General features: G+C 40.2%; 1 protein-coding gene across 2 annotated transcripts; it reads left to right on the top strand.

The window, feature by feature from the left end:
- The first annotated feature begins 30,916 nt into the window (after window positions 1-30,916).
- Window positions 30,917-129,740, top strand: GLDC (glycine decarboxylase). Of its 2 annotated transcripts, XM_015544919.2 has the most exons (25): window positions 30,917-31,387; window positions 31,931-32,009; window positions 51,733-51,868; window positions 62,376-62,540; window positions 67,812-67,889; window positions 69,571-69,718; window positions 70,042-70,238; window positions 72,056-72,152; window positions 80,584-80,689; window positions 81,881-82,020; window positions 82,631-82,711; window positions 84,334-84,431; window positions 84,937-85,021; window positions 85,184-85,225; window positions 86,351-86,493; window positions 100,785-100,860; window positions 106,655-106,780; window positions 108,212-108,361; window positions 109,591-109,703; window positions 110,966-111,107; window positions 113,541-113,652; window positions 120,649-120,744; window positions 125,266-125,438; window positions 126,944-127,024; window positions 128,175-129,740. In XM_015544919.2, exons 1-25 carry the CDS (start codon window positions 31,136-31,138, stop codon window positions 128,316-128,318), a joined length of 3,060 nt encoding a protein of 1,019 aa, XP_015400405.2. In that variant the 5' UTR covers window positions 30,917-31,135; the 3' UTR covers window positions 128,319-129,740. The 2 variants fall into 2 exon arrangements, with proteins under 2 accessions (XP_015400405.2, XP_042820666.1); XM_042964732.1 differs by lacking the exons at window positions 109,591-109,703; window positions 110,966-111,107.
- Window positions 129,741-144,179: the final 14,439 nt, after the last annotated feature.

Genomic DNA, 144,179 nt, shown 5'->3' with positions numbered 1-144,179 from the left:
ACAATAAAACAAAGAAGGGGATATAGTGTGACTTGCTTTAATATCATTTTAGATGAGTGACAAGAACAGGTCTCTTCAGTGATGTGACACCTAAGCTGAATGAACTGAGGGAGCAAGCCACAGAAATATCAGGGGAAGAGCAATTCAGGCAGAGGGAACTGCATGTGCAAAGCAAGAAAGCTGGAGGCAAAGGATCTGGGATAGAGATGCATATCTACAGTTAGGGAAATGGATACATTGATTATGTTATATGTTAAAAAATTATATATCCATTATTAATATAACATAACTATTTACTTTTGTTCATTATTTTAGTATATACAGAACCCTTCCCCTACCAGAGATTAGGTATTCATCTCTGTATTCCTTTCATATGTGTAGCTATATTTTTATATTTACTTATCTGGAATTTGGGGTTGTTTTTTTTTTTGTTTTAAGATTTTATTTGTAAGTAATCTCTACACCCAACATGGACTTGAATTCACAACCCTGAGATCAAGAGTTGCATACGTTACTGAATGAGCCAGCCAGGTGCCCTGGAATTTAGTCTTATGTGAAACTACATTGAATGTTTTTACAAATTCTTTCTCTTTTCTTATATATTAAGTTTTTATGTGTACTAAGATATGCCTTGGGATCTTGGTTCTATTCACCTGACTGTTGTGTCTTAGGCCAATGTCCCACTGCTTTATTATTATTATTATAAGTTTCCAAACAAAGGAAAAATAAAAGAATAACATATATATCATGAACACCTCTACATTGCCTTGATTCAACAATTATATACCATTTGCCATATTTGCTTTAGATGGTGTAGGAATGCTGAAAACATTGACTCCATTTTTGACCCTCTGTCTTCTTCATGCCCGTACAATGACCTTCCTCAGGGCTACATGTTCGAGGCCCCATGGAAATTAAAGTATGCCTTGACTAGAATATGGGAAGGCTTGTTCTGGTGCACAGAAGGCCACTTTAGATAGCCACCATTTGACCTCATCACAATGCCCCTTGCTATATAAAAGCTGTGGATAAAGTCTGAACTGGGCAGAAAATAGCTGACCAGCACCTGGACTGTTGCCTACCTGATCCCCCACATCAGCAAATTTTCTTGAATAAAACTCTGTATAAACAGTATGGAGTGGCTTCCTTCATTTTTCAGTCTCAAAGTGTTTTCTCAGTCTGGAGGATACTTTACTGTTCTTCTACCACCTTCTAACTATTGGCAAGCAAACCAGGATGCTAAAAATAAAACAACCATGGGTAATGGGGCCATGCCAAGAGAAAGCCTGTTGTCTGAGGGGGAAAACCCAGGTTGGCCAGCCATCTCCATCTGGGAAGATTTGGTCATGTTTTTGAATATTTTGGACCGGTGCATGGGTACAGGGATGTCCCAAAGTGCCCCAGGGATTGTTAGATATCTTATCTGAAATGGTGGGGAAAAGGAAATGGAGAAGGGAAAGTGAACAAGCTTTTGCAACAGTAGCTTGGCCATTGATCTGTTCATTAAGAGATGCTATCGACAGGGAATTATAGGTAAGGAGAGTATTGGAATGGACTAGAGAAGTGTTGACTTTGGAAAAAGATGTACGAGGTGCATGTTTTTCTAATATGGACATTTTGTCCAAAAGAATCCAACAGCAGGAGGAATCCTTAGAAATTATGGCATGTGGGGTGTCTGGTTGGCTCAGTAGGAAGAACATACAACTCTTGAGCTCAGCATCATGAGTTTGAGCCCCAAATTGGGTATAAGACTACTAAAAAAGTAAATAAACTTAAAAATAAAAAGCATGTAAGATGACAAAGATGCATGGGTGCAGACTATAATGCCCTAAAAGGAGAATTATTATAACTCAAGAGAATTGGGGCCCTTAAGCATGGGATCCCTGGGATAATGACTCTTCTGATGAGGAGGACATTATTATAGGGGACAAAAATGATTTATAGGCATGCTGTTTGATTCAAACAAAGACCCAGGCCAGTCATGAGTCAAAAATGGCCTCAGTTACTTACCCAGCCTGCCTTGTGACAAAGATTATATGCCACAGACATTGGGTGAAAATTGCCATGACTAACTGGATAAATGCTGGCATTAAAATAGTCTGGCCTGGGGCACCTGGGTGCCAAAGTCAGTTGAGCATCTAATTTTGGCTCAGATCATGCTCTCCTAGTTCATGAGTTCGAGCCCTGCATCAGGCTTGCTGCTGTCAGCACAGAGCTTGCTTCGGATTCTCTGTCCCTCTCTCCCTAGGCCCCTCTCCTGCTCACTCTCTCTCTCTCTCAAAAATAAGTAAACATTAAAAAAACAAAAAAACAAAAAACATAGCCTGGCCTAACAAAGTACACTGGACCTCCATTACACTGGACCTCTAATGAAGAACTACAGGAAATTATACAGGAACTGGCAATGAAACATGGCATTTATACCCAGCATTTTATTTTATTTTTTAATTAATTTATTTTTTTAGTTTATTTATTTTGAGAGAGAGAGCATAAGCGGGGGAAGGACAGAGAAGGAGAGAAAAGATCCCAAGCAGGCTCTGCACTATCAGCACAGAGCCCAATACAGGGCTCAAATTCACAAACTGTGAGATCATGACCTGAGCGGAGATGAAGAGTTAGATACTTGCTTAATCGACTGCACCACCCAGGCGCCCTGATGCTCAGCATTTTAGAGGCCCAGATAATGAATTATTTTCCTCTGGTATGAAAGGCTGTATCTTAGAGTCAGCCCCAGGGATATGTTACAAGACTTTAGCATCTGTCCTTGCCCCTATGGTTAATCAGCCCCTTGCTACAGTAGCTGCTATGGTGGCTGACTTAAGTGAAAGTAAAAAAAAATCTGTTGGGGTGTCTTGGCTGGCCCAGTCAGTGCAATGTGCAGCTCTTGATCTCAGAGTTATGAGTTCAATCCCCATGTTCGGCATGGAGCCTACTTAAAAAAAAATCTGTCATAGGGAAATAGATGGGTTGAAAAATGGGGAAAAACAAGGAGGTTTGGGAAGATGGTAGAAGAGGACCCTAAGCTCACCTCATTCCATGTTTACAACTAGATATCATTCATATCCAAGTAAATAAACTGGAGAGTGATCCAAAGACTGGCAGAACAAACTTCACAACTAAATGTAGAGAAAAAGCTGCATCGGAGAGGTTAGGAAGGGAAGAAACCACGGTCAGAGCTGCCTGCAGAAAGAAGGGGCCGAGAGAGGAAAGCACCAGAGAGCCCACACAGGGAAAATTAATTCCCATAGGGTCTGGCCTTGCAGACCTGAGGGGCTGAATTCCATGAATTTGTACAACCAGCAAGACTTGGAGCTTGGAGCTTTAAAGTCAGCTGACTCAGCACTGAGTGAGCCAGGAGGGCTGGTGATGGCTGGGTCCCCGCCCTTAAAGAGACAACAGCCCCAGGAGAGGCAACGTAGAACTGACAGTTTGCGCAATAGAAGGGAGATATGTTTATACTGATTTTGGAGTGTGTTGGGGGACTTCTCTAAGAACAAAGGAGCTGGCACTCTCCATTTTTCTCCCCAGCCCCATAGCAGGAGGCAGCACTGCCTAACCTGTTAGCAGTTCTCCCTGGGGAACATGTTCTCCTGAGAATTCACCCACTCCAAGTCTGCTGGCCTCCACCCTGAGCAAATTTTAAGCCACCACTGGACTTCAGGAGATCCAAGCTACAACTAGTAGCTCAGTGCAAATTTTGCTAACACCACGTGAGTACCCTGCCCAGCTACAGCATGCACAGAAGCCATGAGACCCTGACCACTGCCATTCCTGTGAGCCATGCCCCAGCAGCCACCAGGCAAGTGTAGGAGCCATGCCCCAGCAGCCACCAGGCAAGTGTAGGAGTAGCAGCTCAGTGCAAATTTTGCTAACACTGCTGCCCTGTCCCCAAGCCCTTCTGTGTCATGTCCCCTCAAAGCTGGCCTGCCTGGGTCTCACTAACAATCACAGACAGTAAGCACAGCCCACAATAGAGAGAGAGGCAGTGCAGACATCTGGACTGAAAGAAAAAGCGACTCAGACACAATAGAGGATTCAAGGAACACACATAGGAGACTCCCCTGAAGCACCATGTTCTGGTGAACAGGGGACACAACACTGTATGGCACTACAGAACCTCTTAAAATTTTTTTAAAAATATTTATTTATTTTTGAGGGGGGGGAGGGGCAGAGAAAGAGGGAGACACAGAATCTGAAGTAGGCTCCAGGTTCTGAGCTGTCAACACATAACCCGATGTGGGGCTTGAACCCATGAACCGCGAGATCATGACCTGAGCTGAAGTCAGCTGCTTAAATGACCAAGCCACCCAGGCATCCCCAGAACTTCTTCCTCATAAAGCCACTCACTACTTTCAAAAGTAAAAAAAAAAAAAAAAAAAAAAAGTAAAAGATAGGGCTGACTTTCCTAACACACAGAAACAGACACAGAGATGTAGTCAAAACGAGGCAACAGGGAAATATGTCTCAAATGAAAGAAGAGGAGAAAATCACAGCAGAAGATCTAAGCAAAATAGAAATATGTAATATGCCTTATAGAGAATTTAAAGTAATGATTATATGGGACACCTGGGTGGCTCAGTCAACTCCTCATGAACTGTCTTTCTTAAATACAAAAAAACATTTAAAAAACAATGATCATAAAAATACTCAATGGGCTTCATAAAGGGTGTAGGACATCAGTGAAACCCTTCATAAAAAGATAAAAAGTAACTCATCAGAGACAGAGAACTCAATAAGTGAAACAAAAAATACAATAGGTAGAATAAATAGTAGGCTACAGGAAGCAGAGAAACATATCAGTGACCTGGAGGATAGAGTAATAGAAAGCAATCAAGCTGAACAGGTGAGAGAAAAACAAATACTTCATAATGAGAATCTTACAGAACTCAGTGACACCATGAAGCATAATAACATTCACATTATATGGATTCCAGAAGGAGAAGAGAGAGAAAGGAGGGCAAAAAATGTATTTGAAGAAATAATAGCTGAAACGTTCCCAAATCTGGGGAGGGAAACAGAAATCCCAGATTCAGGAGGCACAGAGGTTTCTCAAAAAATTCAACTGAAGGAGGTCCACAGTGAGGCACATTGTAATTAAAATGGCACAAAATAGTGATAAATAATTTTAAAGATTGCAAGAGAAAAGTAGACAGGTACATACAGGAAACCCCATACGGCTATCAGATGATTTTTCAGCCGAAACTTTATAGGACAGAAGGGAGTGGCAGATGTATTCAAAGTGCTGAAAGGGAAAAATCTGCAGCCAAGAATACTCTATCTGGCAAGGCTATCATTCAGACTAGAAGAAGAGATAAATAGTTACCCAGACCAGCAAAAGATAAAAGAAATTCATGGCCACAAAACCAGCCCTACAAGAAATATTAAGGAGGACTCTGAGTGGAAAACAAAAACCATAGGTAAATGTAAGAAAAATAGGAAGCACAAAAGCAAACAAAAATTAACTATATTTGTAAAAATCATTCAAGAGAAATACAAAATAAAAGAACACAAAATATGATACTAAATATCTAAAATGGATATGGAGAGAAGTAAGAATGAGTTCAAAATTCAGCAGCCATCAGCTTAATATACACTGCTATATGCAGAAGATGTTTTTTTTTTTTTTAATATATGAAATTTACTGTCAAATTGGTTTCCATACAACACCCAGTGCTCATCCCAAAAGGTGCCCTCCTCAATACCCATCACCCACCCTGCCCTCCCTCCCACCCCCCATCAACCCTCAGTTTGTTCTCAGTTTTTAACAGTCTCTTATGCTTTGGCTCTCTCCCACTCTAACCTCTTTTTTTTTTTTTTTTTTTTCCTTGCCCTCCCCCATGGGTTTCTGTTGTTTCTCAGGATCCACATAAGAGTGAAACCATATGGTATCTGTCTTTCTCTGTATGGCTTATTTCACTTAGCATCACACTCTCCAGTTCCATCCACGTTGCTACAAAAGGCCATATTTCATTCTTTCTCATTGCCACGTAGTATTCCATTGTGTATATAAACCACAATTTCTTTATCCATTCATCAGTTGATGGACATTTAGGCTCTTTCCATAATTTGGCTATTGTTGAGAGTGCTGCTATAAACATTGGGGTACAGGTGCCCCTATGCATCAGTACTCCTGTATCCCTTGGATAAATTCCTAGCAGTGCTATTGCTGGGTCATAGGGTAGGTCTATTTTTAATTTTCTGAGGAACCTCCACACTGTTTTCCAGAGCAGCTGCACCAATTTGCATTCCCACCAACAGTGCAAGAGGGTTCCTGTTTCTCCACATCCTCTCCAGCATCTATAGTCTCCTGATTTGTTCATTTTGGCCACTCTGACTGGCGTGAGGTGGTATCTGAGTGTGGTTTTGATTTGTATTTCCCTGATAAGGAGCGACGTTGAACATCTTTTCATGTGCCTGTTGGCCATCCGGATGTCTTCTTTAGAGAAGTGTTTATTCATGTTTTCTGCCCATTTCTTCACTGGGTTATTTGTTTTTCGGGTGTGGAGTTTGATGAGCTCTTTATAGATTTGCAGAAGATGTTAATATATGAATTGAATGGTAATCACAAATCAAAAAACAGTAATATATATATGCAAAAACTAAAGAGTAAGAAACCGAAGTATATTACTAAAGAAAACCAGTAAACCACAAAAGAGAGAAAGAGAATAAAGGATCAGAGGAAAACTACAAAAGCAACCACAAAACATGGCAATAAATGCATATAATAATTACTCTGAATGTAAATGGATTAAATGTTCCAATCAAAAGATGTAGGGTGACAAAGTATATAAAAAAAAAACAACACCCATCTATATGCTGCCTACAAGAGACTCATTTCAAACATAAGGACACCTGCAGATTGAAAGTGAGGGGGTGAAGAAATATTTGTCATGCAAATGGATGTCAAAAGAAACCTCAAGTGGCAATACTTACATATAATACTTGTATGTGTGTGTGTATATATATATATATATACACACACACATATATATATACTTGTATATATATACACACATATACTTATATATAATACTTGTATATATATACATACATTTGTGTGTGTGTGTATATATATATATGTATATATATATACTTGTGTGTGTCTCTCGCTATATATATATATATATACACACACATATATATAATACTCATATATATCAACAAGAAGATGTAACAATTATAAATATTTATGCACCCAACATGGAAGTATCCAGATATATCAAACAATTAATAAAAAACAAAGGAACTAAGTGATACTAATACAATAATAGTAGGGGACTTTAACACCCCACTTACATTAATGGACAGATGACCAAAACAGAAAATCAATAAGGAAACAGTAGCTATGAATGACACACCGGACCAAATGGATTTAACAAATATATTCAGAACATTCCATGCCAGAGCAGCAGAATACACATTCTTTTCAAGTGCACACGGAACATTCTCCAGAATAGATCACATATTAGTCCACAGAACAGGCCTCAAAAACACAAAAAGAGTGAAATCGTACCATGGATCTTTTCTGACCACAACACTATGAAACCAGAAATCAACCACAATAAAAATCTGGAAAGACCACAAATACATGGAGATTAAATAACGTGCTACTGGGGCTCCTGAGTGGTTCAGTTGGTTGAGCATCTGACATTGACTCAGGTCATGATCTCAGAGTTCATGAGTTTGAGCCCTGTGTCAGGCTCGGTGCTGACAGTTTGGAGCCTGGACCCTGCTTCAGATTCTGTGTCTCCCTCTCTCTCTGTCTCTCCCCCTCTCATGCTCTGTCTTTCTCTCTCTCTCTCAAAAATAAATAAACATTAAAAACATTTTTTAAACAAATAAATATTTAAAAAATTTTAAATAACATGCTACTAAACAGTGAATGGGTCAACCAAGAAATCAAAGAAGAAACTGGAAAGTACATGGAAACAAATGAAAATGAAAACACAAAAGTCCAAAACCTCTGGGATGCAGCAAAAGGAGTTTTAGGAGAGATGTTTATAGCAATACAGGCCTACTCAAGAAGCAAGAAAAATCTCAAACAGGGGCGCCTGGGTAGCTCAGTCATTTGGGTATCTGACTCTTGATTTCTGCTCAGGTCATGAACTCACCAGTTTCAGGCTCCTTGCACTGACAGTCCAGAACCTGCTTGGGATTCTCTCTCTCTCCCTCCCTGTCTGCCTCTCTCATCCAATCTCTGCTGTTCCTGTGCATACTCTCTCTCAATACAAATAAACTTAAAAAAATTATTAAAAAAAGAAAAAAAGAAAAATCTCAAACAACCTAACCTTACATGTAAAGGACCTATAAAATAAAACACAAAACTAGCAGAAGGAAGGAAATAATAAAGATCAGAGCAGAAACAAGTGATATAGAAACTAAAACAAAACAAAACAAAACAAAACAAAACAAAAGAACAGATGAACAAAAACCTGGAGCTGACTCTGAAAAGATCAACAAAATTGACAAAGCTCTACCCAGACTCATCAAAAAAAGAAGAGAAAGACAAAAAAAAAAAAATAGAAGAGAAAGAACTCAAATAAATAAAATCACCAATGAAAGAAGAGAAATAACAACCAACACCACAGAAATACAAACAATCATAAGAGAATATTATGAAACACAATATGCCAACAAATTCAACAAACTAGAAGAAATGGGTAAATTCCTAGAAATATATAACCGACAAAAACTGAAGCAGGAAGAAATAGAAAATTTGAACAGACTGATTACCAGCAAGGAGACGGAATCAGAATAAAAAAAACTCCTAACAAACAAAAGTCCAGGACCAGATGGCTTCACAGGCAAATTCTACAAGCATACAAAGAAGAGTGAATAATTATTCTATTCAAACTATTCCAAAAAATAGAAGAAAAAGGAAAGCTTCCAAATTTATTTTATGAAGCCAGTATCACCCATAAAGACACCACAAATAAAGAGAACCACAGGCCAATATATCTGATGCAGATATAATCCTTAAGAAAATGATGCAAAAATCCTTAAGAAAATACTAAGTAAACAGAATCCAACAATAAGTTAAAAAATCATTCAGCACGATCAAGTGGGATTTATTCCTGAGATGCAAAGGTGGTTCAATGTTCATAAATCAATCAACAGGATTCATCACAGCCATAAGAGAAAAGATAAAAACCATATGATCATTTCAGTAGATGCAGAAAAAGCATTTGACAAAGTACAAAATCCATTCATGATAAATGACCTAAAGATGGTAGGCTTAGAGGGAACATACCTCAACATAATAAAGGCCATGTATGAAAAACCCATAGTGAATACCAGAGTCAATAGGGCAAAACTGAGAGCTTTCCCCCTAAGGTCAGGAACAAGACAAGGATGTCCACTCTTACCACTTTTATTCAACATAGTACTAGAAGTCATAGCCACAGCAATTAGACAACAAGAATAAATAAAAGGTATCCAAATTGTTAAGAAAGAAGTAACACTTTCACTATTTACAGATGTCATGATAGTATATATAGAAAACCCTAAAGACTCCACCAAAAATCTAGTAGAACTGATAAATGAATTTAGTAAGGTCATAGGATAAAAAAATCAATGTACAGAAATCAGTTGTATTTCTATACGCTAATAATGAAGTAGCAGAAAGAGAAATTAAGAAAACAATCCTATTCATAATTGCACCAAAAATAATAAGATACCTAGGAATAAACCTAACCAAAGAAGTGAAAGACTTGTACTCTATAAACTATAAAACACCAATGAAAGACTGGAGTACCTGGGTATCTCAGTTGGTTAAGCATCTGACTTTGGCTCAGGTCATGATCTCACAGTTCATGGGTTCAAGCCCTGCATCAGGTGCTGTTATGACAGCTCAGAGCCTGGATACTGCTTCTGGTCCTCTGTCCTTCTCCTTCTCTCTCTGTCCCTCCCACACTCACACTCTCTCTTTGTCTCTCTCTCTCTCAAAAATAATAACACTAAAAAATATTTAATAAAACACTGAGGAAAGAAATTGAAGATGACAGAAAGAAATGGAAAGACATTCCATGCTCATGGATTGCAAGAACATATATTGTTAAAACGTCTGTATTATCCAAAGCAATCTACACATTTAATGCAATCCCTATCAAAATACCACCAGAATTTTTCATAGAACTACAACAAAAAAATCCTAAAATTTATATGCAACCACAAAAGACCCCAAATAGCTTTTTCTTTAAAAAAGAAAAGAAAACTGCATGATCACAACTCTATACTTAGTTATATTACAAAGTTGTAGTAATCAAAACAATATGGTACTAGTACAAAAATAGACACATAGATCAATAGAATATAATAGAAAACTGAAAAATAAATCCACAATTATATGGTCAATTAATTTTTGACAAAGAAGGAAATATTCAATGCAGAGCACCTGGGTGGCTCAGTTGCTTAAGCATCTGACTCCTGATTTCAGCTCAGGTCATGATTTCACAGTATGTGAGTTTGATCCCTACATCGGGCTTGCTGCTGTCAGCACAGACCCTGCTTTGGATAATCTGTCCCGCCCTCTCTCTTTGCCTCTTCCTCGCTCTGTCACTCCCAAAAATAAATAAATATTTTTTTTAAAAAGAATATTTGGGTACCTGGGTGGCTCCGTTGGTTAAGCATCCAACTTCAGCTCGGGTCATGATCTCGCGGTTTGTGGGTCGCCCCACTTCTGGCTCTATGTTGACAGCTCGGAGCCTGGAGCCTGCTTCGAATTCTGTGTCTCCCTCTCTCTCTCTCTCGGCCCCTCCCCTGCTCATACTCTGTCTCTCTCTGTCTCTCAAAAATAAATAAATGTTAAAAAATTAAAAAAAAAAAGAATATTCAATGAGAAAAAGACAGTCTTCTCAACAAATGGTGTTGGGAAAACTGGACAGCTATATGCAAAAGAATGAAACTGGACCATTTTCTTACACCATACACAAAATAGGGTTATTATCCAAAATCTATAAAAATAAGGTTATTTTCCAAACTCAACACCCCCTAAACAAATAATCCAGTGAAGAAATGGGTAGAAGACATGAATAGACACTTTTACAAAGAAGACATCCAGATAGCTAACAGACACAAGAAAAGATGCTCAACATAACTCCTAACCAGGGAAATACAAACCCAAACCACAATGAGATACCACCTCCCACCTGTCAGAAAGGCTAAAATTAATAACTCAGGAAACAACAGATGTTGGCAAGGATGCAGAGAAAGGGGAACCCTTTTGCACTGCTGGTGGGAATGCAAATTGGTACAGCCACTCTGACTACCCTGCAACCCAGCAACTGCACTACTAGGTATTTATCCAAAAGATACAAAAATGCTGATTTGAAGGGGTACTTGCACCCCAATGTTTATAGCAGCATATTTGAGTAGTGAAACCCATAGTTATGGGTCAAGCAAAATGGGAATTTATCTATACAGCTACCATTCCCAGAGAGTAATAAACATTAAACACCGTAAGCCACTTAAGGGGGCATAGCAAGATTATGGCCACAATTAGAGAATTAGAAAAGGTGGGGATAATCAGGCCTGCTCAAAGCCCTTACAATAGTCCGGGTTGGCTTATAAAGAAATCTAATTGGGACCTGGGGAATGATGAGATTATATGGAACTCAATAAAATTACTCTGCCCATCCTAATACGGCCTATTGTTAGAAAAAAATTACGGCACACTTTAAGACATATCATTATGTACTGGATTTGTCTAATGCTTTTCTTAGCATTCCATTAGGACTTGAAACCCAAGACCAATACACCTTCACATGAAGGGGGTGACAGTGGACCTTCCAGGCATTGCCCAAGAGTATCTCCATAGTCCCACAATTTGCCACAGGATGGTAGCCAGAGATTTGGAAATATGGATATTGCCAGAGGAGATGGTACCTTCTCATTACCTAGATGATGTTATGTTAATTTGTGGTGATTCAGCCTCCTTGTCTCAAGTAGGTTCATCATTAGAGGAGTACTCAGGTTCACTTTGAGGATAGGAGGTAAATACCAACAAGATCCCAGGGCCAGATCAATCAGCATAGTCCTTGACCATAGTCATCTGGTTGGGTAAGACAAAAGTGATGCCAGAGTCAGGCACCGATAAAATAGAAGCCTTCCTGATTCCTAAAACAGTAATGGGATTACAGGCTTTTGTTGGTTTATTGGTTTGCTGGAGACCTTTTATGATCCATCTAGTACAGATACCTGGATTAAGAGGAGGAGCCAATGGGAATGGGATGCTAACCAACAAGAGGCTTTCTTAAAGGCAAAAATGGTAGTAAAACAAGTACAGGCTCTGGAAGTATTAATGCCAGATATGAGTTGTGGATTAGCAGCAAATTCACATCCACAAGGGTTTGGCTGGGGCTTGCAGCAATGACAAAATGGGAGACACATTCTGGTCTTAATTATGGAAGACAGCAGGAACCAGGTATGTAGTCCCATTGAGAAATAACTATCAGCTGTATATCTCAACTGCAGCAGATGGGCCTGGCTGCCAACCTTCCCATGTTGATACGAACTTCTCTGCCAGCAGGAGGATAGATTAAGGATATGTTAAGCAAACCTAAGAGTGCTTGTGCCCAGGTAAGCACCTTACAGAAGTGGCATGCTATCTCATGAACTACACTGGTTACTACTGCCAGTCACTCACATCCACCTGTCCAATTTCCAGAATTTGAGGACATTATGCCTCCCATTCCCCAAGTAAAGGAAAGGGTAGGCTTGCCTCCAGTGGACACATAGTACACTGGTGGCAGTTGCCAGAGAAACTAGCCTATTTGGCATTCCTCTGGCATTTGACTGCATTCTGATGTACTTTTGTTCAAAGAAGGAACTAAACAAAGTAGTGAGTGGGCAGAATTGAAAGCAGTATGGATTGTGTTGATGCATGAGCCCTTACCCATCCATTTGGCCACTGACAGCTAGGCAGTGTGGTAAGTATTAACAACATAGAAGTTGCAGTAGAAAAAGAAGGCTGGGCTTTATCAAATACACCCCTGTGGGGAGCAGAACTAAGGAAAGTTATTTGTGAAATATGCACTAAGCCTGATGCACTCATCCAAGTATGGCTCATGTCTGCTCATTCCCCATCCAGGCAATCATGAAGCAGACACTCTAGCCTGGGCATGAGCCGTTCTGCCAGAAGAAATCTTGACCCTGTCTGTTGTAGCAGAATGGGTCAACTATAAGTCAGGACACTGAAGTTCCAAACTACTAAGGAAATAGTAAAAAGATTACATTTATCTTTAAAATATTCCAGTTGAGGAGTGCCTGGGTGACTCTGTCAGTTAAGCACCCAACTCTTGACTCCAGTTCAGGTCATGATCGCAGGGTTCATAAGTTCAAGCCCTATGATGGGCTCTGTGCTTACAGTGCAGAGCCTGCCTGGGATTCTCTCTCTCCCTCTGTCTGCCCCTCCCCTGCTCATCCATTCTTGCCCACAAAATAAATAAATAAACATTTTAAAAAACATTCCAATTGACAAGCTGCTGACAAGGACTGCTCCCAGTGCAACCTCAGGTGACCGCTGTTGTGCCACATCCTGGGACATATTGAGTGGACTGCTGTCCGGTTTCTCACTGGGACATAGACAATATAGGCCTTTTGCCAGTATCAGAAGAAAACATGCACTAACCTGTGTGGACACATATTCAGGACTTGTATGAGCTTTTGTCCATAAAAGAGCTAATCAAGCTGCAACTATAAAGGGATTAATAAAACTAGAGGGCATGTATGAGCTCTGACTCAGATAGGTAGTGATCAAGGGACATATTTTACCAGTCATGAGGTCGAAGAATGGGCAGAGGCCTAGGATATATTATGAACATTCCACCTGCCATGCACTGCTGTATGGCCTAATTGAAAGGGTGACTGGGCTAATAAAAAAATGCGCTAAAGAAGCTTCCTACAAAGGATAGTCTCTGATACTAATAGAGGCAATTCAACTCAATGCCAAGACTACAGCAGGATAGATATCAGCATATCAATGCCTAACCACAACTTTCTTGGACCTCTGGGTGCAGGTACTGTCAGGAGGTCTGAGGACTATCTGGGAAGAGGGACTCATTTCGTGACTGCCACAAGACTTCCCACCTGGTAAGACTTTAGCTCATTGGGAATTGGCTTGGAGTGCCCACAGATGGGCTTGGTATGCCCATAGATGGCTTGGTGTCCTAATTTCTTGGGGCCAAAGGTTCACATCCAGTATTAGTCTTTTTTTTTTTAATTTTTAATGTTTTATTTATTATTGAGAGAGAGAGAGAGCGAGAGCATGAGTGGGGAAGGGACAGAGAGAGAGAGAGAGAGAGAGAGAGAGAAACAGAATCCGAAGCTGTCTCCAGGCTCCAAGCTGTCAGCAGAGAGCCCGGGATGGGGTTCGAACCCACAAACTGCAAGATCATGACCTGAGCTGAAGTCAGATGCTTAACCTACTGAGCCACCCAGGTGCCCCCAGTATTATTCTTAACCTCTTGTTCTACATTGGTCAAGGCCCGACACACATGCAAATAACTGCTTCTGAATCTCTGACGCTTGGTACTGAGGTAAAGTTGTTGGGATGGGGACCAACTGAGATGCCTATGCACAATATAGACACACCCGCTGATGATACTAAGGGACAAAATATATGGTATCATCCTCCAGGGAAAATACCAAAGCCAGAGTTAGTATTGACTCTTGGGGACCAAACAACTATGTTGTTACTAAATGAAGATTTACCATATCCATTGCCTATAAAACATTTGTCTTCTTGCCCCTGGCCTCCTATTGCTGATGTTTCTTTCTGTCACATCAGGAAACATCTTTCTGTCATGGGCCTCCACTTACACTGAAGTTCACGATCACTCCAACTGTTGGGTCTATGGAATGGGCTTCTTTACCCTCTGGGGAACCATAATTCTAAGTATTTTCTTTGGTGTGATAGGTATATTAATATTGCTGCTGTAGCATAGGGACATATGCCACAGCATATGTCACCTCCCGATATCTGGCTATAGGGTCATCACGGAAGAATGGCGTATAAAGATTGTACCAGCCATAGGGATGTTGAGGGTGGAGTCTAGGAGTGCTGACAACACTGACTCCATCTTTGGCCCTCCATGTTGTTCATGCCTGTGCAATGATCTTCCTCAGGGCTGTATGTTCCAGGCCCTATGGAGCTTAATGTATGCCCTGATCAGAATATAGGAAGGCTTGTTCTGATATTCCCTAAAGTGGCACACAGAAGGCTCCACTTTAGATAACTTATAGGTGGGTGGTGTCCAGAAAGTATCCACTTTAGATAACTACCCTTTCACCCCACCACATGCCCCTTGCTCTATAAAAGCTGTAGGTTAAAGTCCAAACTGGGTGGAGAATAGCTTTTTAGTGCCTGGACCATTGCCTGCCAAATCTCCTCTTCTTTCCCACCTTCCTCCTCCGCCATCCTATCTGTAAGTTATTGTGAATAAACTCCATAAAATGGAGGATACTTCATTGTCCCTCCTCCATCTTCTAACAAAATGACTGTCTTTTAAATTTCTGTACCACTTCAAAATAAGACCCAGACATCATAACCCCGTCCCTGAATACTTTACATATATCTCCTAAGTATAAGAACATTGTCCTACATAATCATTATCACGTCTAAGATAGTTAACAAAAATTCCTTCATGCCATGTAATACTCAGTTTTATCTTGTATAGCTAGTGTTTTGAGCCAGAACTGAATCAGGATTCTTGTGTGTATCACATTGTTGTAATTTTTATTTCTTTATTTTTCAAGTAGGCCCTATGCCCAAGTAGGCCCTATGCCCAAGTAGGCCCTGAGCTCAAGACCCCAAGATTGAAAGCACATGATCTACTGACTGAGCCAGCCAGGTGCCTCACGTTTTTGTTTTTGTTTTTGTTTTTGTTTTTTTGAGAGAGAGAGAGAGAAAGTGAGTAAGGGAAAGGGGCAGAGGGAAAGATAGTATCTGAAGCAAGCTCCATACTCAGCACAGAGACTGATGCAGGGCACGATCCCATGATCTTGGAACAACACCTGACCAGAAATCAAAAGTTGGACACTCAAACAACTGAGCCACCCAGGCACCCCTTGCATTGTTGTAATATTTTATTAAAAAAATTTTTTTTAAGCTTCTTTATTTTGAAAGAGCAAGCAAGTGGAGTAGAGACAGAGAGAGAGAGAGAGACACGCGAGAGAGAATCCCAAGCAGGCTCCACAGTGCCAGCGCAGAGTATGATGTGGGGCTTGAACTCATGAACCGTGAGATCATGACCTGAGCCAAATCGAGTGCTTAACTGACGGAGCCACTCAGGCTCCCCAGCATTGTAAGTTTTAAAGTTCTACTGTCATCACTCTTTATGTTTAAAACAGTCCTAACGATTCTTGTTTATTATTTCCAACTAAAACTTAGACATACTTTAACCTCGTGATCCCAGGGTCATGGGATAGAGCCCTGCATCAGGCTCCTGCTTAAGATTCTCTCTCCCTCTCTTTCAGCCCCTCTCCCTCGTTTGGGCTTGCTTTCTCAATAAATAAATAAGTAAGTAAATAAAACAGATATATTTTTTAAAGTTCTAATTACTGTTGGATTTTTATTAGACTTCAATTAAACCTATACATTATATTGTGCAGAAGTGATCATTTTTTACTATATTTAGGTTTTTTAATAAGCCTTGTTTTTTATACTATAAATTTTGAATATTTAGTGCCAATATTATTCCCAAGTGTTATGTTACTATTATGAATAAAATTTTTCTCATTCTAAGTGATCATTGCTTATTGCAAAGGAATAAGCTATTGAAACTCTTATTAGTTCAAATTACTTTCATTTAATTCTTTGTGAGCAAAGATTCAGTAGATTCTTTGTGAAGAAGTCAAAGGAAGCTGCCACTGGCTGCCAGATTTGTGTTGTTGCTATGGTTCTGAAAAGAAGTAAGTTGTGATTATCACACAGGTCAGGAAATTACAGGAACTAGCTACCAATTGTCATTGCTGTTTTGTTGCATGGACGCGAGTGACTAACAGTGGAACACCTGTTGTTACAATGCTTCCCATCTGCCTCATCCCACACATCTGCCCACTGCTGTCAGGGGAAGAAAGAAATGGCTTTTGCCTCTCTTCTGCCTAACAAATATTGTATGAATGTATATGTGGCTGGCTGTAAATTGCATTCAGGTTCCTGGAGGAAATGGGGTCTGAGAAATACAGTTCCAAGACTCGCCAGCATTTGTCATATAGAGAAGAGAAAGAAGGGGGTGGAAATGCATTTTCGATAAAGAAAAAAAAGCAGTCTATTTCTCTGGCTTCTCAGCAACCATATAGAGTTTTCTATCTATATTCAAGTTTACAAATAACAACAATAAAAATAACCTGCTTCCTTCTAATGTAATGTAAAAATTGCATATACAAAAGAAGCATAACCCACCGTTTCCCCTGGAATGGGACAATCAAATTCTCATCAATTCTTATATTTATGAATGACATTTCTAGTTCAGTTATAATCCCCCTTTGATATTCTGTACACAGTGCATTAATTTATAATGGTAACTATCCCCAACATACCTTAAAGTAATACAGAAAGGGGAAAGGGAAAATAGGTTGATAAAGTATACACACAACAAAACATGGAAAAGCATACATAGGAACCTCATGTATGTTTCTGCAACTCGTCATTGCCCTATAACTTGTATTTATAATCTCCCTAATCTACTACCTATATCTTATTCTCTTTTTCCTCAGCCAGAACCTTAGCTGGTCATGATTCTCTACCAGTAGTGGGATGACCCAAACCTCCAGTTCTGAAGGGTCTGAGCTCTTACTGGCCCTGTCTGTATAGGATTACTATAGTTTTCCATTACATTTTAGCCACTGGACATGGAAGTAATGTGGACAATGTGAAGCTGTAAACCTATTTTCTGTTTATAATTAGCATCAATTGCCTCAGCTGGTAAAGTAACCCTCTTTTTTGCTTGTTGGTTTAATGGCATGAAGAGCCTCATATGTCCAGGTGACAGCCCTAGCTGGGATCATTTTATTTCCTGAAAGAAGCATTCCTTTCTTTGGAATTAAATTCTCTGAATCAACAGAGCCAAAAACTAGAATGAGGATAGTCTCACACTGTTAAGCCTGTATTTAACTCCTTGTCCATTTTAAACATGAGCTCACTGAGTAAGTATTGAGGTGTTTGGGGACTGATTCTGGTTGTAGTCTTGTCCACTTGATTATTGGGACCCTCATCTGCAGTCGGTGCTCTTTGGCGAATGTTCACATGGAAAACTCATATTTTTTCATTTTGTGCCATTCTAAGAGGTCCAAGCAACCTCTCTCCTTATCACTGATCTTCCAGTCTTGTTTTGGAACAATGTATTATCCACAAACCATTAGCCACTATCACAGAGTCAGTGAGATTTATATCTCTGGACATCTGTCTTTGCAAATGAACTATTTCAAGTTCTGCCCATTTGGAGGATTTCTCTTTCCTGCTGTCCTTCAAGGCAATTCTGGAGTGGGCTATAGTTTTATAGCAGTTTCTTCTAGTTTTTGCCAAATATCATGAAGAACCAACTATACGTCAAGCCTAAATTCTTTCTTTCATGAGACCATACATGTGGGTTGAAGGGGAGGAGTCAATGCAGCACAAGTAAGCACCAAGGAGTCTGAGTACTTGTTCATGAAATTACTGGAACCTTCAGAAACTGCTTGAACCTGTCTTCCACTGGATGATGGAATGGATACCACTTCTACTTGACAGAATGCTACTGGGCATGCTCCACTTTAAAGACTGGTAGGTTAGTTAACATCCAGTTCTTAATGGGCATTATAAATCACAAGATCTCTTAAGTAACTCATTGTGAGATGTTCAGTTTCATGACCCAATATCAGTCCAAAAGCTGTTTCTCAAAAAGATCATATCATTGCAGAAAAGGGCATGGCTTTGCTTTAAAGCCTATGTCTCAACTCTGTGATTCTCCCATTAGTGCTTACCAGAGGCTCCATATAGTATCCCTATGTGCCAAAGACAGACCAGTATTGGATTTACTAGGTTGTGAATCCCAAGGGTTGAAACCAGCTTGTATTTCCTCTTTCTTTGGCTCTACTGAAAACTGGCAACTTTATAGGTAAATAAGTTGGAGTAGTATACGTAAATGGGACATATATAACCTCCAAAATAAAAATAGGACCACCAAACATTGTACATCTTTTTGAATGGTATGAAGTTTAAGGGGTACAAATTGTCTTTTACTTCAAAGTGTATAGCTCAACATGACTAAGACCACTAGAACATTAGGAACTTAACTGAGGTAGTGGATTCCTGAATCTTCGTGAGGTTTATCTCCCACTCTGATATGTGTCTTACCAGGCATCAAGCAAATTTGCTGCATTCAGTTCACCAGGTTCTTCAAGTGTCTTTTCCTATGGGAAGGCAAGACAGTCCAAGGTCCTGGCAGATTAGAGCATGGCAGAGAGTTGAAAAGCTGACACAGCCCTGTGGTAAGATGGGCAGGTGTACTGCTTCTGTTGACAGGTGAAATTAAGTCTTTCTGGTGGTCTGTACCAATTGTATAGAGGAAAAATACAGATTAACAGCCACATATCAGTTGCAAGGAGCTATGTTAATTTGTTCTAGTAATCAGTAGGAGCAGCTCCAATTGGAATTACTACCTGCATAAATTTTCATAATCCATTATCAATTTCTAAAATTATGTCTTCTGCACAGATTAAACAGGAAGGTTAAAAGAGATATGAACCAAACTTCTGCTTCTGGAGTAAATGTACTTTACCCTATTCCTCCCACTATTTAGAACTAAAATTCCTGGTTGAAATATGTAAGGCACCTATCAGAAGACTCTGAAAGGTGGAGAAAAGAAAGTGGCCTAGGCACTTTAGGACTGAAAAATGACCTAGCAGTGAGTTTCCTGAGGTTTTTGTGTTGGTTTGGGTTTTTTTTTTTAATGGGTTTTTTGTTTTGTTTTGTTTTTATTTTAGAGACAAAGAGTTTGAGTAGGGGAGAGGGGCAGAGGAAGAAAGAGACTGAGAATCCCAAGCAGGCTCCATACTCAGTGCAGAGCACAGGGCTCCATCCCACAACCCTGGGATCGTGACCTGAGCCAAAATCAAGAGTCAGACTCTCACTGAGTGGACTGAGCCACCCAGGCACCCATTTCCTGAGGTTTTTATTGTGCCTTTTGTGTATTCAGGCTTCAGTGCAAGAGAAACCTGCTTTCAGTAGCCAAAAGAATGAGAAAAGGGAGACCCTGCAGGACAAAACCTGTCTGACTGTTCCTGTCCTACTCCAGGTAGACACCATGAAAAAAGCCACACCCATCCCCCTGATTGCTGGGTCTGGACAAGACTGTGGGACCAAGCCCTGTGGGTCATGCCTGCCCTGCAGTAACAGAGGCAGCACTCCTCTAACCAAGCGCTGCAGAAACTATGAGGTGGTACACTTTTGACCATCATTGCATTAAGAATGCCATTTGAGGGGTGCCTGGGTGGCTCAGTCAGTTGAGCGTCCGACTTTGGCTCAGATCATGATCTCCCGGTTCGTGAGTTCGAGCCCCACATTGGGCTGGCTGCTGTCAGCACAGAGCCTGCTTGGGATCCTCTGTCCCCCTCTTTCTCTACCCCTCCCCCACTCGTGCACACTCTCTCTCTCTCTCCCTCTTTCTCTCTCAAAATAAATAAAAATAAAAGTTCAGAAAAACTAATAAATAAACATAAAAAAATAATGCTTTAAAACCACAATGAGATACCACCTCACACCTGTCAGAATGGTTAACGTTAACAATTCAGGCAACAACAGATGTTGATGAGGATGCAGATAAAGAGGATCTCTTTTGCACGGATGGTGGGAATGCAAACTGGTGCAGCCACTCAGGAAAACAGTATGGAGGTTCCTCAGAAAAATTAAAAATAGAACTAACCTACGACCCAGCAATAGCACTGCTAGGTATGTATCCAAGGGATAGAGGTGTGCTGTTTTAAAGGGGCACATGCACCCCTATGTTTATAGCAGTGCTATCAACAATAGCCAAAGTATGGAAAGAGCCCAAATGTCCATCGATGGATAAATGGATAAAGAAGATGTGGTACATATATATAATGGAGTATTACTCGGCAATCAAAAAGAATGAAATCTTGCCATTTGCAACTACGTGGATGGAACTAGAGGGTACTATGCTAAGTGAAAGTAATCAGTCAGATAAAGACAAATATCATATGACTTCACTCATATGAGGACTTTAAGACGCAGAACAGATGAACACAAGGGAAGGGAAGCAAAAATAATACAAAAACAGGGAGGGGGACAAAACATAAGAGACTCTTAAAAATGGAGAACAAACAGAGGGTTACAGGAGAGGTTGTGGGAGGGGGGATGGGCTAAATAGGTAGGGGGCATTAAGGAATCTACTCCTGAAATCATTGTTTCACTATATGTAACTAACTTGGATGTAAATTAAAAACATTAAAAACAAAACAAAACAAAACAAAACAAAACAAAACAAAACAGGGGCATCTGGGTGGCTCAGTCAGTTGAGCATCCGACTTCGGCTCAGGTCATGATCTCTCAGTCTGTGAGTTTGAGCCCCACGTCGGGCTCTGTGCTGACAGCTCAGAGCCTGGAGCCTGCCTCGGATTCTGTGTGTGTCTCTTTCTCTGCCTCTCCGCCACTCATGCTCTGTCTCTCTCTCCGTCAAAAATAAATAAAAACATTAAAAATTTAAAAACATCTTTCAAAAAAAAATGCCATTTCATCTCAAGTAGAGAGTGAGTGAGATTTAGAAAAGGGAAGTAGAAAGTGAGATTCTTGGATGGAACTACAGGGTATTATGCTAAGCAAAATTAGTCAGAGAAAGACAAATATCATAACTTCACTCATATGAGGACTTTAAGATACAAAACAGATGAACATAAGGGAAGGGAAGCAAAAATAATATAAAAACAGAGAGGGGGACAAAACATAAGAGACTCTTAAATATGGAGAACAAAAAGAGGGTTACTGGAGGGGTTGTGGGAGGGGGGATGGGCTAAATGGGTAAGGGGAATTAAAGAATCTACTCCTGAAATCATTGTTGCACTATATGCTAACTAATTTGTTGTTTTGTTTTTTTTAATTTTTTGTTTATTTATTTTTGACAGAGAGACAGACAGAGCATGAATGGGGGAGGGGTTAGAGAGAGCGGGAGACACAGAATCTGAAACAGGGGTTAGAGAGAGTGGGAGCACGGAATCCAGGCTCCCAGCTGTCAGCACAGAGCCCAACGCAGGGCTCGAACTCACAGACCGCGAGATCATGACCTGAGCTGAAGTCGGACGCTCAACCGACTGAGCCACCCAGACGCCCCGATATGCTAACTAATTTGGATGTAAATTAAAAAAATAAAATAACAATAAAATAAAATGAAATAAAATAAAATAAAATAAAATAAAATAAAATAAAATAAAATAAAATAAAATTCAAAAAAAAGAAAGTGGGATTCTTTAAATCTGTGTATGAAGTCCTGGGCAGACCTTGGAGTGGACCATGCATGAAACTGATCATAATCAACACAGCAAACTGAACTATGTGTGGACTACTGCCCAGGTTTTAGATTGTTGTGGGAAGCACCCAAGTGGGGCAGACCAGAATAGCGCAGCAAAGGCTTTGAAAACTAATTGACATTTGAAATATGGCCCACAAACTGGGCCAGGACATGCATTCTAAACCTAAACAGTTTGACTGCCTTATAAAATGGAGGGTTTAAATAAGACCCATAGTCTCATAATATTTGAAATGTCCTGGATAAAATGCAAAATTACTCATCATATGAAGAATGAGGAAAGTCCTCAACTTGATGAGAGATACAAAAAGGAATTACATAGAAATTTTAGAGCTGAAAAATACAATGAGTAAATACTATTAAAGTTAAATCAGTGTCTGTGCTTTACACAGGATGGAAAGGACAGAGGACGGAAGGTACAGCAGTAACAGTTCCCCAATCTGAACAACAGAGAGCAAATAGGAGGAAAAAAATGAACAGAGCTTCAGAAACATATGAATTTATGTATATATAAAATAAAAAAGATCTAACATTCATGTTATTGAAGTCCCAGTAGGAGAGGAGAAAAAGAGAGAAGAGCTCAAGAAAAAAATGTCTGAAAATTTCTCAAGTTTGGTAAAAAATACAAACCTACATTTTTACGAAGCTGAGTGCTATGGACTGAATTGTACTCCTCACCCCAAATTCATGTATTGAGGCCCTAAACACAATGTGATTGTATTTGGGGATAGGGCCTTTAGGAGGCAATTTAATTAATTAAATGAGGTTATAAGGGTGGAGGAACTAATCCAATAGGATTGGTGGCCTTATAGGAAGAGGAAGATTTCTTCCTTTCTACCCACCTCTCCCCTGCCCACCACCTCTTTTTTCTTGTGTGCACACCAAGGAAAGGTCATGTGAGGACCTAGCAGGAAGGCATCCATCTGCAAGGCAGGAAGAGTACTCACTAAGAACTGAATTGGCTGGCACCTTGATCTTGGACCTTCTAGCCTCCAGAACAGTGAGACATAAATTTCTGTTGTTTCTACCCACTCTGTGGTATTTCATTATGATAACACAAGTTGACTGAGACACTAAGAAAACCTCAAATAAGATACCTCTCCCCTCTCCGCCCCCCCAAAAAAGATAAACCCAAAGAAGTTCATGCCAAGACATATCATAGTCAGATTGCTAAATATTAAAGACAAAGATAAATTCTGGAAAAACCAAAAGAGGAAGGACATCTAATATATAGGAAAAAAACTACTTGAATGATAATTTTCTTACAGAAACCATGGAAGACAGGGGTGCCAGGTGGCTCAGTCAGTTAAGCGACTGACTCTTGGTTTCTGCTCAGGTTATGATCTCACCATTCATGAGACTGAGCCCCACTTCTGGCTCTGTGGTGACAGCATGGAGCCAGCTTGGGATTCTCTCTCTCTCTCTCTCTCTCTCTCTCTCTCTCTCTCTCTCTCTCTCTTCTGCCCCTCCCCCACTCAAGCTATCTCTGTCTCTCTCAAAATGAATAAATAAAGGTGAAAAAAAAAAGGAAAAGAAAAACTTTAGAAACCATGGAGGACAGAAAGACGTGGCACATGTTTTTCAAGTGTTGAAAGAAAGTAAGTGTTGACCCATAATCTTTTGTCTTATGAAAGATCTTTCATGAATGAAAGGGAAATCAAGTCATTCCCACATAAAGCAAAACTAAGAATTAGAATTAAAAAATACCTGAAGGAAGTTCTGTAAACAAAAGAAAATGATTAAAAAACAAACAAACAAAAACCACACATATTCTTGGAATGTCAAGAAAAAGAAGGAGCAAGGAAAGAGCAAAAATATAGGTAATGTCTGCTAGTTATGAATTCTATTAATTTTTTTCTGAGGAAGTTTTCATTTCTTGTTCAGTTTTGTTGTTTTTTTGTTTGTTTGTAGTTTCAAGTTTTTATTTAATTCCAGTTAGTTAACATATAGTGTAATATTGGTTTCAGGAGTAGAATTTAGTGATTCATCACTTATATATAACACCCAGTGCTCATCCCAACAAGCCCTTTTAATACCCATCACCTGTTTAGTCCATCCCCTCTCCCATTTCCCCTCCAGCAACCTTCAGTTTATTCTCTATAGTTAAGAGCCTGTTTTATGGTTTGCCCCTCTCTTCCCCTTTCTTCCCGGCTATGTTCATTTGTTTTGTTTCTTGAATTCCATGGATGAAAGCAATCATATGGTATATCTTTCTCTGACTGACTTATTTTGCCTAGCATAATCCACTCTAGCTCTATCATGTTCACTTTTTTTTTTTTTTTTTTGTGTGTGTGTGTGTGTGTGTGTTTATTCATTTTGAGAGAGGGAGAGAGAGCATGAAGTAGGGAAGGGGCGGGGGTAAGGGGGGGGTGGTGGTGGTGGGTGGTTGTGGAGAATCCCCAACAGGCTCTACACTGTCAACACAGAGTCTGACTCAGGGCTTAGTTTCACGAACTGTGAGATCATGAGCCAAAATCAAGAATCAGACGCTTAACAGACTAAGCCACTCAGACACCCCGATCTTGTTCACTTTTGAAGGATAATTTCACTGCATTGGATTTCAGGGTGGTGGTTTTTTAATAGTTAAATATCTCACTCTGCTTCTTTTTTGCGTATTTTTAAGAAATCTGCTATAGAAAGAAAGAAGAAAGAAAGAAAGAAAGAAAGAAAGAAAGAAAGAAGAAAGAAAGAAAGAAATCTGCTGTAATTCTTATTCTTGTTCCTCTATGATAGGTAAGGTGTTTTTTCCTCTGGCTTTTAAAAATATTTTATCTTTTGGGGCATTCACTTTCGAATGTCCCCTCTCTGTAAAGAGAGCTTTTCTACTATTATTACTTTCTGATCTTCAACTCTAATACATTTTTGCCTGCTGCTCAAAAAAAGAAAAAAAAAAAAAAGATTTTATCTTTTGAGGCACCTGGCTGGTTCAGTCAGTGAAGCATGTGACTCTTAATTTCGGAGTTATAAGTTCGAGCCCCATGTTGGGTGTGAAGATTACTTAAAAATAAAATCTTTAAAAAAGAAAATTTTTATCTTTTCCTTGGTTTTCTGTAGTCTGAATATGATATGCCTAAGTGTTGCTGTATTTCTCTTGCTTAGTGTTCTCTGATCTTCCTGCATCTGTGGTTTGATGCTTATTTTAATTTTTGAAAGTTTTCAGTTACTATTACTTCAAAAGTTTCCTCTGCTTTCTCACTTTTTCCTTCTTCTGATATTCCAATTATGTACCTTTTGAAATTGTCCCACAGTTCTTGGATGTTCTGATCTGTTTTCTTTTTCATTCTATTTTCTTCTTTTGCATTTCAATTTGGGAAAGTTCTACTGACTTATGTTCAAAGTCACTAATTCTTTCCTCAGCTATGTCAAGTCTACTCATGATCACTCAGAAGGCATTCTTCATGTCTCTATAGGGTTTTGATTTCTATCATTTCCTTTTGATAATTTCTTAGAGTTTCCATCTCTCTGCTTACATTGGCCATCTATTCTTTCAAATTGTCTGCTTTCTCTATTAGAGTTTTAACACTTTATTATTTTTTTAAAAATTTTTCTAATGTTTATTCTTGACAGAGAGAAGAGAGGGCATGAGAAGAGGAGGGGCAGAGCAAGAGAGGGACATAGAATCTGAAGCAGGCTCCTAGCTCTGAGTTGTCAGCACAGAGCCCGATGTGGGCCTTGAACTCATGAGATCATGACCCGAGCCCAAGTCAGACGCTCAACCGACAGAGCCACACAGGCGCCCCTAGAGCTTTTAACATTTTAATCATAATTATTTTAAATTCCTTGTCTGATGATTCCAACATCTGTATCATGTATGAATTTGGTTCTGATGATTTATTTGTCTCTTCAGACTGTTTGTCTTTCTTGACTTTTTGCATGCCTTGCATTTTTTGTTGAAAGCTGAACATGATATGCTGGGTAATAGGAACTGAGGTAAATAGGGCTTTAGTGTGAGGATTTATGGTAATTTGACTAGGGTTGTATTGTGTTTAATGTTTGCTGTAGCTAAAAGTGCCAGAGACTTTAAATTCCTCTAGTGTCCTTGTTTTTCTTTCCCTTGTTGCTTGTAGGATTCCCTAGTACTCTTCCTTAGAGAAAATCTGTGTTGTACAGCAATTTTGGTTGTTTTTCTGGAGCCCTATTAATGTGGTGATGTGTTATGGAAGAGGAAAAGTGTTTTCTAATGTTCTAGTTAAGTATATTCTATGTCTCAGACTGTGAACTTCCAAATGTTTCTCCAGTGATATAACTGTTCACTCCCACCCCACCCCATACTCCTTTCCTTGGCTGCAGGATTCCCAATCTATTTCCTGGAAGCACTAAACCCTGTTGACCTTTTTCCACATTATATGAGACAAGAAGGCTGCAGAGGGCTTCAGTGGGAGAAATTCCCTTCCCTAGCTTGGATAAACTCCGAAAGTCCTTTTCTTTGGAGAGTAGGTCTTTGTTATGAAGAAGGCTCTGGGTATATTTCACAGTGATTACTCTTTTCCTTTTCCTACCAGTGCTGTGCAGGGACATTTCTTGGGTTTTCAGCCTAACTGTGGTGGAGCTTCTAGAGGTAAAGCCCATGAAATCATGCAACTGTAGGAGCCCTACTAAGACTGTAGTCCCCAGGAGCTTCTCCCTCTCAAGTTAGTCCACAGTCAGCATCCAACAATCCATCATAATTGCCATTACACGTTCCTACCAGTTTATAGCTCTAGCAGCTTCTGTTCCTGGCAAACAGATCTTGGCTGTGTCTCTTTGGATGAGCCTGTCTCATTAGATTTCAGAGTGGCATTTTGTCCTGCAATTTTACTCTTCAGATGTGTCCAAAGTTGATTTTTAGTTTATCCAGACTTTCCTTGTTCTAAGGACAGAAGTGATATAGACAGATAGATAGGTAGATAGATATAGATATAGATATAGATAGTGATATATATATAGAGAGAGAGAGAGACAGAGACAGAGACAGAGACAGAGAGAGACAGAGAGAGAGAGAGAGAGACAAAGAGAGAGATCACTTTTTTTCTGTTATACCAAGAAAGTTCTAGTATCTTAACTTAATTTAATGAAGGCCATTGTTGAGTCTGGTTTCAGTCAACCAGCTCAGCAAACTCTTAGAGCCACTGAATTTGGAATCTTTGGTGCTACTAGCATATCAATAATTTCAGTATTATTTTCCTTTTTCCTTGGTCTAGAACCCACTCCTACATAGAAGTCTTCCAGTACTGATATACATTAGCAATATCTTGTAATTTTTCCCCTGTGTAAGCTTCTCCTCTGGTGTCGGATGTCTTATTCATCTTCCCAGGGTATGCTGAGATCAGAGTCTTGTTGTGAATCTAGAGGTAAAGAATTATTGACATACCTTTGCAAGGTTAATGCTTTTGTGAAACCATTACAGAATGTTCAAGCAAGGGAGATGATCAGCATGTCAGAGAGGGTATGAGGAATAGCTTCAGCTGGCAGGGGGACTCAGTGAAGGTTGGGGGGTTCAAGATAGTAAAATTCAATCCAAACTACCAAAATCTCCCTGCTCAAAGTTAACACTTAATGTTTAATTAAACCAAAACTTTCACATGTGAGACCTAATAAGGTGTGAATTCAACTTGTATGATCATTGGGCAATTCACAGGATCAAACATTGGGTCTGATTTATAAATACCTTGCAGCTAAAGAAGTTAAGAGACTCTTTTAGAGTGGTGAAGCCCTCTAGTTCTCTGAACTGTCATTTTATCCCATAAATTCTCCAGTGCATCCGGAAGCCACCAGCCCTCCCAATAGTCCTTGTAGGCATCATTCCCACCACAGCGGTCCAACCCAGCAACTAGTTGATCTTGCAAAGACTTGTCTTCAATAGGCACTTAATCCCCCGTTGATAACTTAAGCAACTGTTTCTATTTCATGCCTAAGACTATAATGATCTCATTTTCCACTAGTGATAACGTCGAACTTCCACTAGTGTTTACTTCAAACAGAACCAGGTTGGATAGCTAATCCCAGATTCCTATTTTGGGGGGTCAGTTTCCTAAAGCTACTTTTGGCCTCAGTTACAGTCTGTTAAGGTTTATTTAGAAAACCTGGAGTACTCAAGCAGAGGAGGATTAAAATGCCAGGAATAGGTGCATATAGAACCACTGGAAGGACTGGAAGAGGAAAAAATAGAGTAGACCATCCTTATCTTCAGGTAAACCACTGAAACTCTAGTCCAGGACAGTGAGAAATTCCTGCAGCCTCCGATGTTGGAAAACCAAAGGACATTTTTATTGAGGGACACAGCTGTGCTGTGGGTGGCTGGTAGGGAAGCACTTGTGTTTGCTGCCACTCATGCATTTTTCTGCTGCTGTCAGAGAAATAAGAAAATGATGTCTTTTATTCTAGTTTCCAATTCTCACACAAGTGTATCTTGTTGACAGAAGATTAATAACATCCAGAACCCTAGAGCTGAAGGAATCTGGGAGATACAGTTCTCTGGCTTCCAGTCCCTGTGATACAGAGTGCATAAACAGGAATAGGGATAAATGCCTCTCTGCCTCATCACATCTTACACTGAGGGTATCTCCCAACTTTTATGCAGGCTATAATTTCAATTCCAAATGGATGAAAGACTATTTAAAGACACTCAACCAGCCCTTCTAGCTCACTAGCTGCCCCTGCCTGCCATACACACACATTTTGCTTACTGTTTGCTTACTGTTTTTGTCTTATACTTTCCTGCCTCTCTGCCTAGTCTATGTGCCTATCAGCTACAGAAACCAGAATGCGTATAGGATAGTTGAAGGAGGAAGTTAAGAGGAGGAAAAAAAAAACAACCAGGTTTTACTTACCTGTAGTCTAAGTAATGTTCTGATGGCATCTGTCCTCTCTTCCTCATATTAGGACAATAATAATTTTGAAAGTTAATTTTTTACAAGATTTTATTTTTTAATTTTTTTAAAGTTTATTATTTTGAGAGAGAGTGTGAGCAGGGGAGGGGAAGAGAGAGGGAGAGAGAGAATCCCAAGCAGGACCCATGCTGTCAGCACAAGTCATTCTCACCAATGGCAAGATCATGACCTGAGCTGAAACCAAGTGTCAGATGCTCAACTGACTCAGCCACCCAGGCGCCCCAAAGGTTTTATTTTATTTTTTTTATTAGAAAAAAAATTTTTTAATTGTTTATTTATTTTTGAGAGACAGAGAAAGCAGAGTGTGAACAGGGGCGGGAGGGGCAGAGAGAGGGAGGCACAGAACTCCAAGCAGGCTCCAAGCTCTGAGCTGTCAGCACAGAGCCTGTCGCAGGGCTGAACTCACAAACTGTGAGATCATGACCTGAGCCAAAGTCGGAGGCTCAACTAACTGAGCCACCCAGGTGCCCCAAAGGTTTTATTTTTAAGTCATCTTTTTACCCAATGTGGGGCTCGAACTCAGAACCCCGAGATCAAGCGTCACATGTTCTATCCAGCCAGGTGCCCCAAAAGTTTATTTTTGATAAAAATCTTAAGAGACAGCTGGAGAGCTTAGAGTTACAAAATTTTCCAAGTAAGATGATAGTGCATAATATATACCTCAATATCTTTTGTATTTACCCCCTCCCCACACACATATGGAGAAAAGGTGTGGGGGAGGGAGAGAGAAGTAGTTCAAGTCTACTATTAGGGCAATTCTTTCAACAGTATAATCTCTTTTTAAATCCCACCAAGCTATGTGAGATGAGGACACTGAATGAAGCCGAGAGGTTGCGTAATTTGCCCACAATACAACTATAAATGACCACAACTATTTTTTTATTTAAAAAACTTTTTTTAATGTTTATTTACTTATTTTTCAGAGAGAGAGCGCACGCGAGCAGGGGAGGGACAGAGAGTGGGAGACAGAATCCCAAGCAGGTTCTGGCAGTCAGTACAGACGGAGCTGGAACCCACCAACCCTGAGATCATGACCTGAGCAGAAACCAAGAGTCGGATGCGTAACCGACTGAGCCACCCAGGCGCCCCCAAAGACGACAACTGCTAAAAAAAAAAAAAAAAAAGTTCATCTGTCCATAGTGGTTTCCATGAAATATGAGCCTAAAATTAATGAATGAAGCCTAATTATTAGTCTGGCCTCCCTGTCAGAATCATCTGTCACCTCAGCTTAGTTCCCCAGGCACTCCGCCCGCCGTTGTGCAGCCGGATCCCGCGCCAGTGCGGTCCCAGACCTTGGCCCCGACCGCATGGAGCGCCCAGATCTCCCCATCAGCCAGAGATGGAGTACGAGTGACTGAGGACAGCACGTTCTGGGCCAGGCGCAGGACTCGGTTGAGGGCCGAGAAGAGAGTAGGGAGAGGGGGCGGGGCGGGACACGCCCCGCCCCCGCCCCTCCATCTACTCCCATTGGCTGAGGGTTTCCAGGCCCCATCCCACGGCCCGCCCGCCGGGCGACACTTAAAGTGTGCAGAGCAGGTGCCTCGCGTGGAGCAACAACTTTGCGCGCGTGTTTAGGCTGAGCGCGGCGCCCATTCATTGCCCACGAGCACCCATCCGTCTGTCCTACCGGTCGTCCAGCGAGAAAAGGCTCCAGGACGAAGGCAACCGCCACCTGGAGAACTGTGACCCAAAGGGGCCGAGAGTGCGGCTGACCCTCGTGGGCCAGGACAGGGGACTGTGGTCGCGACCATGCAGACGTGCGCCAGGGCCTGGGGGCTGCGTCTGGGCTGCGGAATCGGGGGCAGCCGCCGCCTGGCTGGGGGCAAGGGACCGCTTTGGGTGCCGCGGGGCCGTGACAGCAGCAGCGGCGGGGACAGCAGCAGAGCTGGGGACTCGCGCCTCCTCGAGCGCCTCCTGCCCAGACACGACGACTTCGCTCGGAGGCACATCGGCCCGGGGGACAAAGACCAGAGGGAGATGCTACAGGCCCTGGGGCTAGCGGTAAGGTCCCCACCCGGCCCTCCAGGGCCTCACCCCGCCTTACCCAGGTTCTGCCGGCTCGGCCTCCCGGCCCCGCCTGAAGCTCTGCTTGGCTCCGCGTGGGACCCGCACCCCGGATCTTGGGCCCTGGCGTGGAAGCGAGCCTGCGAGTTCCGTTCCTGTGCCCCAGGCTTCTCTCACCCGTTTACTTTCTCCACCCGCTTTTCGCGCCTCAGAACCTTATGTTTTTCAACCCAACTCGCCCTCCTGATGAACCCTAACTTTGCAAAAGGAGGACCTCCTGGTTTATCCAATTATCTCTGGTTGCTGACTGAAATCCAGCCTAGAGTGGTCGAATCGCTACCCCAGTTCATTTGCTTTCCTCCAAGTGATTTCTGATTTGCTCAAAGTTGTTTTTTTTTTTTTTTTTAAAGAAACACTAATTAGGAGATTTAAATGAAGTTCCCACAAGCCTTTGTAGATGCAAAACAGAGGTGACTCCTTTAACTCAGAAGCACTTTCCTCTCCCTTTAGTGTTCACGGATTTATGTTTTTTCATTTTAGAGTATTGATGAACTGATTGAGAAGACGGTGCCTGCCAGCATCCGCTTGAAAAGACCCTTGAAAATGGAAGACCCTGTTTGTAAGTTGCCGGGAGAGCTCCCTTTGACTCTGCTTGCTTTGGCCTATTTGTCTTCTACAGTTTCTGAAAATCCAGCTCTGGGTTAGGATTGCCCAGTACTGGGAATATGTTTATTAAAACAAAACAATGCGAGTACCTCAAAGGGCGGGAGAGGGTGGAATATTTAGTTCCTGGAGCAATCAGTTCTGTACCCTAGGTTGGAGTCCATGCCTCGCCTTTCTAGCTCTTTATCTAGGCGCCAGCAAACTGCCAGTGGAAGGAAGGCAGTGCACAAGGCTGTGGAAGACTCCCCATGTCCCAGGCCATGGTTCTCACATCCTTTGGGTTGAGATGTCATCACCTCTGCAGGTCAGGATACTGAAAGGAGAAAGGACATGCTTATAATCATATACAACTAAGGAAGTGACAAAAATGGGAGGAGATGCAGACATAAGGCCTCCTAGCCCAAGCTTCTTTATATCACAACAGCTTCAAATTGTTCTCTTATGTCCAATTTCATTTACTTATATCTACTGTAAGGCAGCAGTACTCTTCAAGTTCAAATAATTTTTATGAAGAAATATGCAAAAAAGATTTGTGCCTGGTTAAAAAAGTTTAGTTTACTCATAGGATTACTTAGAATTTAGTTTCATACTTAAATATTTTTAATAGTCCTGAAGACTGACTTTCAGAGGTATTTTTATGAGTACTTGACTTAATGGAGTGAGACAAGAATCCGCATGTCAAAGGGTCAGGCAGAGCTGAAGAGCTCTCGCTCTCTCTTTCTCTTTTTAAAAAATTTTTTTTAAATTTTAATGTTTATTTATTTTTGAGAGAGAGACAGAGCACCAGTGGGAGAGAGGCAGAGAGAGCAGGAGACACAGAATCCTAAGCAGGATCCAGGCTCTGAGCTGTCAGCACAGAGCCTGACATGGGGCTTGAACTCAAACCATGAGATCATTGACCTGAGCTGAAGTGGGATGTTTAACGCTTAATTAATTGACTGAGCCACCCAGGCGCCCATCTCTTTCTCTCTTTTAAACAGGAAAGAATTTTCTTGGGTTATCTGGTTTTTGAATCACAGAGATGCTGTCTCTTAGACTTTTGGAGTCAGGTGAAGAAAAGGAACTTTGTTGTTTTTTTTTTTTAGGACACAAAAGATATGTGGATGGCAAACTTTATTTTGTTTTATACTTGATCTTAGCCAAAAGGCCAAGAAGTGATAAAATTTATTTTGTTTTAAAGTAGACAACTTGAAGTATGAAGCCAGTCCAGCTCCAGCTGGCTAATGTAACTCAGGTTATGATAAGAATTGCTCCCCTTGTTGGTTTCAGATCTGAACCATTTCTCCTGATGGCAAAGACCTTGCCCTTAGAGGAAAATCTGCACATTTTGTTCAATTGAACTGATTCAGTCCTGGGATAGTCTTATCTATTTCAGTTTTAGGAAACCAGAATCCTGATTTATTGGATGTTTAAAGAGTGAAGAGTTGTATATATATATATTTTTAAAATTTATTTATTCATTTTTGAGAGAGCGAGCAGGTGAGGGACAGAGAGAGAGAGAGGGAAACAGAATCCTAAGCAGACTTTGTGCAGTCAGTGCAGAGCTCCACAGCAGGGCTCAAACTCACGAACTGTGAGATCATAACCAGAGCCGAAATCAAGAGTTGGATGCTTAACCAGTTGAGCCACCCAGGCACCCCAAGAGTTGTATATATTTTTAAGAGTTGTATATTTTAAAATTTAAAATCTTTACTTATTTTTGAGAGAGAGAGATAAAGCATGAGCAGGGGAGGGGCAGAGAGAGAGGGAGATAGAGAATCTAGAGCCTGAAACAGGCTCCAGGCTCTGAGCTGTCAGCACAGAGCCTGACATGGGGCTGGAACTCACGGGTAGTGAAATCATGACCTGAGCCGAAGTCAGAGGCTTAACTGACTAAGCCGCCCAGGTGCCCCTAAGAGCTGTATATTTTTAAAGCAAGCCTTAGGTAATGCATTTCTGAGATTTTCAAAGTCAGAAAATGTTTGGGTCACCCATTCTTACAATATACTCTAAAACAAGATGTTCTTTAAGAGCATTAGAGCCTAGGGAACATGTCAAAGCCGCCTCTCTAAAAAAAGTTCAGCTGTTTCTTCCCAGCTGAATAATGTGAACATTGGGGGATTCCATTTCTCCTCTTTCATTGAAAGTGAACTCCTGATAAGTAATTTGCAACTTAACTGTAAACTTTAAACCCAGTGGCTTCTGTGAGATTTGGGGCTGGTTCCATCTAGTTATTCTGAGATGACTCAGAGAAAATATTGCACAGTCAGGATTCCACCCCCTTCTCCCTCACCTTGAAGTGAATTGGCTTTCCAACAAAGCTTGCTTCTTGGAAGAATGAGCTCTGGTTGGGGCAGGCAGAGAATGTGTCAGCAAGGCATCAATGTTTTATTCTGAGGTGTGCACATGTCATGGTTAATGAATGTCCTTCACATGAGGAGAACAAACTGGTCCGGGTAACCTCCAGTAGTAGCATTTCCATTTAATAGTAGAGTAGCATTACCCAAACAGTTTCATGTTGAATGCTTGTTTTCTGTTGTATTCAGAGAGGAATTCTGGACCCAATATTTGTTCACTGTATACACAGGAAACTAACAAGAGCTAGTTGGTTACATGAGTCTTAAATGCCCTCATTGCTGAGTAAAAAGAGAGCTGTAAGCACCATGGAGATCCTTGAGTTAGTTCTTACACATAATTTAATAATCTCGAACATTTGTTTAGTGCTTACCATATAGTAGGTACTTTTAAAAGTGCTTTTCATGTGTTAATTTAGTCCTTAGCACAATCCTATCAGGTAAGTACCAGTATCATCTGTTTTACAGGGGATATGTCGTAACTTACAGTGGAGGCAGAAGTTGACCCAGGCAGCGCAGATCCACTGTCCACCCTCCAAAGTCTACACCACTGTTTTCACTGTGCCTTCTGCAAAGTAGAAAACTCCTGACTCTGAAGTATCCAGTTTATTGATATGCACAAATCCAATCATGCCAGAATCCCTCTGCCATTTGCCAACTGCTCTGGTAGAAATGCAGTGGCATACTGAGAGCACAGATGTGGAAACACTCAGCCCACTACCAGGGAGAGGGAAGGGGTGATGGGTGCAGCACTAGGGTTGAGTATTGAGGGATGAGTCGTGATGGCTTTGCTGGACAAGGCTGGGGGAGGCTGCCACAGAGGGACCATCATGTACTGGATAGAGTGGCCTGACAGAATCAGATGATTCATCTGTCCTGAGGGATGCTCCCCTCCCCTTGGACACTTAAGTGCTTTGAAAGAATACCTTGATTATCAGTTGAATTCTCAGTAAATCATGCTTCAAAGAAGCAAAGCTACTCAATTCAAAATCCTATTATCCTGTTCAAGTGAATCCACTCTCCCTCACCCACATACACATAAAGAGAAAAAAATAGGAAGGATATATATCAATGGCAGCATTCATTTCCCTGGATGGGCCATGAGGGATGATTTTAGCTTTCTTTTTATTACCTTGTTTTTTCTACATTTTCTACAGTAACTATTTTATAATACCAAATTTCAAAGTACTTTGTGTATGAACCAACTAATCACTTTTAGCTATGGTATGCCTCTCTGTGTAGTATTCTCAGTAAAATAATCTCAAGCTAACCAGACTGAACTAGTCCAGAACTGCACAGAAGCTGCAGGGTTTAAAGTTTACACAAAATTGCACATTGCTTATTGTGAGCATGCTGAGGAAGAAAGGAGACATTAACCCCTCTAATGTTCAAAGTGTTCAAGCAGAACTAAGCAGCTGAGCTGTCACAATGAGACTTTTGACAGACTTGTGGGAACTTAATGTTCTAAGCCACATCTTTTAGAGTGTTATTTAATAAATGGTTAATGGAAGGAGTGTTGTGTAATGCAGCTGCAGGTGGTAACTATGTCACCCAAGTGGGGTTGGGCATTTTCCTGCACTGACCTCAAGGACACCTAAACAGGATAACAGTTCCCCAGGTGATAGATGTCAGGTGTCTTTCAGCTGGATGATATCCATCATTGGGTTCTGTCTGTAGACTCCTCAGTTTGTGACAAGGCTCACCCTTGGCCTTTACCTGGCCAAGTTCCCAGTTTATATGAATTAATTTGTCTTTTTAATACTAGTGGATTTTCATTATGCAGCTGTGGAAATAAACGAAGACCAGTCAAATGAGAAAAGCAAAGACTATTTATTCTGTACTTGTTATAGGGGGAGTCAGCCTTTTGTTTTGGCAGAGGAATGGGAAAACCTTATAGTGAAATAAAGGAAAGGCTTCAGGTATGCCAGTGTTGGGGGCTATTGGCATGCGGAAGATGTAGGGGAGGCAAGTAGAAGCAGGGATCCTCTGTGATTGGTTAAGGGTGTGTATTTGGCTTTTATGGTTGGTCGTACATCAGAAGCCAGCACCAAAATTAAGGTAGCTGTCAGTTATTAATCAAGTCCTGGCCAATAATTTTTGGTCAATTATTATGTAAGTTATTGTGCAGTTTGCTGCATAGTCACTGAAGATAACAAGTTGACTTTCTGCAAGTCTAACTTACAGCAGGCTGGCTTTTGGAGTTTGTTATAGAAAAGGTGTTGGTTTCTTGAGCAGGTTACTGCAGGTTGTGGGTGAAAGTTCTGTGGTAATATATGGTCTGCCATTGTCTATTTGTGTATTCAGTCTCTTACAATAGAATCTATCTTGTCCTTTTATTTTTGTCATGAATTCTTATTAGGCAGATGGCTGTGGATCTGATACCTTGGAAAGTCAGTCTATTGCCTAAATTGCTAAATGTTCATCGGCCATCTAGTATGTGCAAAGCACTGTGAGGAAAAATATATGAGTAAACATAATCACTTTCCTCAAGCTTATATCTTACCTTCTTAATATAAATATGTCAGTTAAAAAGTTAAACACAGTTAAAAAGTCCCAGGTGCCCTGAGAAGTTTGGATAAAATGTTGCGAGTATTCAGCAGTTGGATGGAGAAATGGGATTTCTGGAACAACATAAAGAGTTGAAATATATCTTCTCCAGTTAGAAGCAAAGACAATACCTTTACATTGACTATGTTCTTTTGGTGTGTAAATATACTTCATATAAGAAGGGAAAAATGCAAAGGAATAAAGGCAGTATCTTCACTGAGAACAGAAAATGGCAAATGCAGCATGAAAAGCATAATTAGGGAAGTATTTTAATGTTGTTGTAGTTCTGTTCATGGAATCTTAATCAGAATAATTATGTAAATCACTCAGGGATTCTAGTGTATGTTCCAACATGACAAAAGCAATTCTTTAGGTGTTCTACAAATTTAACTCAATTCTGACACTATCCACCTGGAGGTAGCATAATATGCTACACATTAAGGACTCAATAACAAAACTGCCTCTTCTTCAGATGCCAATCCCAAGTCCACCTGTGCTTCTGACCAACAAGCTATAAATTGGAGGTTCCCGCAATCCCCTTCGTGGGTTTGATTAATTTGCTAGAGCAGCTCACAGAACTCAGAAACATTTCATATGTTTACTGGTTTATTTTAAAGGATATTATAAAAGATACAGATGAGTCACCAGATGAAGAGGTACATAGGGTGAGGTCCATAAGGGTTTTGAGCACAGGAGCTTCTTCCCTTGTGGAACTTGGGGTTCACCACCCTCTCAGCATGTGGATGCATTAGCCATCCTAGAAGCTCATCAAATTTTGTCCGAGATTAATCTGTAGCCTCCCACCCCCACCCCTTCCTCTCCTCAGAGGTCTGTGGGTGAGGCTAAGAAAATTCCCACCCTCTTATCACTTGGTCTCTTTAGGTCTTTCTAACCAGCCCCATCCTGAGGCTTTTTAGGGACACCACCCTAAAACACTCATTAGCATAAATGTGACTTTTTACAAGGGCTTCTTATGAATAACAAAGGAATCCCATTACTCAAGAAATTCCAAAGACAAAGACCATATATAGTTTTTATTATTACCACAGGGATATTTCAGTTAAATATGTGGAGGTGTATCCCAATAGAAGTTGAGAAATGAAAATATTTTAAAAGGGATGTGTCCTGAAATAAATTATAATCAGTTTTTTCACTTTTTATATTTATTTTTTAAAGTTTATTTATTTATTTTGAGATAGAACCAGTGAGGAAGGGGCAGAGAGAAGGGGACAGAGGATCCGAAACTGGCTCTGTGCTGACAGCAGATAACCCAATGTGGGGCTCAAACTCAAGAACTGTGAGATCAGGAATTAAGGCTGAAGTCATATACTTACTTAACTGACTGAGCCACCCAGCCACCCCAGTTTTTTCCCTTTTTAAAATTAGAATACAAAGTTGAAATCTCAGTCTTTATAAATTGACCATTTTTAGCATTAAAATGTTTGGGACTTATTTATTGACATATAAAGGATACAAACATGTAAACATGCTGATGAGAGCCCAAATAAAATAGGTCCTGTGACTGGGACAAAGAACATAACATGTAAAAACAACTTTTCCTTTTCATCTTGCTAATGGATAATGGAATTCATCCAGCATCATCAAACATTTTATATAAATGAAACTGCTTATTGGGGCGCCTGTTGGCTCAGTTGGTTGAGTGTCTCTTGATTTAGGCTCAGGTCATGGTTTGTGGGATCAAGCCCGCCTCCAACTCAGCACTGACAGTGAGGAGCCTGCTTGGCATTATCTCTCTCTCCCTTTCTGTCTCCCCTACTCTCTCTCTCTTTCAAAATAAATAATAAAAATAAACTTAAAAACAGTAAAGTTTAAATGATATTGATGGAGTGTGAGGCAGGTTGAGGGCAAAATACAAGCTAGCACCCCCCCCTCCCCCAAGTGGGATTATGGGTGATACTCCTCAGGCACTTCTGGCTGCCCAAGTGATAAAGTTTTGGGGTAATGGGGGGTTCGTGAGCTCTGGAGCTGAAGACCAAGAAAGAATTCTTGAAGAGGAAGAGCTGCACTATAAGTGCGGGGGTGGAGGGTGACCATTTTATGGGGTCAGGGGCAGTTTCCAAAGAGACTTTAACATACTGAAGACTTTCTGGAGGCCTAGCTTTGTCCAGCTAAGGTTGTTTTTCTCTCTAGCAAAGCATTAACATTAAGACAGTAGGGATTCCTGGACTTTAGGAAATGATGGGATTGCCTCTTTCTGGTAAACTGGTGGAGATTCTTATCAGTTTACCATTTAAGTTTTTTTGTCCTTTCCTGTTTTGGGAGCCTAGAGTGTCCAAGGATTATCATACACAACCCACCTGGGGTGGGGAGGGTGCTGTTAGCCTGCACTTTGCCCTCAGCTTGCCCCATCCTCCCTCATCACAAGGACAAAGGAAAGGACAAAACAAATGGTTAAACTGATAGAGTACACCAGTTTACCAGAAAAAGGCAATCCCATCAATAGCCTAATCTCCAGTAACCTGTAGACTGAGTTTCCTGGAGCCCCAACATCACCCCTCCATCGTGATATGGGGAACAAAGGAGAAGGAAATGGCAGATAAAACTAAATTTCCTTATAACCTGCAGCCCATTGACAAATACTTGTGGCAAATATAAGAGTATAACATTTCTCCAGGAACTCCCTACTGTGTTCATGTTAATGCTTTGCTAGGGGGAGAAACAAATTTAGCTTGACAATAGCTAGGCCTCCAGTAATCTGTGAGTCTTTAGCATGTGGAAGTCTCAGCGGAAACTTGCCTGTGGACTTTACCTTCCCCAAATCCATGGTTTGTAACCAGTTACACTCCACAACCCCAGTGCAGTTCTTCCTGCCCACGGGTCCTGTCCCTGTGCTTCAATAAAATCACCTTTTTGCACCAGATGTCTTCAAGAATTCTTGGCCTTCAGCTCCAAACCCCACGAACCCCACCATCACCCCGGAAGGGCAAAGGGAGGGAGAGAATCTTAAGGAGGCTCCATGCCCAGTGCAGAGCTGGCCTTGGGGCTCTATCTCAGGGACTTGATCTCACAACCGCTGCTGCATGGGATATTTAACTGACTGAGCCACCCAGGTGCCCCTGAAATTACTTCTTTAAAATATTTTAAAAACTGACTTTTTGGTGGTGGGGGCTGGGGGGGGGGCGGGGGAGGAAGCTACTATATCCTTTATCTCTTGCTGTATAAGAAGTTACTGTAAAACTCCATGGCTTAAATATTTATTGGACATTTATTATCCTCACTGTTTCTGTGGGTCAAGAATCCAGGAGCAGCCAAGCTGGATGGTCCTGGCTCAGAGTCTTTTATGATATTGCTGCCACATGTTGGTGGATGCTCATCTAGGCCTGGAGGAGCCACTTGCAAGGTGGCTCACTCACAGCTGCTGCCAAGTTGGTGCTGTCTGTGTGTGGGAGATCTTAGTTCATCCCCACATGAGTCTCTCCCAAGGGCTGCTTAAGTGTCTTCACATGACAGGTGAATTCCCCCGGAGCCAGTGATTCAAGAGAGAAAGAAAGGCAGGCAGAAGCTATCCTTTTTATGACATAATCTTGGAATTCCTATAGCATCACTTAACACCACTTTCTATTGATTAGAATGAGTTATTAAGTCTGGCCTGAATTCAAGGGAAGGGGAATTAACGTTCACTTAAAAACGTGTGCTTTTTTTTTTTTTTAATTTGAATATAGTTGGCACATAATGTTACATTAGTTTCAGGTGTACATCATAGTGATTGGACAACTCTATACATTCTGCTGTGCTTGCCACAAGTGCAGTTACCATCTGTCACCATGCAGTGCTATTCCTTATATCATTGACTATATTCTTTATGCTGTGACTTTTATTCTCATGCCATACTCATTCCATAACTGAGAGCCTGTATCTTCTGCTCCCCTTCACCCATTTTGCCCACTCCCTTCCCCTCCATCCCCTCTGACAACCATCAGTCAAATTTGTTCTCTGTATTTATAGGTCTGATTCTATTTTTTGTTTACTCATTCGTTTTATTTTTTTAGATTATGCTAAAGAGTGGAGTCATATGGTATTTGTCTTTCTCAGTCTGATTTATTTTACTTAGCATAATATATCCAAAACATAAAGAAGTTATACAACTCAATACTAAAAAACAATCAGATTAAATTAATCTGGGGAAGAGGACCTGAGTAGACATTTTTCCAGAGAAGAAATACAAATATCCAACAGGCATATGAAAAGATGTTCAACATCACTAATAATCAGGGAACTGCAAATCAAAACCACAATGAGGTATCACCTTATACCTGTCAGAATGGCTAAAATAAAAAAGACAACAAATGACAAGTGTTGGCAAAGATGTGGAGAAAGAAAAAGGAACACTTTTACACTGTTGGCAGGAATGTAAATTGGTGCAGCTACTCTGGAAAACAGTATGAACTTTCCAAAGAAACTTCAAAATAGAAATGTCATATGATTCAATAATTCCACTAGTGGGTATTTACTCAAAGGAAATGAAAACACTAATTTGAAAAGACATGCACCCCTATGTTTAGCACAGCATTATTTACAATAGCTAAGATATGGAAGTAACCTGTGTCCACTGATAAAATGAATAGGGAAGATGTGGTATATATGTGTATATATACACATACACACAGTGGAATAAAAAAAATGAACAGGGAAGACATGGTATATATGTGTATACACACACATACACACAAAATGGATGGGATCGTGCCATTTACAACAAAGGAGGACCTAGGGGATATGCTATGTCTCCACCCTTTGAAAGGAGGACTTAAAAAGAATGTACAGATGTATTTTTTTACTAGACTTAATTATTTATCTTGAAAAAAAATTTTTTAATGTTATTTTTGAGAGAGAGAGACAGAGACAGAGACCAAGCAGGGAAGGGGCAGAGAGAGAGGGAGACACAGAATAGGAAGCAGGTTCCAGGCTCTGAGCTGTCAGCACAGAGCCCGATGTGGGGCTTGAACTCACAGACCGCGAGATCATGACCTGAGCCGTACTTGGCCGCCCAACCGACTGAGCCACCCAGGCGCCCCTAGACTTAATTTTTAGATCACTTTTAGGTTCAGAGCAAAATTAAGTGTAAGGCACAGAGTTCCCACATACCTCCTGCCTCGAGATAGCCTCCCCCATTATCAATATACCCCGCCCCCCAAAGTGATACAGTTGTCACAACTCATGAACCTCCATTGACACATCAACACCCAAGGTTCATAGTTTACATTAAGGTTCACTCTTGGTGTTGTACATTCTATGGATTTGGAGAAATGTATTATGATGTGTCTACCTCTATAGTATCATACAGAATAGTTTCACTGCCCTAAAAATATCCCGAAGACATTTTTTTCCCCTCCAGACATTGAAAAAAAAATTTTTTTTAAATGTTTATTCAATTTTGAGAGACAGAATGCAAGCAGGGGTGGGGCAGAGAGAGAGGGAGACATAGAATCTGAAGCAGGCTCCAGGCTCTGAGCTGTCAGAGAACAGAGCCCGACATGGGGCTTGATGACCTGAGCCAAGGTCAGAAGCTTAACTGACTGAGACACCCAGGCGCCCCTCCCTGCAGACATTTTTAAACTACCACATTCATCCAAATTAACACATATTTCTATCATAAATTATAAATAATTTTATCTGTTACAATTATTCAATGTTATCAAAATGAAATCAGTCATATTGTATCACTATATTGTAAATATAGTGTTACTCCTAAGGACTATTATGGTACACAGGTCCATTTGCCCATACACTAAATGTCCCCATCTAGTCACTTTTGTCACCAATGGGTTATAAGCTATCATCAAAGCTAATTTTACAGCTTCCTCCGTCTGCTTCCCTTTCTCATTTACTGGGAAGCTTCTATTGAAGATAAGTTACCGTTTTAGGCACTGAGGGTAAGAATCAAGGGGTAAAGGATGATAAAGATATGACCCTGACTATAGGTTATAAATAATAGGGAGATAGATATTGAGTAGCAGTGAGATCTGTAAATTAGGAAGAATGCTTTGGCTGAAGTTAAGACATGAGCAGAGACATGGAGGTATAGAGATAACATGGTTATTTTGATATGGTGAATGACCATGTATGTAGAATATCAGGCTGCCAAAAGGCATAGAAAACAAGGTATGGGGGGGCTCAGAGCCATGATAAAGGATTTATTTTTTCTCTGTAATGAGAAGATAATAACAGTTATTACAGAGGGAAGTGACATGACTGTGTTTTGCAGAGTGCCTCTGATATCAGAGGCAAGGAGACCAGCTGGGAGATTGTTGGAGAGTTTAGAGGTGAGATTTTAAATGTGCATTCATTCAGGTCCACCAAGAAATACTCACCAGGACAATATTAGATATGCAAGAAATTTACTGGGAGTGGGAACAAGAGAAGGCAGGGGAACCTTTAGACTGTGATGCAGATCTGACCCTGGTGGAAAGGGAGAGGGATGGAAGGAGAAATGGCTAGGAAACTCTTAGACTGCAGTACAGATCTAAGAAACTTTTGGTCAGTCCAAATGAGAGTCCTTGAGTCAAAGTTGCCCATGGGAGGGGGTCCCACAGCTTGCAAGAATGGGCCTGCATTAGTTCTCTTGCTGTTGTTAGTAATTGACTGGGAGTAGCCTATGGGGATTATGGTTTCAGTATAAACATGGTGGTTGATCCAGAGACACAGCAGGCGGACTGTCAGTCAATTTCTAGGCTGAATGTCTTGAGGTGATGTAATCTTATTAACAAAAGGAACAGGAGAAGAAGAGGGTACTGGAGGAAGTAGAGATTATGCTCTTGTTTGAGCAGAATTGTGTTTGAGGTGTTCATGGAACATGCATTTGGAAACGTTGAAGCAATAGTCAGAAACATGAGTCGAGAGATGGAGTTCCAGATTTCGTGAGTCTTCTAAATGAATTCATGGGAGTGAGATTTCTTAGAGATGGAATATGGGAAGAAATGTGGAAGCCAGGATGTTGGGAAATAGAGCATGTAAAAGGGAGGCAGAACAGTCTGAGGAGAAATAATTCCAAAGGCTGGAGGTAGGGTGTTCTGTGCCCTATTGTCATATTCTGGACCTTTCTTAGGCATAAAAGGGAGTAAAGTCCACCTGAGGGTGTAAGGACATTCTGAAGTAAGTGTTGAGAGGTTGCCTGTCTGATCTGAGTAAGAGACAGGAAGTGGGAGACTGAACATTAAAGAAAAGTGGGAAGGTCCAGAATAGCTATTGTGAACATCTGTGTAGGAAGAAACCTCATAATTTTACACACACATAAACAGTATTTTTACAAAAATGTAAACAATTTTAGTAAGGATTCTCAATATCTAGAGCATCAACATACTGATTAAGCAATGAAGAAATACAATTTCTGAGATTCTGAAATTATTGCATTAATGAGTTAATGTAGTGCATTATTTCACAGAACTTGCTTAATAGCTGAATTTCCATTTATAAACGTTTCTCTGAGGCCCAAACTTTTAAGGATGCAGTTGAACTAAATGTGAGAACAGTTTGTGCATTGATTTGTCATCATGGGATTCTGTGATGGGTGATTATTTATTGTGAATATTGAGCTAGCTATATGTGGGAGTTTAGGTGAGTTTTCATTGCAACACCTTGATCCACCCATATTTTCTGAGCACTTACTATGTGCCTAGCAACCCGCTATGCCCCTGCTCATAAAGAGATTATAATTTAGTGGGTAAGGTTCTGGGTTGGACTATAAATTTCTTCCTATGCCTATTCCTTCTATCTATAAAAAATGATCTCTTTCCTGCAAGCATGTTAAATTGTTTGAATTGGACTCCTAGAACATATTCTTCCCTTGGTTTTGTTCTGCTGGCTATAACAATGTCCCTGCAAGGCAGCAATGAGGAAAAACAAATAATCCAGGACTTGCACTCTGATTCTGATTTCACATTTACCATTTGGCCTGATTACATAGGTAAACTGGTATTCCAGATAAATATGAATTGTAATGTTTCTCTGTATATTTCTTTAAAAAATGTTCATAGATTAAACGAAAAGATGTGGTGGAGGAGGCCTCTCACAGAATGTAGTGTGACCCAAGGCCGAGGAGAAAATAAGAGACGTGGTGCCCCTTCTCTTCACCTCCCCACTGTGGGATGTTGTCCTGGTTTTCTTACAGCTAGTAGTAAGATCTTGAATCTTATATATGTTTTGAGTGAATAAGAAGAGCTGTAGGGGAAGAGCTGTCTCCTGTGGAGACAAGGGACCAAGGAGCCATTGCAAACAAAGATTGAACTTGCCTCAGCTCCTTTTGACTTTGGAGGTACCTGCTGGATGGCTCTAACCCCTGAGGGTAATGAGGGTCTGGGTGTGATGGTGTGTTAGTTAACTTAGAAAGAAGATGGGGAAGAACCTGGCAGGATTAGGGCCAAGTGGATCAGAGCCCCAAGTCAGGCCTGCATGGTGCTGTCTCAACCACATCTTGTCATGTAGGGTGGGTGTCCCTCTGCCAGTCTCAAAGAGTTTCCAATTCAAAGAGTTTCCATGCATTTTTCTACACCACACAGAGCTTATGAATTGGTTTACCTTCCTGGAATAAAGAGATTCTGTAATTCACAGACTGGTTGTGAAACTATCTTTCATTGGTGGGGAGGAAACTTGACAAGAGGGAGTAGGGTTTATGGGCTGGGTAAGTGGGTTGAAGCCAGGGTGTTATGGGGGAGGGAGAGGGGTGCTGCAAATGATTAGGTGATGCTACCGAAAGGCTACAGATTAGCATGGAATTTGTATACAAACTCCAGCTTCCATTCAGAAAATCCAAAAATGTCCTGACAAATGCTATCTGAATATTCATGGTCTGTTTATCTTGATTGAGACCTTCGACCCTACCCAATTGTTTTCTGAGCAGCTTTGAAGCCAAGGATCTGCAGGTTGGCAAGAAAAATATGCTAAGGCATTCTGTGTCTTAACATGCTGGCCCCAGCTTTCCCCCTCAGTCTCTGGCAGAAAAAGGTCTTTCTGGGCAAATTCAAATATGACTGTGTTGGTTTTCAGTCCTGATGATTTCCTTGGAGACCTTTTCTGAGTATCTTGCCAAGTACACGAAGGGCAGGGAGTGGGAGGGAGGCTCTGACACTGGTTGAGTGACTGTTCTGCGTTGGGTGCTGCTGAATTTCTCGGAAAATGCTCTGTGGACTTTTGGCCACTGTGGGAACTGATAGGTGTCTGCGCTCATAGATTTCACCAAGAAGGATTTTGTTCTGCACATAACATTTTAATTTAATTTTTAGTTTTTGAGTATTATAGAAATATTGTCCAAAATTTTAAAACAAAGATAAATAAGAAAAAGCAAGACCCCTTCAGTCTCCTCTTATTAGTTTCTTGAGAATCATTCAAGAGATATTGTTAATAGATTGCATATACATATGTATTCTCTTTTTAATATAAATGGCAGAATCATATATACTCTCGATGGAAACTTATGCCTAATATTTTTAGATTGTCAAAAACCAGAAGCAAAGCATGGATACATTTTTTTCATATAACTGATACAAAAAGTAATCATGGGGTTATGTGTTAGGGGTGATAGGTTAAAGCATAAGAGGGAACTGTGTGTATGCATGTGTTTTGAAGCCACAAGAATATTAACCCATACAGCCTGCCTGTCTATTCTAATGATATTTTTCCAATTTTTGTCAAAATTCACATACATGAAAAATTATAATCTGGGCCTAGAGTGCATTGAGTATTTAATAGCTAAATTAGTTTATTCCTGTTAGAAAGTATTTATTTAGTGTAGTGGTTAGTACAAAGCCCTCCTTGATATTTTATGTGCTGGTGACAGAAGGGAGTCACTATTGGAAAGTCTCTTACATGGAATTATGTAACAAGAAAGTGTTCATTCTGAATTCTGCAAAGAGGAACAGCAAGAGGAGCAGTGTGAGACCCACCTGTAGATTCTTAGGGACTCAGGGCTCAGGCCACTGAACTCTGTTCTTGGTACATTAGGACCAGGGCATTATGCAATGCTCAGAGGCAGAGTGGTAAACAAGGTCAGAAGCAGGGTTTGTTCCATAAGAAAAGAACTTACTGCTTGAATTCCTGAAGGATTGCCTGGGGACTTTAATGGCTGGGGATGGGGAGGGGCACAATAGTGAGACTAGCTGCTCCCCTGGGAGGCTATAGGCAAGCATTTGAAGAATGACACTTGTCTCCAAGTGTTTCTTAATGGACACTCCCTTTCTCTTTCTGTCTCATTTCCCCCCTAGTTAGTTTCACTGCCATTCTCATTAAGGAAAACAGTTACTGGAATTGGGTCTGGTTATAGAAGGAAGCTGTTTTTGTCACATTGGAAGGAAGAGTGAGGAATGTGCACTGTTGTGGGGTTTGCTCTGGGGGAGATGGAATCTTTTTCTTCTCTGTCTTGTCCACAGAGCTCTCCTTGAGCTATGCTGCCCAAGGTTTGGATGGCACAACTGCCTCTTTATAATGCTTCTCTTACTAGGTAGGGGGAAAAGACTGCCACTTTACAGTTATAGATCCTACACTATTTTCCCTAGAAAGGAATTCTGTTCCAAGAGAAAGGAATCTAAATCTAGTGTGAAGTGCAGTGGTAGATTTGCATGCTTAGGATTTTGACTTTTATTTAGACCAATCATGCCCCAAAACTTGCCCTTAGAGACTGATTCTGCTAGGTTCCATTTGAGATAGGTTCAGTAGGTAGATCTCTAATTGTGGACCTTTCCTCTTTCCTCCTTTTCTCAATGTCCATTGGTTGGCATCATTTAACATAGTAATTCAAACTCTGGACTCCTAAATACATGGGGTTGGCTCTTTTGCTAATTGGGCCAAAGTGAGATTTCATTAGTGGGTATGAGAAATGGTGAGCAGTGAACAGACATTTGAAACAATTCAGGCACTTACCCACTAAGCTGTGTGTCTGGGAATGTTTTTTATGATATGTGACTGATGCAGCCTGAGGTCTTGATTTTATCACAATAAAGGAGCAGCTTTGTTCTTCAAGTCACAAACTGCCTTGGTCTCCAGGTGGGAAGTGTCTTCAGGATGAACAATGGATGAGAGAATGAAAAAGGCTTCCACACCATTCTCACTTTGAAAAGTGTGGCCAATTAACTACCCTACTCTTGATGTCTCAGCAGTGTCAATTAGCTTGGTGTACAGAGGACTGCTCATTCTATTAACTCACTTTCTTCCCAAGAGAAGGTAAAATTGGTTGTAAAGACCAGCTATGATGAGAGCCAAATGGGGAACATTTGTGTTAGCCCCAAGCTGAATAGTGGTAGAGCCCATGAGTGCTTTGGCAGTTTGGTCCAGTGAGGACTAGAATAAATCTGTTATAGGATTAGAAACTTCATTGTCTCAAGTTTGATCATTTTCATGCTCTGGGTAGTGTGTGTGTGTGTGTGTGTGTGTGTGTCTGTGTGTGTGTGTGTGTGTGTGTGTGTCTGTGTGTGTGTGTGTGTGTGTGTGTAGTGTGTAAGAGATAGTGGCAGTTATGAGGGATGCTGATAATGTATCTGGAGACCCCAAAATCTCAGCTAGAATGGTGGAGGGATCTGATTTTTCCTTCTGCAGGAAAACCCATTCTCTCATACCTCTTAGCAGAACTGTCCAGGGTACAGCCCAGTGGGTGCCTCAACTAGAGCCCAGCTCCCCTCTTTCCAGCAGCCTCTGCCACCCAAGCCCTGGTCCTGTCCTGGCCATATGCCTTAAACAGTTAGGAAAAGAAGACATGAACCCAGACTAGCCAGGTACCTACTGCCACATTCCACATCAGTTCAAGGTCTTCAGATAGATATCTATATCCCTTATAGCTGCCATTATGCCTTACACACTTGAATGAAACACTTGAAGAAATTTAAAGGCCCACTGGCATAAGTGAAGAGCAAAATAATTAATTATAGAGAAGACCCAGAAGCATAGAGGTTACTAGCCAAGAGAGCTCCAGATGAAAAATTACGGGAGCAGGGAGGGGTAGTACTCAGTTGACTGCAGCCATGTTATTATGTCTCTGGGGTTCCTCTTCCTGCAATTCCCATTAATTCACTTGATCCTCAGTCCAATTTTTTAAGGGGGGAAAAACTTTAATCACTAAAATAAGAAAAAAAGTCAAGCTTGAGAAACAAGGCTTGTTGATCCTATAGTGCTTCTGTCATTACATGGTGATGTGTTGCTCTATGTCCACATTTCCCTTTTCTTACAAGGACACCAGTCATTGAATTAGGGCTGACCCTAATATATCCTGAGTTCATCTTAACTTGATTACATTATTGAAACCCTATTTCCAAATAAGATCACATTTACAGGAATCGGGGGTTAGGACTTCAACATCTTAGGACACAGTTCACAGGACTTCTTTGCCCATCTCCCTCCTGGACTAATGTACAGGCTTCTTATAACCATACCTCCCTGTTTCCAGGGTCTCCTCTCTGACCTAGGCACAGTATCATTACAATTTTCTTTCTATAATGTAGAAAAGATCATATTATTTAGTACTCTGTTACTCCTAAACGTTAAACTCTTGATTTGACAGATAAAGTCCTTCACAGACTGTTCTCATTTGGTTGCTAGACCTTTTGTCCTCATGACATAATATGGAAAAGGGACCCGTCCCTCTTTTATAGGATCTTAATTGAAGTTGGCCTTGCTGAATAGTGTGCCCGCCAGGCACTGCTAGTCTATCCCATCTCCTAATGGACTTCTCAATCACTCTATCCTAAGACTTTGGTAAGTGATTGGATTTCTTGCATAATTGCTAAGGATGCTATATCTCCTCAGATATTGGTTTATTGAACTTCACATATTCCTAGACTTTCAATGGAATAAGGCAAGGTTGTCTATCATAAGTCAGTTGAATGATATTTACTCATGTAACAAAACTGTCTTCTCTTGGTGCACCTGGGTGGCTCAGTTAGTTAAGCGCCCGACTTCAGCTCAGGTCATGATCTCATGGTTTGTGGGTTCAAACCCCGCGTCAGACTCTGCTGACAGCTTGGAGCCTGGAGCCTGTTTCAGATTTTGTGTCTTCCTTTTTCTCTGCCCCTCCCCTGCTCGTGCTCTTTCTCTCTCTCTCTCAAAAATAAACAAATTAAGAAAAAAACCCTGTCTTCTCTTTCTTTAACTTAGTCTGGCAAAATGATACATTTCTTGTAAATATATTTCTTGTGAAAGCATGTGGAGTGGGAAGGTAGATTGGAGGGTAAAAGTGCTTTCTTTGAGGATAAAGGAGTAATGAGAGTAATATTCACATAGAGTTCAGAAAGGTTAAAAGAAAGTGAAGCATCCTTCTAGCCAGTTGGCCATTTTAGAGACGGCTTATATTTTTCTCTGATATAGTAACAATAAAATCAGATAATTCTAAGATGTAAGTGACTGAGTCCCTGAGAAGATCTTAAAAGAGCCAGACATTTGCCCAAGTAGTTAAATTTTTAGCAGCATGATGCATCTATATGCAGAAGGGCAGAGAAAGAACAATGTAAGGTCATTTGTATCTGGAAACTATTAGTATAAGTGCTGTACCTGTAGCAGGTCTGTACCTGGTCCAGTAGGGAAAGTGTAGAATCTGTAGTTAGATAAACTGGGTTGTAACCATTCAATTTAAAAGCCATGTAGCCTTGGGTCAGTGATCTTGTTCATTCCTTAGATTCCTTAGCTGCATGAAAAGCATTTGGTGCAATTCTTGGCAAAGAGTAATGCTCAAATGTCAGATGCTATTATTATTTTGTTATTATGATATGAATGACCCCAAATAGGGTCGCACCTGTACCAAAAACTTTGTACTTCCTTTTCAATTATCTAAATGCTCTAATGGGAATTCTGGTTAAAACTGCATCTTTTATGGGGTGCCTGGGCAGCTCAGTTGGTTAAACATTCTACTATCACTCAGTTCATGATCTCACATTTCCTGAGTTCAAGCCCCATATGGGGCTCTGTGCTGACAGCTGGGAGCCTGGAGCCTACTTCAGACTGGGTCTCTCTCTCTCTCTCTGTCCCTCCCCTGCTCGCGCTCTGTCTCTCAAAAATGCATAAACACTAAAAACATTTTTTTAACTGCATCTTTTATGACAACTAATATTTTACACTGTTGGGTGAAGAGCTTTTTATAAGTAGCCCTTTCAAGGGTGCCTGGATGGCTCAGTCGGTTAAGTGTCTGACTCTTGGTTTTGGCTCAGGTCATGATCTCATGGTTCGTGAGTTCGTGCGCCATGTCAGACTCTGCGCTGACAGCCCAGAGCCTGCTTGGGATTCTCCCTCCCCCCCACCCTCTGCCTCTACCCTGCTCGCACATGCTGTCTCTCTCTCTCTCAAAATAAATAAATAACCTTAAAAAAATAAATAAGTAGCCCTGTCAGTGATACAAAGGGAAAAGCATCAGAGTTAGTAGAGGAGTTTTAGAGAAAAATATAGGTCATGTATTTTTAAGACTTATGCCAATATTGGTATAAGGCAATTTAAAAGGGAAAACAGTACTTTACTAAGAGAAAACTGAATTTTTATTTGGTGTAAATACCACAGAAATGTAAAGGAACCAGAGGAAAGTTGGAATGAGGCAAGTATTAAAATTGGGTAATTCTAACAAAGCCAAAAAAGGGAGCCAAAAAAAAAATTGTGAGGAACCAACTTTGAGGAGTAATTGAGTACTATTTTGTGGATTTTTGAAATTTCTACATTTAGTCCTTAGTGTTGTTAAGGGGTTGATTCTTATATTTTCCAGATAGCTGTTTTCATATATAGGGTATATTCAAATGAAATAAAGGTCTTCAACTATAATTAAAGCTCTCTTTTGTGATATTTTTTTGCCTATAATATTTCTCTCTTTCTTACAATCAGGTGAAAATGAAATCCTTACAACTCTGCATGCCATTTCCAGCAAAAACCAGATCTGGAGATCGTATATGGGCATGGGCTATTATAACTGCTCTGTGCCACAGACGATTTTGCGGAACTTACTGGAGAATGCAGGATGGTAATGTATTAGTTGATTGAATACAGGAATACTGTGTTTTGATTTGCATTATTCCCCTCCATTTTCCCATGCCCTCCTCCCCCTTGGAGCATCAGAACTTATACACTAACACCTACACTCCTGTGTTTTCTCTAACCTCCAGGAACCTACCTGGCTTTCTCTGGTTTGGGAAATTTCCTTACTTAAATGTAAAGAAAATGTTGAGGTTCTTCCCACTTTTATTCCCTTAAAACATTCTAGAGCTCTAAAATGTCGATGGTGTTAATCTGTTCCAATATAATGTTCATTCTGTCTTTGTAAGCACATTGAGCAAGATGTCAACTTGTAGGTGGACAGATTCAGGGCTTTATTCTTCGGAGACACTGGGATTTTAAGGTTATGTCTTTTTTTTTTTTTTTTTTTTAAGCCTATGTCTGAGCTTACTCTGTGAGTCTGAATCTTAGTCCATTGCCTTCTCAGGATTTTAGGAGTGTCCTTTACCTCCTTCCCCCAATATTCTGTGTTCATAATCAATGGCAAAAGCAGACATAGTATTAGGTAAATGGAGATTAAAATATCAGCTTCATTATTTAACACTTTGTAGCGAAAGAGAACACATGTATTCTGTGAACAGGCTCTTCTAGAAACAGTAAAAGAAGGGATGGAGCTGCACATACTCAGTTGCTTGCTCTGTTCTTATCTCACCAATTAGGAAACTCATTCCTATTCTAGGGGTGTGCCTGCTAGTGTGTGTGTGTGTGTGTGTGTGTGTGTGTGTGTGTTCTCCCTTGTTCTGCCCACTCTTGCTGCTACTGTTTGCACAACTCTGAAAATGTTTCCCCAACACTTAAGGAAAACACCCAAGTCCACATCCATGCTATTTTGCTATTTTCCGTTGCAGTTGGCTGTATGATAGGAAGAACAAAACAGAGGTTCACATCTCAATACTAAATAAGAAAACACCTTGGATATTTCTTGATAGGCAGAGGTCATGGCTCCAAAGGAGCCTGAGAGCAGACCAGGCCATCTGCTGCTTCTGCCCAGTGGGAAATATTATCTGACTATAGAGGAGGAAAGATGGGGATGCCTGGGCTTTTCTTTCTCTTGGTTTTGGATCACTATCATTACATACACTTTATTTGAAGTGTGAATGTTTGAATATGAAATTGTATTTCAATTGATGTCTCAAAAGGAATGTATGCACTTATTTCTGGTGTAGAAACAGAAGTGTGGAGGCAATGATAATTCCCAGATGACTTTTTTTTTGAGTTAGTTGCTGTAAGAAATAACTTTTTTTTTTTTTTTTTAATTATGTAGGCACGTATAACAAGTATGCAGATGCCATTTCTTTGGTCCATAAGTATAGCTGTACTTGAGTTTTATAAAACATCAAATATAAATAACCTGAAACTGTAATAATACACAATTGGCTTCTTAGACATACCAGGAAGTACAAGCTGAAAAATTGAGTAAATTAACATGGTTTTACATTAATATATATAGTGCCAGTTAATATTTAAAAATAATTTTCAAGGGGCACCTGGGTGGCTCAGTTGGTTAAGGGTTGACTCTTGATTTCAGTTCAGTCACGATCTCAGGGTTGTGAGTTCAAGCTCTGTATTGGGCTTTGCAGTCACAGCATGAAGACTGTTTTGGATCCTCTGTCTCCCTCTTTCTGCTACTACACTGCTCAATATCTTAGTAAATTATAAGAAAAAGGCAATCTTATCAAAGCCTAATCTCTAGAAACTTATTTACTCAGTTTCCTGGAGCCCCAATTTCACCCTCCCCTCCATAGTGATATGGAGAACAAAGAAAAAGAGGAAATGGCAGATAAAATTCAATTTCCTAGGGCGCCTAGGTGGCTCAGTCCTTTAAGCCTCTGACTTCAGCTCAGGTCATGATTTCACAGTTCTGAGTTCAAGTCCCATGTCAGGCTCTGTGCTGACAGCTCAGAGCTTGGAGCCTGCTTCAGATTCTGTGTCTCCCTCTCTCTCTGCCCCTCCCTAGCTCACACACTCTCTCTCTCTCAAAAAAAAAAAAAAAAAAACAAAAAAAAAAACAGTAAAAAAATTTTTAAAAACAAGTTTCAATGCTTGGCACCTGATGATATAAGAGGTAAGTTTAATTTCTAGTACTACCAATTATCATGTGAGGATAGATTAAGCAATTGCCTCTGCAATTCAAAGGTAATTATAGCAAGATGTAAAGATTGTCTTTTAGGTTAGCATATGTAAAAAAATCAACTTTAGTAAAGGGAAGGTAGGCTTCTCTGTGGGAAATCATAAGTTGCCCCAATGTGAGCTTTTGCAATACCAAAGGACATGCTCCACAGCAATAAATTTTAAATTTAATTTGAATTCTCAGTGATCAGAATTCTCATTTCTATATAATGGCTTTATATAAGTGGCTCTTTACCCGCCACCCTAGGACAGACTATTGAGACATTGATTAATCCATTTTTTTTACCTTAAAAACAAACATGTAACTCTCATACCCCCAAAAAACTCAGGAGCTGCCAAAAAATGTACTGTTTTGTTGTAGTCAGCACATGAAGATAGGGCCCTCTGTGGGAGGGAAAGAGCTAACTTCTGAGCACCAGTTAGCAAAACCAGATGAGTTCACACTCCTTTCTGATTTTTGTAATTTTTCATTTCCCTGATTCCACTGAGATCCTGCTCACTCCCTCCCTACCCCCTCATTCTCTCCTTAAAACATCAAGCTACCTCTTGTACACATACCACACCATATACACGCACATATGCACACACACATACAAAGATGCAGACCCATCTAAGAATACACATTTTTTGACAATTTTGGCATTTTGAAAATGTCCTACTTAAACTTTGCACAAAGTGTTCTTAGCACCAGGAATAAACCTGGTGTGGCTACTGTTTATGACATGGGAACTTATACTTGCCTGCATACCACCCACAAGCATAACTGGTTTCTGGAGTCTGTGAGGGGCTGGACGTGTGTTTCGCTATCAGTACAGATGACAGTTATCTGCTGCCTCAAGTCCAGACCTGTAGTTCTGAGGAAAAAGGCATTTGTGTGGGCCAGCACAGAAGTTATCCTGGATGTATGGGAGCACAGCACCTTTGCATCATTTTCTGCTTTTGCATGAATGCAAAGCAGACCTGGTTGCTCAGAGTGCTTTGTCCTAGATGCTGTTACTTGTGTCCCATCATTATAGGCGCCAGATCCCTGGCCACAGCTTTTAGTTTGAACATGCTCCATTCCTTCATTAGTAAGAGAACAGGAAAGAACTATCAAAGAGGTAGAGTTGTTTGTGTTTTGTTGTTGTTGCTTTGCTTTTGGTATGTGTGAGAGAATGTATTTGCATTGCTGAGGCATGTTTTCCACTATGGTTTTGATAAAAGTTTGAATGATAAACTCCAAATGCAAATGGTCTGTCTCTCTTTCCCCTTACAAAATAAGCCTCAAAAGTACATGAATGAGCTTCAGCATTTCTGAATAGTGGCCAGGGTCCTTCACTCTTGGTGGCCATAGAGAATATTCACCATATTGCTTCCTGGCTGTGAGTGGATGTGTTAATTTACTTTAGGAGCAGCCAGGATTTTGAGAGGGAGCCAATGTTGTTTTTGCTTTTCAGTCCTGGATTTTGGGCGCATTTTACATATTATTCTTTTCCATTTACTGAAAGCGGATTTGAATCACAGAGTAATATTGTACCTCACCAGCACTGATAGAGAGGGCTGTGCACATGAGATTTCACATTATCATCCTTCTGAATGGTTTCCATAGAGACGGAGCCAACAAATTCCGGTAACGTGAGGTGAAAATAAATGGACAACATAGCTTCAAAAGAATACAAACATTGGGGCTCTTACAAGAAAATTTACATCAGGTCCAGGATTTTATTTTCTGGGGTCCACTGCTACAAATCTTTTACTGCTGATAACATCAGTAACTAATATAAAAAAACTTATATATTTTTTGTACCTATTTCTGTTTTGTGTAACTTTGGCACTGGGATTAAAATGACAGAATCTAATGAATGTTTGTCCTACCTCAAAACCCACCATCATCTTCTTTCTCAATTCTATGAGGAAGTCACAGCCCCAAATCATGAAAATACTGATTATTTTGAATAAATGTTAATGCCAAGTTGAATATATCAAACATCCTGTTTGAGCCAGACAAAATGCCTTCTTGGATGTGCAGATGCTTTAAAAAAAAAAAAAATTAAAATACAACAAGAAACAGAAGTGAATTCAGTTAAATAGTCAGTTGAAATATAGAAAATGTAGAAGCACCCGGTTGGCTCAGTTGGTGGAGCATGCAACTCTTGATCTTGGAGTTGTGAGTTTGAGCCCCACATTGGGTGTAAAGATTACTTAAAAATAAAACCTTTAAAAAAGAAAAGAAATAAAGAAAAATGTAGATTACAGACACACTTTCTTAATCAGTGTATTTTGTCTAATTGAAGCATGTATTACAGCAGGCCCCGTGTTAACATTTTTCCCCTGAAATGAGGGTTTTCTAGTATCCTTGGGCCTCAGACTCACTGAACTGAATTTTTAAAATAGATGCTTGTTAAGACCTTTAATGCCAGTTATTTCAGTACTGTAGAAAATGTGTAGACTATAAAGGAAGTTCACCAGTAAAAGAAGTGGGATATGTTATTTTTTTGCAAGAAAAAATTATATCTCTCTACCTTTAGCAGTGCTAATTAGCATCAGCCCAAGTTTGGGCTTATGAAGTGATGAGCACAGTGAGAAAGGATGAGCAAGGGAAGAGAATATTAAATCTCAAAGTCTATTATGAAAGGAACAGCACAGTCTCTGGTATGAAGGACTGTGCTTGGGAGGTGTGGGGTTTTTTCCTGCAGGTAATGGGGAGACATCCCCATTTAAGCAAGGAAGTCAAATACAGCACACGTCTGCACCACAGATATTCAATAGTTTCCTGTTCTAAGGACAGCATCAGGGCAGTAAGGCGATAAAGAACAAGCGGTGGATAGAAGGCATTGGAAGGAAGACTATGGGAATTAATCATTATTTGCTCTCAAAAAAACTGTATTTTCTACCTTGAGAATTGGCAGAGTGCCTTTGAAGGAATAAGAATATTCCGGAAGAGAAACTAGTTTGTTTGGGGGATCTAGTTGGAGGAAGAATAGGCAATGTGAGGCTGACACAAGATGTGATAAATTTCCAGGGGGGAAAAAAAAAACAACTTTCCAAGTAGAAATATCTAATAATATCTGAGTAGAACTATATGTAAATCCTCTTAAAGATCAAAATAGGGGAAAAACACAACTTTTCAAAACAACTAAAATTTAGGTAGGATTTTACCATTTCCAAATGCTTTATATATATTAATCTCCTTTGAGTGCAAAGAAAACATGATATAGATGATGTTATCACCAAGAGAAATTGGCAGAGAGATTTAGTTACTTGTCCCAGTTCACAGGTAGTAAGTTAAAGAATTAAGGTTGAAACGCAGGGCATATTAATATTTAGTGTCATGATAATGCAGAGAAATCTGTGAATCATTATACTACTTAAGAGTACATACAGATATGTTCTTTCTGGAGAGGGACATGGCAATATATACTGAGAACCTTAAAACTAGTTTTCATATACAATTCAAAATTCCACTTTTAAGAAATTATCCAAAGGAAGTAAGACAAAGAGAAGGCTGTTCACTGTTAGGCTATTTCTTTTTTTTTTTTTTTAATTTTTTTTTTTAAGTTTATTTATTTTTGAGACAGAGAGAGACAGAGCATGAACGGGGGAGGGGCAGAGAGAGAGGGAGACACAGAATCGGAAGCAGGCTCCAGGCTCTGAGCCATCAGCCCAGAGCCTGATGTGGGGCTCGAACTCACGGACCGCGAGATCGTGACCTGAGCCGAAGTCGGACACTTAACCGACTGAGCCACCCAGGTGCCCCACTGTTATGCTATTTCTAATATTTAAAACACAAAGCAATATTTAATTTGAAGGGAATTTATGGTAAATAAAATGATTTAATACCACATAACAATTAAAATTATGTTGTAGAATAATGAAGTTATTAGAAATTGTCCATGGAATAATGTTAATGAAAATCAGTATAGAAAAAATCAGTATAGAAAATCAGTATTTTCTCAAATCAGTATAGAAAAATTTACAGGAGCCTACCGGGAAGGGTCCGAGATAGGGTCACCTTTAGGGGTCAGGAAGGAAGGGCTTGGTCCTGGCAGCCGCGGCACGAGGTGGTTCGAGATTCTTCCCGGGATCGGCATCATGGTAGTGTGCTTGGTCATCCCTGGCATGAGCCACTGCGTACATCCACAGGTTCTGTAACGAGGGCAAGGAAAAAAGGGTTGCCTATTATCCGTATCAGTGGAGTCTGATGCAAAGAGATAGGCACATCTCTGGAGTTAATCGTTACTATGTGTCAAAGTGTTTGGAGAATATTGATTGAAGAAGCCTTTTCCTGACTGATGAAGAATAATTCAGTTATGCTCATCTGCCCTTTCTAGAAGGTAATGCAGTGTATCAATGTAGTACATAATAAAAACAAAAAAGTAAAATTAAAAAAAATAAAAAGAAAAATGTACATAGGGCATAGTCTTACTTTAAATATAAATATGGGGGCACTTGGCGTGGCTCAATAGGTTAAGCATCCAACTCTTTATTTTAGCTCAGGTCATGATCTCACGGTTTTGTGGGGTTGAGCCCCATGTCAGGCTCTGCCCTGACAGTGTAGAGTCTGCTTGGGACTCTGCCCCTCCCTGGTTGCTTGTACTCTCTCTCTTTGAAAATAAAAATTTGCTGTTATTTTTTTAAATGTTTATTCATTTCTGAGAGAGAGAGAGAGAGAGAGAGGCAGCGTGAGTGGAGGAGCAGAGAGAGAGAGAGGGAGACACAGAGTCCAAGGCAGGCTCTAGGGTCTGGGCTGTCAGCACAGAGTGTGATGATGCGGGGCTCAAACTCACAAACTGTGAGATCATGACCTGAGCCAAAGTTGGTCACTTAACCAACTGAGCCACCCAGGTGCCCCTGAAAATAAACATATATATATATATATATATATATATATCTCATATATATATATATATATACACATATATCATACATATATATATATGAGTTAATTTACTCTCATATATATGATGTAGAAAAGAGAGTAAATTAACTGACTGGTAATCTCACAATGTATACATATATATTAAATGATTACATTGCATACTTTAAATATATACAGCTTTGATTACCTCAATAAAGCTGGAGAAAAAAGAATTATAAAGAAAAGTCACAAATCAACAAGGGACAGACAACACAACAGAAAAATGGACAGCATAATAGTTGAGTGTGCTTGTCACAAAAGAGAAAAAGAAAAAACACAGAAAAGAAATGTATGTAAATGTTAACTATTATAACAATGGAGTTTTGGGATAATGAGTGATTTTATTTTTTTGACAGTTGACTGAGTTTTTCACTGTACAATGAAAAGGTGTAAGGTTGTAAATTCTTGATATATAAAGTGATTAATAAATGGTAGCAGAGGTCTTTAATATTCAGAATACAAAATAAAAAGGAAGTAAAAACCACCCAGAGAAAACTATAGTTTACACTTTGGTTTACTTGTTTTTATGAATTTATAAAAATGGGATCAAGGAATGTTACATTGCACTTTTAAAATTAATATATTGGGAACATCTCCATGTCAGGAAATATTCTTTTATCCATCATTTTTAGTAAATGCATAGTATTATGTGTGTATAGTGTCTAATCATTCTTTTTCGGTGGACACTTCATTTTGTTCCTCATTTTTCAACTTTCAGTGCTCTGATGAGTTCTTTGGAGCATTGCTCTCTGTATTCCTATTGTATATTATATGTCATTGGATATACCGGGTCTCTCCCATTCATTAGATGGACTAGCTAATCTGTGTGTACGCTCGTGTGTGCGTGTATGCAAGTTTGTGTGTCTGTCTATATGTAAAATAATGACTCTGAATAAAGTTTCATGTTAGCCAGGCATACTAAGCGTGTCTTTGTGGTGGCAGGCAATGCTGTGTGTGAAAGTCTTATCTGATGTGAGGTCACAATTGCTCCTTGTCTATGCCTTTTGTGTGACCCCATTTCTACTCAAATTCCTTTTCTACTTGTCTACAAAATGTATTGTGTGCCTCATTCATTCCAGTTCACCACCCAGTTAGAATTTGGCAAACCGAGTTGCTAAGGCAGCCTGTTCAAGGAGTTAACTGAAACAAAAATGTACTCTGCTGTGCGCACACGCACGCACACATGTGCGTGTACACACACACACACATACACAGCTATACCAATAAAAGTTTTGGGAAAATTATTTCAAAGTCTTGACATTGTACTGCTTGGTAAAGCAAGTTCCCCCACCCACTTCTGCTTAACATAAGAAGTATTGTTTTCAAAGCCTTCAAAAAAGAAAAAAGAAAAAGGATGGAAATATCCTGTACATGATTACCAGAGGAGGAGAGAAAGGCATAAGGCTTGAAAAAGTGAAAACAAAACAAAAAGCCTAAATTTTTTTCCTAATGCTTTCCTGGCTGGGAAGAACAAAAATAGAGTTATGTCAACCATATGTGGGAGCATGGGCCCCGATCTATCCCACTTTGGTGGTTGTCAGAGTGAACAGATTCTTGGTGAAAAGATAGCTCTACCACACGTTCTCAGTTACCCTCTATCTTATCAGCTTATTTTAGTTTTTAAAATATTATCATGGTGAAATAATTTCATTTATTATCACTTTTTCCCCATTACAATATGTTCTCCTTGATATCAGGGATCTATTTGCTTATTACCAGAACTTATTATATAGTTCTTGACACTTAGTAGGCATGTAATAACATGGATGAATGAGTGAATGAAGGAATGAAGAAAAAAAAGGATGAAGGCACTAAGTGGGTTAACTCAAATACCTAATAAACCATTTTTGGCTAATAACTGGAGGATATAAGGGTGGAACTCACATCTATGCTGCTTTCTAACCATTTATATCCTTGAATTTTTTTTTTTTTTTTTTTTTTTTTTTTTTTTTTTTTAGCATTTATTTTAGAAAGTCCATGCATGTGTGTGTGCGTGCACTTAAGGTGGGGGGTAAAGGCAGACAGTGAGGAGAGAAAATCCTCATGAGAAGCCCGCCTGACACTGGGCTAAAACTCACAAACTGTGAGATCAAGAACTAAGCCAAAACCAAGACCTAGGTGCTTAACCAACTGAGCCACGCAAGTGCCCCTAAACAAAAAGTTTTGAGTATTAAATAGTAGATTCTTGGATGCTTTCCTATTGTGAACTGTGATTGAGGTAGTCTTTTAGCTAGAAGAAAGATAACAGGGAGTAAAACTTGTTTATGTTACTATAGGTAGCTTCAAGTAGATTTTAAGAGCCAGCTTATAATAAAATACAGTAAAACCTTGGTTCCAGAAACATGGTTGTAATCCAAAGCACTTGCATATCAGTGAATTTCAAGAACCATTGTCTCAGTTGTGATCATGACATAGCTCGTTTGTCAAGTTAAAATTTATTAGAAATGTTTGCTCAAGTTACTCTCAATTCAAGGTTTTACTGGACATAGATATGAAAAGGTTATTAAAATAGAAAGGTAAGATTAATAAAAAAAGAAATGTAAGATTAAAAAATAACTTAAAGAGATAGAAATGTAAATACTGAATGTACCCAAGCAAAAGATAATATTGTTACTATGACTTATCTCTGAGCTTCCTTACAAAGGTCAAAGGGAATGGGAATGAAAGCTGGTGCAGCCACTCTGGAAAACCGTAGGGAGGTTCCTCAAAAAACTAAAAATAGAACTACCCTACGACCCAGCACTTGCACTACTAGGCATTTATCCATGGGATACAAGTGTGCTGTTTCCAAGGGACACATGCACCCCCATGTTTATAGCAGCACTATCAACAATAGCCAAAGTATGGAAAGAGCCCAAATGTCCATCGATGGATGAACGGATAAAGAAGATGTGGTATACATCTTGTGGTATACAGTGGAGTATTACTCAGCAATCAAAAAGAATGAAGTCTTGTCATTTGCAACTACATGGATGGAACTGGAGGGTATTATGCTAAGTGAAATTAGAGAAAGACAAAAATCATGACTTCACTCATGACAACTTTAAGAGACAAAACAGAGGAACATAAGGGAAGGGAAACAAAAGTAATATAAAAACAGGGAGTGGGACAAAACAGAAGAGACTCATAAATATGGAGAGCAAACTGAAGGTGACTGCAGGGGCTGTGGGAGGCGGGATGGGCTAAATGGGTAAGGGGCATTAAGGAATCTACTCCTGAAATCGTTTCACTATATGCTAACTAATTTGGATATAAATTTTAAAAAATAAAAAAAATTGAAAAAAGAAAAAAAAAACACAACAAAGGTCAAAGGGAAGCTTACTGATACACAATTCTCAAGAGGGGCAAAATTAATTTTCAGTTACTAAATTCCAAAATGAAGACATTCTGTGAGCTTTTCCCAATAGTGGAGTCAGAGTTTGGACATGGCCTCTTATGTCTCTCACAGGATCAGCCAATATACTCCATACCAGCCAGAGGTGTCTCAGGGGAGACTGGAGAGTTTACTAAACTACCAGACCATGGTGTGTGACATCACAGGCATGGACACGGCCAACGCATCCCTGCTGGATGAGGCTACAGCAGCTGCTGAGGCGATGCAGCTGTGCCACAGGTGAGAGGCCCACAGGGCAAGGGACATCCTCCAGTCTCACCTGCTGTGCTGGTGAAGCTGGCCCTGTCAGTGTCCAGTGACTCATCCCTCTCACACAGACACACATAGCATTATACTAGTCACCTGACATAACAAAATCTGAAATAAAACTGTGGCTTTTTAAAGCTTTTTAAGCCACTTGTTACCTTATTAAAGTTTGTATTTTGAGAAAGAGCATGAGCAGGAAGAGGGCAGAGAGTGGGAGAGAGAATCCCAAGAAGGCTCCGTGTTCTCAGTTCAGAGCCTAATGTGGGGCTCAAACTCATGACTTGTGCGATCATGACTTGAGCCGAAACCAAGAGTTGGATGCTTAACCAACTGAGCCAACCAGGTGCCCCTAAAAAAGCTACTTTTTAAAGCCACTATTGTTCACTGTTTTACATTACAGAAGAAAAACATTTGTCCTCTTACATAGTGTTAAGTTCAGGGATGTTACAGCAATTCTGAGATAGTATCAAGCTCCTTGCTCTGTACCATCTTCAGCGTGAGGTCTTGGTCCTCATGGTCACAAAATGACTGCTGGGGCTTTCACCATGACCTCTGTACCCAGAAAGAAGAAAAGGGGCAGTGTAAAGGGTGCTGCTAGCTAAATAAGCCCTCTTTAAAGAGTCTTGGAAGGCAGCTCTGCTCACCACTATACCACCAACGCTGCACTTTAAAGAAGCCCCAACTTTTGGAAGCCCCAACTCAGCAACTTTACTCTTCATTGAGCACATCTATCTACAAGTGGCCTGGAGAAATGTGGTTTTCACTAGATGGGCACATTGCTGCCCCCTTACATATTGGGATTCTGTTACTGTTATTGGTTCAGGACAGAATGGATATTACGAAGGAATTGGCAGTCTGTATTGTAATACATAAATATTACCTTCTTTCATGAAGCATATTGTTTTAGGTTGTATATAATTTTTATAGCCTGCTTTCTTTTTCTATTTAACAATATATGGTGAACGTTCCCCCCATTTCTTTAGTCAGCTTTTTAGGATATGGCTTTTATTGACTACATGATAGTACTCACTTGCATGGAAATACCATCATTTATGTAACCTCACCTCTATTTTTTCACACGTACTTTAATCCTATCTTTTACAGTTACTAATGTTCTTGTTATTTTTTACATCTTTAGAATCAATTTTGTCAAAGATTCCGATTATTTCCTGAGGACACATTTCTAGAAGTAGAATTGCCGGGTCATGGTATATACTTAACAATTGCTCTCCAGTTTCCACCTTCCTTTGCTTCTTGCCTTGTGAGTACATTTGAGCTTACCTTACTAGTAGAATTCTCATGTAGATGTCATCTGGTGGGGAAATCTGCCCACATTCACTGGTGTGTCTGTGAGGTTTTGTCCCTCTGGCCCTGAATGCTCATGTAAGTCTCTTTCTTCGCTTCCACAGACTTAAGGGATGGTTAAATTGGTTCTGTGTGCATGGAAGTTTCCCCCACACCAACAAACGATTCTTGGACAGAGGCAGGTGTCCAAGAATTCAACTCAATTCTGAATGACCAAATATGTATTTCTTATACATCATAACATTGCAGTAGTGAACTCCAAACTTGCTTACCAGGTATGGAAATGTCTAAATATCCCGCCGCAGGCTGTTCTGCTTCCCAAGCAGCCCTAGGGGTGGGCTCAGGCTCTTCCTCCTTACCCTGGGTGGACAGCCAAAAAGGAATATCTCTCTATTCTCAGCTTTTCATATTTTTGTCTTCCTCATCCACCTTTGTGCTGCCTTTTCATTTTCCTCCCTGACTCTCTTTCTAGGTAAGGGCTTCGATTTCACACTTGGAGAAGCTGAGGTCTTTCTTGTTGGTTCAGGGGTTCTGTCCTGAACTGATTTGAGTTAATGACCTACTACTCTGTAAATGCTTGGTTTGCTTCCTCTCTCTTCAGTCTCATACCTTCAGGCCTGCATTTAATTATATCCTTGAAAAGCAGCCTTGTGCTTTTTGTCTTCAGGAAAATGTTCTTTAAAATAGCAGTTTTTTTTTGTTTCCATCTTAGGTCATTTAGGCTCAGATGGCTCTTCTCTCGATTTACTTAGATTCACACTGTGAAGAGCATTGTGCTTTGGGTAATTAATCACTTTTGTATTTCTCCAACTCTACTTATTCTTCTATTAACTTATGCTTATTATAAAAATACCTGTTAAGAGTGGAAATAATATGCAAACAGTAGAAAATATAATGAAGTGAAACCTGCAGTCCTGTTCCATTGAGGAAACTGTTGTTAACTGGTCATTGTGTACCTTTCTGGGAAATTAAATGAAAAGCACAATATACATGCGCTTCCCACCTTTTTCACCCAGATGTGCTCATGATACATGAACTGTTATGTATCCTGTTTTAAAAACCAAATTCAACTGGGCATATTTGAAGATCTAATTGCCTTTATTAAACAATTCATAAATGGGGCAATGTTCCATCTAAAGGATAGAAAGGCTCCCTGAGGAGTTGTACAAGAAGGTTTTTGTTTTTTATGGAAAGCAGGGTAGGGCAAGAAAATGATAAGTAAAAGTAAAGAATCCAGGCAAGATCACCTTCCCTTTAGGGAGGAGCTAAGGGGGTCTTATTATCCAGATGACCTCATCTAGCCTCTGGTGGATGGAGAACACCCCTATGACAGATCACCGTTGCACTTATCTGAAAATTCCTGATTCACAGGTTAAGACTAAATTTCTGGAGGAGGTTGAAACTACAATTAGGTTAGTAATTAAGCCTTTGTTTGGTGACTAGGCTTGGCCCAAGAAATACCATTTTGGGCCTATGGTTTTCTTTTTAACAATCCCTATCAGTCTGATTTCCTGAAATCATGAATTGTTAGAAAACTCCCAGGATTTGGGTCCTTTAGGAGCTGTGTGGTGCTGTACATGTCACAACTTAACTCAGTCCTTTTCATCTCTGCTAAATGAGGACATTTGGTTTAGATAATCTCTAAATGCTTCTTTGGCAGTAAAATTCTCAGATGTTTTTATTTCAAGAGTTAGTTTTGGGGCACCTGGGTGGCTGAGTCGGTTAAGCGTCCCAACTTTGGCTCAGGTCATGATTTCATGCCTCATGGGTTCGAGCCCCATATCATAGAGCCTGGAGCTTGCTTCAGATTCTGTGTCTCCCTCTCTTTACTCCTCCCTTCTCATGCTTTGTGTGCGTCTCTCTCTCAAACATAAGTGAAAATTAAAAAAAAAATTTAAGAAAAAAAAGAAAAAAGAAAACAGTTTTTTATTTCAACTTGTACCCAATTGCTACCCTGTTTGTATTTCTCTTAACTCCTAGCATATTTTTCAAAATTTAAACCAACTTAAGATTGATTTTGCTAAATGGATCAGATTGGTGTTAAAAAAAAACCCAATTCAACTGAGTAAATTTAAAGATTTTTATTCAATAAAGATAAATAAAGTAGAACGGAGCACCAAAGGCCTACAGAAAGGGAAAGGTTTCTCCCCCACCCCCCACCTCAATGATTTAATTTTCTTTTTTCAGGTTTTTATTTAAATTCTAGTTAGTTTATGTACAGTGTAATATTTGTTTAAGGTGTAGGATTTAGTGATTCAACAGTTATACAACACCCAGGGCCCATCACAACAAGTGCCCTCTTAAGTATCAATCACCTATTTAACCCATCCCCCTGCCCACCTCCCTTCCAGCAGCCCTCAGTTTGTTTTCTATAGTTAGGAGTCTGTTTCCTGATTTTCCTCCTTTTCCCCCCTCTATGTTCATCTGTTTTGTTTCTTAAATTCCACATACGAGTAATATTATATGGTATTTATCTTTCTCCTAGTGACTTATTTCACTTAGCATAATACTCTCTAGCTCTATCCACATTGTTGCAAATGACAACATTTCATTCTTTTTGATGGCCAAGTAATATTCCATTGTGCATGCTCGTGTGTGTGTGTGTGTGTGTGTGTGTGTGTGCGCCTGCCCATGTGTGCATGTGTGTATCACTATCCATTCATCAGTCAATGGACATTTGGTCTCTTTTCCACAATTTGGCTATTGTTGATAATGCTGCTATAAACATTGGGGTGCATGTATCCTCTTGAATCTGTATTTTTGTATCCTTTGGGTAAATACCTAGCAGTGCAGTTGCTGGATCATAGGGTAGTTCTATTTTTAACATTTTGAGGAAACTCATACTGTTTTCCGGAGTGGCTGCATCAATTTGCATTCCCACCAATGGTGTAAGAGGGTCCCCCTTTCTCTGTGTCCACACCAACACCTGTTCTTTCCTGTGTTGTTAATTTTAGCCATTCTGATAGGTGGGAGGTGGTATCTCATTGTGGTTTTATTTTGTATTTGTCTGACGATGAGTGATGTTGAGCATCTTTTCATGTGTCTGTTAGCCATCTGGATGTCTTCTTTGGAAAATTGTCTGTTCATATCTTCTGCCCATTTCTTCACTGGATTATTTGTCTTGTGGGTGTTGAGTTTGGTAAGTTCTTTATAGATTTTGAATACTAACGCTTTATCAGATATGTCATTTGCAAATATCTTCTCCCATTCCATAGGTTGCCTTTTAGTTTTGTTGATTTTGTCCTTTGCTGTGTAGAGCTTTCTATCTTGATGAGGTCCCAATAGTTCATTTTTGTTTTTGTTTTCCTTACCTCAGGAAATCCATCTAGTAAGAAGTTGCTATGGCTGATGTCAAAGAGGTTACTGCCCGTACTCTCGTCTAGGATTTTGATGGTTTCCTGTCTCACATTTAGGCCTTTCCTCCATTTCGAATAGATTTTTATGTATGGTATAAGAAAGTGGTCCAGTTTCATTCTTTTACATGTTTCTGTCCAGTTTGAAAGGGAAAGGTTTTTAAAGGTAGGTGAAGGAAGTCCTAAAGAAACAAAAAAGGGATTATTTAGAGCAAGGTCACTTTCCTTTGGGAGACAAGAAGTGTTTTATTAGGTGAATTACCTCTTTGGTGCTTACCAGGAAATTCTAGACTGACTAGTTAAGATTATATTACTCGGGAAGGTTGTAATCAGGTATGTATTAAGCCTCAGTTTGGTGACATGGGCCTAGCACAAGTGACTCCCATTTGGTAACTGTTTTTTTTTTTTGTTTTTTTTTTTTAACAACACAAATTGGATTTCAGTAGAATTCTAACCACTGTAATTAATGCCTCATATTTTATACCATGCTCAGAGATTCCCTAAGTACCAATTTTGCTTTGCATTCTTAGAAGATACTTTGATTTCTTTAATGTGCATTTTTTAATGTGATTTTTCTTTCCAACAGACACAATAAGAGGAAGAAATTTTTGGTTGACCCCCGTTGCCACCCACAGACAATAGCTGTGGTCCAGACTCGAGCTAAGTAATTAATTTCACTCATTTTTTGAACTCAGGGATAGTATCATGCTCATCTCTGTTGTTTCTTTTCTTACTTCCAAACTGATTGGAAGTGAACCTGGTTTAAATTGCGGTTGTTGAATTTTACTTTCTTTCCCACTTTCTTCCTGAGATCTTGCTGGTAAGAAAAATGTGTCAGAACTGAGAGAACACGAGTGACTTTAGTTGGCTCTGCTTTATTTATTTATTTTTAAAAATTTTTAATGTTTTATTTATTTTTGAGAGAGAGGCAGAGTACAAGTAAGGGAGGGGCAGAGAGATAGAGGGAGACACAGAATCCAAAGAAGGCTCCAGGCTCTGAGCTGTCAGCACAAAGCCTGAGTGGGGCTCGAACTCATGAACTGTGAGATCATGACCTGAGCTGAAGTTGGACGCTTACCAACTGAGCCACCCAGGTGCCCCACCTCTGCTCTATATTGAGTAACCATGTTATTTGTTTCCTTTTTGTAAAAATAAAATTAAAATATTAAAATAATTTCAGCAATGTTTCAGAGTTTGCAAAGCAGAGGGAGAAAATGGAACTCTCCCACAATTAGGGTTTTGTGTGTATTCTTGCAAACATAGTTTATACAGAATCCACTTAAACCTAGATGTGGTATGATATAGATTAAAGCAAGTGTACTGTATTTGTTTAGTGCTGCAATCAGATAAACAGCACAACTATCACTTGCCAGTGTGTTTATTTGCTTTCTTCTTGTTTTTTTGTGTCTAAAAAAATTTTTTTTAACATTTATTATTGAGAGAGAGAGACAGAGCATTAACATGGGAGGGGCAGAGAGAGAGGGAGACAAAGAATCTGAAGCAGGCTCCAGGCTCTGAGCTGTCAGCACAGACCCCAATGTGGGGCTCAAACTCACAAACTGTGAGGTCATGATCTGAGCCGAAGTCAGACGCTTAACCGATTGAGCCACCCAGGTGCCCCTTTTGTGTTTTTTAAATGCTTGTTTATTTTTGAGAGAGAGAGACACAGTGTGAGTGGGGTGGGGCAGACAGAGAGGGAGACACAGAATCCAAAGCAGGCTTTAGAATCTGAGCTGTCAGCAAGAGCCTGATGTGGGGATTGAACTCACAAACTGAGATCATGACCTGAGCCGAAGCTGAACACTTAAACTACTGAGCCGCCTGTTTTCTTCTTGTAAGAGCTGGGCAATCTCCCCCAACCCCATACCACCATCCCTTTAGAAGGTGTATTCTCACATATGATTGGAACTGGATGGTTAGGGAAGGTCTTTCTCTTTGTTTAATTGATGGTTTTCCATTCATCTAAAACTGATCCTGGGTAAAGGTGGTGACCTGGTGAGATAGCTCTGTAATTGCAGGAATTGATTCTTTAGTCCTAGGAAGCCATGTTCCTGATCCTCTCAGAAGGTTCTGGCAGGAAAAGGGTAATGGGAATGGTAAGGGAAGGTACAAGAGAGAAACAGAAGTCAGACTGTTGGCAGCATGTGAGATGGTGTGAAGCATTGTTACCAGTCAGGTGTGAGATGGGGGTGTGTGTGTATTCGATGAAGTTGGGGGGGGGGGGTTGGTGGCGACGAGGAAGGACACAGAATATGAATTCTCTATCACTGAAAACAAATTTTACGGAGTTTCATTTCCTTTTGAAAACCAAAAGCATGATTGTTCTTTGTCTTCTGTCTTTCCAGATACAATGGAGTTCTCATTGAGCTGAAATTACCCCATGAAATGGACTTCAGTGGAAAAGATGTTAGTGGAGTGCTGTTCCAGTACCCAGACACTGAGGGGAAGGTGGAAGATTTCACAGAGCTCGTGGAGAGGGCCCATCAGACGGGGGTAGGCAGCTGTCTCCTTGCGGGGGTCCACGTAGATCTGTCCCAACCTTGTATTATGATTTTTGGATGTGTCTTAATTTCCATATTTGTATCACCTGGAATGGTAAAACTGTCTCCTTCCTGCCTGCCTTAAAATTTGTTTTGTTCACCAACTAATTCCTGGTCCATAGTAAAAACTCCGTAAATATTTTTTAGTGAATCAATGAGTAAATGGCATGAAACAACCCTCTGTCTGTCTGCTTATATTGGGGATAATTTGCTACTCTCCCACTTCTTTCAGGGGAAGGGAACAACCATGTCCATTTTCTCTTGTTTCCTCTTTAGAGTCTGGCCTGCTGTGCTACTGACCTTTTAGCTCTATGTATCTTGAGGCCACCTGGAGAATTTGGTGTAGACATTGCCCTAGGTAGCTCACAGAGATTTGGAGTGCCACTGGGCTATGGCGGACCACATGCAGCCTTTTTCGCTGTCAGAGAAAGTTTGGTGAGGATGATGCCTGGGAGAATGGTGGGGGTAACAAGGTAAAGCAGCTCATGTTTCTACCCTTTTATTGTTACTATTAGTTTCTTTGTTCCTTCTTATCACAAAAGTTGTTGATTTCTCTCTAAATATACCTGGGCCATGTATATAATAATTTATAACATATTTGTATTGAAGGCATATAAGTGAATTAAATTAGGTTGTTGAAAGCATTGAAAGACTTGATATTCTAGGTGTGTTTTTTATCTGACCAGTTTCATTCTCAAAAGCATTATCATGCTACACAGTTATGTAAAATACAAGTATAGTGAGAGATTATCATGAACATAATGTGATCCTAGAGGCCTGCCACTTGTTTATTCCAGTAATTTTTAAAAAATGTTTATTTGTTCATTTTTGAGAGAGAGAGAGAGAGCACCAGCAGGGGTGGGGTGGGGGGGACAGAGAGAGAGGGGGAGACACAGAATCCCGAAGCAGGCTCCAGGCTCCAAGCTGTCAGCACAGAGCCTGACTTGGGGGCTTGAACCCACAAACTGTGAGATCATGCATGACCTGAGCTGAAGTTGGACGCTCAACTGAGTGAGCCACCCAGGCACCCGGCTAGTAATTTCCAAATGTATCTTCCCAAGTGCTATTCATTGATAAAGCTCAGATTAAGAATTTAGATGAATGACATGATCATTACTGGGGAAATTTAGCATGATCTTTTAGACTAGACCTTTCATAGAGGTTGGACTTACTAACCTAAGTGAATAGTCTATATTAGTGAATGATGTGAATTTTTGAAATACTCATGGATTATCACATAATAGCAAGAGGCACCTTGCTTTTCAGTGTAAAAATAAATGTCTTCAAATATTCTTACATTAGTTTCTTTCAATGATGTGTCTTGACCAGATGAGATGAGGTAGAGACTATTCTAATTAATAAAAGTTTAATATATTAATTATTGTCTGCTGATTTTTATATTGAACTTACCTTTCTGAAAAATGGACCCCAGAGCTTGATGAAATATAGGATAAGACTGCTGAATCTTTGTGTTTATCCAAATACTTTTCTTTTAATGTGTATTTATTTTGAGAGAGAGAGAGAGAGAGAGAGAGAGAGCGAGCAGGGGAGGGACAGACAATCCCAAGCAGACTCTTCACTCAGCATGGAATCCTACTTGTGAGGCTTCATCTCCCAAGAGGTCACAACCCAAGCCGAAATCATGAGTAGGTCCCTTAACCGACTAAGCCACCCAGGTGCTCCATGTTATCCAAATTATTAACTGTATTCAGAAAGAAGGAAAATTTTTCTTAGAGATAGGTGGTAAGATTATTAACATTCTTTTTTTTTAAGTTTTTATTTAAATTCCATTTAGTTAACATACAGTGTATTAATTTCAGGTGTACAATTTAGTGATTCAGCACATTCTTTTTCTTAATAGCTGTATAGTTACTTTAGATTTTCAGTGAAGAAATTAATTCCTTTGTGAGATATTTCCCTTTTTCCTGTGTGTGCCAAGAAGCTCATAGTCAACTTTAATTCTCATTAAATTTAATTTTTTTTCATTAAATTTAATTTTAAATTCAGTCCACATTCACCATCATTATATTAGCCTGGGTAATTCCTGGGAAGTTTCCATTCAAGGTTCCTAGCTTTATTGTGTATACCTTGGTCTTCCCTCAAAGTACATACTAAAAATTAGTAGCCCTATTTATAAGTGGACGGCTTGGTAATTATTTCCTTATGGCCTTGCAGCCGAATAAATTCGCTGGGTTCCCTTCAAGCTGGGAAGGAAAGAAGCAGGTCTGTTTGTGACTACCCTTGGTGTAGTGATTATCTTTGCTAACTAGATGTTTTATTCTCTGCCCAGAGATGCCACTGGGAAAGAAGTGTATCGTCTTGCTCTTCAAACCAGGGAACAACACATCCGAAGAGACAAAGCTACTAGCAACATTTGTACAGCTCAGGTAGATCACATGACTGTCCTTCCCACTGAATGCCTTATAATCTGTAGACATGAGCTGCTCATTCATTCACTTAATTTCCCTTCACCACCTACTGACCAGTGTGCACACCAGAAATGGAGAGATCTTATTGGTAGAGAAGCCTTGTGATCTTGTCAGAACCAAAATACGATGTATTTACCTGGAGCTCTGTCCATGTACATATTTTATACTTCAGTGTCTCTAGTAATCTTGGCCATAGGCAGGTCCATTATGGGTGGCTATTGGGCACCTTCTCTTAGGGCTAAAATGGAAGCCCTCCAGGAATGTGGTGAGGAAGCAAAGTGAGAGTGTTTGAGGTGACTGTGCTTGAGGGGATGGTACAGACTGACCAGTTGGTGGTGGTCTTGGGGTATTCTTACTGTGGGCTCATGAAAATCATTCTTGAAATGGATGGAATAAAAGAGGAGGAGCTTCGCAAAAGAGACAGGCTCCTGATGAGCCTGGAAATTGCCCAGGACTCAGGTCAGAGGGAGCAGTGTTTGAGACCCAGCCAATTTCTAGACTTAGGTAGAAGATGGTTCCTGAGCATCCAATCCATTCTAGGTCCATCTTCTCCATTCAGGGTCAGAGAAAGAGATCTCACCCATACCTCATTGGGCAGTACAGTAGTTTTTTCTCTCAGGGCATTGGCTCAAAGCACCACCACCAGGTTTTAGAAACCCTTTCCAGGGTCAGTAGATGATAAGGTATTATTAAAGTTGGTTCTATAGCTATTGGTCTTTGGAATACTTTCCAAACTCAGTAGGTTTTCCTGTATTTGTTGCCTCAAGAAGGTGGCTGCTTCAGGGCACCTGGGTGGTTCAGTTGGTTAAGCATCTGACTCTTGATTTCAGCTTAGGTCATGATCTCATTGTTCATGAGTTTGAGCTCTGCATCAAGCTCTGCATTGACAATATAGAGCCAGCTTAGGATTCTCCATGCACCTCCTTCCCCTCCCTTGCTTGCTCTCTGTCTCTTTCTCTCTCTGTCTCTCTAACTAAATACATAAAAAAAAAAAAAAAAAAAAGGTGGCTATTTCTTTTCAGGTAAGAGCTCTTCTATTATCTTAGGATGGAGCTAGCTGTCACAAACTTTTCCTCTGTTGATAGCAAGTTGAACTTTATATGATGCTGTTACTTTCTGTAGCTTACCCGTCATTTGTTGAATTATCTGCTTAAATATTTCTCTGTCCTCTGCAGCTGACTGCTCCTGTCTTGCCCTTTCTGCCCATGTTCTTCCAAAAAAATGCCGGTCTGATTATAAGTGAATTAAGGGGTTTTCTTTAGGAAAAAAAATTTTTTTTTACATTTATTTATTTTTGAGGGACAGAGAGAGACAGAGCATGAGCAGGGGAGGGGGAGACAGAGAGAAGGAGACACAGAATCTGAAGCAGGCTGTATGCTCTGAACAAGCTGTCATCACAGCCTTATGAGGGGCTCGAACCCACATACTGTGAGATCATGACTTGAGCCAAAGTCGGATGCTCAACCGACTGAGCCACCCAGGCACCCCAAGGGGTTTTCTGCTTCAATGTTTGGAATTAATTTTACAGGTGAACTTGGGCTGAACAAAGGTCTCTATCTTTTTTAGCAATTATTAAAGTCATATTTGCCCTGGAGATAGCCCAACTCTGTCTTCTCTGATTTTAATTTTCTCATTCTGGAGAACTTCCAGCTATGCATTGTCTATTCCATTTCATGAGTTTCTTTTCATAATTGGTTGTATGAAGCAGTTGCCCATAACTCCAGTGTCATTCTCTATAAAGATGCAATTATTCTTTTTTGTTAGGAGATGATGTATCTTTGGAAATGCTCCTTGAGCTCTCTGTCTTCTGATTTTCTCCAGCCTTCTGATTTTTTTTTAATGTTTACTTATTTATTTTGAGAGAGAGAGAGAGAGAGAGAGAACAGGTGAGGGGCAGAGAAAAAGGGAGAGAGAGAATCCCAAGCAAGTTCCAAACTGACAGTATGGAACCCCATGCGGGACTTGATTCCACAAACCGTGAGATCATGTCATGACCTGAGCCGAAATCATGAGACAGACACTTAACTGAGTCATCTAGGTGCCCCAGCCTCTGCTTCTTAAAGCAACTGCATCGTGTTCTCAGGCTGCCCCTTTTCCTCTTGAGTATGACAGGCTCCACACTGTACTTGTCCTTGCTTTGCAATGTTGGTGGTACAGAGATTTTTTTTTTCCTTTAATCTCTGAAAGTGTGTTACTAAATTGTTTTTAAAAATTCTTCTGTATACTTGTGATATTTCACAGATCTCTGAATTTGCATCATGTTCTTTGTGTTTTCTTACATCTTAGGTTTTACCACCACAAGCCATTTTTTCATTAACTTTTATCTAGTCAGGTGTGTTCAGATATAATTTACATTTCATCAGCTCTTTCAATGAGGTATACCTTTCCATAAAATTTGCCCTTAAAAAATTTTTTTTTAATGTTTATTTATTTTTGAGAGAGAGACAGAGTGCAAGCGGGGAGGAACTGAGTGAAAGGGCTACATAGAATCAGAAGCAGGCTCCAGGCTCTGAGCTGCCAGTACAGACCGTGAGATCATGACCTGAGCCGAAGTCAGATACTCAATCGACTGAGCCACCCAGGTGCCCCAAAATTTGCTCTTTTAAAGTATACAGTTCTGGGGCACCTGGGTGACTCAATGGGTTAAGCATCTGACTTCAGCTCGAGTCATAATCACACAGTCCATGGGTTTGAGCCCCGTGTCAGGCTCTGGTCTGACAGCTCAGAGCCTGGAGCCTCCTTCAGATTCTGTGTCTCCCTTTCTCTCTGCCCCTCCCTTGCTCATGCTCTGTCTTTCTCTCTCTTGAAATAAATAAACATTAAAATTTTTTCAAAAAATAAAGTATACAGTTCAATGATTTTTAGTATTTTTATAAAGTTGTGCAACCATCACTGGCATTCATTTCTAAACATTTCATCATCCCAAAATGAAACATGTTCCCATGAAGTGATTGTTCCCCATCCTTTTATCTTCCCTGCAGCCCTTGAGAACCACTAATCTACTTTCTGTCTTTGCATCCTGGACATTTCATATAAGTGGGATTATACAATAAGTGGCCATTTGTGCCTAGCTTCTTTCACTTAGCATAATGATTTCAAGTTTCATATATATTCTAGTATGAATCAGTACTTCATTTTTTTATGGCTGAATAATATCTCATTGTATGGACATACCACATTTTGTTTATCCATTCATCAACTGATGGATATTTGGGTTGTTTTCACTTTTTTCTATTTTGACTAAAGTGGTTATGTACATTGATGTACAAGATTTTGTGGGGTCATGTTTTCAGTTCTCTTAGGCACATACTGAGGAGTAGAATTACTGGGTCATATTATAAATATACACTGAACTTTTCCAAAGTGGCTGCATCATTTTACATCACTTTCACTAGTGTATATGGGTTCTAATTTCTTCGTGTTTTCACCAATGCTTGTTACTGCCTTTCTGGTTATAGCCATCTTAGTGACTGTGAAGTGATATCTCATGTGGATTTCATATGAATTTCCCTTATAACTAATGATTTTGAGCATCTCTATTATTTATTTATTTATTTATTAAATTTGCATCCAAGTAAGTTAGCATATAGTGCAATAATGATTTCAGGAATAGTTTCCAGTGATTAATCCCCTATGTATAATAGCCAGTGCTCATCCCAACAAGTGTCATCTTTATGCCCCTTGCCCATTCAGCCAATTCCCCCACCTATAACCCCTCCAGCAACCCTCTGTTTTCTATATTTAAGAGTCTCTTACGTTTTGTCCCGCTGTTTTACTAGTTTTGCTTCCCTTCTCTTATGTTCAACTGTTTTGCATCTTAAATTACACATATGAGTGAAAGTATATGATATTTGTCTTTCTCTGACTAATTTCACTTAGCATAATACACTCTAATTCCATCCATGTAGTTCCAAATGGCAAGATTTCATTCTTTCTGATTGCCAAGTAATAATACACACACACACACACACACACACACACACACACACACACACACCACATCTTTGATGGACATTTGGGCTCTTTCCACACTTCGGCTTTTGTCGATAGTACTGTTATAAACATTGGTGTGCATGTGCCCCTTCATAACAGCACACCTGTATCCTTTGGATGAATACCTAATAGTGTAATTTCTGGGTCATAGGGTAGTTCTATTTTTAATTTTTTGAGTAACCTCCATCTGTTTTCCAGAGTGGCTGTACCAGTTTGCATTTCCATCAGCAGTGCAAAAGGGTTCTTCTTTCTCTGCACCCTCACCAACATCTGTTGTTGCCTGAGTTGTTCATTTTAGCCACTCTGACTGGTGTAAGGTGGTATCTCATTGTGGTTTTGATTTGTATTTCCCTGATGCTGAGTGATATTGAATAATTTTTCATGTGTCTGTTTGCCATCTGGATGTCTTCTTTGGATAAAGAAGCTTGAGTTTATTTTATTTATTTATTTAACAATTTTTTTTAATATTTATTTTCTTAGAGGGAGAGAGAGAGAGACAGTGAGAAAGAGACAGCTTGAGTGGGGGAGGGGCAGAGAGAGAGGGCAACACAGAATCTGAAGCAGGCTCCAGGCTCTTAGTTGTTAGCACAGAGCCTGATGCGGGGTTCCAACATATGAATTGTGAGATAATGACCTGAGACCATGACGGATGTTTAACTGACTGAGCCACTCAGGCACCACATTTTGAGTTTATTTTTGTGTATGGTGTAAGATTGTGGTCCAGGTTCATTCTTCTGCATGTTGCTGTCAAGTTTTCCCCAAACCATTTGCTGAAGAAACTGTCATTATTCCATTGGATATTCTTTCCTGCTTTGTCAAAGATTAGGTGGCTATGCATGTGTGGGGCCATTTCTGAGTTCTCTATTCTGTTCCATTGATCTGTGTGTCTGTTCAAGTGCCAGTACCATATGGTCTTAATGATTACAGGTTTGTAATACATATTGATGTCCAAGCCATCAGCCTGCCAGGTGGCACCTCCCTCCCAAATTTTATCTCAGCTGGGACTGTCTTTCCATACCCCTCATTTCTGAGGGCCCTGTGGCTTGAGCCCACTCCAACCCTTTGGGGGAGGGTCTCAACAAGCAATGCCTGTGTGCCAGTTTGCTCCCGGGAATGTTTGTACAATTGCAGTATTGCAGAGGTTGAAAAATTCTGGCTGGGTGCTGTCTTGCCCCAGAAAAAGTCCGTGCAATTTCATGGCAGTAAAGGTTCAAGGATTATGGTAAATCGGAACATCTAGCCAGCACCAGATTTCACCACCCCCTGGCATCTTTCCTCCAATGCCAGCAAACGTGACTATTCTTCGGGGTCCATTGGGATCTTTGCCTGTGGGGAGACCATAAGGCCTCTACCAAATGCTCTCCTAGCAGGGGAACCGCTTCTCCCTGTGTGGCCTTTTGCCTCTTTGGACCTCACTGCCTGCTCCTGGGGATTTGCCCCTCCTGCTGAGCACCACCAGGTATTGAGCTGAGGAATTTTCCAGTCTGCTCTCCTCTGTTTATAGAGTCCTTATGGTATCAGCCCTGTCTTTTCTCCTCTTCTTGTTCAGTCACTTGAGGGTTCTTCCACTCTCTCTTTTCTCTCCAGTTACTTCTGGGGGGAGTGCTTTTCCTGTACTCTCCCCCCTTTGTCTCTTCTCTCTTCTCATAAACAGCTCCCTACCCTCCATGCCTTCTCTCTCCCCCAGTTCATCTCTCCCTGCCACTTACCTTTAGCTTAAGTTATGCAGATTGTTGTTTTATTCCTCAGATCAATTTTCTAGGTGTGCAAAAGGGTTAGCTGCATTTCAGAGATGAGAGAAGCCCGCTGCCCCGCCATCTTGGCCCCTCCCTCCCAAAGTCTTGAGCAAATTTTAATCACGAGCTTTTGTTTACTCCTTTTTTAAAAAATTACTTTCTTTAAGTATACTAATTAACTTTATCCAGATTATCCAGAAAATTCAAATTTTCTCGGTCTTTATTTGTCTGAACTTCCTTTGGAGTTCTAATGCCTTTCTAAGATTTCTAAAAATGATTTAAAAATTTTAAGTTTATTTTTAGAGAGACCACTAGAGTGCAAGTGGGGGAAGAGCAGAGAGAGAGGACGAATCTCAAGCAGGCTTTGTACTGTCAGTGCAGAGCCTGATGTGGGGCTCTAGCTCATAAAACATGAGACATGATCTGAGCTAAAATCAAGAGTCAGTCACCCAACTAGCTGAGCCACCCAGGAGCCCCTAAAAATGATTTTACTAGTCATCAACTTGTTGGCTACTCAAGAATCACCTCTGGATTAAAAAGGGACATGAACCACCATCTACAAAGCTGTTACAATGAGAGGCTTCCAGAGGATTTTGTGATTATGAGGCCTGAGTTTTAATTCTCCTGTAGTAGTCATAAGCATTTAGATACACAGTGTCATGGATTGTTTGACTTGCCCTCTTCATAGCTGGAATGTATTGTAGTACTTCTACATTTCTTTCTTTTTTTTATCTTAATTTTTTTTAATGTTTATTTTTGAGAGAGAGAGACAGAGACAGAGTGCAAGCAGAGGATGGACAGAAACAGGGAGACACAGAATCTGAAGCAGGCTCCAGGCTCTGAGTTGTCAGCACAGAGCCCAAAGTGGGGCTCGAACTCACTGTGAGATCATGAGATCATGACCTGAGCCAAAGTCAGACACTAAACCGACTGAGCTACCCTGGTGCCCCAACAACTAGTTGTTGTATAGAGTCCCACACGATAGTCTAAACTCTCTTGGGGAATTTTGGCCCAATGAAGTCCATTTCTCTGTTTTCAGATGTTTTCTTTTCCTTCCCATTTTCTTTATTGACTGTTGGTTTCAGTTTCTAGTATTTTTTGTGAACAGTTTCTTGTTTTCCAGTGGTCCCATGGTTTCCTTCTAGTAGCCTAGCAAAGAAAATATGCACCTGACACTAGATCCAATAATGAACACCTTCCAACTTTAAAGCACTGTGTTTTTCAGGTGTTCTTCCCACTCTAGGATGATTGACTGTGAAGTTGACCTTGAACTGCTAACCTTGTACATTAGTAGAAAAGTCACTAGTGGGACTGGAAATATCAGAGTCTAGGTGCTAGACCAGTAAAATAGGAGGGGCTGTGGGAGAATGGAGTGGACTGGGTAGGGAAGGAGTCTGAGACTTGGTTTTGGACCAATTACCTGGGGGGCAAGGATGATATTGCATGGTTAGAAGATTGCTTATTGGCAGGATCTAGGATGATAAAGCCAATAAGGATAAGACCAAGAGGAAGAGAAGCAGGAGGTGGGCCTCCATCATTTTCCCCCTCGTTGTCACTTATTTTGGTCTCTCATCCTAACCATTCTCTTTTTATCCTCCTTCCTGACCTACATGCCATCACAGTGGGGCCTTTCCTTGCTCCCCATGCAGGACTTCCTCACTGAAGCGTCATTGGAGTTGTCTGTGTCCCTTATTTCTGAGAAATTTCAATGCCATTCTTTCCTATTTTCTGTCACACAAAAACATATACTTCCCTGTAAATATTTTTGTGAAACTTCAGGCCAATGGTCAAGGGGAGATATCTTTACTTTAGAAAGTGACCTTGCTATGAGCAGAGAGGAAATAGACAGTAGATTCTGATTTTCTCTTCCTAATACATGTCCTGCAAATTTATTTTGGTTTTATTCCACTGCATCCTTCATTTTCATATTTGGTAGAACCTTGCCACATAATCCCTATTCATCTCTTGGTTTGCTGAAATTCAGTGTCTAGTGCTTTAAGTTCTCAGAAGATATGTTCCCTGAGTTTTTTTTTTTTTTTTATTTAATATTTATTTATTTTGGGGACACAGGCAGAGTGCAAGCAGGGGAGAGGCAGAGAGAGAGGGAGACACAGAATCTGAAGCAGGCTCCAGGCTCCAAGCTGTCCGCACAGAGCCCAACACGGGGCTTGAACCCACAAAGCACGGGATCATGACCTGGGTTGAAGTCGGACACTCCCCAGGGGCCCCCTTGAGTTCTTATATATTTGAAAATTCCTTGTTGGTTTTATCCTTGAATAACTGATTGAGTATAAAATCCTTGGATATCACTTTTTTTCCCGGATGACTTTAGTGCTCCATATCTTGCAACATTAAATATTGCCCATCAATATTTAATGACAGCTTGATCTTCCCCTTATGAGTGACATGTTTATATTGCATCAATGAACCTTCTCCTTTATAGTCGTCAAATTTGATCTGGGTATATTGGATGTTGTGTTTGCCCCTCAGATAGTCAGGTAGGTTAAGAATGGTCTCCCCCTCTCATAGTTAATGCAGATCATTTTGTTTTGTCCCTGTTTTTAATTTTGGCATTTCAAGTCAAGAGAATACTCCTTCCCACTAATTGTCTTCCATCATGTTATTGAACATGGTTCCTTAAATGCTGTTTGTTGTTTTAGGCTCTTTTGGCGAATATGGCTGCCATGTTTGCAATCTACCATGGTTCTCATGGGCTGAAGCATATTGCTAGGAGGGTACATAATGCCACTTTGATTCTGTCTGAAGGTGAGTCATTTATCTGTTTAAAAACTTTCGAACATAACAAGACTGATAAACCTGAGTAAGTAAAATAGAAAACTCACTGTATGTACAATACTGTATTCAAAATTAAAAGTCAAATAAGAAATTACTTCAACATCTATGATATACTGAGTGTTAAAAATTTTAATATGGATTTTTCTTATCCCTCAACCCCATAAACGAGAGGGATGATCACTCAGAGAAAAATGACCAAAGATCATGAAGCATAAATTATTTTATTTATTTATTTATTTTAATATTTTTATTTTTTGAGAGAGAGATACACAGTGTGTGATCAGAGGAGGGGCAGAGAGAGAGAGAGGGAGACAAAGAGTCTGAAGCAGGCTCCAGGCTCCGAGCTGTCAGCACAGAGCCTGACACAGGGCTCGAATTTGTTAACTGTGAGATCATGACCTGAGCCATCTGAGCCACACAGATGCCCCAAATTTTAGAAGAAATACATGTACAAATCAATGGCCAATAAACATATGACATTTCAGCCTCACTATTAAGGAAATGTAAATTGAAACAATAGTGTTTCTCCCATTACTTTGGCAAAGATTAAGAAGAATGCTGATGTTGGTATAACTTTTATGAGGCCTTTTAAAATATGCCTACATTTGGGACCAAAAATTCTACTCTTAGAAATGTATCTAAAGGAAATAATCAGGTGTCCATTGAAACATTATTTATAATACCACAATCTTGAAAACAGCCTAAATGTCCAAAAATAATTGATTCACTCTGGCACATGCATACATTTGAATATTACACTGCCATTAAAAATAATGATATAGTTATTGATCTGTAGAAAATAAAAATATTCATGATATATTAAATTTTTTTAAAGTGTAAAGAGATGTATGATATATCACACATGCACACATACACACATACATTACAGTTCTAGAGGAATACACACCAAAATGTAACCCACGGTTATTCCTAGATGGTGATTATGGTGATTTTTCTTTTTATATGTATTTATTTCATAATACTCTCTACTATAGTAATAAGCATTTAATTTATTTACAAAAAAAAAGCAGTTACCAAAACACTGGCTAAGACCAGAAATAGACAATGGTTAGAATTTACCTCTTTATTTCTCTGTGGAATGCCAAGAGCAGAGGAGCAGATCTCTTTGTTGGGGACTGGTGGCTCTCCTATCTTATCTAGGTCTCAAGCGAGCTGGACATCAACTCCAGCATGAATTGTTCTTTGACACTTTGAAGATTCAGTGTGGCTGCTCAGTGAAGGAGGTTTTGGACAGGGCCACTCAGCGGCAAATCAATTTTCGGCTCTTTGAGGATGGCATGGTAAGTAAAACTTTTCCATTTCTTTATATATTCTCTAAGATTTCATAACTTTACTCACTAAAAATTTTCTTCTTTATTTAAAAACCCAATATTTAAATTTTAGGCACAATCTACGTCTTACAAACAATTTTGTTTTCCAACTTTGAACATTGTGACCTTCAAAGGATAATTCATTCTTAGCTTTCCTTAAGACTTTATGTTTTCATGTATGATACTCCTAGGCACATATTTTGCTCATAATACTCTTCCTAGTATGACTGTTGAAGTATGGTGTCATACCCAGTATGGTGTGATAAGCACCTTAATGAAGTAAGTTAAAGGAAGAAAAGGATAAGTCTATCTAGCATCAGTAGGGGTGACCTGCAGGCATGAGACTGCTGGGGTCCAGAAATGGTTCATAAAACCTAAACTAAACTAAACTAAACTAAACTAAACTAAACTCGTCTAGTCAACTTCACCTACGGGCCAACTTGGGTATAATGGCACCCTGATAGTTTGAAACAACTGAGAGTTTTATCTAGCACCTTCTTCCCTTTGACCTCTCTTGGGGTTCCTCCACTGATCTTGGAGTTTAGGACTGATGTTTTCCCTTTAATTTTCATTTCTGCAGCTTGGTATTTCTCTTGATGAAACAGTCAGTGAAAAAGATCTGGATGACTTATTGTGGATCTTTGGCTGTGAGTCATCTGCTGTAAGTAAAATAAGAAGATACATTTCTCTCAATGAGTATTTGAGGTGTTGTCCAAGATAGCTGTGCCTCTTGTGATTCCAAGTGTGAAACTGGGTGGACTGCTGTTAAAAATTATGCCACTGACCATCCCCTATAGCTAGTGGTCACTGCTGTGGGCCCTAGCTAGGAACTGGAAGTCAAGCTAATTTGAAGGATGGTTAATGGTGTTTAATTCAAACTGTCCCAAATGGGGAATCATGACATTGGTGTCCTGGTTATGTCAATTCTGGGAAAATACTCATTCATGTAACATATTTATTGAACACCTAATATATGGCAGGTAGTATGTTAGGCTCTGAGGACTCTGTGAATCTAAGATGGCACCGTTAATGACCAGGAGGCTGAGGCTGGAGAGGTTCCATACACTTGGAAACTATAAAGGCTTAGAGGCCAAGGATTATAGTGAGAACTAGACACAGTACAGTGTGACTGAGTTGATTTCTGAAACAATGAAATTGCAGGGCCATGTGAGGAGAAAGGTTACACTTGCAGGGATAAAAAAGAAAGTGGTCAGTAGTAATAGGTTCTGTCCTGGTTGCCTATGCACTCTTTAACAAGGGACTTATCTAGAGTATTAGATAACAAATATAAATCATCAAAGAGATGTCACACTGTTCTTTTTTAAGCCTTAAGTAATAAATAAGACTGAATAACCCATATTCTGTCTAGAATTCTGCATTAAATTTAACCACAGGTATTTGTTCCATGCATTTAAGGAATACTTATGAAGTATCCACTGAGGGCTCTAGATGGCTATACTATCAGCCTGAGGCAGAATGAAGAACAAGACATGTATTTATATATTCTGGATATTAACCCTTATCAGATATGATATGGAAACATTTCCTCCCATTCTGTGAGTTCTTAACTCTCTTGATAGTGCCTTTGATATGCAGAAGTCTATTTTAATTAAAGTCCACTCTATTTTTTCTTTTGTTACTCAAAAGCATGTTACTCATGCTTTTGGTGTCGTATTTAAGAAACCAAAATCTAAATCCAAGGTAATGCAGATTTGTGCCTATGTTTTTCTCTTAAAGTTTTATAATTTTAGCTTTTAAATTTAGGTTCTTAGTTCAGTTTGAGTTTTCCTATATGTTGTAAGATAAGGATCCAACTTGATTCTTTTGCATGTGGATACCAGTTTTCTCAGCCTTATTTGAAGAGATTGCCCTTTCGCCCATTTTAGTGCGTGTATTTTATTAAACTTGTTGGCAAATATAAAAGCAGTGTCAAGTGAGAATCCTTACTTGAGTGGTATCATCATAACTTTTTTGGATAGCACTTTAAAATAACTTCCTGGAACTTGCTTCATTACTCAAGGAACATGCAGGAGAAGTTTTTTGGTGCAGTGGGGGGCATAAAAATTGTCATATTTCCTTTTTATCTGAGGCAGAGGTCAACAGACTTTGAAAATAGTGCTCTGGACAATGGCCACAATTCATGACTCCTGATACCTTTTACCTAACCATGACAGATGCCAGGGAGGTGGGCAGTGGTAGTAGATCTGCAGTGCTTTGTCAGAATGCATGCTGAGCAATTCAAGGCTTGCTTCCCTTCCTTTACTCTGTGGTCTCTCCATGCAGGAGCTGGTTGCCGAAAGCATGGGTGAGGAGCGGAGAGGTATTCCAGGGACTGCCTTCAAGAGAACTAGCTCATTCCTCACACATCAAGTGTTTAACAGGTTTGCTTGGGTGTGAGACTTCTGCATTGTGTACTGTGGCTCAGGAGTACAATAGAGAGTGGCTTCTGAATCCACCTGTGAGATGGATCTGGTTTTTGTAGCTCAGCCATGGCTCACTAAGAAACCATTGCCATAAGGATTCCATTCCTGATTGTGGCAAAGCCACCTGTTGCTGGCTCTGCTCCATTGGAACTGTAACCCCTAACCCACTTACTTGTCAGGAAGAGGGGAGTTTGGATGCATAGTTGCCAGGCTGATGTTCATACCCAGGAACTCAACATCCTCTTTTTCCTAACCTGACCACAGGAAGCTTCTTGTCCTGGTGCATCCCTGAGGTTTGTGGGGGTTCTATGTCCTTCCTTCTGGCACTTTGTTAGCATGTTGGCTATGGCTCAATTTGATCTGTAGTTTGAAGGTAGATCTCAGTGTGTCTTATCTTTCAGGAGGATGTGCATGGACTCTTAGCTCATTATAATGGCCCAAATCATGTGTTTTGTGTTCATAGCTATCACTCAGAAACAAACATTGTCCGATATATGAAGAAATTGGAAAACAAAGATATTTCCCTTGTTCACAGCATGATTCCACTGGTAATTGTTGCCTTTTATTCCTGCTTCTATCTCACGCCTGGTTCCACCTCTTTGGGTTGCAGCTGATATGCTGCAAGAGGAATGAAGGGGTGGCCATGTTGGGAGATCAGAGGGATAAGAGGAAATCATTAATGTGATATATTTTGGATGTGCTTCTTAAAGGGGTCCTGCACCATGAAGCTCAACAGCTCATCTGAACTCGCAGTAAGTAGGAGGTTTTCTTAAAAACTTTTCTTAGGAAGGAATTTAATAGGAGCAGTGTTCTAGCTTGTACATAAGTGGATAACTAGAGAAAGCTACTGGGACTGTGATTTAGTAACTGTCTAAATAATTCTTTACCTGGTATTCAACAATCTCAGGACAAACCCTAGTTTTATTGCGACTTGGTCATTTAAATTTATGAGTAAAATTATTTTTTTAATTAAAATAAACATTATTAATTAAATTAATATATGTAATTAATAATTAACTAATATTAAAGTATTTATGCTTTCCCACCCCCGTTATTTATTTATTTGTGTACTTTTTTAAGATTTCATTTTAAGTTATCTCCTCATCCAATGTGGAAATCAAATCACAACTCCGAGACTAAGAGTCATATGTCTACTGAGTGAGCCAGCCAGGTGCCCCTCCTATTCCCCCTTTTAAATCTGCATTGTAAAAAGCTTTTATCAACTTGGAGTTTATTATGCTCAGTAGAATTTAGAACCTTAAGCCTTCTTTCTAGAAATACCAGAAGGGTATGGACTGGAGGTTTTCATTTATTTCTTATATCAACGGAAGATTTGTGTAACCTGATCATGTAGTTGGTAAGTATCTCTACTAGGCTAGGATCCATTTTAGCAAAACTATCTTCCTTTTTTTCCATACGACAAATGACATCAGGCAAAGGAAATCATGTTATATTGTTATTAGAAAGGTTTTCCCCATTTACTTTGGTTTATATCTTGTTCTGCTCAATGAAGACAGAATAATATAGGTGCTGTATAAGAGTTTGAGTAAACCTTACCTGCAACAACTCATTGTATTTCATGGATATAAATATATTTTGTTCCTGAAAAGATAGAAAAAGTTTATATTTTTGTGTAAGTTCCCTTTCTGGGCTTTTGTGACCCACTTGTAAAATGATGGCAGTAACAGTATTTATCTGTTAAGATTGTGGTGAGGTTTAAATGAATATATTTAAAGTGCTTAAAACAGTGCCTAGCACATAGTAAGCACTCTTTGTGTTAGCTATTACTATACTCATCATCATCATTAAAGTTAGTATTGGTAATTACTATTACAATATGTACATATGCATGTGTCTTCTACCCCATTGCTCTTCAGCCTATTACATGGAAGGAGTTTGCAAACATCCACCCGTTTGTGCCTCTGGACCAAGCTCAAGGATATCAGCAACTTTTCCGAGAGCTTGAGAAGGACTTGTGTGAACTCACGGGCTATGACCGAATCTCTTTCCAGCCTAACAGGTAAGAGATTTCTTCTGTCATTTCATCTATCTCATGTGGTATAACACCCACTCCAAAACTTGGAAGCTTGAAAAAACAATTTATTATTTCTTACTCTGAGAGTTGAGTAGACAGTTGAAATCCACTGGGGCGGATGGCTGGAAGGTCCATTGTAGTCACATTCACATAGCCAGAAAATTAGTGATAGGCAGCTGGCTGGGAGCGCAGCTGAGTGTGCTGACCTGGGTCTTGGTTCTTGCCCATGTAGACTTCTCCATGTGGTTGCTCGAGTGTCATTCCTCCTGGAATGTTGTCTGGGTTCAAAATGGAGTGTTCCATAATGGAAGAATGTGGAAGCTGCAAACTCCTTAAGGCTTAGCCTCTGAAGTTTCACAGAGTCATTTCCAGATGCTATGCTATTTATTCAGCAAGTGACAGAGTCAGCTCAGTTTGAATGCAAGAGTGGATGATACATGGGTGTGAATGTCCAGAATTGAGGTTCATTGTGGGCCGTCTTTGGAAACTAGTTACTACATCCACCAATGACATAGCATAATAATTAGAATCAAGTATACATTAACTCCTAACTGGAAGCCACGTCTCAATCCAGTAGGGTCAGGAGACCCTAGATCCTGGTTCCTTCTGTCACTAACTTTGAAAGTTCCCTGCCAGGGGTGCCTGGGTGGCTCAGTCGGTTGAGCATCTGACTTCGGCTCAGGTCATGATCTTGTGGTCTGTGAGCTCAAGCCCCGCATCAGGCTCTGTGCTGACAGCTCAGAGCCTGGAGCCTATTTAGGATTCTGTGTCTCCCTCTCTTTCTCTGCTCCTCCCCTGTTCATGCTCTGTCTCTCTCTGTCTCAAAAATGAATAAAACATTAAAAAAAAAAAAAAAAAAAAAAAAGAAAGTCCCCTGCCCGCCTCTGGCCTCTGTCTCCTTATATGTAAAGGATATGTTTTTGAAGAGTGATATTTATATATTTATTTATTTATTTTTAGCACTCTAATTTTATTTTTTATTATTTTTTTTAAATTTACATCCAAACTAGTTAGCATATAGTGCAACAATGATTTCAGGAGTAGATTCCTTAGTGCCCCTTACCCATTTAGCCCATCCCCCCTCTCACAACCCCTCCCGTAACCCTCAGTTTGTTCTCCATATTTATGAGTCTCTTCTGTTTTGTCCCCCTCCCTGTTTTTATATTATTTTTGTTTCCCTTCCCTTATGTTCATCTCTTTTGTCTCTTAAAGTCCTCATATGAGTGAAGTCATATGATTTTTGTCTTTCTCTAGTTTCACTTAGCTTAATACCCTCCAGTTCCATCCATGTAGTTGTAAATGGCAAGATTTTGTTCTTTTTTGATTGCCTAGTAATCCTCCATTGTGTGTGTATGTATATATACACCATATTTTCTTTATCCATTCATCCATCGATGGACATTGGGCTCTTTCCATACATTGGCTATTGTTGATAATGCTGCTATAAACATGGGGGTGCATGTGTCCCTTTGAAACAGCATACTTGTATCCCGTGGATAAAGAATAACAGTGATTTTTAAAAGCAGAGGGCTCTAGCAAAATCTCCTGGGTACTTGTTAAAGATACAAATGTCTGTGTCCCTCTCCAAACCTACTAATCATAATCTCCAGCAGTTGGGACTAAGGATCTTTATTTTTAAGAAGCAAACAAGTGATTCTGATCCCTTCTGATTTCCAATCTGGAATCCACTAGGTTTGTGAACTGTCTTCATGGGAATAGATACATCATAGATGGATAGGCAGACAAACACTACCAGCAGGAGTCCACATTTTAAGTATCTTCAGAAGAGTTGTGTTTCTGCCGCTGGCTTTTCTACCTTCCACTACTCAAGTGTTAATTTTCCACCAGCAGCCTCAACACTGGCAACACCTAGGAGCTTGTTAGAAATGCAGACTTTGTATTTCAAGATACAAAAATCAAATGATTTTAAAACTGAGACATTTATTTTCTGACTCTATGCAACAGAAAATAATCAGATCTTAGATACAGCCAAGCCCCACCTCCTGTTTGGTAAGATAGGGTATACAGCAAAGCCATGCACTCTGTAAAAACAGTATATCCTATAAAATACAAACCTTTTAGGAAGGGGGCATATGCAAATGAAAGGACACAGAGATCTTTTAATAATAGCCTCTGGAACCCTGATTTTATAAATAGGAAGGAATGATATTCATGAAAGTCAGGCTTCATGCCTTTTTTAAAACATCATCATCCGGCCCCTCTTCCTTTTCAAAGGAGGAAAGGAAACTGAATGATTAGCCTGAAGAAATAATACGTTAAATAAATATTGAAAGTGAAGAAATTTTGCCCTCTAGTGATGGAATATGATTACATCTTCTGTGGATTAGTAATTTTTCAGGATTATTTTAAATCATTAGCTTTTGCAGCTAATTGAGGGCCAAAACAGGATTCCCAGAAGTCTGACCTACAAATGAGGAAGTTTGCCTTCCCTTAATAAAATGGTTCCCAACCCTGCATAAAAATTACTCATGTGGTGCGTTTATAAAAAGATCCTGATGATCAGATCACAATCACAAATTGAATCATAATCTTAATAGCAAAAGAGGGGTAAGGGAAGGGACACAGGCATGAGTAGTTTTTTTTTTTTTTTTTTTTAAGTTATTTATTTTGAGAAAGAGAGAAAGACCAGGCAAGGTTAAGAACTACTCTCTTAGAAGTTTCTCTGTCCTGCTCTCCTCATATGATTGGCAGTGAGTTTCATTACCCCATTTAAGTTGTGCAGAAAATAAAGAGATCATTATCAAGATGCCTTTCCTGTCAGTGATGCCTCCTTACACTACAGAGATTCCCAGGTGTAACACTTATTTCTAGGAGCTGATTTGAAAGTGAGAGTAGCTGTACCCAAAGTTGAGGCTTAAGATGAGGGATATTTCTGGTTCTTAGCAGAGGCTGCTCTGACAGGTGAGGAAATGCCCTGCTCTTTTGTTGGCCCTTCTATCAAGGGCCATGCTTCCAGAGATGAAAGTGATTTGATGTCTTAATTTGAGGAAAAGAAGAAGGGATGCACCATATATTCTATATGCAAGAGATTTTATTTTTATCTTGCTATGACACTATCTTGGTTTACTTGTGCTAAGCTTCTCTCCACAAGTGAATTATATTTTCAGGTCTTATAACCTATGTTTGAAGTATTATAATTAGTCTACCATAGGGTTAACTGTTATTTATCATGATTTATTGCTGGCTAGTGACCAATCCAAGATGCTGATGTAGGCTTCATATTTATTGTAAGAAGTTTTCTTGAGTGTTCTGTACAGAGGAAGAATTTGATGTATCGTGTCAGCCACTGAAATTATGCTCATAAAATAAAGGGTGCGGTAGCAATTATCAAGAGGCTGTTACAGCAACTCCTCGGCACCTAGGAAGAGACAAGCCACATGCACTCAGGGAATCACAAAAAACTGTTTATTGCACACCAGTGCTGGCCTAGCAGAGTCACCTCCAAAGGCTGAGCCCCAACTTTGGGTCAGTCTCCTTTTATGGCTGGGGATGGTAGGGGGTTGAGAGACAAAAGAAAAAGGGGAGGGGTCCTTTATCAGTGGTGCTACACAGGTAGTTGGTGGAGGCAGGAGGCAAACAAGATTACAGAAGCCAAAAGTATGCAAGGGGAGTATCCAGCCTCATCTGGGGTTATCTGGCTGGCCCCTTTTATCTTGTTTTCCTTCTCAAGACCACTTCTTGGTGTTTTCACTTATACCTAATTGGAGTTGGTCAGTATGTCTGTAGACTAGAGTCTGGACACCAAAATATATCTAAATGTTTCCTTTCCCTGGCACCTGTGTGGTTCAGTCGGTTAAGGTTAAGCGTCTGGCTTCCGCTCAGGTCATGATCTCACAGTTGGGGAGTTTGATTCCCTCATTGGGCTCTGTGCTGACAGCTCAGAGCCTGGAGCCTGCTTTCTGTGTCTCCCCCTCTCTCTGCCCCTTCCCTGCTCACACTCTGTCTCTGTCTCTCTCAAAAATAAATAAAGACAAAAAATAAATAAATAAATAAATAAATAAAGAGTAAATGGTTCCTTTCCTTTTTTGTTACTGTATAATATTTATTTATTTATTTCAAGTTTATTTATTTTGTGAGAGCGCAAGCGGGGGAGGGGCGGAGAGAGAGGGGGCAGAGGATTCAAAGCAGGCTCTGTGCTGACAGCAGGGATCCTAATGCATGGCTTGAACTCACAAACCATGAGATCATGACCTGAGCTGCATTTGGACACTTATCCAACTGAACCACCCAGGCGCTGCTATTGTATACTTAAAAGTTAAATATGGCAAGAATTTTAGGAAGTAGCATTAGTAATGTTTTGCAACTCTAAAAGTTTTTTTTTGTGGTAAAATAAACATAACATGAAAATTTACCAATTAAAAATTACATTTTTAAGAGTACAATTCAATGTCATGAAGTACATTTATATTGTTTTGCAACCATCAACACCATCCAACTCCAGGACTTTGTCTTCTTAAAGTTCTTTACCCATTAAACAACAACTCCCCATTTCTGTGTTACACCAGCCACTGGCTGGTGCTTTTATTTTCTGCTGCTTTTAACTTTACTACTCTAAGTTTGTCATGTAGGAGGAAACACATCATGTTTGTCCTTCTATATCTGGCTTATTTTACTTAGCATAATGTCTTTATATCCATGTCTTTATCTTGTAGCATGTGTCAGCATATCCTTTTTTTTTTAAAATATTTTTAAATGTTTGTTTATTTTTGAGAGAGAGAGAGAGAGAGAGACAGAGCATGAATGGGTGAGGGGCAGAGAGAGAGGGAGACGCAGAATCTGAAGCAGGCTCCAGGCTCTGAGCTGTCAGCATAGAGCCCAACACGGGCCTTGACCTCACTAACTGCGAGATCTTGACCTGAGCCCAAGCTGGATGCTCAACTAACTGAGCCACTCAGGCACCCCTCAACATATCCTTTTTAAGGCTGATCAATATTCCACTGTATGTATATATCACATCTTGTTTATCTTTTCATTTATTGATGGACATTTGTGTTATTCCCACCCTTTGGCTATTGTGAATATTGTTACTATGAAAATTGGTACATACATCCCTGAGTCCCTGGTGTTAATTCTTGGGCTATATGCTCAAGTGTGACATTGGATATATGGTGACTCAGTTTAATTTTTTGAGGAATGGCCATACTGTTTTATATATCTATGCAGAGTTATAGTTCAAAAGAGGTAAAGAAAAGAATAGGTATCTCAAGGTGGTAGAATTTCAATACTTTTTGTCCTTATCCTTTTTTAGATTACGAAAAACCTTTTTAAACCATGATATATGTTTAATATATAATCTAAAAAGAAGTTAATTCAAAAAAATGAAAAGAAGTTAATTTTATTTGGGGGACATGTGTATTATGAAATAATTAAATGCAATGTAAGACGCTTGCAGATTCATTTCTAGCCTGGGTCTCCTGATCTCAGAGGATTTCTCCGTCAGCTGATGGCATGATGAAGCCAGCTTCGAAGCTTGCCCTCGGGTTGGAGGCAAATCATATACTACCTCAGTTTTAGGAGCAACTCAGTACTCAAAGTGTGAAAGGCTCATAACAAAGGGAAAGGAACCAAGCTCTGCAGAAGAGAATAATATTGAACTTGAAATACAACTCTGGTTCTAATAGGCCTGTGTAAGAGAACTATATTTTCAGGGACAAACCTGAGTGTTTCTGCATATATGGCCCTGACTTCTATACCTCATCTTTGCTGCTAGGCCCTTCAATAGTGTCCAGATCCAGTACACTTCTATCTACATTATGCTTACAGGAGGCTTTTGTTCCTTCTCTAATAGTTTATGCCTGGATATAGACTTGCTTTCTTGTCAGAGGATTTTTCTCTGAAAGGAAATTCAGCAGTTCAAAGTTGTAAGGATAGCACCCACAATGTGTGGAGGCCTCCAAACCTCTGTTATATGGCTTCCTCCTTAGTGATGATGTAGGCATCTGTCCTATACAGCAAGAAAGCAAATGCTATGTTATTGATCTGAGTGAGGTTTAATTGAGGAATGGCCAGTGATTATAGTTGATAAAGGATTTTATTATGATAAATTGTGGCATAAAATCTTTTGTTCATGTGACTAAACCTTTATTAGGTCTATTTTCTGGGATTCCTAAGATCCCCAAGGTGTTTAAAAGACTTGAAACAAAAATGTCAAGAAACTTGTCCCCCTTTCTCCTATTTATTTGCTCAATCTACAAACCTGGAGAGCATTTCCAGTTTGGTGAAGAAAATCGCCATAAAATATTTAATTACCTTTCCATTTTCCATTGTGCCCAGTGTGGCTTGCTTTGACTTGTTCCCCATTACACTGTGACACTCTTAAAATCATTCAGCAGCTCACAAATACACTCCAGAAATTGCTGGGTAATGTAATGCTGAGTAATGTAATGTTTGAGGCACACAGTAACAGTAATTAACACCTTCCACAGATATCTAATGTGAAATACAATCTGGAATTACTATTAGCTCCTTTGGCTTATAAGAGTGAATAAGTTGCTTTTGTCTTTAAAAGCAGCAAACTATGATCTTGAATGTAGATTGAGGCTGGCAGTTGCTTTTCCAGAATCTCCAGGAAGGTTCTTCTTCTTTTTTTAAGTTTATTCATTTATTTTGAGAGAGAGCAAGCACAAGTAGCGGAGGGCAGAGAAAGGGAGAGAGAGAATTCCAAGCAGGCTTCACACTGTCAGTATGGAGCCTGACTCGGGGCTTGAATTCAAGAGCCTTGAGATTATGACCTGAGCTGAAACCAAGCGTCAGAAATACTTAACCAACTGAGCCACCCAGGCTCCCCTTCCCTGGAGGTTCTTAAATAAAGGTGTATAAACAGGGCATAATCTATGGATCTCAAACTTTATTGCACATGAGAATCACCTGGGGGAGCTCATTAACTTGCTAGCTTCACAGCCAGAGTTTGATTCAGTAAGTCTAGTTTGGAGCCTGAGAATTTTGCATTTCTAACAAGTATCTGGATGATGCTAATGTGCTGTTTTAACTACCATCCTGGGAAAACCATTGGGGTTACAGAGATTTATAGTCCTGGCTGTATGTTAGAATTACTTGGGGAGACTCTGAAGAATACTGATGCTCTTCTCACTCCACAAACTAGTTGCATCAGAATTTCCCCTTACGGTGGAGTTCAGGAATCAAGGTTTTTAAAACTCTTCCTGGGTGATTCTAATGTGCATCACTGAGGTGTGGAAAGTGTGTTGCCCTGAAAGAACACCAAAGAGGAAGGTTTAGTTAGATGATTAATATCTTCCAGTGGACTGAACTTTGAAACTGCCCTTTGAAGACTAAGTCATGACCACCATGTGTGTATCAGGACAGTTTACAGTAAGGAGAATCAAAACACTTGATGGTTGTTACCCCCCACACCCCCATTCTTGAGCTCATAATTGATTAATTAGCTCTAACATGACTGATACCATTGATAATCTCTGATAATGCTTTCCTACTGAGCCTGATGCAGCTTCAGAACCCTCCTATCAGAGAACTCCAGGAAGCCAGATATCAGAGACCTCTGGTCAGAGACTGATTTCCTAAAGAAGTACTCAGAACACCAGGAGGAAGAGAAAGAAGGGTGAAGGATGAAGAGAACCATCTTTGGGGACACAGAAAATAGTGAGAAGGACCTCCCCTCCCCCAATTTCCTTAACTCTCAAAAGCATATTTTGATTTTTGCAGTTTGTAAGGCTTGGAGCAGTGGTTTTTGCACTTGGTCACACCCTCAGAATTTCTGACTCAGTACTTCAGAACTTGAATTTCTATCAAGTTCCCAGGTGATGCTGATGCTTTGGAGATTTAAGTTTGAGAACCATTGCTTTAACATACTCTTCGGATGTCAGAATGGTTAGAACAGCTGGATCTATTCAGATGTTTCTTGACAGAATCTAAAGGTTAAGTATAGAATTCAGCTTAAGTCAAATTAGATATAGACTGGGGTGCCTGGGTGGCTCAGTTGGCTAAGCGGCCGACTTCATCTCAGGTCATGATCTCATGGTCTGTGGGTTCGAGCCCCACGTAGGGCTCTTTGCTGGCAGTCCACAGCCTGAAGCCTGCTTCCGATTCTGCATCTCCCTCTCTCTCTGCCCCTCCCCTGCTTGTTCCCTGTCTCTCTCTCTCTCTCTCCCTCAAATAATAAACATTAAAAATTTTTTAAATCAGATACAGATTGGTAAGAACATTCCAGAATGATACATTGAGATTTTTATTATAAGCTCATTGGAATGGAGACCCAGGCAGTGTTTGGGTACTTGAGGTAAGCAACAGAATTAGACTGATTAATATCCTATTGCTTCCAAGGTATGTTTATTGGAAAAATTGTCAGTCACCCTATTTATTCCATTCATAAGATAGGAATCAGTGCCATTTTTTACTTTATTTTCTTGGAGGTGTCTTAGGATGTTGCCATGGACTAAAGTGGGTCATTTTGAAGCAGTGGCTGTTTTGATCATCTTACTGGGATCAGTTTTACCATGTCAGTTTCTTTTTTTCTTCTCTTTTCTTTTCTTTTGAGATCGCAAGTGAGCAAGGGGACAGAGAGAGAGAGAGAGAGAGAGAAATTGAGCTAGCTCAAAGTGGAGCTCCAGCCCATGAACCATGAGATCTTGACCTGAACCAAATTCAGATTCTTCCCACCAGGCATCCCACCATGTCAGTTTCTTAGCTAATGTTTCACTTGGTCACTTCCCAAGCACTTGACAGTGGTATTATTAAAGTGTTTGGTTGAGGGGAGTTTGACATCAAAACATATATCACAGGGGCACCTGGATGACACAATTGTTTAAACATCTGACTCTTGATCTCATCTCAGGTCATGATCTCACGGTTCCTGGGGTCAAGCCCTGCATCGGGCTCTTGCACTGATGGTGCGGAGCCTGTTGGGATTCTGTCTCTCCTCTCTGACTCTACCCAGCTTGTGCTTTTCTCTCTCTCTCTGAAAACAAATAAATAAACGTTAATTAAAAAAAAATTATAAAATTTTAAAAACCATATCATTAATAGTGTTTCCTTTTGGAGAGTTAGATGGGGAAGAATGGGAGAAGGTTGCTTTTTTTTATATAGATGCAAGTTTTTTAAACACATGAATGTTTTATTTTATAATAAAAAACTTTCAAATCCACCTATGAATTAGGTGACAATACCCAAGGGAGGCTTGCAGCAGAGAACAAATCAGGGTTACTCCAGGTGAAGGGTCACCACTATCACTGGAAAATCTGTGACTGTCCCACTTCTTGGGTCATTCCCTCCAGATTATGAAGTCCCAGGCTGTGGGAGTTTCCTCTATGCTGTGATTGGGTCACATGTTCAATAACTTGTTAATGGATAGTGATTGGGAATGTTTGCTCCCTTCCTACTTCTTCTTCTTTTTTTTTTTTTTTTTTAATTTATTTTTTGAGAGAGAGCATGAACGGGGGAGGGGTTGGGAGAGGGGGGAGACACAGAATCTGAAGCAGACTCCAGGCTCTGAGCTGTCAGCACAAAGCCTGACGTGGGGCCCGAACTCACAAATTGTGAGACCATGACCTGAACTGAAGTCAAATGCTTAACTGACTGAGCCACCCAGGCGCCCCTGCCTACCCCCCCAATTTTTAAGATAAAAACCTTCTTTAAAAAATTTTTTTTACGTTTACTTTTGAGAGAGAGAGAACATGAGCAGGGAAGGGTAGGAGAGAGTGGGAGATCCAGAATCCATAGCAGGCTCCAGGCTCAGAGTCTGATGCAGGGCTTGAACTCACAGTGAGATCATGACCTGAGCTGAAGTTGGACTAGTAACCAACTGAGCCCCCCAGGTGCCCCCAAAATTCATTCATTATCTTAACCCATCTTTAGTTTTATGCTTAAGGAGTGCTAAGCTTTCTACCTGTGACTACTCACCATGAATGTTCTCCACAATCATCTGTATGAGCAGGCCTTATTCCTTCTTCATCATTGATTGTTAGATCATCTGCAGTCATATTTCTAACATCTAGCAGAAGTCTTTAAGTCTCCCTTGGGATTCATCTTGTGTGAAGGTCCAATAAAAATTTGTTCCACAGGTCTAAAAACTAAACCTTTCCAGGTAGAACTAAGTTGCAGTATTTCTAAATCCCAGGGTTCTTAGCAAAGATGAAGGTAAAGTGATAAAAATCATTGACATTTGTGTCCTTGAATTCTAGTTCTAGTTCTTTCTAGCAAAAGAGCTGTAGTGTCACCCTGTTTCTGTCATGCCATCTTCAAATTCTACCCTCTTCCTCTCCCCCCCAAACCTTTTGCTAAGTTCACACTGACTAGCATTGCACTTAGAATTGTACACTGATACTAATAGTCTAGTTTAATCATTACAAAACTGTTGAATCCCATCAACTGCATTTTATTTTCACCTTGTGGGACATTGTCCTTGTTCTAGCTTCTTATAGTCTAAGACTTCTTATAGATTTTTTTGTGCAGTGAGTCTGTGTTTTGGAGGATGTTGTCTGCTAGACTTTGCTCATTTTGTGTTTAGCAGTACAATATGTAGCAGTTCTTTCACCAGCCTGAATATATGCCATGACTGGAGGATGTTGTTTTTCTAAGATAATTTAAGCTTATGCTTACTTGACACTTTTGTGGGTCTGAGGCTCCCCACCCACTAGTGTCCTCCTTTCTGTGGCCAACTCTGCAGATCCAAGCCACCAACCACTTCAATTTAAATGGATGTCAGAAAACCACTGTTTTTGCTGTGTTTTTTCTCCACATGTAGTGGTTTTCTGATGGACTCTCAATCTGGGTTATGGAGATAAGCAGTTATTTTTCATAATTTCCATCAACATGTGGCACTAATTCCTCTTATTTTAATAGAATCCCAATAATAAGCCTTTGTGGCATTTATTTATTTATTTATTTATTAAGATTTAAAAAAAAAATTATTAATTTTGACAGAGAGCATAAGTGGGATAAGGGCAGAGAGAGGGAGAAAGAATCCCAAGCAAGTTCCGTGCTGTCAATGCCAGCCCATCTAGGGGCTCTATCTCATGAATGGTGCGATCATGACCTGAGCCAAAATCAAGAGTCGACACTTAACAGAGTGAGCCACTCAGGCGCTCCTTATGTGGCATTTAGTTTTAAGTTGCCACATCTAGCACTTATGATCATCCGTAGGATAATGCCTCTCTCTTGGATTACTGGCTCACAGTTCCATTCTCTTTCATTCCTGTTCTGAACACCTTGATTGGTTTCCAACAAAATAAGATGAGTAGAAGTCATGAGAAAAAAATAGAGGTAAGTATAGAATCCATTTGTTGAGTCCCCTTTCCATGGAAGAAAGGATATCAATGTTGACTGCTTCGGCTGGAGATGGGAACTAAATTTTGGGGTTTTTTTGTTTTTGTTTGTTTTGGTTTTTTTCTACCAACTTTTTTGGCTATTTTATTTTATTTTCTAATTTTTTTAATATGAAATTTATTGTCAAATTGGTTTCCATACAACACCCAGTGCTCATCACAACAGGTGCCCTCCTCAATGCCTATCACCCACTTTCCCCTCCCCCCTCCCCCAACACCAACCCTCAGTTTGTTCTCAGTATTTAAGAGTCTCTTATGGTTTGCCTCCCTCCTTCTCTATAACTTTTTTCCCCTCCTTCTCCTCCTCTCTGGTCTTCTGTTGAGTTTCTCAGGATCCACATTTGAGGGAAAACATATGGTATCTGTCTTTCTCTGCCTGACTTATTTCACCTAGCATAACACTCTCCAGTTCCATCCATGTTGCTACAAATGGCCAGATTTCATTTTTTCTCATTGCCAAGTAGTATCCCATTGTATATTTAAACCACATCTTCTTAATCCATTCGTCAGTTGATGGACATTTAGGCTCTTTCCATGATATGGCCATGGGAACTAAATTTTGAACAAAGTCCATGCAGAGTACTGTTCTATATATGCTGAGAACTATATCCTACCCTCAAGGCTTACACTCTAATTGAGATAAGACAGGCACACAAAGTACTTTGAGTTCTAAAATAATTTTCAATGTACAGTGCACTTATAGGATTGTGTTATAACAGTAACAAAATACTGAGTGCATATGGGTACAATTATTATCCCTATTTTAGAGATGAGGAAACAGAGGCTAGGTAACTTGGTATTGGTGGTTTGCTGAAGCATATTCATTTTTCTGTTTCCAAAATAAAAACAACAAGTGAGCAACAACTTGTTTTTCCAAAGACAGGAAAATGGAAGACTCATGTCTGCCTACCTCTTTGGAAGAGGGAAGAGGCAGACCTCACTCAGTGTAAGTGACAAGAAACTTATTATATGTGTTAGCCAACCCTCCCTAGTTCGACAAGGGTTATGTGAAAGAAAATCACAGCTCTGAATCCTTTGGGAAGCACAATGTGCTCGGAGAAACAGTACTGCTCTCAGGGGAAACATGAGGCTCCTTGAGAGGCCAACTTGTACTGAAGTCTAATTCTGTCACTGTTGGCCATGTGGGCATGTAACACTTTAACCTCAGTTTCTTCATGTACATAATGGGGGTGATGGACCTATCATATGGGGGTATTGGGAGGATTAAATAAGGACCAAATAAGATGATGTAAAATGCTTTAGTGGCAACCCCCACAACAAGGGCTACCATTTCTCTGTACTCTGTGCAGAGTGCCTGTTAAGTAGGAAGTGTTTAATTAATGGAGCAATTTATACTTATTATTACTATTACTTAGCTAATCTACCCTATCCTATTGCTTTGCAAGTCACCACTTTCTCTTTCTCCAGCCAGCCTATAAGCCCCAGATGCTTCCCTGTTATCTCTCCTGACCTAAGTCCTCAATTCTGCTGTTTCCTAACACCAGACCATCAGTGTCCCCACAGTAGTTTGAAAACATTTCAAATCCAACTGGTTTTGTCCTGGTGTTCTCTCAAAATAAAACAAACAAGGAAACAAAACAAAACAAAACAAAACAAAAATAGTGTTCCAAATTTTATCTTTTGGTTAAAATTTTTTTTTTTATAATGTTCATTCATTTTTGAGAGACAGAGCATGAGCGGGGTAGTGGCAGAGAGAGAGGGAGATACAGAATATGAAGCAGGCTCCAGGCTCTGAGCTGTCAGCACAGAGCACATCGTGGGGCTCGAACTCACAAACTGCAAGATCATGACCTGAGTCAAAGTTGGACGCTTAACCCAATGAGCCACCCATCACCCCTAGCTTTTAGAAGTTTTTAAATTTAGAAATTTATCTTATTCTTACAACTTGTACTTTTAGAGTGTTATCTCAGTATTATGGGATGATTAGAATGGATGAACACCCAAACCACTGGGTCTTCTACAGGATTAAGGGATGGTATAATTGTGCAAGATAGAGGAAATAACCACTTTGGGATTTAAAAACCTATTACTCACTTCCCTTTCCTTCTGCAAAGACTACTGAGAACATTAAGTAACAGTTTATGATTGACTCAGTATTGCTCATTGGACTGTTATTAAGTGTGCTCTTAAATTGGTGTCTTCAAGGATTGCCTAGTTGGGTATGGGCAGCTTCTAGCTGCCACATGCATGGGGGCATGGCAAAGTTCACCTAAGAATAAAGGACTATTGCCACACTCAAAGGGCATAGTTCCTTTGGGGTAATATCATCACTGATTATATATGTGGTATGGACAAATTCTGGTTTTAGGTGTAATAATTGTAATTAATGTTATTAAAAATTGTTCTCCTTGAAAGATGCACACTGACATTTTAATTGATAAAATGATATGATACTTGAGTTTTGCTTCAAAACAATCTAGTTCAGGAGGTGTCTAGTTGGCTCAGTAGGTAGAGCATGCAACTCTTGATCTCTGGGCTGTGAGTTTAAGCCCCCTGTTGGGTGTGGAGCCCACCTAATAAAAATAATCTAGTTCAGAGTGAGGGGGTTAGTGTGGGATATGGTTGGAAAAAGATTGACCATACCCAAGAATTGTTAAAGCTGGATAATACGTATATGGCAGCTCCTTATATTCTACTATTTATGTGTGATTTTTGAAATTTTCTGTAATAGAATTCGTAGATACATGGTACTGAGTGAGGTTTGAAAGGCCCATTTCTGAGTAGGAGTAGATGAGCTTTAGTACATGGACTGAGTGCCATTCTGTGGTCATTCAAGAGCTTTTAGGTTGTGCAGAGATCCTAGGTGAACTTTCCATGGTGTCTGGTAGTGCCTTTTTGTCAAATGGAGAACATGCAGTCCCTGCCCAGTGAATAGTGAATGAGTCAATGAAAACAAAGAGGCCCAAAGCCCTGACCCTTCTCTTCTTGTCTTTGCAGCGGAGCCCAGGGGGAATATGCTGGGTTGGCCACTATCCGAGCTTACCTCGAGGGGAAAGGAGAGGGACACAGGACAGTAAGTATGGGCAGGTGGTGCTTGCCCACCATCAGGGGGCAGTGGGTCCAGCTCTCAGAGTCCCTTTTCTTTTGTGGTGCACTCCTTCTAAGCCTTCTTGGAAGCAGCTAGGGAACATATAATCAAGAAACAGATTTCCCTGAACTGGTCATTACGATCCTTGCCCCGGAGACACTTCCACGGACCATTTTGAGGGAAAACATTTGAAAATAAAGGTTTTTGCTCAAGCCCAGTCTGTAAAAGTCAGCCAGTTGGCCGTGGAACTGCTTTCCACAGGTTGCAAAGGATGGAAGGGGCAGGAATGTTACCCTTCCAGGTCTCTTCTCCCTTGTGTAGTCCTGGCCCTACACCTGGACAAAGGGTAGGGACTTGCCTTTAATTCTCCTGTAACCCCACTGTGACTAGACACAGTTCTGATCATATGTGTGCTCAAAAAATGTTTATTGAGGGGCACCTGGCTGGCTCAGTCAGTAGAGCACACAACTCTTTATCTCAGGATCATGAGTTTGAGCCCCACGTTGGCTGTAGAGATTACTTAAAAAAAATTTTTTTTAATAAAATATTTATTGAATAAATAAATTCCCTATTGAGGATTGTCATCTCTAAGCAGCAAAAGAAGATGGTGGAGCAGAGTTCATGGTTCTGCTTCAGTTTTTGCTTTCAGTATGGGAGTCTAGTCTCCAGGGTCCAAACTGCTTGTGGAGCCTGTTTAGGGACCCACAGGTGCTAATGGGCTTGACTGGACTCCACTAATCTCCAGGTAGCAGTGCCTCTAGCAGTTGATCTGACATAGGCTTCAGAGTGTGGCGAATGAGCCTGTTTCTGAGGTCTTCATTTTGGTGTTGACCAACACTGAGCGAGAACTTCCACTGAGTTGTGGAGGTGGAGTTCTTAGAGGGAGCAGTGGGTAGGGGTCGGGAGCAGGATAAAAGTGACTGCCCATCCCAGGAAACTTAGAAAAGGGTGCCAGGCTAGTTCTGGTTGCCCAAGTTAGTGGGAGTGCAGAAGCTGGTGGCCCTATCTCAGTCCATTTCTGGGTATATTAAAACTAGAAGATTATTTGTGTCTAGTTGCCTGTATTTTGCAATGGAGAATCTGAAAACTGTTATACTTCACTTTTAAAAACGGAGGGAAAAAAGAATTTTCTTTCTCTTCCTGTTTATCCATCCTGATTTCACAGGTATGTTTTCTCAGGCCTTTGTCCTAGTTGGGGAGTAGAACTAATTTTCAAAAATCTTTGAAAAAGAGGACATCATTAGTTGAATAATTATTCAATCCTGGTTACATACAAGGCACGGTGTGTGCCAGTCCTGAGTTAGATTAAGTGATAAATCAGATAGACATAGTCCCTGATACTCCAAGTTGGGTTTCCTAGTGGTTTTGAATTCTTTAAGTTTCTAAGGAAATGTTAGTTTAGAACTAGAATCATTCTTTGGACCTCAGAGTCTCAGCACTATCATAGCATCAGAAAGGAAACATTGAAGCTCATGTTGTCCAGGGAAAGAATGGCAGGTGACTGACATTAAAAGTTCCCCCTTCTGTTCTTCCTCTGTGGCTTCCATGTATTAAGGTAGCCACTGGAACTCCTTGTTATACTTTCTAACCACTGGGTGTCTGGGGATCCTGGGAAGGGATCCATTCATTCTGTGTGACCACCTCCATGTTGCCTCCTTTTCCTCATCCTCCTCCTGCCCCTGCTTTATAAAGAGATTTTTGAGATCTGCGTTGTAGTGGTCATGCTAAAATCCAGGTTCCATCAAATCTGTGATGCTCCCCACCCCTTATTGTTTCCAGGTCTCCACTCTGACATCAGGAAGTATCTGTGAATGTCCAGGAGTGGGGGACCAAACCAGAAAGGTCAAGCAGAAAGGATGAAAGAACTTTTGATTGGGCCTGGGCAGAGTTCTTCTGTGACTGACAGATCCTTTATGGTTCCTTTTCATTCTCTTTGTGTTTTCCAGTCCTCTCTTCTCTGTCTGTCCCCCTGCATGTGATGTTTCTTCTCTGACCATTGTCCACACTGCTATAACCACAGTGTCATTTTTTTCATTCTGAAGGACTGCAGGGAGCTAGCCACTGAAGCTGGGGAAGGGCCGAGGGTGGGAGAGACAGGGAAGGCCACCCAGTCCCTGAGCTTGTAGAAATACAGAACTCTTAAGTTTGGAAATGTTGGCATCCTTTCTAGATTAAAGATTTTAATTAAAGCTGACATTTTCAGTTAGAGAAGAAAATGACTTATTACTCAAATAATCAGGGAGGATTTTTCCATATCAGAAGAGTCTCAGACAGCTGTTCCTGCACAATAGACCCTAATGGAATCCAGTAAAATACATCCTTCTTTTTTGAAAAGGAGTGTGGGGAAATTGTATGCTACAGAACCACCCGAGTCCCTGATGGTTCTCTTATTTCAAGCTGTTTTTTGGCAATTATTTTTCACATTTGCTCTTGGGTTAAATTTCAGAGGTTCCTAAAATGCAACAACCAAGTTCTTGATTTACCAGTTTAATTTGGGGGACTATAAATTTGTTTAACAAACACCAGGGATTGTCTTAAACCCTTTGTAATTAACAACTCAATTTGTTAGTCCAATATTAACTTAGATTTGCGAGCAGAGATGTGGTTTTTATACAACAGAAAACATTGACCCCACAGAAAATACCAAAAAACATCCCCCAAAATGTATATGGGAGTATTTTTCTCTTCCTAACTGCCTGAGACAAAGTAGTGGCATTTGGTTTTTAGATTTTCTTAGTGGTAAGAATTTGATTTTCCCTCACAAATGAGCACTCCTTCTTAATCCTTCACTCATTCAGCAAGTGTTGGAGAATGAGTTATGGGTTGGGTTTATGCCAGGTACATTGGGGAGTTAGAAAAACAGCATCCATCTAAATGGGCATAAATGCTCCAAAGAGGATTTGTTTTATATAAACTAAAGCATCACATCCATTCCCTTGTGACCGCACAATTTTAAAGTGAGGCAAAACCAACATTAAATAAAATTACAGAAAAAAAATACTAAAGTTTCCTAATTTTACATAGAAAAACAGAACTGTATAATAGCAACATATAAATGAGTCACTGACAAAACCGCTCAGACTTTTTCTGCTGCTCCTTATATCAGGATATGTATTAGTTTTCTGTGGCTGCTGTAACAAATTCTTACAAACTTAATGGCTTGAAAAAACAAAAATTTATCTTCTCGGTTATGGAGTCCAGAAGTCTGAGATTGGTTTCCCTTGGCTAAAGTCAAGGTATTGGTAAGGCAGTCTCCTTTGGGAGGATCCATGAGAGAAAATGTTTCTTTGCCTCTCTGGATGCCTCCTGCATTCCTTAGTTTGGGGCCCCTTCTTGCCATCACTCCATCCTCTTGTTCGTCCTTCAAATTTCCTGTCGTTTTTAAAATTATTTTTTAAATGTTTATTTTTGAGAGAGAGAGAGAGAGAAAGAGAGTGTGTGTGCACGTGCATTCAAGTTGGGAAGGGGCAGGCAGGGTGGAGACAGAGGATCCAGCAGAAAGCCTGATGTGGGGCTCAAATCCATGAACCACGAGATCATGACCTGAGCTAAAGTCTGATGCTTAACTGACTGGCCACCCAGGCGCCCCCATTCATCATATTTTCTACTTACTTTGTTGTCAAACCTCCACTGCCTCCCTCTGCTGAGAGTACTGGGGAATGTGTTTAGGGTCCACTGATAATCCAGACAGATTTCAAAATCCTTAATTTCTCATCTCATGAGCCTGAAGTTAATCGCATTTTCAAAGTCCCTTTTGCCATAAGGATACATCCATTGATTCTGAGAATTAGAACATGGGCATTTGAAGGGGTACTCAGCGTACCATAGGATGGTTTTTACCTTGAATATATTTATTTCAGCAGAACTTCCCTGGTATGAATTCTTAATTTAGGCCTTTAGCCAATGTTTTATATTCATTAATTTTTTTATTTTTTTATTTTTTTATTTGAGGGGTGCCTGGTGGCTCAGTCGGTTAAGCGTCCAACTTCAGCTCAGGTCATGATCTTGTGGTCTGTGGATTCAAGCCCCACATCAGGCTCTGTGCTGACAGCTAGCTCAGAGCCTGGAGCCTGTTTCAGATTCTGTGTTTCCTTCTATTTCTGCTCTTCCCTGCTTGCACTTTGTCTCTCTCAACAATAAATAAACATTTAAAAAATTTAAAACTTTCTTTTATGCTTAAGTATGGTTGACTGTATTCACTTTTAATGTTTGCCTTTTCCTTTGTGATCAATGTTCTGCCCAGAAGGGATCCTTTTATCCAAAGATCCTTTGGTAAAATAAAAATATCTTATGGGAAAGGACAAGTGTCTCCAGCTTTGGTTCTGAGAAATTAAACTCAATAAAATAGGGGAGCATTCAAACAAGAAAAAGGATTTGAATACAACACTGTATAACCAGCATGAGACAAATAACTGTTCAAAAGAGGCACAAACTTTCTGTCAACAGAAGAGTAACACTTTGCCTCTGGCAAACAGTTGTCTTTGTGTGCTCCTGTGCTTTTCTGAAGTAGACACCTTTGCTGTTTTTGAGGAAATACCTGCAGAGCAAAGTTTTCTCTCCATAAGGCCATTTCTGTAATGCCCATCCATTTCTCTTCAAGGGGTTGCAATATTAGTTCTGGGACTTAAAAAAAAAAAAAAAAGGAGGATTATTTTCAGGGTGATCATTGTTTCTCCTTATTGCTTTCTTTTGGTAAAACCTCTTGTGATGCAGTTTCCTGCAGTGCAGCATCATCAGATCTATCAGAGCACGTGTGTTCACTTGTGTTCACATGATTTGTAGGAGGAAATGAAAATGATTTAAATCTGGGAATTCTAAAATTGTACCCACCCTCCGCCTTCTGTAAGAATTCAACTTATCTTTAAATGTTAGCTTAGGCTCTAGCTCTTGAATCACCCTCCCTTGACCTCTTCCACTTGAAACAATACCCCCCTTATTCTGAGTTTCTATGGCACCTGTTTATACATTTACCAGCATTGTCAATGTGCCCAGGACAGGTATTGATTGGTTTTCATGCTTGCTGTATGATTCTCATGGCAACTAATAATTCATTGCACAGAATAAGCATCCAGTAAATGGTGCCATAATTGGTGTGTCAGCATAGGAAGACCTTGGAATTATGTCTACTGTTATCATCTCTTCTGGATCTCAGCAAAGCGAAGCAGAGAACTGAAGCTGTGATGTGGGCAGTTGGGTCCTAGAGTTTAACTTCTAATCTCATGTTCTTATAAGATACTTTCTACATATAACTGAGACAAGGTCAGAATAAGCACTGACCTGTGTTTTGGTGTGCTGAGATAAGGGAGGACAATACTGATTAATATTATAGGAATCTTTAAAAATTGTTTATTCAACGTTTATTCATTTTTGAGAGACAGAGTGCAAATGGTGGAGAGGCAGAGAGAGAGGGGAACACAATCTGAAGCAGGCTTCAGGCTCTGAGCTATCAGCACAGAGCCTGAAGTGGGGCTTCAGCCTACAAACTGTGAGATCATGACCTGAGCCGAAGTAAGATGCTTAACTGACTCAGCCACCCAGGTGTCCCTACAGGAATATTTAAAGAGCGATATTTGTGGATTCAAACGGAACCTGCCCTTTTGGACATTGTTTTACAATATAGTAATAATGAAATTATAGCAGATTTCAGATGTTATGGTCAGTTTAAATAAAGCATGTGGCACCTATTTAATCTGTGCTCCAAGCATGTTGTAGGACTTTTCTCTCATGAATAGCCTGGTGATGATTTTTTCTGCTTCCTTCCTTTCATTCCATTCCTAAGGTTTGCCTCATTCCAAAATCAGCACATGGGACCAATCCTGCAAGTGCCCACATGGCAGGCATGAAGATTCAGCCTGTGGAGGTGGATAAATATGGGAATATCGACACAGCTCACCTCAAGGCCATGGTACTAGTCTTCCACTAAACAGATGGAAGAGGTCTGGGTTGAGAAGAGGTGGTGGGAAGAAGGGACTGGATAGTTTGTAGCAACATTGTCTTTCTTTGCATTCTAATTAAAAGACTGCAGTTTCTCCTGAATGGGTCTGGGGAAAATGGCATAAAATCAAAAACCTGTCTCTGTAAGAAAAATAAAAAGCAACAGTCACATTTTTGGTCCAGAATAAAACCGAACATAGTCTACTTTACCTCTTCCTTCACCAATCAGGGACAAGGTCCTTTAAACTGAAATCCTATTCTCTTAATTCGTGCATATGTAAGAAACTGAATGAATTATTCATGGTCATAGTAAGGCTACTCCTTGTAGGGCCTGCCTGTCTCCTTCTGCCCACCTTCCCCCTTCTTCCCCTATTAATAACCAAACAGGCAGTCACAGTTGTTCTCAATTTTTGTGTTGGGAATTAAAACATACATGTAGATTTTATAAATGTGTGTGACTGTCCCAGCCATTACCTGCTGAATTTGGGGCGGCATTCCACTCCTTTCTGCAACACCAACCCCTCACTCCCAACCTCCCAACCTCCAGGAAGAGGTTGCCTAGCAACTGTATCTGCTTTCCACTGGTGGACTGGAGGCTGCATCTTAAGAGGGAATGAAATCAGTTGAATAGCAATGTGATTTTGTCAAGGTTATTAGGCATGGAGACAGAGAACTTCATGTAACTGCCTTCAAAGGAAGCTGAAAATAGCACTGTTAGTCTCTCCCAACCATCCCCACCTATTCAGCACCCCACAAAGTTTTTACCCGCAGATATTCTGGGGCAGTGCTTGTAATTACTAAGTTTCCCCAATATAGGATATGACCTTTAAATTTTTTTTTTTTTTAATTTCCATACGAGCTTGCTCTGAGTCACTGGCCAAAAAAAAAAAAAACCCCAGGAATATGCCTTTTATATGTTTGCTTTCTGTGAAAAGGAAGCATGAGGGAGATTTTTTTTTTTTTAAATCAGAGCAGAACACTCCTTGTGGGAATTCTAATTTCAACAGAATGAGAAGGAAAGGGAATAAGGGTGGATATGGCAAGATGAGCAGAGAGAGATTAACTGTGAGAATAGACATGTCCATAACGAAAAAGATCTGAAGTAATTATTGAGATGACTAAAACCAAAGGAAAACCTAGGAGAGTTGAGCCCAAAATACCCAACTTCCAAACAGTTTTTTGGTCTTGATCATGGAGACTTAGTTTGAAGGGATTTTGTTGTTTCTTTGGAATGACTTAGGAAAGGAGTAATGGATTTTATTGTCATCATAGTTTGAGACAATTCTAGAAATGAAAAGACCAAAAAAATCACCTTTCCTAATCCTGTAAGGTAAAAGCAATGGTTTGGGCAACAAATAAACAGTTCCTCTTCTGTCTCCCTCTGCCCTTTTCTATCCCATAGGTGGATAAACACAAGGAGAACCTGGCAGCAATCATGATTACATACCCATCCACCAATGGGGTGTTTGAAGAAAACATTGGTGATGTGTGTGACCTGATCCACCAACATGGAGGACAGGTCTATCTAGATGGGGCAAATATGAATGCACAGGTGAGCAACAGAAGAGGGACTCCCTGAGAAAGTGGTTAAGACAGAAAAATATTATTTTCCTCTGATTTCTTGACAATTGTCTTAAAACATGATACTGAATTCAGAAATGAGGTTGACTTTCTGTATTGCCAACTTCAAGGAAAGTAACACAATTTCACTGAGATCAGATTTGAAGGGGGCAATAGGGGAGGTTGGGGGAGATAAAAAGGTTGACAGGAAGCATGGAATAAACTGAATGTCAGAGCGTTTGATCTCTCTCGGGTGCTACAGCTATGAAGGTCTCCTGACTCCCTATGGAAATTCACACCCATGTTCTAGCCACTGGTGGATATTGATCTCCCATGGCAATGGACAAGTCCTTAATCTGGCTTCAATTTCATCAGTGTAAAATAGCTGAATGGTTCTGTCCCTGAAGGGCCAATCCTAACTGTGTTTGTTGGGGGTGGGGTGTAATGTGCACCTCTCTGCAAATGCTGTAGGGGTTCATTGGAGCAGAAGGTGTTATTTTTCAGAGTTTTCTTAACTTCTTTGTCATTATTTTGTGATTGTGGGTTGTTTGTTGTTTGTTTGTTGTTTGTTGTTGTTTTGTTTTGCTTTACCATTTCAAAGTCTTTCTGCTTTTCTTTGCTTCTTTCTGATTCCCTTTGTAAGTGTAGTTGACAGATTATCTATTGCAAAGAGTTCAGGAATGCACTCTTTATGTTTGGCACTTAATTTATGTTCAAAATTAGCCCTAATGCCTAAGTGGCAGGAAGGCCTGTTGTGACTGGTATTAGGGTGGTCTCAGGAAAACTTTCTTCCTTTCTTCCCCTTGGTTCATTATCCTATCAGGTAGCCTTCCAGTCTCTTTCACTGGGGTACCCAAAATGCATGATACTCAAAGCCAACCATGCAGGGGAAGTAGCATTGCTGGTCTGAATGTCATCTGTTTCTGCAGCAAGGAGGTACTTCCCTTTTGCTCATGGTGTTTCCTCTCCTCAAATCTGTATTTTGAAATCTAAATTAGGCTAAATGGTCAATTGCTGTTTCCACAGAAACCATAAGCCAGGCTGCTTATGGGATGTCAGGTTTTGAATGTGGAACTCTTCCGGTACTAAGAACATTTCTGTGAACAGTTCTGCCTGCCTTTCCTCTGAGAGGAGAAGCTGCAGCAAATAGCATGGCTGCCTTTCCAGAATATCCTTGCAAGCTCTTGACTTTTGCTTTTGGCTCTTTTCCCTTTGTGGTAGGTGGGAATCTGTCGTCCTGGAGATTTTGGGTCTGATGTCTCACACCTAAATCTTCACAAGACCTTCTGCATTCCCCACGGAGGAGGTGGCCCTGGCATGGGGCCCATTGGCGTGTGAGTTCCGGGCTGCTCATTTCAGGATGGTTTTGGAGACTGAGAATGAAAGAATGGCCCCAAGTTTGCTGTTCTTCTCATCGAGGTCTTCAAGTGTCATGGACACCGTCATATCTAGTCCTCCTTTAGGGGCTGGAGAGAAGCAGTGAGAGGGGTGATAACTTAGACTTCCAAGATGTTTTCTCTCTTTTTTTTTTTTTTTTTCTGTCTTTTAAAAAAAGAAATCAGCTGTTGGTTACATTGAAAGTGAATTATCAACAACCAAAGGAACTTATAGTAGAAAAGTGCTTGCCTGGGGCTGGGGAGCAGGGGATGGGTAGGAAGAGGTTGGTAAAGGGTACAAACTTTCAGCCATAGATGTTTGACCGGGTGATTTAGTTGGTAACACTACATTGTATAATTGAAATTTGTAAGAGAGTAGAACTTAAGTGTTCTCAGGAAAGAAAAAAAGAAAGAAAGAAAGAAAGAAAGGAAGGAAGAAAAGAGAGGGAAGGAGAGAGGGAGAAAGGAAGGGAAAGGAAGCAGTGAATTGGATATAAGGTGTTGAACCCTTTGCAGCCTGAACTCTGATTACATCTGAGATAAGCAGGAAACAAACCTTGTTACTGGAATAATTGGATGAGATCATAATAGCACTAAAGGAGTATCTTGCAGCTGTTGATAACTTTTTACACTGAAATTGAATCATCTTGTGAAGATGATGCTGATCAGCCATTTCCTGAGTTTCTTAAGTTTTCTAAACATGGACCAAAGGTCCCAGTCTTCAGATTGCTGGGAGTCTGGCCCTCTTGCTTTTATTATTACTATTATTATTATTATTTATAGTAAGTGGGGGCACTTCAGTGCCTTAGATATGCGGGAGGCGGCTGAGTAGCATTCATAGGCTGGCCTCTGATGTGTAGGCCCTGGGGCTCCTCAGAAGCACCCTCTGTCCCTTAGATGCCTTGGGAAAGAGTGTGGGGCAGGGAGGTCTCCACATCCTGGTGAGTCCATGAATCCACAAGCTATTTCATGGCTGCCTACATGAAATCTGCCAAATCCTCTGCCACAGTTCTCCGGTGAGCTGCTGGGACACTGATGGCTGGTGAGGAGGAAGAAGAATGGAACACTTCCTGAACATCTGTCTCTTAGCAGGCGTCAGATCCCTTCTGCTCTGAGTTTCTCTACTAGGAATAGAGCTTCCCAAGAGGGCCCAGCACTTGTGTGTTTGGTTGGTCTGGATCTTTTTGATATCTTCTGAATTTGTGCTTGAAAAAATACAGGAAGAAGCATCTTGCTCCTTTTCTGCCCAATCATCCGATCATTTCAGTAAAGCCATGTGAGGATAACCGGCCTGTGGGTACTGTCAGCGCAGCCCCATGGGGCTCCAGTTCCATCCTGCCCATTTCATGGGCTTACATTAAGGTGAGGCCTGTGACTGTGTTAGGCCGGTGGGGGATGTGATATGTGGGTGGGAAACTAAGTCTATAGACTTTCTTCTTGACTTAAAAATGAAGTCCGTGATCTGAGATGGAGTTCAGTGAACATTGCTGACTTGGGTGGAAGAAACCTTCTTAAAAAGATCAGCTAAAATTTATTTCATCTCTTCATTATGCTACTTCCTTGGAGCTCTCATAGTGAGTTTACCATCAGAGAAACTGACATGCCAGATATGTTTTCCAGACAAAGTTCCATGAGTCATATGGATATTCTGGTTACATCATTTGATTTCCTGTAGGATTTGTATAGCCCCTTGCAAGTAAAAAACAGTGCACATACTAATTATTACAGAAGGTTGAAATCCTAGGATAAATTTTAGAAATCTCATTTTGGCTTAGATTTCTTATGAGTCTGGAGGGTAAGATGAAAAAGTAGCAGAAATTTGCTTATCTGGTGGTTTCCCTAAGCTCTTTGCCCTTTAGAGTCTGTGGAACTGTAATTCTCTGGGGTAATTAAACTTTGTTAGAGAACAGCTTTCCTTCCTTTGTGTTTCTCCAAAAAAAAACACTAGGGCCAGAGTTTATTTTATACAGCTCTTGTTCAAACTGGCCTGCCTACCTCCTGGGCTAAGACTGTACATTGGACAGGAACACTTGTTCAGTGGCTAATTAGAACAGCCTTCCCAAACTGTCTTCCCTCCTTAAAGGAGGGTGAAACAAGACTCTAAAACTCAGCTGTGCAAATCATGTTGGATGACTCTCTGGGGCTGGCTGTTACTCTTTAACAGTGTGGCATTTATGATTCTTAATGAAAACTTTCTGGGAAGCAGAAACAACAATTCTGTACCCTGGAGACTAAAACCTGCTTTTAAAAATGATACTTGAGTTATTTTACAGGCAGTAACAACAAAAACAATCATAATAAAGTTCTGCTTCTTTGCAAACAGAATCTTATTCCCAGGTTCCTTTTGGTCCCTAGATCATGTAAACCTGGGTTATTATGGATGTGTTTGGGTTGGAGATGATTTCCCACATTTAAAAAGTAAATGCCCCCAGGCTGGTTTGGCCATATGCCAGGAGTACCAGACAGAACCTCAGATAACAATGAAGTAAATAAAGTAAATTTAAAAATACCCCTCTGACTTTGACCCCTCTCTTTATTTCATGCTGTTGTTACTTGCCACCTGGGCGTTAGAACTACCTTCTTTCCCTGCTGCAGCCCATTGTGGACACTCCCTATAGGACTGCAAGATTCTACCGAAGAGTCAGAATTATCTTATGGTTTCCTTTTGCCTCGACTTCTCGGTCTTACTAGCCTACACAGAATTCTTAGGGGATTTATCCCAAAACACACATTCTTAGGCCCAATCCCAGAGAAAATCAAATTCAGCATATGACTGGGTAGGGCTTTGGCCATCAAGCTTCCAAGTGATTCTGGTGCATGAGTGGAGAGACATGGCTGGCTGAACCAAATCCAAATTCTTTGTGGCAAAGGTTCCAGGCTTGCAAGAAGTTGTCACAACCCACCAACCTCTATAGTAACCTCCAGACTGCAACCATGTGCCTTTACCTCTACACCTTGGTTTTGGCCATTCTTCTCAGCTGGAGTGACTTCCCCATTCTTTTTGCTTCACCAAATTCTACCCATTAGTAGATTTCCACTTAAGTACTAACTCTTACTCTGGGAACACTTCTTTTCCAGCCAGGCAAGATGTGTCCTTTCCTTCCTTTGGACTTTGGTGTCTCTATTTTTTATTTGATGCTTTCTCATTTGCTTTATATTAGTTATGTATTTAATACATATTAATCCCCATCATATATGAGGTATTCTGGGAAGAATGTAGGCAATAAAAATTGATGCAGTCTTGATTTTAAGCTCTTTGCTGGTGATGATGTTCACCTGGTATAATCACAGGGACCTAGGAACCACCAGAACAGGGTAAGATCAAGCCTGGCAGTTGTTAAATGTATAAATAACTCTGACTATGGTCAATTGGAAGACAAACCATATACCAAATTGATTCAGTGAGGATTTTGGTCAATATCCCATTAGATTCCTGGCAATTATCAAGATAATCTCAAATGCATAAACAAACAAAAACATTCCCAAATGCGTGTAGTCTAAGTTTCTTTTTCCTCTTTAGGTAACCTAATAGTCAGCAATCAATTTTGCCTCTGTTACTTTGTTCCGTGTTGTTACTTTGTTATTACTTTGTTATTTTTATAAGAAATATAAAGTTATGTTCAAAGGAGAAAACCAAAAATCATTTCAGCATCAGAGAAGACTGGAAGACATCTTTGTTGGGATTGACACTGGGCTGACTCCCTTTGAGGGTGGGATTTACTTGGGTGTGTCTTTCATTAGTGCCCCTTGGGTTTAACCTGTTCCATGGCTGATGACTCTTTCTCTCTGTTGCAGATGATGGGAGGCAAAGGCCTTAAACAGGCCACAGAAATTGCTATATTAAATGCCAACTACATGGCCAAGCGATTAGAAAAACACTATAGGGTCCTTTTCCGGGGTGCAAGAGGCAAGTATCAACCACAGTCTACTATCACCTTGGTTTTTTTCTTTACCAGGTTTGACCTAGTAAATGTTTTCTGCGGTGGGTAGGAAATTTTCGTTTCTTTGCATATATAAATCATAGCTAATGGAAATAACTTCAATTGAGTGAACAGGTTAGGAGTATCACTATTTGCAAGGCTGTGTGATGCAGTAGCCTACACAGCCCAGGTCAACAAGGAGCCCACAGCATGGGGAGATGTATATATAAATACCATGCACTCTTAACCTCACAAAGTGCTATGGGAATGGCTCCAGAAGAGTGGAGTAATTCAGACCGGGCAGAGGAAGTGCAGAATAGTTGGGAGAGCCTTCTGGGAGGAGACACTTGAGATGAGCCTGGAAAGGAGAGTATCAGACCCCAGTAAACAGAAATACTGGAGCAAGAAAGAATTGTGTACGTGGTGAGAAGCTTGTTGGGGGGTTGTTGAATGGAATAAGAGGAAGGAGAGCAGATGAAGGTGAAGTTGGAGAGGCCAACTTGAAGTCTTGGAAGTCTCTTGACTTTACCTTTGATGACAGCCATGAAAGGTTTTTTGAGTAGCGGAGTGACAGGATTAAGAGAAGGTTAAACTCATTTCAAAAATGGCAAGGGAAGAAGATCCTATTAGAAGTAGGATCAATAGGGCTTAGTTACTGATTAATTAAATGTGAAGTGAAATTCTATGTAAGCCTTTTATGCTTATAATAGAGGAACAGCAGAGAGAATAATAGTGGGGGAACCAAGTCATCCTGGAAGTGATAGGAGAGGATGGAGCCAGATAGCTTTGCAGAAATTTGGCTTAGGCACAGAATCTAAGAGCAGACTCTTGGAAATGGTGGAACTCAAGGAAAGAGTTTTGAGAAACCAGAGCAAAGCCCTGCAAGCAGATGGCTACCTTAAGAGGGATGTGGCACCTGGATGGCTCAATTGGTTAAGCGGCCAACTGTTGATGTCAGCTCAGGTCATGATCTCACAGTTCCTGAGTTTGAGCCCTGTGTCAGCCTCCATGCTGACAGTGTGGAGCCTGCTGGAGATTCTCTCTCTCCCTCTCTCTCTGCCCCTTCTGCAGTCTCTCTCTCTCTCTCTCTCAAAATAAATTAAAAAAAAAAAAAAAAAAGGCAAGATGAGCATAGGGGACCCCAGTGAGAGAAGACTCCCTGCTTGAGGCAGCTGTAGGATCCTGCAGCATTTGTCACAATGCCTCTCCCTAGAGAAGCCCCTGCTTGTCCTGCCTGCCTCTGTTCTGGCCTCACACCTCCTCCCTGAAGCCTCTTTTTCCTGGTGGAGAGAACTTCTCCCTCCTCTTGGCTCCCTCTGCTACTGAGGATTTCTCCCACTCAGTTTATTGTCTGGCTCTGTCCATCAGACCTTGAACTCCTTCAGGGTAAAGACTGTGCCTGCTTCCATTCTCGAGCACCAATCCCTGGCATCATGCCTGCCCCAGTACAAATGTATTGCACAACAGGGAGAGACAGAATGGTGTTCTGATAGGAGTCTTAACAGAATATTTGCCTGTAACAATTAGCAACCCTTTGGTCACCTTTGAAAGAATTGGAACAAAAATGGTAAGGCAGATGCCAAACCGCAATGAGTTGAGAATGGATTGAGGGTGGGGAGGACAAAGGAGAAGCAGTCATGGTTTGGGGGAGTTTGGTGGTAAAGCAGGGGTACATGTGGAAGCTATTTCAGTAAGATGCAGTTTTGTTTTGAAATCAGTAGAGGATTTAAAACTGCCAGAGAAATGGCTTTGAAGAGGGAAGAGTGAAGCTACAATAGAGGAAATAGTAGATGGGGGAACAAAGTTATACTGGAGGTAATAGGAGGAGATGGCCCTAAGACACACAGCACATTGGCTGTGAGCACAGAATTGGAGATCAGGGACAGATGGGGACTTGGAGCTTGGAGCAGACAGACAGCAGCATGCCCAGACCTGGGCCACAGGATGAGACCTCGCTTTGGCTCTTGATTTCTCCAGCTCAGGCACAGTATACATCTACATCTGTCATCTTTAATTTAAAGGCTGGTCTTGCCTTAAAAATATGTATCCAAAGACGTGGTTCTATAGTTTGAAAACAGGAAAGAACTAAATAGCCAGAAGCTCTAAATAACCAGAATGCTCCCTAGAGATTAGGAAAAAAAAAGTTGTGGGCAATATGTCTCTAAGCAACACAATAAAATGCTTCTGAAGTGGGTATTAACCTACAAGAGCTACTAATTAATTCAAATATAGCTCCTGCTCTGTGAAATGCATCCTGTTATGTATTGGCCTTCAGGATAAGTTTAAGTATTCGTTTTGTCTGATTATATAAGTAATATGTATATGCTCAACATGGAAAATTTGGAAAATTAAAAATCTGAGGAAGAAAATGTAAATGATTCATGGTTTTGGTAAGCAGACATAACCACTATTAATATTTCACTGTATTCCTTCTCATCTTACTTTTAGACCATTGAGACAGTATTACAGTTTGTGTCCTGTTTTTTAATTTTATCTTATATTGTGATCATTTCCCCATGTTGTTAAGTGTTCTTTGAAAGAGGCTACATTGATTCATTTGTTTGGATATACCAGGATTCCACGAATTCTGTCATGTTTTCCCCTTAGTCATTTGCATCTGTAACATGCTGCAATGGATATCTTTTACTTAGATTTTTAAAAAAACATCTCTGATTATTTCCTTAGAGCTGCAGAAGAGAAATTATTATCTCAGAGTGTGAATGCATTTAAGCTCTTGGTACATGTGACCTGGTTATCCCCACAGGTGCCAATTTATTTCACTCTCATAGCATATGAAGTGACCATCATGCTGGGGACCAGTGAACACCAAGTACCAGGCTGGAAAAAAACCCACAAACCGAAACCAAAATATCTTTCCCAATCCGGTGGCTGGAAAACGGTATTTTTGTTTTAATTGACAAGGTTTATAGGTTCCCCCCCCTTGTTTATTATTTTTTAAAGAAAAAATTTTTAATGTTTATTTTTGAGGGGGGGAGGAGGGACATAGAGAGAGAGAGAGGGAGACACAGAATCTGAAGCAGCTCCAGGCTCTGAGCTGTCAGCACAGAGCTCAATGTGGGGCTTGGACTCATGAACTGTGAGATCATGACCTGAGCTGAAGTCAGACACTTAAATGACTGAGCCACCAGGGGCCCCATGTTTATTATTTTTTAAATGTAGTTGAAACTTCCTTGTGATTAACTTAATTTGATAATTTCATTGAGACAATTCACATATCACACAAATCACCCACTTTAAATGTACAACTCACTGATTTTTAGTATGTTCACAGACTTGTGTAAATGCAAACTTTCATTTTTAAAGAGTCCATGTGATCTGGACTACATGGGGACTGGTGGCAATCCAGGAGAGAGGAAAGTGAACAAAGCAAGTGTTTCTCAGGTGCCTAACCACGTGCTTAGTGTTTGAGTGACTGCTTTAAAAATAGCGACTGTCTCAGTCCTAGGGGATTTGCAGCACAAAATGATAGATCCAGTTTCCATTTGTTTTGACATTTTATCCCAGAATCAAATAATGAATTGTATTTCTCATCCCACACAGAGATGTATTGGTAATTACAGACCTTGTCACCTAATCCAAAAGTTCATGAAATCAAAAATTGTCTCACATTTGGTCTGGTAAACACATTTATTCTTGGACCTAAAGAAGAATTATCATTGTACCTCCTGAGGGCCCAAAATAGAAATGTTCTTAATAAGCACATTGTATTCCAAAATGTCTAATGGCAATATTAGAAGACTATTATTCATCTTAATCATATTTACTAGCTCTATATAAGACATTGTAATTACAGATGAATATGAGGCAATAATTTTAATGAACTCCAGTCTTCCCTTTATGAACCATTTCTTTGAGAGATTTGAAAACCCCAGCTGAACTGTTGAGGTTTAGGGTTTTGTGAAGCAAGGGAGTGACAGGCAAGAATTGGGAAGGGAAAAGCAGTAGTATTTAGGATGAGGAAAGAAAGGAATTACCTCAGGTAAGATAGTATATTTTTATTTATTTATTTATTTGTTTATTTTTAAAACATTTTTTAATGTTTATTTATTATTGAGAGACAAGAGCATGAGCATGGGAGGGACAGAGAGAGAGGAGGAGACACAAAACCCGAAGCAGCCTCCAGGCTCTGAGCTGTTAGCACAGACCCTGACGTGGGGCTTGAACTCACAGACTGTGAGATCATGCCCTGAGCCGAAGTCCAACGCTTAAACGACTGAGCCACACAGGCGCCCCAAGATAGTACATTTTTAAAGGAGGAATTTAAAAAATTCACAGCTGTCTACTCATGTGGGAGGCTAAACTCGATGAAAATGGAGTTCCTTTTAGTGGAGGCGGCAACTTTGTTACTATCCCAATGTTTCATTTATGTTTTAATTTTTTCAGTGCCTATCCCCTTATGACCTCAGACAAACCTAATGCTGCCTGGAAATTTCTGTTATGAGTTGGTTTCCCAGTGGCCTTTACGGGCAGACATGGACTTCATGGAATGGTCTTTCATGTCCCAGGCAAGGAAGTGACCCTCCTGAGGCCAGAGGCTCTGCCTACCCGACCTCATTCCCATGGAAACATTCAGTTTTGATTCTATTAGTTATGGTCTCTGGATTGCAACTGAAAAGATTGACTAAGCATTGATTGCTCACCTAAGCCTTAAAGAGTAATTAGCTAGTGAGTTCCACATATCTCTAGGTAGTCATTCTGAGGATAGGAGTTGGAGGAAAGGTGTTCCAAATTTAGAGCCACACCACTTTTATTTTGTTTTTCTGTCACCCCCTCCCTCTTCTCCCTGTTCCTTTGACTTGGTATCTTTTCAGACTCTCAGCTATAGCCATGGTTAGGCCCAGGAGAAATACCTACTCAGTGAAAATTAAACCTTGTGCTGATCAGTGTATACAATTTCTACTTCAGATTGCCCTTACCACATACCACAGAAGGTTTGTGTACTTCTCCTTAAAAACTACAAACACAGATGAACATCTTGGGATTTAGCCTCCAACAGCCACCAAGTTTCAATTTCATCCCTTTCAGAGCTCAGAGAGATATGCTAAAATTCTACCGTTTCCATTTGAACACATTAGAATATGGACTTAGAAAATAACATCTGAACCTCATTTCAGAAATGGAGCTCTTCCCAAACCGCCTGGTTGTGGTGGGGACACTGCAGATGTAGTCTTTGTGTTAGTGCTGGGCTGGGCTCCGCGTGATGGGGCCTTTCAGCTGTTACTGAACTTCTTGGAAGACAGCCCTCTGCCTGCCAGCAAGAGTGACTTTCCTTTTCCTCCATGATGTGTCCCTCCCCTCTTCGTCTCCTGCCTACCGAGTGCCCTTTAGAGCAGTGAACTTCATTAGCCTTCTTTCTTGTGTCACTGTCACAGCGCCGGGTGGGTGCCAGAGGCTCAGAGAAGAAAGGTCAAAGGTTGAGGCTGGGCTCCCAAAATGGGGTGGGGATAATTGGGTATTTAGGATTCCTGCACTTAAATGATCTCCACTGCCTCCCCACCCCCACCCCACCCTTACCCCTGAACATTCCAACTGGGCATTCCTTTTAAGCACTTTTTGCCCCTGACTTTACCTAGCTATGAATATAACTTCCCACTTTTGAATCACACTCCTCACAAATTTAATTTCCATCATTGTTAGAATATTTTATAATATTCAGTGACAGTATATTTAAAGCTTGAGGCTCTCATACTTTATTTTCTCACAAAATCAGTCCTTTCTTATTTATTCATTACATAAGAAGCAGAGCAGTTATGGATGATTTCAGAAGCTGTTTAGTGACTGGAGCAACTCTTCTCAGGCTTGAGGAATTATCTGCTCCATGTATCTGTAAGTAGATTCCTTGTTTGCTGAGAGGAAAGTAGGTTAGGAAGTAATGCATTATTGTCTCATCTACAGATACTTTCCTAGAAGGAAATTCATCAGATTTGGGGCCACAGAATTTGGGAAGCCCCCAGAACTGTTGTTCTATATTAATGAAAATGCTGACTTCATTGATGGTTTATTCCTGCTGATGGGTCAAACAGGTTGTGCTGGGGAGATTGTGACCTGGGCCTAGAGAGGAAACCAGCTTACAAACTAGAGCAAAGTGAACTGACTCCCACAGACTTTGGTTTCATCTTCTTGCCACCTGTGATGTGCTGTTTGACAGCCCCGATTTCTAATAATCAGCCTGAAGCCTGAAACCAAACCCTCAAAAGCCCCTCTGAAGAATCTCATACAATTATGTATGTGCCTTAGAGATACATGTTCCGTATATAATTACATTCACACAGATGAAACAGTTATTTGATGCTGGGGCAGAGTTATGGAGAATGGTATCAATGGACCTTTGGCTCTAGAGATATTTTGTATAAAAGGGTCAGGCCTGTGTGATGACATGTTTAACTATTGCAAATAGATTTTATATCATCAGAGTTGAAAGAATCTCATCCCCAGGAATCTCAGTCAAATGTTCCAGCAATGCACTGGCACCAAAGTTCCACCTCCCATCAGCCTCTTGCCTTGTGTGTGTTGTGCACTAAGGACTGAACACATTGGCTTGACATGTTAAAATTTTATTTTTATAATCACTTTTATATTTTATAATTATTTTTTAAATAATTTTTAAAGTTTATTTATTTTGAGAGAGAGGTTGAGAGAGAGAGAGTGTGTGTGCAGGGGAGGGGCAGAGAAAGGGAGACAGAATCCCAAGTAGGCAGCACAGTGCCCAATGTGGGACTCAAACTCACAAATGGTGAGATCATGACCTGAGCTGAAGTTGGACGCTGAACAGACTAAGCCACCCTGGTGCCCCTATAATTATAGTTATTAATAAAAGTAAATGAGGTCTTTGTTGCCACCTATAAACTTCCAAGTTACCATGGCATCTTGGGCCTTGTTGATACGCATTACAAAGCTGATTTGTACATTTGCTTGGGCAAAACAAGCTGATGGTAATCTTGAACTGAAACAATTTCCCACAGGTTATGTGGCTCATGAATTTATTTTGGACACAAGACCTTTCAAAAAGTCTGCAAATATTGAGGCTGTGGATGTGGCCAAGAGGCTTCAGGATTATGGTGAGTGATCCTCTGGGAAAAAACCCTCATAGGGCATCTAAGGTTTTTGACATTCATGCTAGCTATGGGCGACTTCCTCAAGGCACAAAACAAACATGCAGGCACCACAATAAACTGATCCGTAGGATAAATGGTGAGCACAGGATTCTGGGTAAACTTCAAAGTGATAGAGAAAAAACATGCCCTATGACTGCATTGGTACTACCCTTCAAAAGATATTAAATCAGCATCTTGAATCCACTGGCATTCAAGAAAAGTCTTTATAGTTAAAAGAATTTAAAATCCCAAAGAAAATGGTTTTTGTTCCCTAGTTTCTTTCTTTTTTTTTCATTTTAATTAAGTTTTAAATTTTAATTTATATTTGTTTCAGGTGTACAATATAGTGATTCAACACTTACATACATACTCAATGTCCATCATGATAAATGTACTCTTTAATCCCCATGACCCATTTCACTCATCCCCCCCACCCATCTCCCTTCTGGTATCCATTACTTTGTTCTCTCTAGTTAAGAGTCTGTTTCTTTGCCTTTCTCTTTTTTCCCCCCTTTGTTCATTTGTGTTCATTTCTCAAGTTCCACCTATGAGTGAAATCATATGGTATTTGTCTTTCTCTAATTTATTTTGCTTAGCATTATACTCTTTAGTTTCATCCATGTTATTGCAAATGGCAAGATTTCACTATTTTTATGGCTGATATTCCACTGTGCATGTATATGTGTATATAATATATATGCCATCTTCTTCATCCATTTATCAGTTGGTAGACCTTTGGGCTCTTGCCATAATTTGGCCATTGTTGATATTGCTGCTATAAACATCGGGGTGCATGTATCTCTTTGCGTCAGTATTTTTGTATTCTTTGGGTAAATACCTAGTAGTGCAATTGCTGGATCATAGGGATAGAGTAGTTCTATTTTTAACTTTAAAAAAAAAATTTTTTTTTTAATGTTTATTTTTGAGACAGAGAGAATGAATGGGGGAGGGTCAGAGAGAGAGGGAGACACAGAATCCGAAACAGGCTCCAGGCTCTGAGCTGTCAGCACAGAGCTCGACACGGGGCTCGAACTCACGGACCATGAGATCATGACCTGAGCTGAAGTCGGACGCTTAACCGACTGAGCCACCCAGGCGCCCCTCTATTTTTAACTTTTTGAAGAACCTCCATACTGTTATCAGAGTGACTGCCCTATTTTGCATTACCACCATCAGCTACCATCAGTGCAAGAGGATTCCTTTTTATCCACATCCTCTCGAACACTTGTTTCTTGTGCCTTTGATTTATGTCATTCTGACAGGTGTTTGTTAATATTGTGCAGTTTTGTTTTTTTTTTTTTAAGTATATCTATTTTGAGAGAGAGTGTGTGCATGAGCATTAGCTGCAGAGGGAAAGAGAGAGAGAGGGAGAGAATCTCAAGCAAGTTCTGTGCTGTCAGTGCAGAGCCTGAAGTGGGGATCGATTCCATGAACCTGTGGGATCATGACCTGAGCTGAAACCAAGAGTCTGGACACTTAAACAACTGAGCCACCCAGGCACCCCTCTTGTAGTTTTGATTTGTATTTCTCTGAGTTATGTTAAGCATCCTTTCATGTGTCTGTTGGCCATTTGCGTGTCTTCTTTGGAGAAATGTCTCTTCATGTCTTCGGCTCATTTTTAATTGGATTTGGGGATTTTTGGTGTTGAGTTGTATTGCCTATGTTTCTATTAAATTCTTATTCCTATCTCATTTCTGGTAAAGAAAGGAGTCCATGAAGAGGTGAGTTGGTGTGATGATGAAGGGAAGTTCAGCAGGTAAACCGCTGAAGTGTTAGAGATGAATGGCATTTGAGCTTTATAGCTGTTTCAGCTTCTACAGCTTCTATAGCTGCTTCCATAGATGAAGGAATAGGCACATGCTAGTTCCATAAAGACTGTATTTTCTTGGAAGACTTGAAAGACAGACCTTTAATGAATTAGTGGATGTTCACTAAGCACAGACCTTATTGAAATACCTATTTTTAGTGACATTAATAATATCAATGACCCCTCAATTCTTAGAAAGGCAGAGATGGTGAGAAGTTTGCCTTTCAATGGATGTGGAGTCCTATCTGAATTTTAATAACTGGAATAACTTCTTTTAGTAAGGAAAGTGAAAGCTTCAGTAATTTAATAGTTTTACTACTGCATCATATTGGGAATCCCACATGTGTGATTCATTCCTCTCTTGAATGCATGATCTTATTATGGAGAGTTATACTGATTATAAATGGGAAAGCCAGAGAAAGTTTTCATTAATGAAATTAGCAATCACCTCTCCAAAATCTCTTGGTTGCTCCTGTAACTTAACTAGGCCTCCTGGCTGATGGCAGATTCAGGCAGGATATACCTTCACTTCTGGGATGTGTTGTCTGTATCACATATCTGACTGCAGTAGCAGCATTTGCAGGGAGGGAGAGCACTGGCTAGGAGGTTATTTTGATGTTTGATAGAGTGAATGCCACACTTGCCCTAAGCCTAGAATTGTACAGGTGGCTAGCACTTAGTACCTCAAAACGTATGTGTCTAATAAGTGAGAGAATGAATGGATGAATGAATGAATGGCTAAGCAAAAAAACAGCAATCGAGAATAACAGATTCTGGGTCTTAATCACATGTACTTAATTAAAATCTCCAGGGGAGGGGCCTAGTAATCAGTATCTTTAAACAGCCAAATGTGGGGCATAATGCCTTTGGGCAGAGGCATCCAGACTTAGCGAGTAATGAGTCACCTGGGGGAGTTTTAAGACTCATGTTTTTGAGACTTACCTTGGGCTTCCTGAATCAGGGTCAGGACCAAAGAATCTGTGTTCCCAAGATAACTCTGATGGTTCTGGTTATGAGAACCACTACAACAGTGTATGTTGGGCTGAATTTGCTCACCCATGAAATTGAGGTTGGACTTAATAGGTAGAGATTAGCTTTTAAAATCCCTTTCTGATTTGAGTGACACTATTCTATGTATTTGTCAAAACTTAGTGATAAACTTAAGATTTGTGCATTTTACTGTATGTAAATTTTATCACAAATACATGTAAACAGATCCTGAATTCTAGTTAATGATATGCATCCTGAAGTATTTAAGGGAGAAGTATACTGATGACTGAAGCATTCTTAGAATTGCATCAAAAATAAGATGGATGAATGAATGAACAGATGTGATTAAGCAAAGAGAGCATCATTGTTGAATGTAGGTGAAAGATATAGGGGTGTTCACTTTATAGTCCTTTCAACTTACCATTTGAAAATGTTTGTAACATGTTGAGGAGATAATCCCTTAAAGCATGCAGGCATGACCCTAAAGCACTCCATGTAATTATGCAAATCAGAATTGGGGAACCATTTAAATGTCTTCATCTTTTACAGTTTCACAGAAAAAGAGCCAGAAATGGGAAAAGGTTTTTGGCTTTTGTCCAGAAAATCTCTCTTGAGTATGTCTTGGTGATTCATCTTACATATGAAAACTTTTGTAAACAGAAACACCTTCAGCCTATGTTCTGAATAAAGGCAAAGGGTTTCCATGTACTGCCAAACCTCAGTTTCCTCATCTGTAAAATGGGGTTAGTAGGCTTCTTTATGGTTGCTATCACTTTAACTTTTGATAGGCTATAATATTTTAATTTCTCTTATTGTAAGTAATAAATAAGCATTATAGGATGATTCTAATAAAAAAATCAAAGAATCTCAACTTCATATTAGCAATAAGCCCTGTTAATATTTTAGTACTTATTTTTCAAGGTGTCTTCCCTCAAAATATAAACACTTTCGGTGCCTGGGTGGCTGAGTTGGTTAAGCGTCTGAATTCAGCTCAAGTTATGATTTCATGGTTTGTGAGTTTGAGCCCTGAATCGAGCTCACTAGTGTTAGGACTATCAGTGCGGAACCTGCTTTGGATCCTCTGTCCCCTCCCCCTCCCCTGCTCATGCTTTATATCTCAAAAATAAACATTAAATAAAAAAGTAAAATATTAAAAAATATGTAAACACTATCATTTTCATAAAAATGGGATGTCATTATGTAACTTGCCCTTTTATTTTTTTATTGCTTACCCAATTTAACAAATAAAAATTTACATACATTTGTATGGTTGCATATTTATTATGGATACTCTCTAAAACTTGCTTAACTGATTGTTTCTTCTTGGGTGTTAGTTTATTACCTAAGTTCTTCTTGCTGAGATGAATATATATATATATATATATATATATATATATATATATAATTTCTTCCAAATCAGGGAGGTCAGGGGTGCCTGGGTTGCTCAGTAGGTTAAACGTCTGACTTTGGCTCAGGTCATGATCTCATGGTCTGTGAGTTCAAGCCCTGCATTGGGCTCTGTGCTGACAGCTTGGAGCCTCGAACCTGCTTCAGATTCTGTATCTCCCTCTTCCGCTGCCCCTTCCCTGCTCGCACCCTGTGTCTCTCTCTCAATAATAGACATTTTAAAAAATTACAAATCAGGGAGGTCAAAGTTAGTGACACAAGTTCCCCTATCTCCTTTGCAGGATTTCATGCCCCTACCATGTCCTGGCCGGTGGCAGGAACTCTCATGGTTGAGCCCACTGAGTCAGAAGACAAGAAAGAGCTGGATAGATTCTGTGATGCCATGATCAGCATTCGGCAGGAGATTGCTGACATTGAGGAGGGCCGCATTGACCCCAGGGTCAATCCACTGAAGGTGCGTAGGCATTGGTACTTGATCCAAAATGTTCCATAGAGTATAAGAGTGCGTATGTACAGTGTACCAGCAACTCCTGAACTCCCACCAGAAGATATTTATTCTTGCCTAGAATAAGACCATTCTTCTGAAAGGATGATAAATTCATTACTTGCAGGTTTGAATCTTGAACAACACAGTAGCAGTTAAGTATAATGTGGATGTTTTGAGATATGTTTTGTTTGTGTAATTGTTTTGTCACTGTGAGAGGTATACCTCCCACATGCATCCAACTGGTTACCAAGGGAGGGAGCAGGGGCTGAAGAGCTCTTATCTAGTTGGGGTAGTTTTATTCTTGTGTCTCTATTTAATGCACTCTAGTGAGATTATTTACCTCACAAACTCTGGATAAAGACAAGTTCTTCTACTAGAGCAATTATTGCTTAGAACAACTGATTGGTACTTGGCCTGAATGTTTTTTAATGCTTGTGGCCTATTTTGGAGAAAATCTGAAACATGTTTATTGTATATTTGCTTCTGAGCTGTAAGTCTTTTGTTAGCTCCAGACATTAATCTGGGTTGGGGGACCAGGGGGAGATCATGAATTGGGAATATTGTGAAGGCTGTGGCTGTGCTACTATGGCCTTGAGCCAGAGAACAAGTCTGAGATGCCTGGGGAAGCTCAGGCAAGTTCCAAAAGTGCGCACCTGAAGGTGCACCACAGGGGCCAATGGCTGGCAGGAGAAGGCATCTTGCTCATTGTTATTTCTCTTTTCTGTGGATACTGAAAAGAAATTATAAGGATTTAGGCTAATTTTAAAAATGGCAATAGACATTTAAAGGACATAATACAGAGCTATAAAAGCAAGTGGAGAATAATACTCGTAAAATGATAAAAGATTTTAAAATGTGCCCAACTATTCTAATATGCTGTTTATACATATATGCCGTAATAGTATAAAATCACAATGAGCATGGTGAATACAAAATTCAGGACAGTGGTTATCACTGGGAATAGGGTAAGAGATGAGCTGGAGGAGTTATAAAGGCAATTTCAATTGTCTCTTCAATGTTTATTTTATTTATTTAAAAAAAAATATTTGAGAGGGCATGCATACACATGCAAGTGGGGGAGAGGCAGAGAGAATTCCAAGCAGGTTCCGTGCCATCAGCACAGAGCTCAATCTCATGAACTGTGAGATCTGAGCCGAAATCAAGAGTTGGACACTTTTGTGTCCCCTGTGTGAATGAGCCACACAGGTGCCCCCGATGTTTATTTTAAAGGGTTAAGCAAATATGATAAAATGTTGGCTTATATTGGGTGGTAGATGTGCTTAATATATTACCATGACTTTCTGACATTTGAAATATTTCAGAATAAATTTCCCATCAATTTTTTTCCCCCTCAAATTGAAATAAACCAACCAGCAGCCCCATACCTGGGCTTCTGTCAGCTCACTGGTTGAAGCAAAGCACAGCAGAAGGCAGTGTTCTGCTCTGATCCCTTTCCCATCTGTGTGTCTCAGATGTCTCCACATTCCCTGACCTGCGTCACATCCTCCCACTGGGATCGGCCATATTCCAGAGAGGTGGCGGCATTCCCACTTGTAAGTTGTCCTCTGAAGCCGAGTGTGCCAGCTGGTACAGCGTCCACGTGCGTATGAGGGGCCATCACCTATCTGATGGGACTCCTATCTTTGCAGTGTCATTACAGTTACCATATGTGGGACACTTTCTTAAATGGGTCATGACAAGTGACGCAGAGCACAGGAATTGGCTTTCAGAGCTCTGAGGTTAGAGTGTCAGCCACAGGCCTGAGAATCCACAGGGAATACAGTGGAGAAAGACCAAATAGGAGTCGCTGTCAAATGGGTTAAGGTATTTTCTACTATCATCCAAAGGGAGATACCCCCAAATGCAATTTTTCTTCCTTTCTGATTCTTACACGAAAAGGTACTCTGCAGTCTCTCTGGCAGTGTGGGGACAAGGGTCAAAAGTTGGATTTGGGGGGACAGTAATGAAGGGGTGACTTAGCTTTTTTGTTGGACTGGTGTATAGTTGGCACACAATGTAGTATTAGTTTCAGGTGTACCACATAGTGATCTGAAAAGTCTATACATTATGCTATGCTCACCACAAGCATAGCCACCATCTGTCACTGGAAAAATGCTATTACGATAGTATTGACTATATTCCCTATGCTGTACCTTTTATACCCTTGACTTACTCATTCCATATCTGGAAGCCTGTTCCCCCCCACTCCTCTTCACCCATTTTGCCCATTCTGCCTGTCCCCCTCTGGCAACCATCAGTTTTCTGTATTTATGGGTCTGTTTCTGCTTTTGTTTTGTTTTCTGATACCACACGTAAGTGAAATCATATGGCATTTGTCTTTCTACTTAGCACAATATCCTCTAGGTCCATCTATGTTGTTGTAAATGGCAAGATCTCACTCTTTTTCATAGCTGGGCAATATTCCTATGTGAGTATCTATGTGCACACATGTGTGTATACACACACACACGCACATACATACATATCTTCTTTCATCTACTGATGGACACTTGGATTGCTTCCGTATTTTGGCTACTGTAACTAATGATGCAGTAAAAATAGGAGTGTGGGTTTTACCTTCTTATGCTTTTGAGCATTTGTGGTTTAGTGGCATCTTAGCCTGTAGGGATATCATTGCAATCTCTTTCTGCAAGAGAAATGTTTCAGAATACCCAGAACATTTCCATCTTTTGTCCCTTGCAGCCCTTTGTGAAACCAGAGAGCAAATTCTGGCCAACCATTGCCCGGATTGATGACATCTATGGAGATCAGCACCTGGTTTGTACCTGTCCACCCATGGAAGTTTATGAGTCCCCATTTTCTGAGGAGAAAAGGGCCTCTTCTTAGTCCTATTTCCCTAAGTTCATGTGACTGACTTGATGTCTTTCTCTGAAGCATGTGATGAACAAGAACTCTATAATTTTCCACACTGGACTCACCATGGGGTTATACACTGTATATTTTTGTAATCTCTGTCAAGGTAAATGTAAATACAATTAGCATAGTAGTGTATGGAAGCTCAGTGTTGAAAGACTGGTTTGCTTCAGTGCCTGCTTTCACATGTAGCAGTTGATAGTTCAAGTTGCTTTGATTGGGAGCCATTTAGTTTTTTGCATAGAAAATTTTGGGTGTGCTAGGAGCTTTAAGTTTAATGTTGGAAACATTTTAGAGGCTATACTGTAGACTACTTGATAGATTCTTATTCCAAATAAGTCTCTGTGGACTGTGCCATCTGTGAGGAATCCCAGGGCAAATGTTTACATTTTGCATACACTGAAGAAATTTTCTCTAATTTGCCTAATCTGTAATAGCATTTGAGTATTTTCCTTTTTCCGTGTGTATGGTTTTCTTCTATCTTCCATTATTAGTATTCTAATAAAAGCATTTCAATTTGAAGAATGTCTTCTTGGTCCATTTTTCAATGTTATTCCCATTTATACTAAGTTCAGAGGGATTTGAATGGCAAGAAGATCCAACCCAATAGCCATTTTTTTTTTTTTTTTTTTTACATTAGCAGTTTTGTCTAGCAACTTTTCTCATTTAACAATAAGTCCAGACAGAGTAAGTCCAGGTGTAGTGTCCCTTCAGTCTTTTGTTCAGCCTTCCTTTGTAGGTAGTCTTCATCCTCATGGTCTTGAAGATGGCTGCTGCATATTGACATCACATACCCATTTTGATAGGAAAAGGGGAGAAAAACCAAAAACAAGAGGCAGATTTCACCCAGTAATTTTTGCTTGCATTTAACTGGCCAGAAATGGTTCATATTGCTACTTCTACCTGCAAAGGAGTATGGGGAGGTCTTTTCCCTGGGTATGTTAGTGCCCCAAAGAAAATCAGTTTATTAGCTAAATAAAAGGGGGCAAGTGGGTTTCAGATAGGCAACTAGCATGCTTGGCACAAAATAACTTTTCCCTAGAAATAGCAAATGCTTCAGATGTTCTTCCCTATTAGTGAGCACTGTTAAATTCCTGACCACTTGGTTCTTTGCATGGCAGCTTGATCACACAACTATTATTCAAACTATTATGATAGTCATCTGTAGAAAGGTCTTAGTGCTCTTTTGAATGCTCTGTAGGTGGTCCACTTATTCTCACACTTAAAACATTTATAGAACAATTTATTTTAGCCTAACTAAGCAATAGAGAAGTGATGGGATCCATTGTTTCTTTTTTACATTATAATTAAATGGTTAATACTGAGTTCTTCTCTGGAGTCAGGTACTATTCTAAGTCTTTAAGATGTATTATCTCATTGGGACCTCAAAACAGTCCGCTTTTACACACGGGGGTGGGGGTGGGGTGGGGGGGTGGGGGTGGGGTGAGTGGGTGGGTATGGAGAGATGCCCAAAGTCATATAGTTAATGAGAGGGATAAGCCAGAATTTGAACCCAGACTGCACGACTCCAGTGGCAGCTGGTTAAAACAGGCTACCACACCACCATGGTCACTTTATACCTGGAGATTTTGCCCTTCCTGAGTTGGAAACCAGGGTCTCAACACAGACTATCCATCAGGTTATGGAGTAGCTTCTTTGAAGAAAAGACAAGCACATAAAAACAAATCATACAGGTGAACAGCAGCTCTTCATCAGACTGTAAAGTATATCAGAAGCAAATACAGGTGATTAAAAGTTGAAACTGCTCTGAGGTGCCTGGGTGGCTCAGTCGGTTAAGCACCCAACTCGGGTCATGATCTCACTGCTCTGAGAGCCCTGCATCAGGCTCAGCATGAAGCCAGCTAGGGATCTTGGAGCCTGCTTAGGATTCTCTCCCTCTGGCTCTGCCCCTCCTCTGCCCGTGCTAAGGAAATAAATCAAACTAAAAAAAAAGTTGAAATTGTCCTTCACTATTAAGTCACTCATGTTTACCTGATGCTTGTGCCCATCTTTCCCACCTCTGGGTCTTTGCCCAGGTGGTACCCACCTGGAGCACTCTTCCCTACTAACTTTGCTTTACTGGATTTTGTTTTAGCGTCTCCTCAAGGTCTTCCACTCATGTCTGTGAAATGTGCTATTGGTATTTTTTCTGAAAAGAAAAAAAAATTTTTTTTTTTTTGAGGGAGGAAGAGAACGTGAGTGGTGGGTAGGGCAGAAAGAGAGGGAAAGAGAATCCCAAGCAGGCTCCATACTGAGCTGGACGCAGGGCTCGAACTCATGAACCAGAAGATTAAGACCTGAGATGCAATCAAGTCTGTTGCTTAACCGACTGAGCCACTCAGGTGCCCCTGTGCTATTTTGTATCTGCACCTAGCTTGTTTTCCTTTGGCCTTAGCACAATTAGTATTCTGTTTACTTGGTTTTCTTCTGCCTCACCAGACTAAGTTCCCTGAGAACAGAGACCATATCTCATTCATCATTGGATTTCCATTGCTGACCCAGGGTCTTCCACATAGTATATGTTCAACAGAAAGAAATATGAACTGATGAAAGGAATGATCCTTTATCTTAAAGAGATACACTGTCATGGAAACCAGTATTTCCAATGCCTGCTGTTAGGAGATGGTAAAGTACAAAATGCCAGGCCTTAAAGACAAGGCCTTTGGACAGGCTTTGTATATATAGGATGTCTGCCTCTTTTTTTCTATGGTATACATAAAATTTATTCAATTCAGTAGCATTAAGTACACAGTTAATGTGCAAAATGTGCCTTTTGAGCAGTTTTGAAGACAGGATCTGAGGCAGACATGCACATACTTCATATAAATGGGGTACTCCCTCTGCCTTCTCCCAGCCCTTAGTCTGTGGCCTTGAAGCTGTGTATGATAAAGAGCAAGGGCCCTGGCCCAGTCTGGAAACCCTATGAAATCTTTAGATAAATACAGGGCCAAATTTTTCAATGACCAAACTGGTGCCTATCATCCAAATAAAGGACGTAGGCACTACTTGTGGGTGCAAGAAGCCATCTGAGACAAGTAGTTTGGAAGCTGAGATGTTAGTGCTTTTAGAGGTTTACAAGGCTATGGGACAGAATGTTTTGGGTCCTTAATTGGCCAAGGTCAGGGATGTGTGCTAGGGCAGTGGTTTTCAAACTGTGTGTATAGATCATTAGGAGGGGTTGTTGGGCCCTGGCCTCAGAGTTTGATACAGGTGTTAGGCAGGGCCAGAGAATTTGCATTTCTTTTAAAAAATTTTTTTTTTCTTAACGTTTATTTATTTTTGAGACAGAGACAGAGCATGAACGGGGGAGGGTCAGAGAGAGAGAGGGAGACACAGAATCCGAAACAGGCTCCAGGCTCTGAGCTGTCAGCACAGAGCCCGATGCGGGGCTCGAACTCATGGACCGCGAGATCATGACCTGAGCTGAAGTCGGCCGCTTAACCCACTGAGCCACCCAGGAGCCCCGAGAATCTGCATTTCTAATGAGTTTCAGGTATTACTTCTCAGCTTCCTTTGTTCACATTTCAGCCTTTAAAGGATGGGTTTTGGGAGGCTGAAGGTGGGTGAGAGGTTGGACTTAGCTTTGTATTTTTTATGCAAATCTTATCATTTTGAGAAAAATCCCTCTTTGCCTTGCTTTCACTGAGAATCCTATGGTTGGAGAAGGCTGTCCAGGAGTGGAAGCAATCAGCACTTTGGCCATGCTTTCTGATCTGGTAGGCTTCCTCCTACCAGCAGTGCATGAAGGAAATTTTTTTTAGATCAAAATGTCAGTTTTATTGCTAATAAAGCTGATTGGAAAAAATAGTGTTTTACTTGAGATTAGGAGGGCTTCCTCTCCATTTCTGCCCCTCTCATGCTTCACCAATCTAAGCCTGGGACATCCACTCAAGGAAGAAGTTTGAGTCTGTAGAGCAGATGCACCAGTGCAGAATTGTTGCCTCATGAGGATCACAGGGGAACAAAAGATAAAAAGGGTGGTTTCCCCAGTGGTAGTGCAGTGACATGCATGAATGAATGTCATCCATCACCTTCTCCATGGAGAGTAGTGAGGAGTAGGCCAGGAGGGAGAAGTGTAACATTACCTGAGGTCATTCCATGAAGAAAACAAAGTCCAGGAAGCAGGAGTTAGTGCCCAACACAGAGTACACTACTCTTGTAAATCTGTTGAATTTCTTGCTGGCAATTAGAGTACTTGCTCTGGAGTCATATGGCCTGGAATCATATCCCAGCTTTCCTGTATGACTGTATGACTCTGGAAAAGATAACTGGCATCTCTCAGCCCAGTCTCCTTATGTAGAAAACATTATCTATCACTCTTGGGTGAGGTTTCAATATATTGAAACATTGCCTGACACCAAGTAAGTACTTGTGTTAGCTCTTATTTTCATCTTCACTTAGGGTCTTGTGTCCTGTACTGCACATCCCTGCACTCCCTGCTCTAGGAGTGGAGCCCCAACCCCAATTGGACCCACCTTGCATTCAGATCCATATCCTTTCTTTTTCTCTACATTCCTAAGTGCCCCTTTCCTATAAATGGCTCCCAGAGAATATACGAGGAACATGGGCTGTGACTTGATAAGATGTAGGGTAAATTCCTAGATATGCCAACTGTTTTGAGACATTAGGCAAATTCACTTATCCTTTCTGCACTTCAGTTAAGGTCAAATAGCAATAATAAAGTACTTACCTAAATCAGGCCTATTGTAAGGATTAAATGAAATAACACAAAGTGATCACTTAGCATAGTGGCACCCAGAAATCACTGACTTATTCTGCAAATTTTGACTGAGCTCTTTTGTATTAGACACCATTCTAAATGACAACCTCTTTCATGCAGCACCAATGCTAGATGAACAGAAAACACATCAATCAAGACTTCAGTGTTAAATATTATTTAGAAAACAAAAATGGTAGGTTGTGGGGGGGGGGATTTGGGAAACTTTTACATTGGGTGGGCAGGGAGGTATTCTCTGAGGTGACGTTTAGCCTAAAATCTGAACAGAAAGAAGCCAGGCATGACTAGATGTGGGGAAAGGGCAGAAGGAGTGTTCAGGAATAGAGAGAAGCATGCTTGAAGGCCTTAGGATCTCTATCACAGCATTTGGTTATTTTCATATGTAAACGGTTTTAAGAATCCCTAGGAAGGGGCCTGGGTGGCTCAGTTGGTTGAATGTCTGACTTTGGCTTAGGTCATGATCTTGTTGTTCATGAGTTCGAGTCCCGTGTGGGGCTCTGTGCTACAGCATGGAGACCACTTCGGATCCTGCCCCCCACCCCCACCTCTTTAAAAACTGAATAAACATTAAAAAAAAAAAAAAAAAAGAGTCCCTGGTAAATATGGATGGGAGAAAGAAGATGAGGAATGAAAGTCAGGGTTGGGAAGAGGTGTGGGACTCCTAAGAGTTAAGAATGGTGAGGAGGGGTTTTAGCCTAGAGTCAAGATCACAGAAAACGAAAATAGGGTACAGAGGAGAAGAAGGGGACTCTGTCTCAGGTGAAGGGCTTTGAGAAAAAAGAAAAGGAATGGGGTGGGTGGAGGTCCTTGGGTCAGGAAGAGGGAAGGATCTGTAATGGGGACTGTAAAGCAGAGAGTAGGATTGAAAGTGGGAGAAAGATGCAGGTTACAGACAGGAAGGAAATGGGGGGAGGAGGTAGATAGAGGCTTCCAGTGGGGATGGGGAGAAGGAAAGGATTAAGAAGTGAAAGGAGAAAGAACATTATCAGCTCACTGACCAGACAGATGAAAGTCAGGAAATGGTGGGGTAGGAGACATGGGAGAAGGCTGTCCAGGGTGGGAAGAGAAGGGAGTCAAGAGTTATAAGTAATAAGGCACAGGGTCAGGAGGTGCAAGAAGACTCCCTCAAATTAGGAAGAGGACAAGGAGCAAGAAGAAAATGGAGAAGAGGCATGGTTAAAAAGTATACAGAGTGCAAAAGTCTGGGCAGCGTGTGGGTGAATTTTAGGGTGGCCTCTCAGTAAAGGGGTAGAGGGCTAGAGGGTCCATGGTTAGAAGGGAAAGGTGTGTGAGAAGGGAGGACCCTCAGAAGAGGAAGAACAAGGGAAGTTTTTTTGGAAACCAACTAGGCAGGAAGACTGTTGAGCTAATGGGACCATACAGGAACCTAAACCTGAGGCCTGTGGCAGGGAAGTGAATGCCCTGGTTAGAGTGTCTGCAAAGTTGAAAACAGCCCAGTGTGCAGCAAAACCCTGAGGATAGGACTGGTGGACACTTCCCAGAATCACTGCAGTAACCCAGATGCTGGAGGACCCACTTGTTGATTACCAACTATAACTATGTACACAGACAAGTCCCCTGATACGCAGGATTCATGTAATGTGTATGATGTTCTCGTACTGCTGCCCTTTTCTTCCTTCTCCTATTAGCAAGTCCTTCTCACTGCTTACTTCACTGAGTACTGGGTCCCACCCACTCCTCCCTTTTGATGCCCCCCATTCCTCCCAGTTCAGGGGTGCCTCCCAGTGGTGCTTTAACCACCCAGTTTTGCATACATTGTTACTTTCATCTGGAGCTTTTCCCATGTCTCCCTGCTACCTTTCATACATGCAACTCACTAGGAATAGAGATGAGCCTTTGATATTAAAGAAGGTAACAATCTGTACCCTCGGATCACCCACCCCAAAGTTGGGAAAAATGTAGTAAATTTGGGGTAGTGCCTGTCTCTGCTGCCTGGAACTGGCAAGGGTTGTTGGATAGCTTTTCCATAAAAGCAGTGTTACTAAATTATGGTTTAATAGTCTTTTGTATGCTAACCTGGGAACCTACACCTTTTCTCTGTATCACTGCTCCTATACTAAATGTTTGCACAAATTCATACAAATGACATAATTGCATTTTCAACCTACATGAAGTCAGAAATCATTATCATCATCTTAAAAATTAACTTCTAAAATTAAGTTAGATAAAATCTGTAATTTCTTCAAAAGTCAAAAAAATTGATGGGGGGTTGAAAAAATCAACTACAAACTCTTTTAAATTAATCTGTATGATTCTCTGGGTATTTGGACCTCTTACAGAGGCCTAGGGTTTTCAGAACCAATGCAAGAGAAATTTTTGTGTGCTTTTGATCTGTTTGTTGCGCTGTACTTCAACCTTACCAGTGTTTGTAGAGTTCAGGATGTGGCATTTTTGATTTTGTACAATAACAATTCTGAAGTTCATTTGAAAAAACAAAACACAAACTTTGGTGAGACTGTGAAGATTTAAGTGTTTTAAGTAACAGCCAAAGTCATAAATTTCCAGAAAACAGGGTGTCATCCAACAGCACCAGGAGTGATGTCAGTCATCCTAAAAATATGCAGACTTTCCCAACAGTGCTGTCACTGGGAATTTGATCTCAAACTGCTACTCACTGCAGTAGGAGCAGCCAAAGAATTAGATGCTAACAGATCCTTTCTTTAAAGTCTGGCATAAAGAACAGAAAGAAAAAAATAACTTGCTTATGTTCAAGACATTCTATCCTACATGAACTACAGAGGAATATTAAAGTTCCCCAAAATAGAGCTAAATGTTTTTATTGGTTAAAAGAAGTTGCTTCAAATGCATTCCACAATACAATGAGGAAAATACTTTCCACAGAAGGCGACAGTTGGGTAGGCTGTTAAATAAACTTGCAAATAGCAAAGGAGTGAGTATAGTATGTGGTGCCAGCCATGTTGGGAGGGAGCGGATGGACTGTGGAGGATTAGCACTATTTCTGTATTTTGTCAAAAAGACCGCCTTTAGCCTGGAATGGTATCTGCCATTCAGAAAATTGTTGTTAATTTGAAGTCTAATGCTCCTAAGCATGAGGAAGTTCTGGGAGGAGAGTCTGAAAGGTGCTACAGTTAAACAGGCTCAGTACATAATTCATTATTTCCCAGAAATTAGTTGCCTTTAGTTTTTTTTTTTAAACCTTATTTATTTTGGAGAGACAGAAAGTATGAGCAGTGAGGGATAGAAAGAGGGAGAAAGAGAATCCCAAGCAGGCTCTACACCATCAGCATGGAGTCCTATGTGGGGCTTAACCCATGAACGATGAGATCAAAACCTGAGCCCAAGTCGGATGCTTCCAACTGAGCCGCCCAGGTGCTCCTAGTTGCCTTTAAGAATGAAATCCATGTTGGGGCGCCGGGGTGGCTCAGTCTTTAAGTGTCTGACTTCAGCTCAGGTCATGATCTCACAGTCCGTGAGTTTGAACTCCTCGTTGGGCTCTGTGCTGACAGCTCAGAGCCTGGAGCCGGGTTAGGATTGTGCATCTCCCTCTCTCTCTGCCCCTCCCCTGCTCATGCTCTGTCTCTCTCTGTCTCAAAAGTAAATTAAAAAAAAAAAAAAAAAAAAATTAAAAGAATGATATCCATGTTTTGAAAAAAGAAAAATTTTTTTAATGTTTATTTTTGTGTATGTGAGAGAGAGACAGAGACAGACAGAGTGCAAGTGGGGTAGGGGCAGAGAGAGAAGGAAACACAGAACTCAAAGCAGGCCGTTCCAGGCTCTGAGCTGCCAGCACAGAGCCCCACACAGGGCTGGAACCCACAAGCGGTGAGATCATGACCTGAGCCGAAGTCAGACACTTAAGTGACTGAACCCCCATGGGGCCACCATGTTTTATTTTGTTTAATTTAAATTTTAGTTAACATACAGCTCTTATGAAAATGAAAAGAAGCTCTAAAAGAAATATGCACCACGCAACAATAATCATTCAGAATTTTTAGATGAAATTCAGTTAGGTTGCACATTTGTTCTCTTTAAAATAGTGTCCAGACTTGGTTTTCAAAGAGCAAAAGGATATAGTATAAATTGAAAGTAAATACTGCAGTAAATAAACACATAGTGAAGCAGAAAAAGTAGTAGAAAGTAACACAGAGCCTTGAGTTTAAGGCTGCTATCTAACTTACGGTAACTCTCTTGAAATCAGTAACTTATCTATAAAATGTAGACGATACCATTTACCTCACAAAGTGTGTATGAGAAGTGAAATAATAATGTATGAAAAATGCTAACAGCACTTTTCTTTTTGGACACAGACTCAAGAGATGTGGGAACTGTTGCCATCCCTGTTCCAAATGGAAAGGCTGGTAAAATGCTTTTTGTCCCCCCCATTAAAAACAAACAGGAAAACAAAAACTGGTTATTAAGGAAGAAAAGGAGACCTCCAGATGGCAGAAATGAAAAGGGAACCCACAGGACCTGAAACCATGTGGACATGAAGGAGGCTGGACAAGATATGTGTTTTATGATTGGGGCTTCCATGCCTCAACAGCAGACTTGTTATCAGAAACCATAGAGGCCAGAACGAAGTGGCAAGGTATTTTCAAGTGCTAGAAGAACTGCCAACCAGAATTCGATATCCTGTGAAAAGATCTCCCAGAGTAAAAGTGAAATAGACTTTCTTGGATGAAGGAAAACAAAGAGAAGTTGTCACCAGAAGATCTGATCTATAAGAATTCTTATAGTAAATTCTTCATACAGAAAGGAAATAACAGAAAAGCGGAAAATCAGGCTTGTAAAGAATAATGGAAAGTATCTGAGTAAAAGTAATAAATTATGTTCCTCTAGAGTTGTTTAACCCTAGAAACATGACCCATAAAATAAAAAACTGATAAATCAGATAGACTTCATCAAAACTAAAGCCTTTTTCTCCGAGAAACACTCTCTTAACGAAAATATGAGTCACAGACTGGGATAAAAATATTCTGAAATTCACATATCTGACAAAGGACTAGTGCTCATATTAAGAATTCTAGGGGTGCCTGGGTGGCTCAGTCGGTTAAGCATCCGACTTTGGCTCAGGTCATGATCTCACAGTTCGTAGGTTCAAGCCCTGCATCAGGCTCTGTGTTGACAGCTCGGAGCCTGGGGCCTGCTTTGGATTCTGTGTTTCCCTCTCTCTTTGCCCCTCCCTGCTCATGCTCGATCTTTTTCTCTCAAAAATAAACATTAAAAAAAAAAAATTCTAAACTCAACATTAGAAACAATCCAACTAGAAAACAGACAAAAAATTTAAACAGACACTTCATGAATATACCGGATGGTAAATAAGCACATGAAAGATTAAATCATCAGCTATTAGGGAAATGCAAAAGAAAGCCATGATGATACTCCTACACATCTATTAGAATTACTAAAAGAAAAAAATACTGACAATAACAAGTACTGGCAAGAACACTGAACAATTGGGTCTCTCAGGAATGCAAAATGGTACAGCCACTCTGGAAACCTGTTTAGCAGTTTCTTATAAAGTAAAACACACACACACAATATAACCCAGAATTGTGCTGTGTATGTATCCTAGAGAAATGAAGACTTGTGTTCACACAATAACCTGTATGATTTTTTTTTTTTTTTTTTTTTGCCTTATAGGCAAAAACTAGAAACAACCTCAAAGCCCATTGATGGGTTAATAGAAGATAAAACTGACTACTCCTCAGTAATAGAAAGAATGAAACTATCAATATATGCAATGACTTAGGTGGATCTCAAGGTTATCATGCTATGGGGAAAAAAACACATAAATCTCAAAAAGTTACATACTGTATGTTTCCACTGATATAACTTTCTTGAAATGACAAAATTATATTCATGGAGAACTTATTAGCGATTGTCAGGAGTTAGGGTTAGTGAAAGGGTGTGACTATGAAGTGGATAGCATGAAGCAATTTGTTTGTGATAGAACATTGAAATATCTTTTTTTAATGTTTATTTTTGAGAGAGAGAGAGAGACAGAGTGAGTGGGGGAGGGGCAGAGAGAGAGGGAGACACAGAATCTGAAGCAGGCTCTAGGCTCTGAGCTGTCAGCACCGAGCACGTTGTGGGGCTCAAACCCACCAACTGCAAGATCATGACCTAAGTGGAAGTTGGATGCTCAACCGAGCCACCCAGGTGCCCTGTGATGGAACCTTTAAATATACAGTTACACCCATCTATACACGTATAAAATGTCAGAACTAGATTTGTCTAAAATGACTTCATGTAAAAACTGATGAGATCTGAGTAAGATCTATAAATTTATATTATTGCACCAGTATCAATTTCCTGGTTTTGATAACTTATTGTGGCTATAGAAGATGTATCTTTAAGGTAAAGGTAAGTGAAGAGTACACAAGAACTCTAGAACTTGTCAGTGTACAATAAATTTAAAATAAAAAGTGAAAAAAAGTGAGTCGGGGGTATTCTCTAGAAAACTGAAGTACTTTTATAAGTATTATATTTTATAAGTATTTTATAAGGACTTATAGATTTGTTAAGATGTGTTTGTGTGAATTTTTGGTAAATAAATATCTGGGACCAAAATTAAAATGTGTAGTCTATATAGTTTAGTGGTGGTTGCAAACAAGCTCAAAAACTCATGCAACTTTTACTGTGATTTCTTAATAGATAACCAAGCTCAAAAACTCATGCAACTTTTACTGTGATTTCTTAATAACCAATCAGGCAAATTCTAACTAAAGCATTTGAGGAATATAATATAGTTCACGATCTTCACACAAACAGAATGAAGAACAGATATATGTGAGAAGGGAAGGGCACCTCAAAAATTTTTCCTAGTGTCTAGTAGAGTTCTAGTTACAAGTTTTTTGGAGACCATTTCCAGGCAAAATGTTCATGGGATTGCTATGCTTTCTACCGGTATCGTTTCTCATCTATGGCAATTCACCAGAGATTTAAAAAACAAAACAGAACAAAAAAAACCCCTGTATTTTCTCAAGGAAAAAAATGGTATTGAGTTAAATTCTTGGGTATGGTAGGGAAAGAATATTTTCAGAAACAAAGTGTCAGGGTTAGGTCATTAGAGATCTTAATTGAGTCTATGAATAAGGTAATCTTTCCTAAACTTGACCACTTTAAAAGAGGAAAAGTGAATGGTATTCATAATCACTCTGGAACAAACAATAAAACTTGGTTTGTCCTGACGAACTGACACTTAGGGTTACCCTATCTGTATTAGTCATCTTTTGCTGCATAACAAATTACCCCAAAGTTTAGTAATTAAAACAACATTCCTTATCATAGTTTCTGTGGGTCTGGAATCCAGAAGTAGCTTAGCTGGCACCTCTGGCTTCTAACAGGTCATGTTGTCTTGGTCATATTGTGTTAACTCAAAAATCTTAGGGTCTGAAGATTTACTTTTCACTTATGGTTACATGTTAATCATGGCTTGGCTGGGGGTGGGGTGGGCCTCTGTATTATTCTCATTCTGGGACCCAGGTTATGAGAAAAGCTGTCTTGGTGCTACTGATCCCCATGAAAGGGCAAAGAAAACTCTGGAGGGGCAATGAAATGCTCTGCCTAGAAGTGACACACAGCATTTGTTACAGTTCAATGATTAACTGGTCACATGACTATAGCCAGCCACAAGGAGGCTAAGATGTACAATCCTAACATGCCCTTGAGAGTCAGAAATACCAGGAGTACAGGACCAATGACTACCCTCATTCTGGTCAGTAAATATTCAATCCACTCTTGTGTCCTACAGAAATTACACGTCCCCTAGAATGATTATAATGAAAGGGCAAAAATGAAGTGTTAGTGAGAATGTGGGGCAACTAGATTCCCATACATGACTGGCAGGAATGTAAAATGGTATAAACCACTTTCGAATATCTCTTAATTTATCTTGAGTAAATACTAATGAAATTGGTGGGTTGCATAGTAAGAACATATTTAATTTATAGGAAACTTTCAACTATTTTCCAAATACTTACACATGAAGCAGCTTTATACAGCAATATCCTGGAAACTCATATATCCATTAGCAGATACATTAACAAATTTTGGAATATCCATATATAATGGAATACCCAGTAATATGTTCAGATTTTGTCTATTCTGTTTTGTCTATATTGTTTTCATTTATTTACAAGAATTTTAATCTCAAACTACTCTTCACACAGCAGCTTGTTGTTATTCTATCAATGCAATACAATTTTATACTTGAGGATATAGTGTGACATTCTTTCATTCATTCTTTCAATAGCAGTCATTTGGTCTGCCTGTCTGGTCCCTCTAGCTAGTTCTTGATATCTTGTGTCTAGTGTTTTTTTTTGTGTGTGTGTATAGCGTCTGATTAATCCAGGTTACTAAATAATTAGTTCCTTCAAGGATTTAAAGGTCTGATATGGGGATCAGCCAGCATACAACAGTTAAGCACAAAACACTCTTCCCAGCGTAAGCTGGTGATGAGTAGACCATCAAGCTCAGTTCCCTCAAATCAGGTAGTCATGAGCTCTATCTTTTCAGGGTGCTCTGAAGAATAGGGAAAGGTTTGATCCCTAATAAGCAAAAATAGAAATGCCACACAGTGGACAAGTCAGAACAGATCTCTATCCAATTTGTATGTAGACTCTACACTAAAATCCAAAGCTTTTAAGTTACAGGCAGGGCCCTTTTCTGTTAGCCAAACTGTCCTAACAAGTTTGTGAGAGAGCTTACGGTGTTTTAGATTGCTACCTCCCCAAAGCTTACTTAATATTATTTTGTTTCATTTTGTTTTTCAATGTTTATTTAATTTGAGAGAAAGAGAGCATGTGACTGGGGGAGGGACAGAAAGAATCCCAAGCAGGATCTGTGCTGTTGGCACAGAACCTGAAGTGGGGCTCCAACTTGCAAACCGAGATCGTGACCTGAGCCAAAGTCAAGAGTCGGATGCTTAACTGAGCCACCCAGGTGCCCTTTTTTTTTTTTTTTTTAAATGTTTGTTTATTTTGAGAGAGGGCTTGCGAAGGGGAAGGGCAGAGAAAGAGAGGGAGAGACAGAGAGAGAATCCCATGATGGCTCTGAGTTGTCTGCATAGAGCCCAACATGGCGCTCAATCTCACAAACTGAGATCATGACCTGAGCTGCAATTAAGAGTCTGATCAGCACTTAACTAAGCCACCCAGATGCCCTTACCTAACATTCTTAAACATACCTGTATGCACGTATTTGTTGAGTGAGCCATATTATTTAGAAATGAGTCTATAACTAGAGGCCCTTCTTAATCTAAGAAAATTTAAGAAAAAAAACTCTACCCATATGAAAGTGGCTGAGTACTTAATAGTAATCACTGTAACCTACTACATGTACCAGAATCCAGTGAAAAGCTCCTCTTTCAAATTTAAGCCTGAGACAACCAGATACTATGTAGTATCTGAAGGGATAACCATATCACCTATGAAGAAATCTTGCCAAAAAAACCCCTCACACCTAAATCTGGTCATGCTTGAATTCTAACTACCAATTTACATAAAAGAGAAACAGGTTAAACCATACCACATGGTTATTGTCAGCAATATCTTACTCTGTCAGACTCTAGAATAATTTAAACATACAAATCACAAAAAGTAAAGGAAAATTGATAGAGGGGATATATACAGACTAAAAGATACTTAAGTGATAGCAATTAACAACAATGTAAGGTCCTCATTTGGATCCTGATGCAAACAAACTAACCTAAAATATCTATATATGACATTTGAGACAATGGAATTTTGAATATTTACTAGATATTTGATAATAACGTTTTTTTTCTTTACATGTATGACAATGGTATTGTGGTTATTTCCTGTATCTTTTAGAGTAAACTGAAATATTTATGTAAAAACAAACGAAGTCTTTTAAAAAAGTTTAAAAGCAAAATAAAATTGCTTAGTTTGGGGCCGCCCTGGACTCCTGAACATGTTAAGCTGGAATCAGCTTTCTTTCCTAGTCTATAATGTTATAGCAAAGTTAAGACAAAACATAGCGTAGGGGTGCCTGGGTGGCTCAGTCAGTTGAGTGTCTGACTTAGGCTCAGGTCATGATCTCGCAGTTCATGAGTTCAAGCCCCGCTTCGGGCTCTGTGCTGACAGCTCAGAGCCTGGGGCCTGCTTCAGACTCTGTGTCTCTCTCTCTTTCTGCCCCTTCCCCACTCATGCTCTGTCTCTCAGAAGTGAATAAACGTTAAAAATGAAAATTAAAATTAAAAAAAAGACAAAATATAGCCTAACTATTGAAATCATTTATTTTGCCAATAAAAGCAGAACAATCCAGTTCACGTAGCTGAAACTGGGAGATGTTCCCCACCCTTCATGCAGAGAGATGGCCAGTGCCAAAGGGAATACACTAGATGATGCAATTTAATGATTCATTTCAATCTAAAAAGGTTCTATTTAAATTAGATCCTTCAAAATAAAAATGATTCCAATGTCTGTTAAAAACAAGCCCAAAGTGACAACCATTCCAATCACTATGCTGTAAGTGTTCCCCAGAACTTGATTTTGATGTGAGATCCTTTATAGCCCAACAGTAAAGACTGCCAGCACCTGGGCTTACATTGCCTGTTTTTAGCACAGCTGTGCCACTTCCCTGAGGTATGAACTTTGGCAAGTTCCTTTTTTTTTTTTTTTTAAATGTTTATTTATTTTTGAGAGAGAGAGAGAAAGAGAGAGACAGAGAGACAGAGAGTGAACAGGGGAATGGCAGAGAGAAAGGGAGACACAGGATCAGAAGTAGGCTTTGGGCTCCGAGCTGTCAGCACAGAGCCCAACGTGGGGCTTGAACCCACCAACTGTGAGATCATGACCTGAGCTGAAGTCAGACGTTTAACTGACTGAGCCACCCAGAAGCCCCTGAACTTTGGCAAGTTTCTTAACCTTTCTGTACCTCTGAGGTTCATCCATAAGATGGGGATAACAGGACTGCCTCTAAGGTTGTCAGAAGGATTAAATAAACACACATATACTCAATAAATATTGACATTATATATGGCTCTGAATTCAGGAATAGAAAAACTGATTCAATCATATTAAAACTTTACTCTGATGAAAACAATATACTTTCAGAGACCAGAACAATGTTTTAGCATATTCTCATGT

The sequence above is a fragment of the Panthera tigris genome, chromosome D4 (assembly GCF_018350195.1).
Source record: "Panthera tigris isolate Pti1 chromosome D4, P.tigris_Pti1_mat1.1, whole genome shotgun sequence".
Taxonomy (NCBI): Eukaryota; Metazoa; Chordata; class Mammalia; order Carnivora; family Felidae; genus Panthera; species Panthera tigris.
This window is presented reverse-complemented; position numbering and strand designations above follow the sequence as displayed.

What these genes read in the sequence shown, in the direction of transcription:
- GLDC (XM_015544919.2), top strand. Translation starts at nt 31,136, where the DNA reads ATGCAGACGTGCGCCAGGGCCTGGGGGCTGCGTCTGGGCTGCGGAATC. An exon ending in AGAGGGCCCATCAGACGGGG is followed by an intron (nt 69,719 to 70,041) that starts GTAGGCAGCTGT and finishes TTTCCTCTTTAG; the next exon opens with AGTCTGGCCTGCTGTGCTAC. An exon ending in CACTTTGATTCTGTCTGAAG is followed by an intron (nt 80,690 to 81,880) that starts GTGAGTCATTTA and finishes TATCTTATCTAG; the next exon opens with GTCTCAAGCGAGCTGGACAT.